We start from the raw sequence: 128666 nt of genomic DNA on the forward strand, positions 1-128666 counted from the left end.
GCCATCAATTGTAAGACAGTCTGTTGAATATCTCCATTTCCCCCTCTTCTACCATCTGGAGGACTGGTTCCAAGACCCAGCTGTGCTGTTTACCCCCATGGCCAAGGCGTCTGAGAGGTTTGAAATGGTTCCACAGGCAGGGAAGTGCCGCAGGAATCCTTCTTCTGATTAAGCTCACCAGCCAGTCAACTCTTCAACTTTTGGTTGAAGCCTTTCCCTTTTTCTACAAGCACTGATAGGTTTGGCAAAACTGCATGGCCTGTAATTCAGCAAGATGAAGTAGCAGGTTTCATCTATCTCGGAGGAGGCATATGTTGGCCTGCAGCCTTTTTCTTACTGGCGTCATTTGTTTTCATACCGCTTGCGACGGACTCCTGGCATATTTGCGTTTTTTTTTTTTTTTTTTTTTTTGTCACTTGACCAATTTTCTCTGTAATCGAGCATAGTCGATTTTTTTCCCTACTGATCTCAGTTGGTAGAAACATGACAAGCAATTTTAAAAGACATAGTGAGAAACTTTAGGCTCCCAGATTGGTTGGTTCTGGGCGATATGGGGAGATTGAGACATCAGTTTGGAACACTGGGGATACAACTGAACAAAAATTCAAAGAGGATGCTCGGTTCATTGGTCAATGCTGTGTTTTTGGAATCAAATGCTCAGATTAGGTTTTCTGAGTGAACTGCTATAGCAACAAAAATATCATAGGTTACTGTGGTGGTCTTAGCTATTACCAAGCCAATATGCTGCCATGGGGTTTACATGGGTGGAACGTGGGCTAGGTGAGCTCTGAGTGGGTTTGTACAAACATACCAATTGAGTCACATTAATACACTCCACTTTAAACACTCCTTAGACCATGTACTCAACTGATGCTTTATTTTCTAAGCATGTGTGATATGCTCTTATATATTTTATAATATTCTATATTTATATTATTTGTGCCATAGATCCTAGTTTGTAACTTAAACCTAATTAATACAGAACAAAATATTATCAGCATGATAATATGCTATTATTGCCAGTTTGCTTAAAATCCTCTCACAAAAATAATTGATTTCCCAGTATGCTGCAAATTTTGGATTATAAATCAAAACTTGGTGCAGATATTAGCTCAACAGGCCTCCACTGGGCCTTTACCAAGAAAATAGTTTGGTGAAAACATTTAAATGTTCATGTTTAACATAATGACCCTGGTTTGTGCTGGGTGATATTTTTATGCCGCTGGTTGTACAACATTATTTATAACATATAATTTAGAACTAGCTGCAATTCTATGCCCTGTATATATGTAAAGTACTGTGCAGAACTTTTAGGCACCTAATCACATTATTTAAAACCATTTGTCTCAGCAAGAAGAGAGTTTTTCCAGATCACATTATACACACATGATACAGGAAAACATAAATACAGTAGAAAGTAAGTAGGAAAGTAGGAATTTCTTATTTTGAAGAGAGTAGTAGTAAATCATACTGTACATGACACTAGACTCACATGAGAAGAGCTTTGGAGATGTTTTATTGAACACAGTGATGTAAAATCACTACTAATCGCTAATAAACACTTATCACCCAGATAAGACACTATTTTTACAGTCTTCGACTTAGAAGTGTACATTTAATACAAAATAAACTAAATATCTTATAAAGCATATTAACACTTTTGGTGGCCCTGACCCACATTTTCCACCTGCAGACTTTAAAAGTGGTTTAATGAATGTAAGGAAATTTGAATCTTGATCAGTCTGCACAACGCTTTCCACATTCCTGTTTAAAACGTCTCTATCTACAGCACTTCTGCTCGTCGCAAGCACTCTGGAGCCCACATTACCTTTCCCACAGGATGTTACAGCAGCACAGGCCTATGTAATGTGATCATAAAACTGATCTTTCAATTCTCCATCACATGCGCAATTATTTTAAAAGCAGGTTGATGGACTGCCCTCGGAAAATGTTCTCTTTCTCTCTCCTTTTGGTTGCTTTTCTCTTGCCTCATCTGCCGTCTGGCATTTTACGCAACGCATGCTCTTGTTTTTACACAGCATTGTTTATTCAAAACTGTGCAAATGAGAGGTTATTTTTCTCTCTCATGCAAATTTGCTTAAATGATTTTTGTGTTCATTAAAAATGCATGTTTCTAGCTATTCCTTGCTCTGTGCTCGCTGTGTTAAAGGTTGTTAAAGCTTGTTTTCACTTGTAAATCCAACATTTGGAAAAAAAAAAAACATCTAGCTTCTCTACAGCATGCACTACTTCTCACATATTTATAGAGATGCAAATTTCTGTTCCTCATCCAAAGTAAGTTTTTAACTGATCTGCAGTGTGGCATGTAGAAAGCTCTCATTAATGAGTGACATTTAACTGTGTGAAAGTCGCTTCTTACAGCTTGATGAGAAACATTTAAATGAGTTTTGTCTGCTAAAATTGAGCTTTTACACTATCATGATACTCAGTGCATAGCATGTAATATTACTAAACAGGTTCGAGTTCTTAGGAAAGCCATCCTATATGTTCTCAAAAGCCTGCTAGAACCCTTTCTGGTGCTACTGTTTTACATTTTACATTGTGTCAAAATTTGATGATGAATGGACCAATAAAAATGTGGCAAAAATACTTAATAAATAATAAAGGAATAAAATGTTTTATATCGACTTCCATTAAACTTAAGCAAAGTTGCCCTTATGAGGTTTTCCCGTTAGAGTAACGCCGTTCACCAGGTTCTCCATCGTAGACAATAAGATTCTACCCATGAAAAAACATTTAAGCATTGAAATGATTCGTTCATGTGTCATGATTCTTTAAAGATCCCTAGAGGAACATTCACATAGTTTTATACACTCTAGACACTCGTACAAAGTTCCTAAATACTCTCGCAGGAAAGTGGAGTTATGACTGGAACATGTCAGAAGCACCTCCCTCTCCCACTCAAATGTCCTATAAACTCTATCTCTACCTTCTATGTTAATAACAAAGTTTTTTTGCACCCCACAACCACCCCATCACATCTTACTTCAGTCATATCTCTCATTCCTAGCTCCAAAGTCCAGCGATCTGGCCTTTTTGCTTAAAGCAGAAGCCTCCAGAACTCCAGCCCAAAGAAGAGTTCTTCTAACAGTCTCTTTTCACATTATCGTATGATAATGGTTCTTGCTCTTCTTGGGTTCTATATGTTCTATATTGACTGCAAGTCTCTCAGATGCTGTCTATACTAAACTAAAGTTCTTGAATGGTTCCAATAGAGGAACCATATTTGCTGCTACACAGATCAATTCGTTCTTAAACCAAGAGGGCTTTTGCATTTCCATGTTGTTAAATAAGAAAACAGAAAAAAAAGAAAGGTCTGTACTTAGTAACACCTTCTTTGGCAAGTATCGCAGCTTGTAAAATAATGTTTATAGCAGCTATGAGAATTTCATTCGTTTTTGAAAGGATTTTGCCTTCTACGTCTTCTACGTCTATGAGATTCATGGGACATATTGCTTGCACTTAGGTCAGGTGACTGTAAGGGCTGTGGTAAAACCTTTAGCTTGTGGCTCTTGATGGAATCTATTGTGGACAATTGTGTTTATTATTATTATTATTATTATTATTATTATTATTATGCTGTAGAAGCCATCATCTTTTCATCTTCATTTTTTTTTTCACAGATGGTGTGATGCTGACATGTAATTGAAAACATTCTTCTCTCTACCATAGAAAGTTCCCTATGCCACTGGCTGCAACACAAACCTAAAGCATGATCAATCCACTGCTGTGTTTAACAGTTGGAGAGGTGTTCTTTTCATGAAATACTCTACCCTTTTTTTCTACAAACATACCTTTTTGCACAGTTCCATCAGTCCACAGAACATTTACTGCTATCAGCAGTACCTTTACCTTTCATCCTTCAACCCCTTAAACAACCTATGTGTTATTACAAATGTCTATTACCAGAGAATAGCCCCACCAGTTTGTACAGATGTCCCTGTAGTTCCTTGCAAAAAGGAGGGTTTGTAAGTCGTATTTGTTGAGGTTATGTATAAAACCATGGCAACTCAAAGAACCCATTGTTCTTTAGGAAATGACAAAGCTTCTTATTTGGCAGGGATCTACATTTCTGGTCTTAACCAAAAATGATTAACTTTGTTCTATTGCATCACTTATTTATGGCCTTTTGCTTGAAGTAACCAGTGTACCTACCAAAGAGACTGTTGACATGTGTACAGCACATGTAGATAGAAGTTCCTGCTGTGTTCCACAGAACAGTGACTAGCTCTAACTCACTTTGTCTCCATATGCATTCCCCGATGTCACTCATTGCCCTATGTTCCTTACTGCTGTGGCCTTGATGCATTTATAAGCCATCATGAGTGGCCTTCAGCCATCATGGGTAATGGAAAATGACTGCTTCTGCTTCTCTATCTCTGCCTTTTCCTCACATCTACATTACTCGTTCCGAAAAAGACACCCTTTTATCATAATAAAGACCCTCTGGTTGAGTGACATGGGAATTTGACACATCAGTAAAAACTCTAAGAACTAAATTCTGCCGCTACCTTTCATGGCTAAAATGTGTGTGAACAGAATAAACTAGTGATATATTGGTTAGTAGGGGCAAATCTAGCATGTTGTATAAAGTTCTTCAATGGGCTGTGCTTAGAAAACACATTAGGTAAAAGAACAGAATGAAAATAAAGCGTAATCTCGAACCTTCACATTACTCAAAGAAGTTTGTAATTAAAGTTTTGCTTGAATCTCCTTTTTCCCCCTCAAATTTGTTTATCTGGATAATTGCCTCTCCACCTGGGAATAGAACTTGCCTTTTTAATGTCTGTAATCTAGCTCGGGGGTAATAGCTGTACTGCTTTGTAGCGTTTTTAGAATCATGAACGGTGTGGAAGCATTTTTGATGCACTTTTCAGAAAGGACTCTGAGGCAATGCAATAGGGGTTGACCCAAAAATAAGGCCTCACACAGGCAGTTATGTTCTCTACCTGTCCTTTCAGTTCTTTATATACCATAATACAGCAAGAGCAGGATGTGAAAGGCTCACACACAAATTCTGGGTGCCAAGACCTTGTATGCCTTGTATGTCGTTTTTCAATTATTGATATAATGTGAATCTGGCAGTTGTTCTTTATATTGTCTCCAAATCTCATGATAAATGGACCAATAGAAATGCTCCAAAATGACCTGGAATATAATCATTTTACATTGACTTCCATTAAAGTAGGTTTGGCATTTTAAAGATATAAGGTTTGTGCCACAGAAATGGACAAAAATATTGGGACACATGCTCGTTCATTGCTTCTTCTGAAATCTAGGGCAACCTAGGGAAATCTAGGGCCTTTATTTGAGTAACTGTCTCTACTGTTTGGAGCATTCCTGTGAGGATTTGATTTCATTCAGTGACAATAGCATTACTGAGGTCAGAATATTGAATGATCATCACCCCACCTCATCCCCCAAGCACCACCCATCATTCCAGAGAACACAGTTCCACTACTCCACAGCTCGATGCTAGGGGGCTTTATACCCCTCTAGCCCACGCCTGGCATTAGAATCATATTTATCTGCACCAGAGAGTCCTATTCTATTGGCAATACTTCTCTACAGGGACTGGAAAAGCTGTGTGTGTGTGCATTTGCACGTCTGTGTCAAAGTAGCTGAATGCATTTAATAAAAGGCATGTCCACAAACATGTGGACAAGTATTGTTTAAATGAATAGGACATTTTCACATTGGCATTGAGGGTTATTTTCTACTGCTGTAAAGTTGACATTTTTGAGGTACAAGGTTTTTGCATGACAGCAGTGTTATGTGAGATGACAAGATGATAGAAGCATTTTAAATACATGCTTTGAAAGATTTTCCAATCAGTGAACAGGTCTCTGGTGTACGAGTCTCAATATTCCAGTAGGACGTTGCATCAGGATTATATGAACTCTTTTATGTTTTGGATCAACTGATTAAAAAATGCTTGAAATGCCGGGTACTGCTCCCCTGATAAAATTCCTTGTGCACGTTCTAAGTGTAATGAGCCAGTCAAAGAGGGATGCGCGTGCACATGAGTTTTATTAGGGCAAATTCATGAATCATAAACAAGGCCCAAGGTAGAGGTCAGAAGGAAGAAAGGCACCACACTGGCAAATCCATAATCTTAAACAAACTCAGACAGGCCAAGGTTAAAGCTGTTCTAAAGAATCTAGAGAACATCAGGGAACCAAGGAAGCAAGAATGAATGAATACAGTAGAAAATAGGGGTTAGAAGCACATCGGCGCTGTCACACAAAAACCTTGTATTTCCATTTTTGCTGTTTTTCACTTTTTGACATAATGTAAATCTGTCTGATGATTGGACCAATAAAAAATGCTCCCAAATAACTTGGAATACAAATGTTTTGAAAGGGTTTTCAACTTTTCCAGTAAAGTTTCCATTCTGGAGGTTTCACAAGCTTTTTGTGGACCGCTGCTCTTTATTTCTAGGCATCCTCACTGTTGCATGCAGCTCTCAGTGCATGGTGGCTATAAGCTAATAGAACTAACCCACTGTGGAACAGTAAGGTGATGAGCTAATGGTAAGCTCAATAAGCAGCCACCCGACTAGTGGTAGACAGCTCTATAACACAATAAGCTTTTAGATCATTATACCATAACAACTACACACCACTTAGAGATACCATTATGCAACTCCATGGCAACCACCTAACAACACCTTACAGCTGGCTACATTGTTGCACCCATCCAGCAACCACTTAGAAGCACCATAGTTACCACTATGCAAAACCCATACCACAATCAAGCAAATACCTAGCAACAACTATGCAACACTAGGCAACCACCTAAGAACACCCTAGCAACCACTTAGCAACACCATAGCATACACTTGGAATATCATAGCAACCATCCAGCAACCACTTAACAACACCATCACAACTACATCAGGGTACCATAGTAGAACATCTATCAACCACTCTGCAATACTACAGCAATCATATGGAATACCATAGCAACCACCTGTCAGCCACCATAGCAACCACTTGGGATACCCTAGCAAGCACTATGCAACCCCATGGCAACCACCTAACAACACCTTAGCAACCACCTGGTGGTACCATAGCAACCATCATGACATGGTAGACACTATAGCACCCATCTAGCAACCTTTCTACCAACCATCTAGTAACTATCTAGCAACAACTATGCAACACCATGGCAACTACCTAACAACACCATAGCAACCACCTGCGAACACTATTCCACACATCTAGCAACCAACTGGGATACCATAGCAATTACCTAGCAACACCATAACAACCACAAACCACCAGCACGGCAATAGCATCTGAAACAGGTTAGCCAGTTACCAGGATGCCTTGTGCAAAGTTTTAAAAGTCAAAGATTCTTGCTGTTGAAATGTTTTGATGTCATGTGTGTTTAATACATTTAGTGTTTAGTGTGCATATAAAGATGTGGTGTTATTGCGTATAGATGCCATATAGGTGAAATACCCTCTGATGTCAAGTATGTGCACCAGATTTGGTGATGATCAGACCAACCACTGCCAAGACGTTGCATGGCTTTCTGTAAAATTGCAATCCACAGTGTTTAATAACTCTAATAACATAGTCTGTAGACACTACATGTCCAATTTGGCAGAGCTCAGATATCAGGCGTAGTTCAGAGATATCGACTGGTTTTGGGTTTTGTATAATCTTCTGGGTGAAGTGGAGTGAAGTTCTGAACATTAGGTTCACCAGACTCTCAGACCCACTGAATATGTGATTCAGTTGCCATCCATTTGAAAAACTGTATCAGTAAATGTGTAGTAATAATATTTGGTGACTTTTGTCAGTTAAGTCATGATCTGTGGCAGTGAAATCTTTGGAAGTATGAGCTCCGTATGAGCTGTGGTGGTGAAATAGTTTTGTACTGCTTTAAAATTATAAGCGTAATATTCAGATCCCTTCATGGTACACCAAAGAAATGAGATTAAATGTCAGAGCCTCCAGGTTCTAATATCATTGCCCTCATGCTGTATGCTGTCATTGCCCAACTGAATAAGTCATGATAGAAAGAGGACATGACAGTTCCCACTTTTGACGTACAGTTTAGGGAAGCCTTTAATGTTGCGAAGAGCCATTCTGTCGACTCTTTCCAAAACCTTTAGTAAAACCTTGTACTTGCCACCACCTTATGATATACCAAAAACCCTCAAAACGGCTCTGCCATTTGCCATCCAGAGGGGTTCAGATTGACTGGGGATAAATGATGGTTCATCTCCCGAGACTGTACATATCCTGTGCTACCCAGCTGGGGATTTGTAGGCCTTTATTTGATTGTAGACTGAACGAATATAGGGTTTACAGTGCTGCTCACTGAGCCGTTGAAATGACAAGACGATTTCAGATATTCTGTGTATTCTCTACCTTAATCTCCAAGCTCTCCTACTCGAGTGGCCTACATAGACACAGTTATTAGTCATTGCAGGTGGTTTATCCATTGATCTGTCATTTTCTTTTTGTCTCTGTGTGTACTTGGGGCTGCAGTTGTTTAAATGTCTGTACACACAGTACGCTGTGTGTGTGTGTCTATGTGTGTTTTTATACACTTTTCAGAGTAAAATATATTAATTTAGATTTTTTTTTGTCAATTGTGTTAAAATTTATGGATAAATGGACCAATATAAATCCTGTAAATTAACTTGGAATTAAATATTTCTAAACTGACTTCCATTGAAAGTTCCAAAAGTTTTTTTTTGTCCTCCTGTAAAGTAGCTGTTTTGGATATAAATAGTTTTCATTGGACAGTGACAGTATTCTACATACAGCACTTGTTATGTATGTGTCATGGCGTGCTAGGCCAGACATAGAGGGACGAACACTCGCAGAGATGGAGTCAAAGCAAGCAGATTTATTAACAAGTGAGGCAAGTGAGACAAAAAAGCAGCAAACCATGAACAACAGTGATCAACAGAAACATGAACGTGGCAAACAAGAGGGCAAACCAAAAAACAAACCTAGGACTGGGGGTTGAGCTGGGGGACCAGCTACTGAGCAAGAGCGTGCTGCTGTGAGCGTGGGTCGCATAACTGAGACGTGGGTTGCCAGTAAATCCTGGCCGCGAGCGAGCGAGCCTCGCTAAAAACGTGGATACTCCTGAACGTGAACTCTGAGCAGAAGCTGGCCTCAATACTCTTCTACAGTACAGGGAACCTCTCATGAAACCTCGAGATCCCAAACAATACAATTCTCGGTCAAGGCTTCTTAAATACCCCCAATCCCAGGTGTTACTCATGAACCAAATCAACCTGAATCGACAAAATGAACCAAACATGAACACAAACGAGGAGGAAGTCCTTATGTGGGTCTGTGGGTGGCGGCTCGGAATCCCCCCAGGGGAGGGCTCGATACAGAGGGTCTGACAGTTTTTTTTATATATATATATATATATATATATATATATGGACATTTTTGTTACATATAACCACTTATGTATGTATATAATACATATGGGACACATTATCGTCTTATGTTTCTGCATGTGTGTTGGAAACACTGTACTAAGACATATATACAGTATGTATTATATATTCATACAGTCTGTTATACCTATAATTTTATGACCACTTACCTAGGGGAATAGCAACCCTTGCCTCAGGTGAAAGTTCGTTACCAGCACACCTTCACTGCGACGGCTCTAGGACATCCCACAAAGTTTACAAGATGCTACCACCTTTCTCCCACTGTCACAGTCAAATCTGAATATTGTGAGCACCCCTGGTTTGGAGTGAACTTGGCCCAGGACGTCACAGATGCCATGTGACAAAGTTTCTTTCTGCACATGTAAATAAGCGAGCACACCAGTCAGTTGTAGCAGAGTGCAAAACGATTGTCATGGGCAGAGGACAGGATTTTACAGTTGTCCAAAAAGGCAGGATAATACCGGGTGAAGGGCAGTAACATCTTAGATACCACTAACTTCAAGGTGCACTGAGACATCTCGCACATTGAGTGTCTCCTAACGGCATAACAGTGATGCCCATTGTGACAGGCCATTGATGCCAGAGGGGAACTGACGCACCACAGTGGAGAAGTTAATCTCTATAAGAAAAAACCTTCCATGACCTAATACAGTCAATGTCAAAATGTCTCGCTAATTAGGTAGGTAATCGTGATATGACTGTGTAAATATATGCAATTTGTATATTATACATGAAAAGACCAAGAAAGACCTAATATATATTATAAGGGATACGTTTGACCTTGCATCTGGACACTGTATAAAAACAAACCCACATATACCTCAGTAAGCGCCTTATGTACTGTGCAGAGGCAAGCAGTGACTAATGTTGGGATTCTAACAGTGCTGAGGCTGCCCATGTTTTCCCCAGCGATGCTGACACCTTCACTGGCTGCTAAACTGCCCTGGCCCAGAATGGAGTCTTCATTTTCAAGGGGAATGGTTGCATGGCATAATCTTTTTTGTTTTGAGACTGTCTCCCCTCTCGCTGTGTGCCCGAGTGTGTGTGTGTGCTAATCTGAGCTCACGCTCGAGGCTATGGCATGGCTGACTGGCTCTAGGCTAACAGATATCAGCCTGTAGCAGGAATGACAGGCACTGAGAAGGCCTTGATGACCGTGTGACTGTGGCTTCCCCAGGACCACGCTGTCCGGGTGATGGGTGATGGGTGGTGTTTCCTGCCACTCGTCCCTCCAACCACTGCACATGCAGCTCGTGTCCTAATGGCAGTTGCTTGAATGTGCACACTGTGTACTGTCATTGTGTACATGCCACTAAGGCCTTGTTTTACTGTTCTGATCAGTGTTTTGTTTGAATTCAGGGTGGAATGGTAAATGACTCCTGTTAATAGTTCCAGATCTCCATTTTTTTAACATGCATCTGTAGAAAAAGCTAATCAAAACAAATGTTTGCTAGTTCGGACCATGTCATCAGCATATGATGATGAGGGAGGAGACCAAAGAGATGGGAGAGAACTCAGGAGAGGACTTTGGGCTGGAGTTCAGGTTTCTTCTGCTTGTGGTAGGAAGCCATGTCCTTCTGTATACTAAGTGGAGCCAGAAATGAATAAGAGAGTTATCAGAGTTAATGGGAGGTGACCAGTTGAATGGTAAAGCTGGTATTTATAGGACGCTAGATTTGGAGGCGGGGCTTCAGACTTTTATTATTTCATAAAACCACAAAAATGAGCTAATCCTTACAGTTTTACTGAACAACATTCTTCATCTGTACACTTTGCATTGTCAAAGGAAACAAAGAATTCCAAAAAAATGTTGCATTTCTGTGTGTTTAACAAAAAAGTAAAAGCTTTTAGATATACAGAAATTCTCCCCAATTCACATAAACTGCATGAATGTGCTGAATTGATTACTTTAATTCTTTCATTTCATTTCATTTTATAAAAATAATAAATTCAACTGCAACTGAACTGTCTTTCAAACAGCTCAGGTTAAGCAGCATTACACTGTTCTGGCGAGAGGTCTCACTTAAGTTCCAGTTCCGGCTCAGAGTGGCAATGACAGAGGCGCCTTTCTCCCTATTACAGTCAGTGTACTATCAACATGGAGCTGTTATTTTGAGGTGGAATTGCTTCATAATGTTGCTTTAACATAGTTACCACACTTTATTTTGCTCTAAACTGGCAAACATAGTGCCATAGTGCCTAACAGGCCTTACCTAACACCGACCCAGTAGATTTCATTGCCAAGGCTGTTGACTCCAGGCATATTTCCCCCTCCCCATGCTCTACATATGATACTCTCTGAGGCCGACCAAAAGAAAGAAGGTGCTTTCCCAGAGGCTCTCTGTGCGTGTAAGTAATATTATAACATAAAATACCTGCAAGTGATTCAGCAGCTCATAAAACCACTGCACCATAGATCATTGGTAATTTCTCCCTAATTAATTTAAGATTCAAGCTTAAAGGGGGAAGATTCGCTAATGACTTAATGATGTTATTAAAACCAGAGTCCGGCTACTGCTTGCTCCTGTTTCCGAAGCATCCGTAAAAGTCTGACAAGAACAAACGATATTGACTTAAAGTTGCAGTGATTCAGATTAGCCCATGATTTTAATGCAGGCGGTTGTAAGCAGGCAAATATAAGCTTAAGTGTCTTGGAAGTGAATGCCTGAGCCTGCAATACTACCCCACTTCCAGTTTGGTCAGCGTATCTGGATATACATAATAAGCAGTATTTATGTAAAAATGAAAAAAATGAAAAAATAGGGCACCCCATGAAAACCTATTTGTTTTTTTGTTTTGTTTTTTGTTATATATTGAAACATATGGACATGTAATTTCCCTGTGAACAATATTGCAAAATGAAGGTAATATAATTAAATGAATAAAACTGAAGAAATTTCATTTTAAAAAATCATTTGTAAAATATAACTAATAAAAGTGCAGTTTTCCTGTAAGGAAACAGTTAGGACACCCCCACATTTATTACCACCTTAAGTGTCTACAATTAGAAGCAGGTGCTCCACATCAGCTGCAGATGATTAGAACATTATTAGAGAGGATTTTGGAGGAGCTTGTCTTATTTAAACCTCAAACATTTAGGGACAATTTGCATATTCCATCCCACACAGCATTCGAATTGAGCTAGCATGTGGCTAAAATGTTGTCCGGACATACTCCAGATACTACTCACACGAAGTGACCAGGTGTAAACAAGGCCATAGTTTGGTTTGCTCTTGATTGTTGGAGTGAGTGGTTCTCATCATCATGTTGAGATCCAAAGAGCTCTCCGAGGCCTCCAGAAAGATCTCAGAATGTGGCCAGGTCAGGCTGTCAGGCTAGCAGGTTCAGTCCAAGGCGCATAAAGTAGTCTCCAACCAATCCTAGGATGTCATCACGGGACCTCAAGGTGTCTCCTGCCACAGCTGATGTCAAAGTACACCATCTACCACAAGAAAGAACTCTAACAAGTAAGACCTTCAAGGGAGGTGTGCAAGGAGGTCCTTTGCTTTAGGTAAAGTGGAAGAAAATACCAGCTATTTAGGCATAGGTATAGATGTCCTAAAGTTGTCTTAGTCATAAAAATGCATGTTTTTTGTTTTGCTAAATATATGCTAAAGTTGATAAAAATTATATCTATTAATCAAATATTGATATATCCATGTTTCTGAACCCCTTAAAGCCCTCAGTGGTGCAGTGGTTCCTGCATAAGGGATTAACAAAGACTACATTTTTAATGGGGTGTTCTTATTTTTTCACATAAGACTATAAAGACAAGGACCTCTAAAAAAAAAAATGCCTTTCTTATTCCAAAGCTGATTGGTTCAGACCTGCATATGCTCTTTACACAGAAGATAATCACCCTCAGCACCTTTCTTGGCTAACATTATCTCTAAATTAAATATCACTAAGTATCTTTGGTGTGCTGTTTGTCAGATTAGCGGCTGATGATTAGCGGTTCAAAGTGGACGCTAGCGTCTTGTTGCTGAGTCTTACGCTCCGCAAAAGGCGGACGTTTGGTAGGAGCTGCACAGCTGCAGTGTGAGGGCGAGAGAGAGGAAGAGCAGCAGAAAAGAAGGGAGAGTGAGCAGTGATGACCCACATTGGAGCAACTGCTTCTGAATACACAATGAGGCAGTTTGGCTTGTTAGTACCCCACTGGGGAAGCTTAGGTTGATTGGGGATGTGCAGTCAGTTGGCCAGCGTAGTGGCTAACTCCGCCGCGATTCTACTACACTTGTTTATAGCTCCTGGCAAACAGCACACCAAAGATGAGCACTTTAGCTATGGGACCTAAAATCGTGTGTGTACGTGTGTGTGTGTGTGTGTGTGTGTTTTTGTGTGTGTGTGTTAGAAGTTGGCTAAGGAGAAAGCGATTACACAGAGGTGAATACAAAAAGGAGAGGGAGAGAGAGAGAGAGAGAGAGAGAGAGAGAGAGAGAGAGAGAGAGAGAATGAAAGTAAGACAAAGGTGAAAGAGAGTGCAAAAGTACAACTCTCTCTCTCTCTCTCTATGTGCTTCTATTGTGAAAATGTGACCACTGTGATTAAAGCAGGCCAAAGCCAGTCCAAACTAGAGTGGAATGGGAAAGAAGTGCTGTGTGTGTGTGTGTGTGTGTGTGTGTGTGTGTGTGTGTGTGTGTGTGTGTGAGTGAGTGAGTGAGTGAGAGAGAGAGAGAGAGAGAGAGAGAGAGAGAGAGAGAGCATCATCCTTATCCAGGGAACATGCCTGATTCTACTGTAGCCAGAAAATAAGTCCAACAATCTGGAGCGACAAACCAAAATCAACAATAGTCAAAAACCACACACACACACACACACACACACACACACAGACTGAAACTAGAAGACACAGAGAGAGAGAGAGAGAGAGAGAGAGAGAGAGAGAGAGAGAGAGAGAGAGAGAGAGACTGAACCTGGAATAGAGTGAAAAAGAGAGAAGACAGAGAGAGACAGAGTGAGAGAGAATGAGAGAGCAAGAAAGCAATGAAAAAGACAAGAGAAGGAAAGAAGAGACAGAGAGAGAGGACAAAGGGAAAAGATGAGAAAGAAAATGGGAAGTACAAGGGAAAGTAATAGAGAAAAAGAGAAAAGAAATGAGAGAGAGAGAAGGGCAAGAGATAAAAGAGAGTGAGAGAAAAAGGAAGAAGGTGGAGAGAAGGACAGTGCTGGCTCAGCGGTTAGAGCACTGGGCTATTGATGATAGGGTTGTGGGTTCAACACATAAATGGCAGATATGGTTGTATTGGTTGGCTTGTCTTGTCTTGAGATGTTGAGAAACGAAAAAGAAGAGATAGAAGAGTTAAAAAGAAAGAGAGAGTGGGAGAGAGAAAAGAGAGAGAGAGAGAGAGAGAGAGAAGAGAGAATGGTAGAGCGCAAGAGAGAAGAGAGAAAGGGTGAGAAAGAGTGTGAGACAGAGAGTGAGATAGAGTGTGATAGAGGTATAGAAGAGAGAAAAGGCAGAGAGAGAGAGACAGAGAGAGACAGAGAAAGAGGTATAGAAAAGAGAAAAGGCGGAGAGAGAGGGAGATAGAGAGGAAGGGGCCAGTTTCGCCTGGCCGGTTAAAAAAATCAACAGCTGCCACTTAACCCGCTCTTTCTGACTGTAGCCGGCCCCAAATATAAAAGTCTCACAGTGAATATCAGCCCCACCGCTCTGAAAGATAAAACAAAGCGGGTTTGAGCCTCCGACATTCTAGCAAACAATGGAAGAAGACAGAAGACATACACTAAAAAAAGCTAAAGCTAAAACCTCATGCAGAATTCACCATTGGAGACTTCTTCAGCAGAGAAAAAGAAGAAAGAAAGAAGAGAGAGAAAGAGAGGAAAGAGAAATGGAAGAACACGCAGAGAGAGACGGAGAGAGAGAAAAGAGTGCGAGAGAGGTAAAGAAGAGAACGAGCAGAGAGAGGGAGAGAGAATGGGAAAGCGAGAGAGAAGAGGGAGAGTAAGAGAGAAAGAAGAGAGAGAGAAAGTGCAGAGAGAGAGAGAGCGAGAGAGAGAAGAGTGAGAGTATGAGAAAAAGAAGAGAAAGAGAAGAGTGAGAATATGAGAGAAGAGACAGAGAGTGAGAGTAAGAAAGAAAACAGAGAGAGAAGAGTAAGTAAGAAGAGAGAGTGAGAGTAAGAGAGAAGAGAGACAGTGAGAGTAAGAGAGAAATAAGAGAGAGAGAGTAAGAAAGAAATAAGAGAGAAGAGAGAGTGAGAAATAAGAGAGAAGAGAAAGTGAGAGTAAGAGAGAAATAAGAGAGAGAGAGAGAAGAGTAAAAGAGAAGAGAGAGAGTGAGAGTAAGATAGAAAGAAGAGAGAGAAGAGTGAGAATAAGAGGGAAGAGAAAGAAAGAACAGAAAGAGAGAGAAGAGGGAAAGTAAGATAAAAGAGAGAGAGAGAGAAGGACCAGAGAGAGAGAGAGAGAGAGAAGAGGGCGAGTAAGATGAAAGGGAGAGAGAGAAGGACCAGAGAGAGAGAGAGAGAGAATGGAAAAGATGGAGAGAGAGTGCAGAAAGAGAAAGTGACAGAAAGAAAGAACACACACAGCGAGGAGGGAGAGTAAGAGACAAGGAAGAGCGAGAAGGACCAGAGAGAGAGAGAATAGGAACGCAAGAGAGAAGAGAGAAGGAAGAGAGAGGGAGTGAGAGAGGGGAGGGAGAGTAAGAGAAAGAAGAGAAAGAGAGAAAGGCATGAGAAAAAGAGGAAAGGAAGGGAGTTAAAAAGAAGAGTAGAGTGGGAGAGAGAGAGAAAATGGTAGAGCACGAGATAAAGCAGAGAGAAAGAGAAGAGCAACAGAGAGCAGGAAAGAGAGAGTGGGAGAGTGGGATAGAGGCAGAGAAGAGAGGGAGAGGGGGAGATGAAAGAGGAGACGGTGGACATGGTTCATTTCTGGATTTACATCTATGCTGACTCTGAATATGGAATAAATGGGATCTCCACGGCTTCGGTTCCCCCAAATCGTTTCCAGTTGAAAGCACAGGCTGGTCTCTGTGTGCAGCTGGAAACACACCATCAGAAACATGCTGGACTTCAGGGCTTTACTCATTCTTACAAACGAACAGCTCCCTTTTGCAGCTTCACAGAATTCGGAGAACCACAGCTCGAGCTGCAGATGCTTCCAGCGCTTCACGCCTGTTGTCCCACAGCACTGCCGCTGGTCCCGCTTGCCTGACTCTCGTCCACTGCTTTCTGCATTGCCACCTGACACGCTCTGTCACATCCTCCTCATAGCACATTGCACCAGCCCACTGTTTCGTATGGGAGAAGCTCTGGAGGCTGGTCCGCCCTACAGTGCCACGCGGTGGCCGCGGCTGGGAGAGCAGGCAGTGGATTAATCTGAGGGAGATTGCTGTGCGCGAATAACTCTGGGTTAACACACAGTGTAATAGTGAGCCTCGCTGGTGTGCTGCACAAGCTGTAACTGTAACGCATGTGGTTTGATGAGCAGCACATTCGTTAAAGCTGTCTGAGAGAGAATGGAGCAGCTGTATTGATTGCTGTGTCCACCAGAGGAAAAAAAAACTCTTCTCTTTATAACACACACACACACACACACACACACACACACACACACACACAAAACCACACTTATACACAAGGCTGGAGTGTCCTAGTTCTGGCAGCAGGGGAAGGCAGCCAAACACCGGCTTGTGTAATAAAAAGATCCTTGATCCTGAAGTATCACATAACTGAGGTATGATTGCTCAGTTTCAAATAAACAGTGGCAGTCAAATAAAACAGTGGCTGGCTGGCCTGCTCCCTCTCTCTACTCTCTCTCTCTCACTCTCTCGCTTGCTCTCTCGCTTGCTCTCTCGCTGCTGTAGTACCACATTACCGGGTGATTTCCTCCAGAGGTACACCTGTGAAGGCATGTGCGAAAAGCCCTGCAAGAAAAATATTGTGTCCTATAAAACTTCTCCATAATTGGGCCAGGTGCAATAAATCCGGGGGGCAGAAATATTAAGTGGGGCCGATATTTCCTGGCCTTTCTCCAGCCCTCCTAGTAAAAATCACCAGTCGTCAAATGACCTCAGCATTTAAGATATATAATGCACGGGCTCAAAGGAGCGGAAAACAAAAATGCTGATTATGGCATGCACTGCCATGCCTGGCCCCAGGGCGCAGTGTTTAAAGCAGCATTGTGTGTCATTTCTACCCTCAAATAGCAGCTTGGAATGCCTTGGGATGCTCCACTGACCTGTAATAGGGAGAGTAGCGTCTCTGTCGAGGCTACTCCAGGCTCGGTGCGCTTCTAATTGCACCGTATGTAACACTGGAGAAGCTTGGCTGAAAAGCGCGGGTGAGAACTGCGTAACGCTGCGTAACCAGTCACATATGTGTAAAATATTTCTCTACCGCTTCAGTCCACATGCTTCTCTCACTTCCAGTGAAACGGTTCTGTAGCTCTCAGCTTGTCAGGAAATGCATGTAAGAGTTTGAGGGGGGAGTTAAGGGGTGGCTCAAAGTGCAAGTTCCACTTTTTGACTGAAGGGGGAGCCCAGGAGCCAGAAAAACCAGAGCCTCTGGCCAATTCTCAGCCTGCGATCTTCTCTGTACTTGTGTACTTGTGTTCCTGAGGACTTGTGAAACGTCATCAGTTGCAGCCCAAGTACTGCTCCATTCAAAAGCTCATATCTAGCCAAGTACAGTTCGAATGCCTGGATGTATTCCAAAATGCCTTACGCACCATGCTGTTGTTACAATTACAAAATTACCAAACAGCTTCCCCTTGACCCTGGTCACTTCCTGTTTTCTCCGTTTCACCCAAAAAAAAAAAAAATGATAGCAAAGCATCAGTGGGAGCCTGCGAGTGAGTCCTCAATGAATGGGGGACAGAGGAGCTAAAGGGCTAAAAACGTGTTAGTGAGAACGGCTAAAAAGGTTAAAATAGGGCCTACTCACTTGTCCAGGATCTTCCTTTCATTTCGGACAGTAGAGTAATGTATTTCACTAAGCAAAAACAAAAACATGGGGGCGGGGGGGTCAAAAAGCAAAGAAAAAAACACTTTCCAAAATATCCAGATACATGTGCACAGGACCTAAGAAAGGTGCTTCTTATCCCCCTCAACACCCTCCTCCCTCACTCCATGCCACTTGCTGCGGTCATTTGCCGCCGATGATCTCCCGATAAGGACGAACGCATTAGAACAGAACCCATCCCAATGGCATCTTCAATATTCATTAGACACGGAATTATGCAAAGCGGGCTTATGGAAGACAGTAAAAGCATTTATAAGAGAGAGGCTGCAATTATCCATGACTTATAAAAGCGGAGAGCGTGGCACAGGCAAGCGAGTCAGAGACTCTCCCAAGGACATCAGAGCGAGGTTTCTGTTCTCTTTATCTGTTTTTTTTCCCTTTTCCTTTCAATAGTGCTGTATGCAAGCTCCACATCTGCTCAACGTAACGCAGCAGTATGTGTGAATAGGGCTGATTTGGCCTCCTCCTACACACACGTGAGTGTGTGAGTATGAGTGTGCATCTCTCTCGCGCTTGCTCTTGCTCTTTCTCTCTTCATCACACACACACACACACACACACACACACACACACACACACACACACATACACACACACATACACACAAACACACACACAAGCCCCAGCACCGGCTCAGAAAAGCTGATAAGCTTATTTCACAGAGCACTAGAACACACAGCCTCTGGGACGCACTTCCCTTTGTAAATGGAGAATTCACCCAGGAGACATTTTTCACAGCAGATGATCAATAAAGCCCTTAATTAATATACACACAAACAGCACACATAACACATCGTGATACAACGTCTACAGATTAAATATGTGTCCAGTACAAAAAAAATGCACATATTAGAATAATATGGGGGCATGTTGTATTGATTAAAGGTGTCATAGCATGCCTTTACTGAGCATTTGAAGTTGTTTTGTGATGCATAAAAAGTAAGCATGTGGCAAAAAAAAAAAAAAAAAAAAAAGTAAGCATTTTTATTGGCTGGTTTACGGCACAGCAGAACCCCACATTTCATAGCATTGGTTTAACACTGTATCAAAAACACTGGAATCATTTCCAGTCTTACCAGACAGTGGCCCCCGTTCCAATCGCACTAATGCTAAAGGGGAAATACTAATCTTAATAATGCTGGTTTGACAGGTTAGTCCACAAAATATTAGCATACTTACCCATTATAAACTAACAGGAAGTGATGCTATGCCAACATACGTCACTGCACGTACTCCTGCCACCGTTGCCGCTGCAGTTGCATTGTTAGCCACCATCAGCTCCTTACTTTCCTGTTCACGTTGCATTGTGGAATAATAGTGTCCATCATAACCAAACTCAAAAGCCTCAGTATAAATAAATAATATCTGAGTATACTGAACACTGCCTCTTGTAGCTGTACAACAGTTAGTATTACCAATCAGTACCCAATTGGTCTCCTTGTTGTGTCATTTCAGTGCGACATGCTGTTAGCAAGCTGAAACGTTCTTAGCTGGTTAGCTTTTAGCCTTGCCCCACTTGCGTTCCCAGGTTGGCTTTCTCAAGTCTTACCAGGAAAAAGAAAAGAGTCTATTTGCTCCTGCTGGCTTTCGCTTAGTCACGGGCAAACTTCTGCGGACACTAGCCCAGAAAAAGCAGCAGTCATGAGGCCTGGGTCTTGTAGCAACCCGTATTCCCATAACTAGCAGAGTCTGGAGGTGATGTGCTGCTCTACAGTATCAACACCACCATATTTCCCCGAAGTCACTGCTGCATTTTACTGTTTTGCCAGCTTTGACTTTGGTTTTCGCTAGTAGTCTGGGTTAATGTACATTCGGGGTGTAAATATAACGAGCCAAGACTGTTATGTAACAGTTTGAAGGTTTTAGGTTTATGCCTGAGGACATGAGGATACAACATTGTTTGAGGTTCATGGTAAGTCATTTCCTATACTGAACAGTTATTATTCAACTACGCGAAAAAAAAGGAATACACAAGGGAATATTTCATATAGCAGCATTTTCCCAATCACATCCACACTCCTCCCTAGTCCTGCTGCATGTCACCAATGGAAATAAATGGACTGAATAAGAACACCCACTGATATTACTCCCAATTACAATATTAACAATAAGAATAAAAGTGCCTGCAAATAAAAAAGAGACAGGGATTCTGATTACAGTCCAAACTTCGGGCCACTAGGACGTCCTGATGACCAGGAGCAGGAGACCACTTGAGATCATCTTTTAAACCGGGGTGCTTTTTTGGGATGCGAGCTGATGTACTGATGATAAAGTGAAGATGAAAAAGAGCAAAGATAGCTGGTAAAAAGAGGAGATATAGCACATTGTGGGGAGGATAGGTAAGCTGCTTCGTGGAGAACGCGAGAGAGGGTCACGATTGTCCATTCAGAAAAGTGTGGAGGGGATGTTGGAGGAAAGAAGAGAAAGAGGGAGGGAGATTGGCAGAGAGAGATAGAGAGCATGCCTGAGTCCTGAGAAGAAGAGAGAGAGACTGTGTCTCACAGGCGGCAGGGTGTTAGCTGCTGCTGTCTCTTTAAGCTGCCCGGCTCCTCCTCCTCCACACGGCTGGTGAGAGAGAGAGAGAGAGAGAGAGAGAGAGAGAGAGAGAAAGAGAGAGAGAGAGAGAGAGAGAGAGAGTTGTTTCTGGCAGCAACAGCCTGAGACACTCGATAAAACTCCTGCTTCTGGCAGCCTACGTCCGCCAGTGAGCGAGGGAGAGTGAGGAAGGGACTGGGAGAGAGAGAGAGAGAGAGAGTGTGTGTGTGTGCAGAGAGAGAGAGAGAGGGCGAGCGAGAGGACGAGTGTGTGCGTGTGTGTGTGTGTGAGTGTGTGTATGTGCGTCCACAGGGCTCTCGAGCGGAGGCAGAGGCTGCATCTCTTTCTCAGACACAGGCTGTCGTCACGGGCGACGGGAGGTGTCTCTTGCACGGCGTCGCCGTAGCGACGGGAGGCGGCAGCATCAGCATCAGGACCAGCACCAGCAGCAGCAGCAGCCGTTCACGCTGTCGCCGCAGCAACACAGAGCTTCCTCGAAAGGCGGGAGGGAGATCTGCGGGGTTTGCTCCCTTGCTTTCCGTTCTTCCTCTTCTCCTCCTCTTCCTCTTCTTCCTGGCAGCTCCGTTCTCCTTTTTCCACTGAGGGACGGCGCTGGACGAACCCAGCAGATTCTGGACTGGGGTGGAGTGGACAGTGAGTAGCTGAAAGGCAGGGGGGGGTGGAGGAGGGGGGTGTGGGAAAGACACCGATTGGGAGCATGAGAGGAAGATAGAGCATGAGACTATGAATGTGTGTGTGTGTGTGTGTGAGAGAGAGAGAGAGAGAGAGAAAGAGAGAGACAGCAAATGAGTGCCAGTGTGTGTTTGGATGAAAGTGAAGGAGAGTGTGCCACAGCACTGAAAGGACAAGTGTAATAGGCAGTCTGTCATTGCCTCAGTGGGAGAAGGAGAACATGTCCGGTCCCCCTGCTGACCCGACGCAGAGGTGACCCGGCCGGATGGTGCTGCGTTCACCCAAGCCTGCTGGGTCAGGACTGGGTCAGGAAGTGCTACCGAAACGTCACTGGCTTCCTTCATCCGTTCCTTCTTTTCCGTTCATGCATCTCTTCCAACCGTCTTGGTGCTGACCAGAAATTGCCCAGAATAAAGAGTTGTCTCTGGTAAAGAATGTGAGATAAGAGAGGCCCTTTAGGTAAAGGAATGGAAGAAAAGGAGATAGACAGAGAGGGTGAAAGAAAGAGAGAAGATGAACCGCTCTCCTTCCTGTCTCCCTAGGTGCCATGTGAGGAGCTCCAGTGTAGCCGGCAGCGGCAGCAGCAGCAGCAGCAGCAGCAACAGCGGCAGCAGCTGAAAGAGTGGACCTCTTGCTCTCCTTTCATTCTCCCTGTGGGAATGGGCATGGAATTTACCTCCCCTGGCCACTTCTGAAAAGGAAACCCACACCCCCCTCCGGCATTTCTGGCTGGGGAACGATATCCTAGCCGACAGGATTTTGTACGCTTTCAAAGGGAATTGAATTGAAATCAGTCTCCGGGCAACCATTTACAGTATTTTTCCAAAGAATCTGGAGAGCCACAGTTCCATCACCATGAGGAGAGACGCAACGGGAGATTTTGGATCAAGGACGTGCCAGTCACCCTGAAGAGCAGAGTGGGACTAAAAAAAAAAAGAAAAAAAAAAAAGTCATCCCACTCTTCCTTTGACGAATCCCATCGTGAGTAAGGTTTTTACCTTTTGCTTGAATGCTCTATAAAATACTGATTTTCGGCCTTTTGGTGAAGGACATGCTCCAGTCCTCTGTGTGAAATGGTTGCATGCTGAAACACCTGACTAACATGTTTCTCTTTTTGGGTGCAGGTCCTTCAAACTCACATTCAGACTTGGAATATCTCATCTTCTGGAATCTGTTGCCTTCGTCCCCCATCATCCAGAAAGAGGGTAGATGCAAAGAGCGAGATTTTTGTGACAAAAGCTTGTGCATTTCGTCCGCATTTCTTGTCGAGAATAGGGTCCGTCCTCTTGGTCTGGATCGTGTGTGGGTGTTCAGAGCAGACCGCCACACGGGATGACAATCGCAGTGCCTCTTTCTTTTCAGTTGTCCTCTGTAGGAACACTGAACTGACTATGATCTTTTGGAACATCTACACATGCAATAGGTCAATCATATTCCATAGACAGTAGCTCAGATATACCTATAAAAGCACACAGTAACCAAGACATCATGTAATGAACCCCAACACGTGTACCTGTCCATTACCCTTGCTTTTTTCTTAGTTTCTCCGTTCCTGGATCCACGCCTTCTTGTATTTTTAGTTCTTTTTTTGTCCGGATTTAACCACTTCGATGATTCCCGCACTTTCCCCTTCGCCCTCTTCTTCCTCCAGACGTCCCGCAGTGACCTGCGGGAGGAGGCTTGCCCCCAGGCCCCACCACCTCTCCTGGCTGCCCGGGTGTTTTTAAGATGTTGAAGCCTGCCCGAGCGGCCCGAGCCCGAGATCGGATCAGTAGCACTGCGGCTCCCCCCGGTGGCCCCAGACATGGACCGCGGCTCGGCCTGCCCCCGCCCTCAGCCCTCCGCCCGCTGGCCCCTGCTCAGCCTGTGAAGGATGTCCAAGAGCGGAGCTCCTGCCCGGGAACCCTCTGAGACCCCCAGCCAGAGAGAGCGTATCCGCTGCCACATGAAGATGGTGATCGAGCAGCTGGAAGGCATTCTTATAGAGCTCAAAGATGTGGCCAAAGAGCTGCGGGAGGTAAGGCAGTCGCTGCTTTGGGGGGGGATAGCAAGGCTTTCACTTGGACTTTCTGGATTTTCTGGATATGTTGGCTTTAGAAGGAGGATGTGTGGTGATTGAAAGAGCAGACTCGCTCAACAGAACCATTGAGCTCAATCCTTAATCGCAACAATACTCTTCTGTGACAATTACAGATGACTACTTTCCTCTGCGGATGCACGCTTTTAAAAAACAGAGGAGTAGGAAACTGCGGGTGCTTGAGGCTTTCAGTACCTTGATCTGGATGTTCAGACAAGCTGGGCTTGGGTCTGAGTAGTTTGGCAAAAGTAGGGTTGGAATTCAGTCTTCAAGATGGAGCTGCAGCTATTGTTTTTAGCCATGTGATGTACTTTTGACCGTGGGTTATAGCTTACATAAGTTTACTAGAGATTATTTAGCTAGCATTTGGTTTCGTGATTTAGGCATGTAGTTTCTACAATGCTAACTCTTGCAGTTCTATTATTTTTTTGGCATCAGTAGCCTCATCGCTCCAGTGCTAAACCGAAGGAATAAACTTCCAACTAAGTGGCTCATTTTTTTTTTTTTTTAAGATGATGCAGATTTGAAATAATGATCAATGTCTTTGGGGACATTTTATGAACTTTTATTTAGCCTTAGGCTTTAAGCAAACTTTTCCAATTTGAGGGAAATAGGCACAGTGGGATATTTCAGGAATTCCGAGAATATTCATAAGAAGCATTTTGTTGCCATCAGCTAATTATCAGTTTCTAGCTAGTGGTCATGAACCAGAAAGGATCAAGATTTGACATGGGGCTAAAAGTTTTGAATTAAACTTGGGGGGGGGGGGGGGGCATTCTTTTAAGCTAGAGACCGTTAGACATCTCAGGAATGGCAAGAATATTCTAAACAGAAAGTGTCATTTTGATTTTTGATGCTATCAGCCAACTGTTTCTGGCAGGTGCTGAGCAAAGTAACAGATCAAGGTGTCTGCAGATGGATGAGATGAGAGGCCTTGGAATGCCTCGCCTACATAATTTCACCTTACCAGCCAACAGTATCACAAAAAATTCAGCCAAGGATGTCAGGCAAGGCAGGCTGAATCTGGCTTATTGTGGCGGACGGTGTTTGTGAGACTCTATGCTGCAATTAAAGCCGGCTAGTCCCTTCAGAGCGGCTCATACCGATCATCAGTGGTGGTGGTAGTGGTGATGGTTGGGCTGGTGAGGTGTGAGTGAAGGTGAGTGTAGGCCTATAGGGTGGAGAATAGCAAGCACCTAATGTAATGGTGAGATAATTTCGCTATTAACTACATGTCATTATATGCGCACGGGAAGTCACTGTAATGCACACATGACAGGCGGCAAAAGGAGTGTGTTTTTCTCTGTGCACGAGCGAAAGTGAGAGAGAGCGCGAGAGGTGCCAGGTAAGAGTTAGGATTTGGCAGTGCAATAGTTATGTAAGCACTTTGTTATCAGCTGGATTTCTACTGTATTCTACCAACTGCCATGGTAACAAGATCAAAAGATTCTATTGTGTGTGTGTGTGTGTGTGTGTGTGCACTTGTGCATGTTGGTGTATGTATGTGTGTGTGTGTGCGTGTCTGCGCACAGAAGTGAGCTGACTGAAGGAAGAAAAGACAAATGCGCTGTGTGTCTGTGTCAGTGTCATATTTGAACTGAAAAGACGGGGGTGTGTGTGTGCGAGCGAGCGTGTGTGTGCCTGTGTGTATTCGCGCGTGACAGAAAGCGAGAAATAGATGTGAGACAGTTTGTTTAGAGCTGTGATGGAGGTGTTAGGATAATATTTATGAAAAAGACAGCAAATGTACATGCTAGTCTCAGGTGGTCGATATGAGATAAAAAGAAAGATCTCTGTGTGTGTGTGTGTGTGTGTGTGTGTGTGTATATGTGTGTGAGTGAGTGTGTGTGTGTGTGTGTGTGTGTGTGAGAGAGAGCATGGAATAACAAAACATGACCCTGAGTGTCAGAGTAAAATCTGCTTGTCCCCGACTCTGTCCTGTCCTTCGCTGAGAGGTGCTGTAAAGCTTAATAAAAAGAAGCTAAGGTGAGCGAGAGAGAGAGAGTGTATGTGTGTGGTGTGTAAAAGAGAGAGAGAGAGGGGGGGGGGGGAGAGCGAGCGAGAGAGAGAGAGAGCGTGGAAGAGGACATTCTCTGGAGAGAAAAGCTTAATTAGTGCAGCCCTCCACCCCTCTGTCTCCCCGTCCCCTTCTTTCACTGTAGAAGATTCTTAGGCCATCATGCCATCCGTACCTCTACCTCCCCTTTATACAGACTCTCTTCTTCATCCCTCATCACTTGGCCTTTCTCCTGTCCTCCACTTTCCATTTAACACTGCCACGAGTCAAATGATCTACCTACCCAGCTAACATGGAAAGTTTTGTCCTCGGGTTCCACATTGGCCCCACATATGGATGACCCCTAGGGTCAGTTTGTTAACATGGTTCCTAATGGAAACAAAGGTGGACCCTAGGTTTTCTATGGCATTGCTGTATAGCTACACAGTATGTGCAAATGTTTGTGGACACCCTTTCTAATGAATGCATTCTACTACTTAAAGTTACACCCATACATCTGGGCAAATATACACTCACACAGACCCTGTGGAGATGTACAGGCAATAGAATAGGACTCTCTGGAGCAGATAAACATGAATCTATTGCCAACATGCTTAATGCCAGGTGTGGGCTAAAATGGTACAAAGCCCTCCCCCCCCCAGCATTGAGCTGTGGAACAGTGAAACTGTGTCCCCTGGAATGATGGTGCTCCAACCAGTACTTCTGGGATGAGTTGGAGTAGTGATCTTCCAACATCCTAACCTCACTATCAAACACTCTTCTCAGCAATGCTTCAAAATCTAATAGAAAGCTTTTTGTGGACAGTAGATACAGCTACTTCAACAAAACCAGGATCAACTCCTTTTGATAGTCTTGATTTCAGTAGAAACTATGAATGAGCAAGTGTCCCAATACTTTTGTTTATTTTCTGGATATTGACAGTTTACAGCTTATCCAACCATGCAAAAGTAGCCAGAGATGGTACCACTTTATTTATTATTGATTCTTTTGATGACGAGCATCCAAAAGTGGGCTATCATGCTCAAACTACTCGAACATGTTATGCTCTAAAAACAATGGTTCTTCGAGGGGTTATTTAAGCAACATTGTAGAAGAACATTTTAAGGACCTACTGATAAGAGAAGGAGGCTTGAGACTAGCAGATCAATGTTCAATCGCCTGGGCCAGCATTGCTGAGATGCCCTTGACCCCAACTTGGCTTAAATGTAAGCCGTTCTAGATAAAACCATCAGTCAAATGCCAGAAATGTAGGATCTATAAAAGAACACATTTGTCAGAAGAACCAAAGAAGTGTGGGCAGGGTAGCTAACACACTAGACAGTCAAGCCCTCATATCCCACTTCATCACCTTGGTCTTCCTAAAACTTCCAGCATTACATCTCTTTATCACTGGTAGAAAGATATTTGCCATGGCTGGTGTAGCATAGTGGGTAGATTCCATTCCACCAAACTTCACCAGTAAGATGCTTTGGGCAAGGCTCCTAACAGAGCGTCAACCAAATGTGTTAAATGTAAATGCAGTATCTATGAAAGAACACATTTGTCAGAAGAACCAAAGGGTGTGGGCAGGGGAACTAACGACATGGGACAGTCAAGCCTCCACACCCCACTTTATCACCTTGGCCCTCCTAAAACTTCCAGTGTTGCTCCTATCAGCATTCTCACCTGAGCGTGTTTCAGCAGGAGAGAAGAGGCCACGCTACAGCACTTGTGTGCTCTCCAGGCACTAACGTGATTGATGATCATGGGAGGCGAGCAGTGAAAATAATGCTAGCTCCAGCTATTTATAAATACCAGCTCTAGCCGTACCCCTGCAAACTCTACTTTCGCCCACACCGCATATGCATGGCACTATTAATAGACTCCGAGCTGTACAGGAATATGTTCAATCGTGATAGAACAAAAAAAAAAGACAACAAAAAAAGCTCTACTTGGAACAATGTTCGACAAATGCTGACTATTATAACGACAGCATGGGATCTTCCTGCTGCGTTCCCCTGGCCAGCGGGCAGCTTGTTGGCACTGCGATTGCATGTTCAGATTGCTAACGTTCCATAAAATCTTTAATCTGCTTTCAAATAAGATGAGGAGCATGATGTATAGCACGTGTCAGATAAATCAATGATTGGGCACATGTACAGTGTGAGCTCCATCTCTTGGAGGAGCTGGTATTACTCATCTCCAAGCCTGTAGATGTTTTGTGTGTGTGTGAGAATGTGAGAAGAGGGAGAGTGTGTGTTTGCACAAGCTTGTGTGCTTGCGGAGGCAGACTGGTCCAACGTACTGTGCAACGGAGCTCATTTGGGACTCAAAGTCCATATATTCTCGGCTGTGGAAGACTTGTTTTGGCCTCAGGCACCCCTGACCTTTACGGGTGGGCCAGATTTTGGGCTGCAGTAGCTGATCTAAAATCAGTGGTGGTGCATGGACCAAAACGAGTGCAGGAGCAGCCAGGTTGGCGCTTTGTTGACCTAGATCTCCCCTCAGACATGAAATAGGTAAAAAAAGAAGTCCCTTAGTAGTGTGTATGTGTGAATATGTGTGTGTGTGTGTGTGTGTGTGTGTGTATGTGCAGTTAAAGTGAGAGAGAAACGAGAAGCCTTATGCAACTCTTCCAGTAACTTACATAAAATAACACAAACAGTTGTGAATTAGTCATCAGGCCTGTCATTCTGGAAGACTATCTCAGATAAGGCAGCAATCTCTCCCAACTCCCAACACACTTTTCTACTCGCACACACCCTCGCCGAGCCTAATTTAGCTAATGCCATTTGGACAGTGCCAGTTTTTAGAGATGGCTAGGTCTGGGTCACCCATTCCTTGGCTTGCTTAGATGTAAAACAAGTCTGCTGTTGTATTCCTGTATCATTTACAGCATTTGGCTGATGCTCTTATTCAGAGAAACTTTTCTTTAAATCATGGTACACAGGTAGGAGAATGTAGCATTAGGGGTTTAGTGCAAGGACTCTAATTGCTGTAGTTTTGTGGTGTGCTTGCCCAGCCAGGAAATCAAACCCTAGTCTGCCAACAGTTCTACTGTGAAAATGTTTTAAAGAGCTGAAATCGTGGAAAACCAAACCTTGCTTTTAACCCCTTAAACCCTGTAGTAGGAGCACAATTCAGTTCTTAGCCTGGTCGAGCTGACTAAGGCCCTGTCATTATGATCAGAGGTCACGCTGCTTGCCATCGGCAGCCGGGGCCCGGAGAGAGCACAATTGGCCTTGCTCTCTCCAGGGTGGGTAGATGGTGCTCTCTCCCCACATAACTTCGCTGCGGTCACTGGCCTCTGTGGGTTGGTGCGTCGAAGCTGGGTGGTGACACTGATGTCACTAGTCTCGGGAGCATCGCATGCAATGGGGGGGTTACAGGTACAAGTTTTGTAATTTGTACTCCAAATGGGAATAAAATGGGTGAAAAATGAAAAGAAATAAGAAAAAGAAAAGAACATAAGCTTCATAGGCCCTAAAATAGAACCTTGTGGGACTTTGTTTCTTAAAATAAGCAAATAACTACTTGAAGGCTCATAACATAATAAAAAAACTAGACTTCGGCAGGATAAAATTAATTTAATGTACATAAACATGGTTACAGTTTTAAATTGTAATTGTAATTGGCTAAAACATAGTGTAATTAAATGAATGATTGTCTAAAGGGCACAGTGGTTAAAAAAACCTAGGATGGGTTTTCCAAAGTATCCCAGCATAAAACCAGATTCCTAAATTTCTAAAGGCCTCAGAGAGCTCTTTGGATCTGGCCATGGTGCTATCACTCACTTCACCAATCCAGAGCAAACCAGACTAAATGTCTGAGGTTTAAATAGGACAGGCTCCTCGAAAATCCTCTCTAACCAGGTTCTAATCATCTGCAGCCGATGTGCTGCACCTGATTAATTATTTTCTGGAAAGAAAATAGCATTTCTATTTATTATATTTTACAAATGAACATTTCTAAAGACATTTTTGGTGTTATGCCTTTAGCTATCTTATCTCCATCTCTCAATATTGTTCAAATGAAGATCAAATGTCCGTATGTTGATGGGCTACATAGAAATATAGCAAAGGCATTACATAATACAAAACACTCCCATGGATCACCCATTACAAGCATCCAGAACACAACATGTAAAACTCAGCAGCCACAGTATCCCCTCAGGCTATCACAGAGATGCAAGACTAGTAAATTGAGAGTCAACTGAAGAAATGAACGCACCAGGATAGCAGAAGTGAGGGAAGATGAGTGGTTCAGAGGTGCTAAGTGGGGATGTCTTTGGAGATGAAGGCAAAGATACAAATTAGGCTCTATTTATGTGGAGAGGGGGGAACAGAAAAGCCTCTCAGATGCAGATTTGAGTGATTTGAGCAGTGAGAGAAAGTGAAGAGGGAGAGAGAGAGTAAGAACAGTAAAAAAAGGTAAAGAGAGGGAAAGTGGTGAGAGTGAGATGTGAGCTGGAGAGAGAGAGATTTTACTCAGCGTTATCATACCAGTAATAATCACACATATACAGCAGACACTCTATCCCTGTTATTTTCCCATGATAAATTCAAAACACCTCAAATTTCAGAGCATTAACATCCACACAGTGATGTATATATCCCTGCTCCCTCACTAGAGTAAACTTATCAACCTGGTCCACTAGCTTATAATGCTCATATTTCATTTATATATGCCTTGCCATCAGACCTCAACTCAGAGCGTCAACTCAGAATCCACACAACCACCTCTACTGGCTTTACTTCTCCTAGTCCTCCATGAAGACAGTTGTGACGTTTCCATTTACACTTAGCTCTGGGATGTGGAACAGCCTTGCGTCTTTCAGGAGCTCTTTCTCTCCAGATTCGCAGTTCAACTTTAATGATGGAGAGTGAGTGAGAGAGAGAGAGAGAGATAGAGAGAGAGAGAGAGAGAGAGAGAGAGAGAAAGAAAGAGAGAGAGAGAAACAAGAGAAAGCTGTGAGACTAAGAAGAGAAACAAAGAAAAAGAAAGGAGAGAGAGAGAGAGAGTACAGAGAGAGAGCATAGAGAGAGAGAAGTACAAGAGAGATAATAGAGATATAAAAATGGTAAAAAAGAGTCGTGAGGGAGAGAGAGAGAGAGAGAGAGAGAGAGAGAGAGGGAGAGAACAAGAAAAGGGGGAGGGCACAGAGAGAGGTAGCACTGAGAGTGAAGAACAAGAGAGAAAAGAAAGAAGAGAAATGGAAGGATAAGGAGAGTGAGGAGGAAAGTGAGAGGAAGGTAAGGGAGAATAATGAGGGAGAGAAAGAGAAAGATCAAAGAATAGTAAGAGAAAGGGAAAGCAGTGAGATTGGGAAGAGCAGGAAAGAAAGATGAAGAGAGAGGGGAGAGAGTGAAAGGAAAGGAGAAAAGTTAGAGGAATGTGAGAGTGGGGATGAGGGAGAGGAGAAGAGAAGAGGAAAAGAGAACAGTATGTGAGAGTGAAACCCAAATGGAGAGAGAAAGCGTGTGAATAACATTCTAATATCGGAACGTCAAGACAAGAAAACGACCGAGACAGATTACCTGACCACCTTACACCAAACCATCGACCAAACCATTGAGAGGATGGAGCAGATTTTATTTACAGGATTTTATTCCGACATTGGGAATTTGCCTGCAACACTAAAAATTGCTTGGAAAGTTGTTCGGCATAAGAGGAGGAGGAGGGAAGGGAAATGAGGCGGAGAGGGAAGGAGAGTGAAAAGAGAGAGAGAAACAGAGAGAAAAGGAAAAGAGAACAGTTTGGTGTGAGAGTGAGAGGGAGGGAGGGAGAGAGAGAGCTTAAAAGAGAGAAAAAAGGAGAGAGAAGAGGAAAAGAGAACAGTGAGGTGGACAGAGAGGGAGATAGAAAGGAGGGAGAGAGAGAGAGAGAGAGAGAGAGAGAGAGAGAGAGAGAGAGAGAGAGAGAGAGAGGGAGGACTAAAGATGGCAAGGAAAAGAGAGCAATAAGTGAGAGAGAGAGATAGAGAGCAAGCAAGCATTGAGAGTGAAGAGGAAAAGAGAGTACAGATAGAGAGAGTCACACACACGCACACACACACACACATAGTTTGGAAGCTGTAATTATCTCCAGTTCAGCACACTGTATTCCATCTTCACCACCTCAGACAAGTTTCCACTAGCATCCTCATGGCCGTAGATTAGTCCTGTCTCTGCGCTGTAGATGGTAAAGGATGGTTCATCCGAAAGAAGCTATGATGACAATCTTTCCAACCTCATGACGTGTCTGACATGCACAAACCTTCTCTTTGCAGGCCGAACACATCTGTGACGTAAAGACTGGTAACCCGGACAGCGATAGTGACTGGGATGTAGAAAGGGATCGTACACTACTAAGCTTGCACTCTGCTACAACTGACTGGTGTGCTCGCTTATTTATACATGCAACAAATTCATTCAGGTGGCATCTGTAATGGCTCGGGATGAGTCCAAAACAGGGATGGTCCTAATATTCTGATAAGACTGTGACAGTGGGCACAGTCCAGAGAATCTTATTTGACTGGCAATACTTCTACTGGGATCAAGCTGTGTGTTTGCATTTGCAGAATCTAGGGCAGCAATGGATGCGACTTAAAGTAGCTAAATGCATTCATTAGAAGGGGTGTCCACAAACATTTGGACATATTCATTAGCAAATAGAAAAAAAAAATCATGGACTGAATCCATAACAGACTGGGACACTAGGCTTTTCTGTGGCTCTGTGGTACAGTGGGCAGACAGAAGTGCATCAGCAGCATCGCTGAGTTACAGTTCACACCAAGCGCTTTCTGGTTCGATAAACACTCGGCCAACAGCGACACACCACGGATCTTAATCCGGTAGAACACTCTGGCACAAAGACACATGAACATCTACCCTACATGACTTATGTGCGTAGGTCAAAACATGGCCATAACTGGGGCGGGTGGGAAGAGAAAGTGTGACTGATAGCAGATGGGGAAATATTTATTTATTTATTTATTTATTTATTTATTTATTTATTTATTTATTATTTGGTTTGGAACTACCAATTAACCAACCTGTGCATGCTCCCAAAACTTAGAGGGTAAGGACTTAACACATCTCCCCCGTACAGGCAAAGTCAGCCACCGCCTCTGTGTAAACTGCTGCCAATGTGGCATCTTTGGACAGTCGATACGCTCAGCACCATGCACCAGCTAACAGGTGCCTGTGCCGGCCAACAGTGATGAGGGGAGAGAGCGCCCTCTACACGCCTGGTGAGATCATGGCCAATTGTGCTCTCTCTGACGCTGGCTACTGATGGCAAACTAGTATGGCTCAAGATTCAAACTTGTGTCCCCCAGACCATAGTGGGAGCGCATTACACCAAATTAGACCACTGAACTGGGCACAATAATGGTTGTTAGCCTAAGCCATGAACTTTGGGGGAGGAGAAAGGGGTGTTCCTTGACTTCTCCAAATTACCCACTACCTGCAATTCTAGGGAATCGAACTAGGGACCTTCTGGTCCCAAGCATGCTTCTCTTACATTTAGGCCTGGTCACAGCTGCCCTTGTGGTCTATAACAGCTATAACATGTTTTGCTGGTGTGTTTAAATATTGTAGGGCAAGGGCGGAAGGAAAAGTAGTTCCTGTCCGTTTTTTTATTTTTTTAGATTTTAGATTTTAGAGTGATGCACCTCATGGATCTTATAACTAACTGGGTCTTATAACTATATTTACTAATAACTAACTTAGTAACTTACCAACTCACACTAAGTAAGCTGAAGATTACAGTCCAAAGCTTGTCTTTGTGAGCTCAACATGATCTGACCCACATCATTAAGTCTGAGTCCAAAACTGACCAGAGTCTAAAACAATTGTCCGAAGCTGACCTGATATAATGCACCATCACCCAAAGTGCTGGATAAAGTCTAATGACAGTCTAGTGCCAGTAAATAAATATTAATATCCATCCATCAATTATTAAGTCCAGAGAAGCAAAGCAGATGCTGAGGAGCCCCAGACTATCACACTACCACCGCTGTTTGACTGTTTGTCTGGTGTTCTTATAGCGTTAGCTTTATGCCGGTTGTACCTGGATCCATACTTTCCAGGTTCCATGTTCATCAGTCCACAGAATATTATCACAAATAGTGTGAGTGTTGTCTAGATGTTTTTTTGGCAAATGCAAATGCAAGCCTTTGTGTTCTTTTTGACAGCAGTAGTTTGCACATTGCAACTCCCATTGATGCCATTTTGCCCAGTGTCTTTCTTATTATGGAATTGTGTACATTGACCTTAACTGAGACAAGTGAGGCCTGCAGTTCTTTAAATGTGGCTTCATCTGTGATCTTTTGTGACCTCTTGGTGAACTTGTGGTAGGCCACAGATCCTAATTTTCTCCATTGTGGATAATAGCTCTTACTGTGGTTCGCTGGAGTTCCAGAGCCTTGTTATGTTTAATTTGACCTTGACCCGGGATGGACAAACATCTGGGAGATGAAGTCCAGACCTGACCAATCAGTTGAGCACTTGGATATTGATACTTTAGTATTGATACACCTACCACTAGTCCATGAACGTCATGCATTTGGAGTCAGATCACATAGCACTCTGCACTACACTCTATCGGGGTGAGAGAAAGAGAGAGAGAGAGAGAGAGAGAGAGAGAGAGAGAGAGGGAGAGAAAGTAAGTGAGAGAGAGCAGCATTGAAGGTGTGTAAAGATACAGGCAGGCTGTTAGAGCATGCCAAGCAGAAAGCCTATCAGTAGGGCTGGACCCCCTCTCTGTGCCCAGCTGAGGTGCTGAGCATAGGGGGAATCGGCTCAGGACACGCAGGGAAGCCACGGCGAGCCACAGAGAGCTGCAGGGAGCCTTAAACCCCGAATCAAAGGCTGCCGCTCTCTCGCTGCGAGTGTTTACTCTGTCTAATGCCCCACAGCTTCCTCCAGCACTGGGCGTGTGACAAGGCAACATGGCAATTCATTGCAGTGACGCCTGCTCGCCTTTAGGGGAACGAATCAGTATCAAGTCTTTACTATGGCAAACGTAGGTAACCGTTCAACTTCAACATGCTGTTTAGGTGGGTTTGAGTCAAGTTGAAGCAAAGTAACATCAAATTTCATGAATACAGCTGAGCTCCGGGTGGTCCGGACTAAGAAGCAGCCACTGTGACCTGAGGATCGCTGGTTTGAATCCCAGTCATGCTGCCTGCCATCAGCAGGATAGACTGCTCTCTCATTCCTCTTTCTCCCCATATTATACAGTGTGATCCTGCTCGGCACAAGCGTCTACTTGTCTTTGCATCAGAGCTGGGTACCCAGCGCTTTTCTCAGGGTGTGTAGATTGCCTGTTGGTGATGTTGTATCGGTGGCAGTTCGAAAAGAGGCAGTGGCTGGTTGCGCATATGTTGAAGGAGTCATGTGCCAGTCCTCACTCTTCTAGTGGGAGGAAATTTGGTGAATAAATTTATCATAAAAAAAATAAATAAGAAAAAGAAAAATTAATTTTCTTTAAAAAAAGCCCTTTTAACTTTTTGACAATGTTGTTGCATTATATGTGGTCTTATTCTGGTCTTCTCCAATTCCATAAAAAATGTCTTGACTGTAATCTTTTTTCGTTTTACACAATTGCCCAGCGGTCTCCCCAAATGCTTGACTACCAGCACTAAAATCACAGCTCTGGTTTAACACCATCACATATTCAGTTCTTATACGGTCCCCTCTACTCTAACTAAAAGAGCTGTCAGCAAAAATGTTTAGCCCAGCAAGGTCAAATTGGCTATATTTTTATATAGCCAAGAAAAAGAAAGAAAGTATGGACTGCGTCTAAACTCTAACATTTGTATTTAGGTGCCCGACGTATGTGGTTCACTTTTATTTGAACCATCTCACCAATCATCTGATATACTGTATATATAAAATAAGAATTACTTGTCCAGAGAATGATGTTATTTCTGGAGCTTTTGAGGCTGGCACTTTGTACCATTACAGACGTTTCCAGTAAAACTTGACAGAAGCAACTGCTGAACTGAAAAGGGAAATGCTCATGGGGAAAAGAAGTACAATTACTGTATGTTTTTGCGATCAAATGTTGGCCTCTAGCCTAATGCTTCCCTGTGCTTCACTATACTGCTGCTTAGTATCTTGATTGCACAGTAATATACTAAACTAATCAGCAGCTGTTGTTGTGGGACTACTGATCATTACATCTCAAAGCTAGAACACTAGCATGATATACTGACCATAGTAGACTTGTGGGGTTTTTCCCAAAATATGGCATCATTGCCTTTCTGTCTGTTTTATCTGTTTCAGTAATACTCGTAGTAAACTACAAATCTTCTAAAATCATACTTACTTATCTAGGACTGGGCGATATGCTAAACATATTGCATTGTTAAAAATCATTTTTCAATATACGCTATACTTATACACACGATATTTTGACAAAAATATGGACAAAAAGCACCAGTAGCAGTTATTTAAATAAGGTCCCATACTTAGTACAGGGATACACTGCATCCAGTTAAACATGAATTATTATACTCTTTGTGACTAATTTGGTCAGTTGGTGTTTTTTAAGCATATGCTCAGAAAAGAAACCTTTAAGGAACCATCTTCTTCTAAAAACCTTTTCTTGAAGGTTCCTCAAAGCACCTGAGGGGTTCCTCCACAGTATCAAATTGAAGAACCTTTAAAAGTTTCTCAAAAGTAAAAAGTAAAGTTCTACAAATACTTGAAAAAAGTGAACAGAATTCTTCAGCTGTCCACATGGACAAAGAAAAAGCCATCTGGACAAAAGTTTTATGGTCAGATGAAAAAGATTGAGTTGTTTAGCCCATAATGACCAGTGGTATGTTTGGAGTTGAGGTGAGCCATGAACCTCAAGAACACTGTGGGGCTATATATAATATAATAAGTGGATGAAAGAACTTCCCAAAGTCCTGAACTTAACTCTACTGAAAAATGTGAACAGTGTTTGAAAGCCAGGAGACAACAACACATTTAACTGTAAATAGCAAAGCACTTTGTAAGTCGCTCTGGATAAGAGCGTCTGCTAAATGCCGTAAATGTAAATGTAAATGTAACTGAACTTAACTGAACCAATTCTGTCAATAAAAGTGTTTAATTTTCCAACCAGAATTTTGCCAGAAGCTTATCGAGGGTTCATGTTGAAGTCTATGATGAGTGTATGTTCAAATACTGTAGGTACTAATTTCTCAAGTATTTTCCATACGAAATTTCTAATATTTACTTCTGGTTGTCACTGGTTGCTAATTGCTGACTGCCCCTACATACACAGGCCAGTTCCACCACCCTGACTTGTCTCTGTGGTCTAGCTGTGTCCAGGGTTGACTGCCTGCTTTGATCCAAACTAGCACTCTGCACTCCCATCCCTCAGCAGCCTGCTAGAGACTCAATTTGCTGGAGATTAGGGGAAGGCTTTGGCCAGGCCAGAGGCCCGTTAATGCTCACACTCTCTGTCTCGCTGCAGCTCAGGCTGGCTGGCATGGGGGACTGTCATTCAGCCTGTCTCCCTGCCTGCCCTCTGGCTGCTCTATAGGCCTGTGCATGTTCATGCTGTAGCCAACCGGAGGCTGTCTCAGCTGCTTCATATCAATTACTCTCGCGCAGGCCTATTTCTCTTTGTTCTTGACCTCATTTCTTTGCTCAAATTAAATTCTAAAATTAATGAGCGCCACCTCAGGAACGGGCGCATCCACTGAAGCTAAACGAATGAAGGTGCACAGCGTGCACCTCTGGTTCAAAGGTGATAGCGCCAAGCTTACCAATGTAGCAAAATACATCTGCTACAGTCATCTGCTACAGTCTTTGTGATCAATGTAAAAATACAGCTATTTCTGGCATTCTGTATGTCAATACTGCTGCCACTGCATTTCACCACAGTCATGCCAAAACTTGCATCTCCATTTGTGCTGTTTTCAAATTTCTTATGTAATTTGAATCTTTATTGTGCAAAAATGTTATAATGAATGGACCAATAGAAATGCTCCAAACGCTCAAAACCCAAAATCCATTGAAAGTGGAAAGTTTTTTTTGTTGATATCTTGTTGAAGACTTTTGGGTTACATCAAACATTTCATGATAAATGGACTAACAGAAACGGTCCCAATGTACTTCATTAAATTTACATTACACTGAAATTGATATAGACATTGACATCCTTTTGTTAAGTTACCATTTTATAGCTATGCAGTTCTCTTTGTGATCATTTTGAGTATGAAAACACATGAACAGGGACATCCTTCCCCTTTTATTCACCTTTTAATATTTATCTGAATTAAACCAATCAATACTGAAACTACCAGAGAGTAACATGCTGGCACACAGAAAGATCCAATTCCATATGATGACCAACATGGACATGCATGTGCCTCTGGGGGCACATTTTAATGAGTTAATGTACCACAGGTAAAGGGGGGGCTGCTATGACCTAAAGATTAGAGAACATTAAGTAGGGTTACATTATGGTAATCGATATACAGTATGGGATGGAGGGTGGATATCATTAGCAGTAAAACACAGTTGGAATGAAAAAGCACTGACCTCACTGATCTAGAATATTTACCCACTGTGCTGTTAGCTTACATGTCTACGACAATGTTAAAACTTTGACTTTACTAAAAAGATGATCTGCTTCTGTGCTTACTTTGTTTCAGCATCTTGAAAGCAATGCTTTATAGAAAGTACAGAAAATGGGCTCAGGAACCCATGTTGAGACGGGAATTGTCCCAGTCAGCTGTTTCAAATGGCCTATTCCCTTAACTTACAAGTAACATATGAGTCAAACGTCAATACTAACAGTGTCACAGCTGTCAGCTTTAGATACTACATTGTTATTCACATTGCCATCCCATGAGGACCATGAGGAATTTCCTTTGTAAGGCTGCACCTAATGATTTTTTTTATATTGATTAATCTACAGATTGTTTTGAGACTAATTTAAATGTAATTCCTCTTGAGGGTTTGTGTGTGTGTGTGTGTGTGTGTGTGTGCTTGATTAAAATAATGTAACCATAATAATGAAAAACATAAATATTTCTCCTAATATTTCAACATTTTCTTAAAAAAAAACACAAAGTATGCACTTTAGGTCATTATTCTGCAGTGAAACAGACCTCAGTGTTAACAGATAACCTCTATTTTACATCATAGCAACCCTTTATCCAAAAAAGTATCAGTATTTTTCTTAAATACTAAACTTCAAACTTAAGATGCTTATAACTTCAATCACCGGAGTAATATGTAGTTATGGTAATCACAAACATATTATTGCAAAAATGTTGTGCAGGGAAAATCATTAAAATAATTTCCAGTCTGTAGCAACAGGTCGTAATGCTAGTTTAGGCTATTCTCTCACTCGTACACTTCCAGTAAAGTGGCTAAAATGGCTAAATAACAACGTTAGATAATGCATTGTGCAAGGTTACCTCATCATAACAGCAGCAGTGCAGAAATTACTTTCATCATGGGGGGTATGTCACTTCATTACTTTACTTACTAGATTAATAAACACCCTTCAAATGGTGGTGCACTGTCTTTACCACCCTATTTCATGTGATAGTGTGCAGTTTGGGACACTGGCCCGGTTTTCAGTGGCCTTGGCCATCGTTGCAAGCTGTTGGCACAGTCTATGCAGCGTATCAACGTATTTCCATAATCAATGACGTTGCTTACATCGGTAAGTGGCCCCCAATGCTATCCCTTACCATGTAACACCATGCTACTTCAGCCAGCTAAATGTTAAGAAAGTTGGCATCTTCACACCATAGATGCAGTGCAAGCTGACCCTCATTTGGAGAAAGAAACTGTGTCTCACGTAGAAGCCAACAACAACCCCTAACAAAACACAACCACCTGATCACTGCACAATCAACGCGATGAGTTTTGAACTGCCCCTACCCCACATTTAACTGCAGAACCCATATTGGCCAGGGCTTGTTGCGATTGTTTGAAGGCTGACCCAATTGCTTCAAAGGCACTGTGCTTGGTGCCCAGTGGCAATGCCCATATGCACAAATGGCTTAAATGGCAGGGGTGCCAGACACGAAGCCACAGAGCTGAACAAACTGCAGGCTCATAGGATTGGCGGACAAATCTGCAGAAAATCAACACAGATTTCTTCCACCATGCAAGCTTTCCATCTTCTTCGTCTTGATGTGAGACGTGATTTAGAGCACTCACTTTTAAAAAGTTACAGAAGATGCTTGTAAGGGGTCAGCCATCGGTCACTGTTGATGCCACCCTCCCTCATTAGCATTTGAAAGGCTATTGCTTCATCTGCCATAAACGAGGACAACTTCACACTTCACAAAAACACTAATAATCATATTACCCACAGAGCCTATTAACACCTCAAATTTGATAACTGTGAACAGGGTTTTTTTCCCCTCTTATTTCTTCTCATTACTTTTCCATACAGCAGTAACTTGCTCCCTCCCTCCCTCCCTCACTCACTACTGAGTGAGGGAGCAAAAAAGTACTTTAAATGCACATTGCTTTACTTAGTGGCCATAACCTTTCCACTTAGCAACCCAGAGAGGCATGTAAACACAGTGAAACAGTAAAATAAATGGCGCTGCACACATAGACGTAATGCGCTTTGACTGCAAGGTTTTTCTCCAGCAAAACTCAGCCTTTTTCTGAAGCTTTCCTTCATGTCAACAGCAACAAGCAACAAGACATCAGTCATGCTGTGGTACTCCAAGATGGATCCAAGGTAAAGCAAAAACAGGCCGTTCAGGAGAGAACACATGAAAGGAGATGGTTAAGCAATCTGGAAACCAGCCCGAGATAACATTATCATGACTAATGAAGTCTGTAATATGACTGATATTGATTTGTCCTTTTAACTCTTGCAAATGTGACCATTGCCCAGCATCGGCTGTTCGTCGTCTGCCGAAAATGTTATACTGAGATTGACCGGAGAGACGGGTTACCAGAAGCGTGGACGGCAGAGCAGAACATTTAAATGTTGTTTTAGTGAGTAACATTAATGGAGGAAAGGCATCATAGGCCTGTATTTTGAGTGCTACAAATGGAGCTCTAACAGGCAGGGCCAGCCTGGTCTTTAGAGGAATTTGTATATATGTGGCTAAAAGGCCGTATCAGGATTCGTATAATGTGTACTAAATATAGCTCAACATTCAAATATATGCACCAATTACTGACGCAACCCAGACACGCAGAAATCGAACGATTTCAACAGAGAGTGTAACAAAGCAACCAGTGAAATTTTATTACTTCAACCTTCCCCTAAACTTAACCTACTACACCTAAATCTAACTCTAATTAAAACGTCGGCTAAATTTAACCTAACCCTAACCATAGTAGAATGTGAAATTCAACTTGTTTTCGGCCCTTGAAAGCCTTTTTAATAAGCTCCATAACAGCCTGGGTTGTGTGTATTTGGCGAAACAGCGCCACCAGTGGACGGGAGCTCCTTGTAAATCATAAAATGCATTTGAATGTGTATATACAAATATATGCAAATATATATATATATATATATATATATATATATATATATATATATATATATATATATATATACGAATGACTTTGTTATATGTTATATGTACAAATTTTATGAGATCTTGCAAGGCCAGCATTATTAACTCTGATGTTTTTGGCAGCATTGTAGGAATACAGTGTATATTGTAGGAAGACTAATCAGCATACAGATTTAAGGAACTAATTAAACAGGTAAAGCTGATTGGTCCAGCGGAATAATGCGCTGTCACTATGACCAGAGGATCGCTAGCTGGGCCCCGAAAAGAATGCAATTGGCTTTGCTCTCTCCAGGGTGGGTAGCACTTTCTCCCCACATCACTACAGTGCAATGCTGGCCGGCACTGGCGTCTGCTGGCCAGTGCATCAGAGCTGGATACACAGCGCTTTCCTTTTGGGGAGAAAATCTGAAATAAAAACATATTTAAAGCTAAACATTCAAATCCCACAGGTGGGATTGTACTGACCAAGGACCAGCCACAGCAAATCCCACTGGTGGGACCGCAGTTGTGAAAGGGTTAGCAAAAACACCATTAAATCTTGTTGCTGTTTGGTCAATGCTCATTGTTTAGTATTTTCTATAGGAAACTAGATATATCTGCGTTGCTAAGGTAACAACAAATAATAATCGCAGTAGGCCTTTGTAGGTAGGAATATTCTGAATATTTCTTTGCTTTAAAATATTAATCTCGTACCTACGTCAGAGATCTGTAAACATGAGCAAAATCTTAAAAAAAAAAACAGTCAAACAGTCAAATGACCATCTTCTCCATTCTAGAGTTAAGGGAGAAAGTTTAAAAAAAAAACAAAAAAAAAACGAAACTGCAGTAGCCGTCGATTCTGAGAAACTACAAAAAGCCCTGGATATGCTGCTTCATTATGGCCTGCTGATATGCTGTGTGCTGCAGTATTGACCAACCCATCACACTGGTGAAATCCACTGGATTAGCCTGCTGGTTCTGCTTATCTCCTTCTCTGAGGCCCTCCATCTCCTGAGACCGCTACAAGCCTGCTGCATGTTCCGGCGGGTGCAGGAGAGGGTGAAAAACAGGAATCTTTAGTTCATTTCTGCTAACCCAAATCTGATCAAACAATGCCACGTGGTGCCCACCATGAATCAGAATGACCAACTGTCCTGTGCCAGCCTGGAGCTTGCGCTTTGATCGGGTTCGGTTCAACAAGTACAGAATGCAGCTGCTACATGGCACATGGCAAAAAAGCAATGGATGTAAATCTGATGATGGTTGTGGTGTTTATTCGCATATTTAGAGTTTTCCTGAAAGAGGGACTGGCCAACCAGCTGGTCAAGCTGATCATACTGATAGACCACCTAAACCATCAAATTCAAATGAAAAGCTATGCTAAGCTGGTCAACCAGCTTGCTTACTAACGTAGGGTATATATTTAACCTGGATGACCTGCTTTACCACCACCCTGACCACCCAGGACCAGCTAAGACCATCTTAAACCAGTAACCAGCAAACACTGGTCTTGAGCTGGGTTTTTGAGGATGTGTGTATACAGTATATTTATCACTATATGGCAAAGGGAGCATCCTCTATTGTGTAAAACAGAGGGGTTTTGCACATAAGCAGGACATATCTTTAAACACCCAGGACACTCAAACTCAAACACAAAATGCTGCTCCACTCCATTCTCCTCTCTGGGGAGGGATGAATGTTGGTGTGTCTAGGAGTGGGGGAGGTAATAGCCCGTTCTTTTGCTGCCCAAGCTGCTGTCAGCATGTGCATGGCGGCGTTGATCAATTGTGGCAGTTGCACTGATGGGCGTGTTTGGGATGGTTCAGCCTCATCTTTGCACTATGAATTAAACCACTGGACTGGACTTAATGGAGTGACAAATGGCACTCTGACTTTTACATGAGTTAATTGTTTTTCAAGCATGCTTAACACGGAGAGGGGAAAGGATGCTTTTATCAGCATCGAGTAGGATTGTATTTTAAGGGTTGAATGCTTGATGAGTTTTGCATAGCAGACACTTTTTTTCCTCAGATTTATTTTATTATATAAACGGATTTTCTACTGATGTTATTTTTTTTTTTGGGATAGAGGATTCCAAAGCCTGGCAAACACACTGATGCATCATCTGCCGATCACATGGCAGGAGATCAACTATAACTAAACTACAGTTTCTAGGATGGATATGGTGAATCGACCCAGTTTTTCAATGATCCTATAATGTGATTGTTCTGAGAAAGCTAGCGGTAATATCAAGAGCTTATACAGCAGGCCACACAACATGCTGCATGCCAGCGTTTAACCTCTAAAGCCTTTCAATCGGAATTTGAATCCTTTATTACACCAATGGGAAGCTAAAATGCAGGGGAAAAACAAATACAGCATTAGTGTGTTCAGTGCCATGCTTTTTCTGTTGGCTCTGTTGTAGGTTATATGGCACTCAGTTATAAGAGCAGTCTAGCAAAGCACAAAATGCTAAGTTGAGTGGATCAGAGAACCATGAGACCACAGTATTTTCTATTTTATCCATGAACTGGGTCTAAGCTTAGTATTTGAAAGTCATTCATTACATATGTGTAGACTTTTTTTTTCCCTCAGACTGAAGGACTACAAGACTCTAATCAGCTAATAATGCTGAAAGGGGTTTGAAGATGTAGCTTGAAGAGCTACTAAAGCTTGATGAAGATAAAGAGTTACAGGCTTGGAATTTCATGTTTCATATGCCCCATCATCTATCTGCATATCTAGACAACTAGGAGTTCAAGGCCTGCTGTTTTGGATCTGAGGCTTCAGACTTGATAGGACTTCATAAGACCATAAAAATGGACATGTAAAATGCTGTGGACAATGTCCACATAAACCAAAATACTAAAAAATGCAAAGGAATTAAAATAATATTTGGGACAATGCCAGCAAATAAGCATTTTTGGTTCCATGTAAAGCTTTTTAATGGATAGATCTTTAAAAATTTACATATTATTAACTGGTCAAGGGTTAGACTAGATAATATAATAATAACTGAGACTGGGCTTCCTAGACCTCCTACCAGACCAAATTCAAATTACCAGTAAAGCTGGGGAAAGTGAACCAGATGCTAGGATACCAGTCTCTACTACGATATCACCAGCTAGCCAACCATACATAACAGCAGTACTATCTGGTAAAATTTAGGAATAATTACAAAACATTCTTAAAAAGCAATGCTAGGCCAAGTTATGCTAGGCTATGCTATGTTATGTGGTTATGGGTCATCTTGGTGACAAAAAGCAGAGCTTAACATGTTGTATCACAAGCCCTCCATAAAGAAAGATCAGTGTTTTAATTCTGAGATTAAACTGCATTTGGGCATTTTACACCCCAACCAAATTTACACACGTACTATTTATACATCAAGCAATAAATAAAAAACTTAACAAATGCATTCTTTGGCACAGCAACCCATTTAATAAGGACTGAAGTCACTCTACCATTCCGTCACTGTCCACTGAACCTCTGGGTGTGAACAGCACTGCATCAAATCATTCTGACTGACCATAACGCCAAACCTATTTGGCACATCACTAGTTTTTGCATTTCCATGTCATCCAACTATAAAAACATTTTTTTTGTGTTATTTGGGGATATTGTCAAATTTCCGCCTTTTAGTTTTTAATTAATTTCATTCTTTTTTTTTAAATTTGAAAGAAAAGAGTGGATGGAAAAATTCACTTCAGAATGATCACTGCTTTGAGGAAACGTGGCTTCAGGGATAAGCTTGAGCCTAAAATAATAAACCAAACAATTAAGGATTTTACAGCCTACTGACCTGAAAAAAACATAGAAAAGCTTACCTAATTAATAAACACAAAAATGTACTTATCCCCTACTTTTCCCCAAATGCTCTCTCTAGGTTGTCCTCTTCTGTCCTCCTTCATAGTGAAAGGCATTTCTGTATGGACAATCACTGACTTCTGCAGACTCCAACACACCCAGTGTGAGAAGACCCACACCAGCAGCAATAGTGAGCATTTAGGATAAAATATCATGACTAGGTTAAGTAAAGGTATGGCATGTCTACTTTGGCCAAAGTGTGTGGAATCAGAGACACTACTGTGTTTCTGTCCATATACAATATCCACAATGCCGCCCTTATTGTTGGATGCACTGTTTTCTTGGTAATTTAAGTGCTTTGTCCATCTATTCATTCATCTTTGTATCTGCTTCTTGCTGGTCAGGGTCGTGGTCATCCGGAATAACATCCATAAATGGTTCTCCTAGAATGGTACCTCCAAACCAAAGATAATTTAGGAACCTTTTTTTCTGGCATGTTCTGAAACTGTACATACAGAATTGCCGCTGGTTCTTTAATTCCACAAGTGGATGCATCTCGTTGTACATGGGCTCATTTTTGAGTGCATTACTGAAAGTAGTCCCTACCATTTCCACACAATGATGTCCCGATGTCACTTTCACCTTGTGTAGCCCTGCTGGCTGGATAGCCTGGCTGACTAAGTGTTCAGCTCTCAGCTGTCTCTGTTTCTGTCCCTGTCTCTGTCCATGTCATGGCGCTGGCTCTCAGGTGTCTGTTTTGAGCAGGGCGTGATGAAAGAGGTGCAGAGCAGAGCACAGATTCATTATTCACGCCACATCGTGGAAGGCGCAGGGACAAAATGTGTCAACATCTCAGTTTGACTTGATGTATGTGCGTCTTCCTGTGTTTCAGGGACTTAGAGGGGATAGGTTGATGAGACAGAAGTTTCTACGAGGGCACTGGAGCCTTTGTGTTCTTTACATTAAGTAAAAATATCATGATAAATGGGTCAATAGAAAGGCTCCAAAATGACTTAAGCCCTATTCGGACGGGATTAGATTTACATGGGAAGTTGGAGTAATGTAATTTTACTACAGGACGTCTGTAAAATTTATGACTGATTCACACGGGACAGGAAATCTTAGCATAAATGACTGAGATGGGAGTGGCTAACAAAAACGTGATGATAATCTTATAACCATATAACCTTATAACCAACCTATATTAATTATATAATTTTAGTGCAAATTAGCAGCTATATGTACTAATACATATGTTGGCAATAGGCTACGCTAACAATGACTTGCTTAAACCAGCTAGCAGCGTCATACCTCTGAGGAGTCCCCTGGCATTGCTTCTGAATTTGACTGATAGTACATTATCTTACCTCTAAAATTCATCCAGTCTAAATAGAATATTTTTTTTTACACTGACTTCCATTGAAAGCTGCAAAAGGTTTTCCTTCTCCTGTTAAGTTTGGAAATATGTATTCCTACGAGAAGACTCTGGAGACATGAGTGCAGTACATTGTAAATTTAATCTTGCCAATTAATGAGACAGGCCCTGTCATCAGCCCAGGTCTTGCAACATCAGGACTCTCGCAGATTCTGACGAACTTAGAGGCAGGGGGTGGAGCCTACCCCTTGAGCACCCGCCAGGACTGGTGGTGGTGGGGAGGAGGGAGGAAGGGGCGTGACGTCACTTCTGAAAGGAGTCAAAATTTGAGATCTTTTAACACTTATTTTTTTGCTTGACAAATATTCTATTGTGCGATCAGCTTTTTGGGAAGATGCATTTAACCAACAGTTTGTAATTGTTGATCGTATTGCAATAACATGAGAAAAAAGGATAATCTAAAAACAATGTAAAATGTAACTGCACTCATAATCCTGAAGGACAATTTGTTTTAAAAGTGCCCCAGAATGGAAAACTATGCTCCTTAGCATAGTTGCATAATGAGATTTCGGTACATTTGAGTAACATAACGTGAACCTCAAACGCTGTTGTCTTCATTGAAGGCTTGAGGCTTAAGCAAAACAGAGCTGGAAAACAATCAAATTCCAAAAGCCCCAAACTCTTACATAACAGTCTTGGCTTGTTATATATTCATGCCTTAAATTTACATACACCCCACCCACTGGCGAAAGCCCTCCTATACTGCCTTTCTTTAATCCTAATGCGGTGAACATAACAGGGTTGTAAATAGGCTTGTAACAGGGTTGTAAACCTCATCTGAGCATTTCCACCCCAACCCAAGTCACATGCTTATTATTCATACATCAAACAACAACTGTATTCTATGGTAAATAAAAAAAGAAATCTAAATAGAGGCATTCTATGGTAAATTTATGCAATAAGGAAGACAGCTGGTTATGGTGAAAAAAACAAGAGCTCCACCCTGGCACTACAAATTTCAGCAATGGCTGACGTTCAGCAAGCTCTCCAATGGCCCCTGCCTGCATTTAAACTTGTCAGTTAGCTCCAGAGCTCATGTCTGCACCGGACTGAACTGTGCCAGTGTTTAAAAGCATGGCCCATTGCTGCTGCCCTTTGCTCAGTCGCTACGTCCAGGTGACAGGACAGACAACACAGATTTTCAATGGGGATCGACACCAGGAACAGATAATGGAGCATGCTCTAGATTATTTACGGCCTGAATGTGTGTGTGTGTGTGTGTGTGTGTGTGTGTGCATGTTCGATCTGTTGAAGTGACAGTACATACGCTTCTGTCCTTACCTCAACTCTGCCTCCCTGTGTCTGTCACTTCTGTGTTAATTTACTGGAAATGAGGATTGGTGAGGTGATCATTTTTGAGCTGTACTGAGCATCATGAGCCACTTGAACTGATAGTATGATCAAATTTGGTTAAGGGAAGGGTGAGTAACGTCTTTAGGGTAGATTAGGAATGCAAGACTAGGAATTTTGAGACACAAAAGTTGGGGACAGTTCTGGAGAAAATTCCAGCCCGATCTAATCTACACCTAAACCTTACTTTAACCAACACCTCAATCTACACTTAAACTAAACCTCAATCTACACCTAAACCTAAACCTAACCTACACCTTAATCTATACCTAAATCTAACCTTAAACGACACCTCAATCTACACCTAACCCTAAACTTAACCTACACCTTAATCTATACCTAAATCTAACCTTAAACTACACCTCAGTCTATACGTAAATCTAACCTTAAACGACACCTCAATCTACACCTAAACCAAAACTTAACCTACACCTTAATCTATACCTAAATCTAACCTTAAACAACACTTCAATCTACACCTAAACCTAAACCTAACCTACACCTTAATCTATACCTAAATCTAACCTTAAACAACACTTCAATCTACACCTAAACCTAAACCTAACCTACACCTTAATCTATACCTAAATCTAACCTTAAACTACACCTCAGTCTAAACCTAAATCTAACCTTAAACTACACCTCAATCTACACCTCAAACTAAACTTAACCTACACCCTAATCTATACCTAAATCTAAACTTAAACTACACCTTAATCTACACCTAAACCTAAACTTACCCTACACCTTAATCTATACCTAAACCTAACCTTAAACTACACTTCAGTCTATACCTAAATCTAATCTTAAACTAAACCTTAATCTACACCTAAACCTATACTTTAACCTACACCTTAATCTACACCTAAACCTAATCTCAAATAATCCTTAACACATACCTAAACATAACATTATCCTAAACCGTAATTTACACCTAAACCTAATCCTAATCTACATCTTACAATACACATTAATGTACACCTAAACCTAAACCTAACATAACCTTTACAGAAACCTTTATCCACATCTAAACCCTACCTTATCCTAACCTTGAACTACACTTTAATCTGCACCTAACCCTAATCTCAACCTAACCTTAACCTACACCTAATCCTAATCTTAGCCTACACCTTACTCTACACCTAATCCCAATCTTAACCTAACCTTAACCTACTCCTAAACCTAACCTTAACCCTTATTCTAAACCCAATCTTAACCGTAGTTAAATGAAGATTTCTTAACATTTATCCACTGATGTTGGTCATTTCTTTTTAATAAGCTCCAAAAAGTTCATAAGGCAGCACTCTTTACACAAGACAGCAAAAATGACAGGATTTCTTTTTCTGCAGTAAACTGCACCAACTGCAGAGAAGATGGATGGAAAATGTTTAATATTCCGCATCCTTTTGCCTAAAATCGCAGAAAATGAAAAATAAAACAAACAAGAAAAAAAAAAAAACAAACAAACAGGTCCAAACCTGAAACTGTAGATTTATTATTGAGAATTTGCAAACAGTGTGAAATCTACGTTGATTACAGCAGTTGACTAACATTGCAATCTAGTGACAGCCTTTTTTTTTTAAAGCTCCTATGCCTCCTTACTGCATGCGCATGCTGTAATGTTTGTAAACAAGACACTCATCTATATGGACGACATTCTCAGATGTCTATCATTTTTTGTAGTGTATATTCTATTAATCCTAAACATGGTTTGTTATTTGTCAATTTTATTTATCTATTATTTTTATTTATTTATTTATTTATTTTACATTTTTAATGCATAGACAAGAGTAAGCGCAATTTAACAGGCTCATCAGTTAGCATCCACATTAGATCACTCGACTAAATCGACTGCTTAGTTCTATTTTAACTTCATCTCCAACTTAACTTCTCCAAAATGTATCAGTCTTGTTTAGAAATTTCTTTAAAAACCTGATGCTGATTTTGTGGTGAGAACACAGGAAAAATTTTCTTCTGATGACTCTTCCATTAACATCATATTTGTACAGACGTCACTGCACAGTAGAGGAGTCTCTGCTAAATCTTTCTAAAGGTCTTTGGCAGTTAAATGGGGGTTCTGATTTGACTTTCTAGTAATGTTACGTGCAGTTCTCTCAGAAATCCTCCAGACCTTCTTAATTTGCCAACGTTATAAATGGAAGAGTGTGAGGCCGCTGCCTAGAGAAGCCCAAGGCTGCTGACTGTTGGAACCAGGCTTAAGGAGTCAGAGTATTTCTAAATCTTTAAAATTTGCATTGCCCTAACAAGCTAACTAAGGTCTGAGTAATTGAAAAAACAAAACAAATCTCTTGGGGTGAATTTGGACATAAGTTCATCTTTTGCTCATATAACTATTAACTGATTTTTTTTTTGCCCAGATCTTTGCAGGCCGTGTAAAACATGATCTTCGTACCAAGAAATTTTGATTAAAGTTAGATCGATTGTTAGAGGGTATGTAGGTATATGTAAGTTATGAGACCTCAAATATGAAAATCACAGTACTGAAGGGATGTCATCACCAGGAAGTGCCAAAAAGCAATCCTAGCAAGCCACAGACCCATTAACTGCCATAAAATGACACCCTTTGACCCTGAGTCCTCAGTCAGGGGCTAATTCAGCATGCATGTCACTCGCCCAAAAGGCAATTAAACCACTAATGGGTAAAGACATTAATTCCTGCGCTTGTTGGACTGAGAACCGGGCCTGACATGGCTCTAATAAAGCACTGTGTGTTGCAGGGCGAGAGCACAGACAACAGCCTTCAGGTGAATGATGAAGGTCAAGCTACTGATGGATTTGAGGGGGGCACGTATGTCCTCTTCAGATTTTATAGAGCAGTTAGGAGCTCCGGGGTAATGTAGGCATGCATACAAACATGCACAGTACACAAGCAAATGTAGATGTAGAAAGTATAGGTCTTATATATGAGTCATTCCAGGAAACGGCTGCCATTTGCTGAGCTGCATTAAACAAAGTGCCAGATTTAAAGCTCTTAATTCAAATGATACATGAGAAATTACTATTTCTTAATTAATAACATACTATTTTTCATCAATTTCATTAGTGCATGACCATTTTCACAAAAAAAAAAAACAACAACATGATATTTGACCTGATCTCAAATCTTATTTTAGGACTATGTGTGTTCTTGTTTACATGAGACATATTATATATACATAATAAAATAATTGATGTGCATCTTTCAGTTTGACTTACCACCCAGTCACACCAACTTATTTTGTCTATAAATAATGTAGCTGTTGCTTTAAATAACACCACAAAGAGGAAGTGATGACAGTTGAAGCCCATCCAGTAACAATAAAGGGCAAGTTTTAAGTTCAGAAAAGGGCAGGCTCACCCTAACTCCATCCTGTCATTTAAAATAGATAGAGTAAATGTATTATTATTATTATTATTATTATTATTATTATTATTATTATTGTTGTTGTTGTTTTAATTAATAATACAAAGAAAAAGATGTTCTAAACTGATTGGCAACTTCACCAATTGAATAACTGTAGCCATTTTAGGATGAATTGAAATTTACCACCCCAACACATAGCACCTGATCACATTTTATTGCGAATGTGGCTTCTTTGTCTGAATGTAAAGTATAAAATTAAAAAGGATTTTGTGTTTGAATAGGCAATATATGTCTTTTGAAGGATGAAGATAATGTATCTTTCATGTTGTGGGTAAAAAAGATTGTTTTCTCTTGATGAAAATTGTGAAAATTGAAAAATGTTTCATACTGTTTGACATTTTGTCTATTTTAAACAGAGAAATTCAATTTTCCCACATTTTCATAATTTGTTTTACATTTCCCAGAACAACGCCGTTTGATTAGCATTGTTATTAGACCATTGCCAGCCTCAGGCCTGTATTTACCAAGCATAACACAATGCAAGTGCTGATCCCAGATCAGCTCCCACTGCTACTTGATCACAGCCATAAGGATATGAAAGGCAGAAGCCTGCCTTTGATAAGCACTCACACTCAGATAGGTTTGATGACTGCCAGTGATAGTGAATTGTTGGCCACTGTGACAGGTTCAGTCTACCGGGTTCCACACACACACATACACACACACACACCTCGGCTTGTCTGGGTTTACGGTACACATGAGCCAGAGCTGACATTTGCACTCTTATGGAAAATTAGGCATTCTGTTATGTTCCCGCATTCCCCAATTAATTAAAGTGTTCCTTAACAAGCCTTGATGTGCGCTACAACATTATCTTGTAACCAATTGCTATGTAAATTACAGCCGCGTCTCGCTGCTTACTATCACACTGCAAAGATCAATGAGATCTCTGCGCCTCTCTGCTCTGGAAAAACAGCTCAACTGACTCGGAGTAAAGGGTGTTCTCCGGATAATTTTGTTTGTTGGTTTTTTTTGCCTCTGAATTTTGCACGTACAAATGAGTCGTTCCACAGATTAACTTTTTAATGGACTATTTTCCCCACACCTTGCTCTGTAATGAAGCTATTATACTTATAATGAAGTTCCTGAAGAGTTCTTACGGCTGTAGTTCCTTCCTTTTTTTAATTGTTAATGAACGTTTACATAATTTAAGAATCTTTAAACGGCAAAACATTTGCACATCTCATTTACAAAACAGGTTCTTTTTAAAGAAAACCTTGGAAATCTAATGTTGTTCTCCTATGGCAGTGGATCTCTGCCATGGTCCTGGAGTTTTAGTCATTTAAGATCATTTACACGTTGCCTGCAGATATGTGATGAACACCTGAAAAGAGGTCAGAAATCCATTTGTTCTGCTGTTAAATACAACTTAGTCCACCAAGTGCATCTCCTTCCACTGACTGCCTGAAGTCATGCTCCTGTAGGCTTAGAGGTTCTAAGTAGTGGTACAGTGTCTTGTTCTTCAGTGAGGTGGAACGACAGATCCAAAAATGTCTGAAGCAAGGCATACTGACTTCACTTGCACTCTGTGAACTCAGGCCACCTCGAAACCAAGAGAAAGCACACTGCCAGAGTGTTGCTAAGTGGTGCCCCCTGGTGGACCCAAAGTGCATTAGGCTTTTGTGCCCCCAGATCAGTTCTAAGCATCCGTGCTGTGCCTCCACTGGGGATATTGTTCAAACATAGTCTCATTTCAGTGTTGTTGTCAGTGGATTAGCAAGCAAGTACTGTGTGTTGTTGTACCCTCCTCGATGAGAGCGGAGTGTGCGGATAGAATTACAGTGGAAATGGAAGAGCCTACTGCTTGTTTTTATTGAGTTGCATATTATAAATATGTCATGCACGCGGGGACACACAGGTGTCCACCGTAGTTGGCATGATGTGGCTGGGGGATTTCAAGTACGCCGAAGTTGTAGGAAAGTGGCAATGTGTATGTGTGAGCCATGCAGCTACAGTACATTAATACATATGCATTTACTCATTTAGCAAGACCAATAAAAGCCTTAACAGCCTATACAACCAAACCTTTCAGTTTAGTGTATAACTCAGGCCTACATGAACCCCCCAGACTATTCATCCAATTTACCCCCTTTCAGTTCAGTGTATAACGTAAGCCTACTTGAAACCCCCCAGCCTATACGGCCAAATTACCCTCTTTCAGTTCAGTGTATAACTTAGGCCTACTTGAAACCCCCCCAGCCTATATGACCAAATTATCCTCTTTCAGTTCAGTGTATAACTTAGGCCTACTTAAAACCCCAAAGACTATATGACCAGATAATCTCCTTTCAGTTAAGTTCAACTCAGGCCTACTTGAAACCACCAGCCTATTCAACCAAATTACCCCCTTTCAGTTCAGTGTATAACTTAGGTCTACTTAACCCCCCCCCCCCAGCCTATACAACCAAATAACCTCCTTTCAGTTTAGTGTATAACTTAGGCCTACTTGACCCCCCCACCACGACATCCTGACCACACTTGGATACCTGTGTAACCATACACCATGCAACCAGTTGTGTCTAAAGTTTTGACTGGAACTATGTGTGAGTGTATATATATATATATATATATATATATATATATATATATATATTTATATATATATATGTACACACACACACACTTTGATTCTGTTTTCCCCCATGCAACCACAGACCAATTATAACACCAAGCCATGTAAAAATGCCATGCTTTCACGCCGACAGCAGGAGGTTATGATGGCACAGAGGGGATTTCTAAACCGAGGTGTAATTTGCAAAAGTGAGTTGCTGCAGAAGAGAGTGCATGCAAGTTCGAAGCGCTTTCCAGATGGCCCTCTGCCTTTAAATACAGCCTCGCTAGTCTTCACACGCAGCCATGTTGAGAATGTGTCTCTACCGCTTTTATGCATCACCACTAATTGATGCCTCGGGCTGAGAAAAAAAAAAAAAAACACAACAACAACGTGCCTCTGTGTGACACTCCAGTGTGTGGTCCCAAGCTCTTAAAGATGCACCTGTGGAGGATTTCACACTATCAGATGATTTAGCCAGACTGGGCAGGCGAGGGACAGGCAGACACCTGAGAGGGTAGACATTGTATTGAACAGACAGAATTATTCTTTTAGCAAAAGGATGCTTTTAAGAGTTTTTTTTAAGTGCTAGAATACATTTATCTAAGTTGTTCTTTGATGTATAAATAAGTATGTGACTTTGGTTGCGGTGAAAAGGCTCAGAAGTTGTTTAACAAGACTTTTTATAATCATACAGAAATGTACATGCTGATTTTCCTTTAGTGGAGGACTAATGAAGGAAAAAGCTCCATCAGAATCTTACAGAAGCCGCTAAGTATAACATAATTTTGACATTGTAACAAAAACATTAATCATGTAATTATTCCTGAGTCTTCCCAGATAATGTTGCTATCTTGTTATGCCCTAGGTTGTAGCTTTTAGGCTTGCCCAAATGTGATTCATTGGGTTTGACTTTCTTGAGTCTTAAAAGTAAAAAAATAAACAAACCACTGCTTTGGTTTGGTTTGCACAGTTTGGTTCAGCTGAGGTAATGCAGTTAGTTTTTGAGGGATAGTACGATGGAGAAAAGAAAAGCTAGCTTTTAGTCTAGCATGGATCCTCATGTACTACCTCTTAGCTTTTGCTTTCTTGTATGCTGAGTTTGAGCTTTCTTTCTGATTCCTGATAACGAGCATAGTCTGGAGGTGATGAGATGCTCTGCAGTAACAGCATCATATTCCTGTCGCGTTTTATTGTTTTGCCAGGTTTGATTCACCTTGACTAGGCGTTTCTCTAGTGGGTTGTGTTTATGTAAAATGTTATGTTTTTTGTTTTTTTTTATCTTTAAAAAACTTCTCAGGGTTTTAAAATTGGCCAGTTTTTCAGCTCTGTTTTGGTTGTGCCAAATTGTCGTTTGAAGGAGCACACAACAGTGTTTGAGGTACATGGTATGTACGTTCCTTAGACCAAACTCAAATTATTTAACTATGTCCAAACAACATTTGACATTCCAGGGCCCTTAGATACGAAAACAGATGCAAAGACTTGCTGCTTTATCGTGCTAGCATGCCATGTGCATCTATAATCAACCATTTAATTGTTCATAAAACACTGCCCACGAAGAAAAAATCCAAGGACTAATGATCAGGTTAAACTATAGCTACACAAGCTCTCAATACACTGCTTCGCTGTTTGATTGACAGGTGGATGTGATAGCCAGGAGGATCCCTAAGGTAGCGTCTCCATCATTGTGTTTTGGGCCCATTGGAGTTGAGGTGTGGTGGGGGGTAGTTTGAAGTATAGCTTTAGGGAGGTGTGACCATGCAGTATGAGGCAATATCTGCTGGTAGGCGTGCAATTAAGTTATTAGATATTTTGCAGATATAATGCACAAAGTTCCCAAGTTGTTCTTTGCTTGTTACCCCATATATAAACCTGCAGCATCTTTGTCAGCTACACTGGCATTCATTAGGTTATGAATCCATTTAGAATTCTCATTCTAATTCTCATTCTAGAATTCTCAATTCACAGTTTTTATATTCATGTACATGTATCTTGCTATGTAAAGAGCATGTTTACCAGTCACAAGAGAAATGTAAAATAATAGCACTATTCTTAAAGGACTAAAATGTCTTGCTTAACTCACATAGCAGCAAGGAGGAAGCAATTAGTAGCTGGTGAATGACCATGCAAGCAGACTCTTGAAGCACATGAGGCTTTTGAGAGGAACATGAGCACTCAGAAGAACAAAGACTTCTGAAAGTATACGTAAGAAAAAGCTTTCTGAAAGTATAAGTATGAGAATGAGAAGGAGAAACTCTTCCTGAAGTTTTTCCTAAAAGCAAATTAAACTAAGTAACTAACAAAGTAAACCAAGTAAACTCCTCAAAAGCAGGAGCAAAAATCACTAAAAGAAACCAAAGTAAAAGCTCCCTAAAAGCAGGGGCAAGAACCACTCACTATTAAGAACAAAGACTGACTGAGAAGAACCAACATTCCCTAAAAGCGTGAGCCTGAACCACTGGGAGAACCAACACTCAACTCTTTAAACTCTTTAAGCTCATGAGGGAGAACCACTGAGAAGAACTAAGACTCAAAGGAAAGGCTTCCTAAAAGCATGAGCATGGGTGGAACTCTTTAAAAGCATGAGAAGGAAGCACTGGGAAAACCAGGATGGAATAATTTTCAAAATCATGAGCAAAACCCACTGAGAAGAACCAAGACCCAAAAGGAACCATGATTCACTGAGAACAACCAAGACTCTTAAACTCTTAAAATCATGAGTAAAAATCACTGATAGGAACCGAGACTCAAAGGAAAAGCTTCCTAAAAGCATGAGCAAACCCCACTGAGAAGAACCGAGACTCTGAATGACAAACTCCATAAGAGCATGAAGGAGACCCACTAAGCAGAAGACTGGAATGCAAAACTCTCATAGAGCACAAGAGAAACACTGAGAGACACCAGGCCTCACTGAGAGCAACCAAGACTAAAGGGAAAAACTCCCAAAATCATGAGCAAGACTTACTGATAAACCAAGACTCAAAAAGGTTACACATTTAAAACAGCATCTGGCCAATCACAAGAAGGGCACAATGATAGCATTACAAAGGCCAAGGATTTTGTCTACTTCAGATAGAAGCATAAAAAAGAGAATCAGTACCTGGTGAATGACAGAGCTAGCTTTAAGACACTCAGTTTAGCCTTGGTCACCTTTAACATGCAAACAGGCTAACCAAAATCAATACAACCTTCCATTTCATCTTCAGCAGTGATCCGAGATGCATAAACACACAAAAGATCTAGCATTGATCCTGCAGAGGTCTACTGAACATCCCCAGGAAATGAAATTAGTGAAGGAACTAATTACGACGCAGAAATCTTACTTTGCATGCTCGTCGCAAGAGTGGTCATACAATAACAGACGTAATCAAATGATTTCCTCGCAAAAAAAAGCACCAAAGCCTTTGAGTCCCACGCTTGGCATTGTTGTTAGCAGAAAACACAGGAGAGATAACATTTGGAAAGCTAATACCCTGAGGCGGAGCACCGAGTGATGAAAATTACAACACTATTGCAGGAGTCACCATCTAACATCACTGCCATAATAAGTATTAGTGGAGGGAAAAGGCACACTCCGCAGCGAGTATTTAAGCGCTGCAATAAAGGCCAGTGAGACAGCCTGCTCTCACTGAGTGAATTTGTTTTGCATGTTGGCTGGCCGTGAACCATTGGCAGCCAACTGTAAAATGATCAAGGCCAGCTCAGCCAATATGTGACTACACAGTCTTTGGACAGTGACCATACTACCTCCAAGCCGCTGTTTTAATACGTTTGGCCTTTTTAAATCAGTTCAGATTTTCACATTGTGATTTCAACACCCTTTTTTTCTCCCCTGAAAAGTAAAACATTTGGTGTGGGGCCTTTCTTTTCAACTGCAACGATTCCACATTGTCATTCCAAACCCCTTCCTTACTTCTCGACAGCTCCGGAAACGCCAGCCCCTTTTTCTTCCTGACGTTTATTTTGAATAGCCGAACAAATGCACATGCATGCAGAGCAGGAGAGCAATATTCGACATGGAGAGAATTGGAAGAGAAAGGACGATTACGCTCAAGGCATCATTTCCGTAAGAGGCATTAAGCTATTAAAATGGAAAAGGAGCTTTAAAAGGAATGGCACAAAACGGCAGAGTGTTTACTAAAAGGACAAGCCAAACATTCTCCTGGCAGGGCTTTATAAGATTGTCAAAAAAATCTGTCAAAAGTGTTTCCTGCCTCAGGATGACTGGCAGAATGCTGAAGTGGATGATATGAAGCTGATTCCAGAACAGTTCGAAAGAGACACTAGAAGTGCCGTGAGTGGCAGGAGACCGGCGCGGGAAATGGGTAACTGATTTCTGATCGGTTGGGGAAAAAAAAAGAAAAACAGACAGCTACGCCGTGGCAGCTCAATCAGAACATCACATGTCAACACATCAACAGAAGCACAACTGCTTCATCAAACTGATGGGGAAAATAAGTGAGTAAATCACAGAGTGTCTTGAGCCACAGGGGACAGACACATACTATACAGACACTCTCGACTCAGGAATGCTTTTACTATAAGTGCTTATATTCAGTTCAGGTTTTGTGTAGCACTTTTTTTTTACATCAAACATATTTCTCAAAGCAGCTTTCTAGGAATTCAAGACCAGTCCTCAAATGAGCATCACCAAGGGAAATAGTGTCAGGAGGAACCATCCTTAGAAACACTGAAAAAAAAAAAAACATGACTTGAAAGACAAAACTCCATAAGTGCGAGTGAGGAAGACACAGTGGCGGGAACCAAGACTCTACAGGTAAGGGGAGGAACCCTAAGAGAACCAAGACTCTACAGGTAAAACTCTCTAAGAGCATGAAGATGAACCACTGAGATAAATAATACTTAACAGGTAAACCTCTCTAGGAGCATGAAGATGAACCTCTGAGATGATCCAAGACTAAAAATGTTAAACTCCCTACATCCACGAGGAAAAACCACTGAGAGGGATCAAGGCTTGAAGGAAAAAGTGCTCTCAAAGTATGAGCAAGGACCACTGAGACAAACGTTCTCTAAAACTCTCAAGTCAAGTCAAGTCAAGTGGGTTTTATTGTCATTTCAACTACATACAGAGTACACAGTGAAACGAAACAACGTTCCTCCAGGACCATGGTGCAACATAGACAGTGCATACAAAACACAAGTGCAACACAAACAAGTGCGGACAGACAACACAACACAGTACAGACAGAGAATAATAAATAATTTCCGGTAGTGTGCAAATTATGCAGTGTGTAATAAATATTGAGTCCAGTGAGGTAGTTATTAGTGCAAATGCTTTGTGCAAAAATGCTTCCCATTTTATCTAGGGTAAATGGTTGGAGAGAGAGAGAGAGAGAGAGAGAGAGAGAGAGAGAGAAAGAGAGAGAGAGTGCATGTAACAGAAAAGACATCAGTTCAGAAGGTGAGTTGAGTTGAGAAGTCTGTTGGCTTGGGGGAAGAAGCTATTGCAGAGTCTGGTGATGTTGGACCGGATGCTGCAGTACCTTCTTCCTGATGGCAGGAGGGAGAACAGTCTGTGTGAAGGGTGGGTGGAGTCATCCACAATGCTGGTTGCTTTGCGGATGCAGCGGGTGGTGTAAATGTCCATGATGGAGGGGAGAGAGACTCTGATGATCCTCTCAGCTGTCCTCACAATGCGTTGGAGGGTCTTGCGGTCAGAGGCTGTGCAGGTCCCAAACCAGGCAGTGATGCAGCTGCTTAGGATGCTCTCTATGGTCCCTCTATAGAAGAGGGTGAGGATGGGTGGAGGGAGACATCAGCTTTTAAGCTTTCTCTAAAAGCATCAGCAGAAACTGTTGTGAGAACAAAGACTCAAGAGCTAAAACTAAGAGTGTGAGGAAGAACTATTGAGAAATCAAGACTCTAAGAGCACGAGGAAAGGAAAAGGTAAAACAAGAGCAAGAACTGCTGAGAGAACCTTTTGAGAAGCCTCAAAATGAGAAATTCGTTAAGAATATAAGGAGCAGACATTGATGGGAAAACCAAGACCTAAACGTTACATAACTCCCAAAGTGCATTAGGGAGAAGCACTGAGATGAACCAAGACTCAAAGGCAAACCTTCCAGCCATGAGCAAGAATCACTGAGAAAAAACAACACCCAAAATAAGCAATTTCCTAAAAGCATGAGATTGAGCCACTGAGGTGACTCAAGGCTCGTCTGGGCCACAATAATGGATAGTGCATTGTTAGGATAACAAGCCGGACAGATTTACAAGGACAATTTGAAAAAGACCCTGGATCGAACAGAAGCAGTATTCATGAGATCACTCAATAAGCAGCAATCATCAGGAGAGCCTTTAATTAGTGGAGAATCTTTACATTATTCTTATACAGTTTTTAAACATTCTTCACACACAAGGATTTATGATATCTATGATAAAAATTTAAAGATGTGTCCATCTCAATATTCTGTAGGGAAGCAAAAGTGGCTCTTCTGTGGCATCACTTCAAAGAACATTTCCAGGAACCCTAATAAAGGGAATGGGAAAAGTAATTGAATATGAAATATGAACACATGTTGTTATGGATTCTGTTTTAGGTGTACTCACACTAGGCCCGGTTGCCCAAGCACGATTGGTCCTCCACTGGCTTGTGTTCACATAGTGCTCAACTTTTTCGGGCTCGAACACGCTTACATCATCATGATGCAGCTTTTTGGGTTGAAGAATAGTGTTGTTACCTGATCCACGCTGCCTGCCCGCCTTGGACTGCGCACTCAGACCCCCTCATACTCATTTACTCGGTTGTTTTGGGGAACGCTGATACAGTGCTCTCACAGTGCCTTATAGATTTAGCAATTATGCAAACCAGCAATGTTCTGTTAATTGTGCTGCACATATCGGAAGTGTTTTACATAGGCAGCATCACTGAAGTCATGTTGAGGTTAGTGATCACACTAGATGTTAACAGTGCCCAAGTACAGCTGAACCATGCCTGAGCCCACCTCACTTCAAGCAGGCCTGGGCACGGTTAACAGTACCACACAAGACAAACAAACCAAGGTTTTGGGAGGAAACGTGCTTGAGCACGGTACATATGCCCTAGTCTGAATAGACCCTTAGATCTTCTCTGTGTGACGTACATAGGCAGAAATGCTGCTTTTCCAGAGAGCAGTGACTGTGCTCCATTAACAGCTCACCTCTGCCATCATTTAAATAGACTGACTATGTCCCAGTTTATGGAGTGTATGTGTGTGTGTGTATGACAGTGAGTGTATGTTTGCTTCTGCAGGGGTTGATGAAAGCTGTAAGGTTCAGAGCAGTCATTTGTGTGTGTGTGTGTGTGTATGAGAACATCTGGCTGTGTGGGTTCCTTACTGTTGCACGCTGTGTGTGAGGGGAAAAAATGATGACAAAGAAGTGAGAGGGCTTCTTTCAGGTCACCTTACACACCTCACACAAACATACACACACACAACACGACAACAGTGGCTATGAAAGAACACAGTTGGGTCAGAGCATAGAGAGGTCAATTACAGCAGGCTGTACAGCAGTCTTACACTGTCTAATGCTTAGTGCACTAATAGCACATGGGGTTGCACAAACAGGGATTAATTTAAAACTAAGATAAAATCTATTAATCTATTATTCCAAACTTTAAACCTTGTCTAAAAATAAACAGTGTTAGATTAAAAAAGCATCATTATAATGCCTCTTTTAGTTAACCTAGATTAACCTTGAATTTAGACATTTTGGGGATCAATCAGTGCCAATCAATGAATCAATCAGCCAGCCTTTATTAAACTACATTTAAAAATGAAAATCTATTCAGAGTTGTAAATCAGCAGAACAGTACAGAATGACATCACCAGCATAGAGGCACACATATTTATGGTGATGTCATTTATATACTAAAAAATTGTGGCCTAAGGATTGAACCTTGAGGAACCTCCTTAGCCATTGGTTGCAGCTCTGATTTAGTATGTCCCAGGGGTGCCCATTGTTCATGCGTTTAGTAAAATGGTTTGATCTACAAGATTAGATTGTAACTGTCATAACCATCTTATTAATTGTTTATTAATTCCTTCATTCATTTATTATTTTATTCATTTATTTATTTGGTGGAAATAAGAATGCTGCTTGCATCTGATAGCAAAACTTGGTGATTAGTCGAGTTGTTACTAATTACTGTCATGTTATTATTCTATTTAAATACAGTTTATTACTTGTGTTAAGTAATGCAACACATTTATACTCAATATGCACTGATCAGCCATAGCATTAATACCACCTGCCTAATATTGGGCATGTCCCACTTGTGCTGCCATAGCAGATTTAAGCATTTGCGGCATGGACTCCACAAGATCTCTGAAGCCATCCTGTGGTGTCTGGCATCAAGACATTAGACACAGCTGCTGCTAATGTCTTGGTGCTGGACATTATTGGACACCTTTAAGAGACCTTTAACAGGTTTAAATCCTGTAAGTTGTGAGGGGGTGCTTCCATGATTATCAGTTAGCCTTTAGCACCCATGATCCTGTTGCTGGTTTACCGGTTGTCCTTCCTTGAAACCTGCCTGATGTTTTGGAGATGTTCTTAGCCATCACTTTCAGTTTGGATATTGTCCAAAATGTCACAGATTCTTATGCTTACGCATGTTTCCAGCTTCCAACACACCAACTTCAAGAACTGACTGTTCACTTACTGCCTAACATATCCGTCCCTTGACAGGCACCATTGGAACCAGATCATCAACGTTATTCACTTCACTTCTCAGTGGTGTTAATTGTATGGCTGTATTACTGAAATCCAAGATGCTAGAATACTGCCAAATATGCATTTTATCCAAAAGAACATGGCCAAACCTACTGTAGCGTTGCTGCCGACAGATGCAGCAGATGTTTCTATGGTAATATTCTCATTTGCACAATCAGTTAATCCCTTGTAGCAATATTTAGCTTCAATATGTTCATTTGGTAAATAACCCAGTTGTGTTTTTATTCCGGTAGTAGTTATTTTATTCTTGTAAGATAAGATTTCTTCAGATTTCTTAGACAATGTACTGGAGAGCTGGAACACTCTTGCAAACTTAATTATTTTTTGGCGAAATATTTGGAATATCTTATAACACATTCAGATTTGTTTGTAATAACCATTTTTTGGTCATTGTCATTGATATTGAGCATCACTGGAAATCATTTTAGTTTTGTGAAACTGTTGCGGGCAGTAGAAAGAAATCATTTTTTTCAGAAATTCAAACAAAAAGCTGAACACCAAGACAGATATTCAAAAACATGTATAAATCAGGCCCCACTAAAAAGCTTAAATCAAACCTCTACCCAGGAGTGTAACTGCTGGGAGGAACGGGAGGAAATTGCACTGGGGTCCATGGTGTAGGGGACCAGGCCTTGTAAAATCTTTATTGGGCACCATATATAGCTACTGAAGCACTTGTAGACCCCTGACTTACAGAAATGTGCAACGTGCAGCTCCATTCCATTCCATTAGAGATTTCAGAGATCTATGATGTTAATTTATTATGTATTTATGTATTTTTTATAATGGCATAAGAAAAAATACTTAGTAGTTTATTATTAGTTTAATTATTCTTTGGTAAATAAGAAATGTCTATGTGTATGTGTATTCAGAAATATTAATAAAAGGCAAATATACACACATTATGATCAATAAATGTAAATAATAAATAATTAAATGGTTTCAGGTTCCATATGTACCCTTCAGTCAGAGGTCAGTCAGACAGCTGTAAATCTAGCAGTAAACATGTATCATACAGCCAGGCTCCTGTAAACATTTAATTTAATGTTTACATGCTATCAACTTTTTTGGGACATAACACTAGCAAATAAATAAGCTAATTTATTGTACTTTGTATTAATCAAGATCAATTGTCATATGTGTGGGGGGGGGGTATTGTTAATGTATTTATTTATTGAGTAATTCATAGCAATATAGCAATCCTGCTTCTAAAGTGCTCTAAGAGTGCTACATTTTGTGACATCTAGAGTTATTACTGATCACCAGTGTTAATTATTTACCTATTTTATAACCTATTTATCATGAGAAAAACAAAGCGAGCACTAAAAACTAACCATTTTAATTGGTTTATCTATCTGTCCAGTGATCAACACATATTAATGTATATTAATGTAATGCTTATTACGCACTAAAGCATATATTACTCGGTTTGGGTTAGTAACTACAGGGACTTCTGTAAAAAACTGGTGATGCTATGATTTTTTGAACACTTTTGATAGTAATAACACTTTTGGCCCACCGGTGGGCCATAGGCTGTTTAAGGGGTTAACTTTTCAAACCAGCCGTACCAAAACTGCATTCTTGGATATTCATGCTTTGCCCTTCATCTTGCTGACAAACAACATCCTAAAATTTAAATCACATTTTCTAAATCATGGTGGATCAGAGAACAATCTACTATCATTTTATTTAGTTTGAGTTCCTGATCTTTTCATTTCATTTATCAAAATATCATTTTTCTGTATTTAATCAAAATAGCTGGAATCACTGCAGAAGAGGGCAAGTGACCATCTGTAAAATGCGGACACTTAAAAAAAGAAAAGTAAAGGATTCACAGAGATAAGCAGCCTGATAGTGTTTGTTATAAAGTCCTAACCTATAAAGGAGGAAAAACATATATCTGCTGAATCTCTATTATCAGAATACCTTCATCAAGCTCCAAAAATATGCAGTAAAAATCACCAGAAAAACACAACAAACCTCAAGAGACAAAAAGGTAAGCCCATTTTAATTGCGGAGGCAAGCTGTGCATACAACATAATGTTAACGTTGACTTAGTTTGATATGTTTCATGTTTAGTTTTTACTGTTGTTTAGTGTCAGTAAGAGTTTGGCCTATGTGTAATCCATCATCATTAGCTTAGCTGTTCAGTAAGACAGCAATTCCTACAGCCTTTGTTGCATTTTAAATACTGCTGAATTCTGAATACAACAAAACTAAGAGGTAACAAAGAAACTAAGGGACAACATGGAGATAAATAAATGAATAGAGTTTATCTTGGAAATGTACACCCTCAGTAACAGGGCAACCATAGTGTACTGTGTCTGTTTTTAAGAAAAAATGGCCTATTCCTTGCCTAATTTCAGATGCTAACGTGTTATTATACATTTTTAAGCTATTGTTTAGGAGATTTAGAAAAAATGCATGACTAAAATTAGCCTTAAATGGTGTGTGTGTTTTTTTTTTTTTTTGTTATTGTTATTGTTGACTAAAGCTAGACTAAAAGTAAATTACTAAAATGTTATTATACCTAATATACATTTTAGTCAAAAGTCACCTTTAAAATCAATTGCCATTTATTATTATTTGTTTCTCAAAAAAAGAGTCTAAAATCCTTGAGTACAAATATATGTATCTGTGATGATCTGTGAAGATTTCTGCTTGTTGCAATAAAGCTGCAGACAAGTAATAACTCATATCGAATCACTTAATGCTTTTGTTATGGTGGCTTCTACGGGTTAAGGCAAACAAACTGCTTGCATTATTGCATCCTCTTCCATTCTGAATTCCGTCCAAGCTTTTGGGGGAAGTTGTTGCCAGCTCTTACGCAGATAGTGCATTACGTATTACCTGTCAGGGACAATGAAGGACAGTGCTGAAATCAATACTGAAATGTTTAGATTTCTTCAGCCAGCTGCCCGGCCTCTGGTGTCTGACGGCTGGACCCCGTGGAGCGGTGCCCTGGGCCAGCGTTGACTGGTGTGTGGCCGGTGGTCTGCTACACACAGAGTCGAGCTGCTGGACTTGTTTTCATTGGCTATATTTAGAGTGGCCTGCTCCTCTGCAGATAGAATACTAATCAGTGCACTGCAAAGCTAGAGCTAGAGCTGGCAAGTGGCAGACTCATCTTTCTGCACCGTTAAGCTTACGCACACACTCACGCACACACTCACGCACACACATGCGCACACACACACATCATCTCTGAGGGTGCTATAATCTCCCAGTCTAATAATGTTCACTTCACACACTAAATTTCACCAATATGGTTGAGAGACTGAGACAGAGGCAATGCTAGCCAGGAAAAATCTTCCATGAGCAGAAGATGCCAAAAAAGCACTGCAGCAATCATACTTCTCATTTTTGCCTTTCTAACCTTCTTCACATCAAGCTAACCGAAGCTAATGTTCCTCAAGATCAGAAAGGGTCATCATGAGTGAGCAGATGATGTAAAGAAGTTAGAAAAAGAAGATCATCAGTAGGTTTAGATAAAGATGAAATATGGGTTCCACTTTACCTGGATATTTACTCATCTATCTTAATGTTCAAATGATTTGCAGGAGAGTTTTTATGCTAATGATTTGGACTGAAACATTTACGTTTAATTACATTTAAGGTTTGGATTAGGATTATTGTATGTTAGTCATGCACTCCATTGTTCTAGTAATTCACAGTCATGAATCCCTGTTTTCAATGATCAAACTAAGGCTCATTTCTTAAACAACTAATATGATAAAAAAAATCGATCAAGGCAGGTTTTCAAATAAATAAATGAAACAGGCCTCACAAAGAATCTGAAATTACCCCGGTACCCAGCAGTAACTACTGGAAGGATGAGGGCAATTGCACTGGGATCCTTGGTGCAGGAGACCAGACCCATAAAATGTTTATTGGGTGCCATATATAGATACTGAAGCAATTGTATACCCAGGACTCACAGAAACATCCAATGTACAGCTCCAGTAAGCTTCCATCAGCACTATACAGGTCTGGCATCAGGCATGTTTATCTCCTTCTCATCCTTAATGTGTTTAGATATTCAGTTCTTAGAGCTGATGTGTTAGAACCAGGAATAATGGGCAAGCATAAGAATCTGGGCCATCTTGACAAGGGCCAGGTCAGGCAGTTCTTGTGGGGTGTTCCCAGGATGCAGTGGTTAGTACCTAATAAAAGTGCTTCATAAAAATCCTAGTGAAAAAAGGAGACCCAAGGATGCTAAACTATATGCTCTAGTGCACTGAATTGTATTTGTAGCCACACTAATCAGTGAACCTAAAGTAACTGATATTGTACTTATTACACCTAATACAAAAGCATTACTAATTGTGTTCAGTGGTCTTAACTGTGCTAATAGAGCCAATATAAGTAAACCTTATATTAGAGACTTTAAGCCCATATTTTACATACTGTAAACTTACAGCGAGATTAAAGCAGAGACTCCAGCCCTTTCCCAGTCCTGGAAGTGACATGACATATTAATATCCACCATCCTAAGAAATGCTGTGGGCATAATCATGCATTAGTGACCGCTGCAGCAATCCATCAACCCAAAGCAAGATTCAACAAGCCTCCAAAGCTAAGAACAAACACCATTAAATCAATTACAAACAACCACATAAGGGGAGTTAGCTTGGGGGGAATGACTTCACACTGACTGTGAGTGAAAGGGGAAAGACACACCCAGTATGCAAATAGGTGGTGCCAGGAGCCAATGGTAGAGTTGTTAATAGGGTTAATAGGTTAATAGGTTGTATTCCACACACAAACCCACTGTATATTATTGAAGCAGCACAAGCAACTAAATGGCAATCAAATAATTCTAATAAATGATTATTATTATGATCACATAATATACTTCCACTCCCATGTTCTAGGATGACATCGGTAGGGGGATTTTTGTGAGTGACTTAAACACTAGGAATCTTTGACTGACCAGAAGAATCACTAGAACTCAATCCCAATTCTCAGCCTGGAACAGCAATCGCACTGCTGAAATAACTCTAACTGAAATGTGCTCCTAGCTTGTAGAAAAGTGGACTGATTTGGACAGGAACTCTCAAGAGACTGGTGTAATCCTTACCTGACAGCACTGACACTGTAATTAAGGCAAGGGATAGCGTAACCAAGAGTTGGAGAAGACCATTTTCTAAAACAAATTGGTCCGGTGAGCTTGTGACAATGTTTTGGTGACGTTATTCTGATGTATCATCATATTCTGCTTCTGATTCATGAATTTTCTTGTGCTTTTTAAAAACACTTGTTACTTTATCAGAGTTTATCATAAAGGGTTCAAAACAACATGATAAATGATATTGTGTGCATTATAATTTAGAGCATTTCATTGCTGTGATGCAAAAAAATGATTTCTCCAAAATGGCATCTTTATAGGTGAAGGAAAAAACTACTAGACATTCAATGTAAGTCAATGTCGAAAGATTTTGGTCATTTTGGTGCATTTCTATTAGTCCATTCATCATAAAATTGAACTGCCACATTCGAATGATGTCAGAAACGGAGAAGGTGCAAAAATGGAGATACAAGTTTATATACTTTTCATTTATAAAACATCATTTTGGAGATGCACAGTTGTGTTCTGACAGCTACGATGTTTAAGTGAGCGTTATTTATTGATGAGGTAAGAATCTACAAAGCATTTACAGTGAGCCACCCAAATACAGCAGTACAGAATTCTGCATTTGGATGTAGACCTGTATATGGAGCACGCTCTGGCCGCTGTATCTGTGAAGGATAACATAGCATTTCACATGCTTTGCAAATGCAGCCAATTTCCTGTCTCTCTCTCTCTCTCTCTCTTCATTCTTTCTTTCTGTCCTGCTGTCTTCTTTACTTTGTACCTCTTGTACAATTCATCCCTTCTTCGTGGTTTCCCTTTTACATGCACATTTTCCTTTTCCTTCCCTTCATATCTACCACCTCTTTCTTCTCCCCCCCTTCTCTCTCTCTCTCTCTCTCTCTCTCTTTTTCTCTCTTTCTCTGAAGGAGTACCGCAGCAGATGCCAAAAGACAGCATTAGGCAGAGGCCTAAATATGAATGCATCTGCATAACTGATACTGTATCCAGGCAGGCTTCAGCTCAGAGGCACTGTGAATCAGGGAAGTGGAGGAGGGGCGTTTCTTTTTTCTTTTTTTCTTCTTTTTTTTTAAACATTATATCCATAATTCTAGGATGCAAAGGAAAGCAAAGCATCACAAGGTAGTGTTGAAGTAGATGGGCTCAACATATGCTCTGTTTAAAAATTGGTCAAATGTTCTCCTTACATTAATGTAAGATGTTGTAAATGGGTCACTGTGTGCCTGGGTACACCTCCAGGCTTCATCAACATCTGTACAGAGAAACAAAGAAACTCAGAGTTTGGCTTAGGCCTAATGTGTGGCATCTGTGTGAAACCTTCAGAGTGGATGGTGTTGCCATTACAGTCCTGGACTACACGTGTATGGACATTCAAGCAATAGTTTGGTAAAATGATGAATGACATTTTCCTATTTACTATCTACCCTCTTTTTTTGCAATCGTTCTGCAATGCTAATGCATGCCTTAAACATCACACACTTGAAACAATAGACTCAGTCTGCCTCTTTAATATTGGACAGACACAATTCAAGCTGCCTCTGCTATTTTAGCCGCATAATGTATGTCTTATGGAAGACAATATGCCATGCAGTGTCAGAAATTGCATAACTATTTGAGATTACAGTGCTGTTCAACACAGTTTGAGGCGAGCGTGTGATGATTTGGGTGTGCAGCTTGCACACAGTGCTAATTGGTGGCACATAAGCTGTTGTCTATGGTGGCTTCTTGGCTCCAGTGAAGAAGTAAACTAATGCTGTTGCTACACTTTTGAAAAATAAAGCAGCTTCAAAAGGTTCTCGACTTGAGATGTGCCTGAAGTGTCTTGAAACTTGACTTGAGACATGTCTGTACTGTCTTGAGTCTCAACTTAAGACATGCCTGTACGGTCCTGAGACTCAATTTGAAAAGTACCTGCTTTGACTTGAAACTTGACTTGAGACATGCCTATAGTGCCATGAGACTCGTCTTGAGACGTGCTTGTACTAAGTTGAGCCTTGAGTTGAGTGTGACTGTTTTGAGACTTGACCTAAGACATGCCTGTAGTGTCTTGAGACTTATTTTAGTAGCTGGCCATGCTGTTTTGAGACTTGACTTAAGACTTCTGTGTAGTGTGCCTGTACAGTCTGTAAGGACTCCACTCAAGATGTGTACTAAGTTGAGACTTGACTTGAGAAGTGCCTGCAATGTCTTGAAACTTGATTTGAGAAATGCCTATACTATCTTGAGACTTGACTTGAGACGTCTCTGTACTGTCTTGAGACTAGGCTTATAAAGTGCTTGTACTGCCAAGTGCCTATACTATGTTGAGACTTGACTTGAGACATGCCTGTAGTGTCTTAGGACTTGACTTGTGCCTTCCCCGTACTATCTTGAGACTTGACTTGAGATGTCCTTGTTCTGTCTTAAGACTTGTCTTGAAACATGCCTGTATTGTCTTGAGACTTGACTTGAGATGTCCTTGTTCTGTCTTAAGACTTGTCTTGAAACATGCCTGTATTGTCTTGAGACTTGACTTGAGATGTCCTTGTTCTGTCTTAAGACTTGTCTTGAAACATGCCTGTATTGTCTTGAGACTTGACTTGAGACTTGCTTGTACTCTCTTGAGACTAGACTTGAGACTTGCCTGCACTGTTCTATGTTTGTAATAGAGACATGCAACTGTAAAGAGACTTACTTGAGTTGCGTATGTTCTTGTATTGTCTTTACACTGGACTTGAGACATGCCTGTATTATCTTGAGACTTGATTTTGAGACATGCCTGTAGTGCCATTAGACTCGCCTTGACACTTGCCTGTACTGTCTTAGGACTTAGTTCGAGATGTTTCTGTGCTGTCTTGAGACTAGACTATGATGTGCCTGTACTGTCAGGTGCCTATACTATGCTAAGACCTGACTTGAGACATGCCTGTAGTGTCTTAAGACCTGACTTGAGATGTTCCTGTACTGTCTTGAGACTCGTCTTGAAACATGCCTGTACTCTCTTGAGACTCGACTTGATACATGCCTGACCTGTACTATGTTTGTAATAGAGACATGTAAGTGTGAAGAGACTTACTTGAGATGTTGCGGTATTGTCTTTGGACTGGACTTGAGACATGCCTGTACTATCTTGAGACTGGATTAATGACATGTCTCTAGTGCCATGAGACTTGTCTTGAGACATGTCTGTACTAAGTTGAGCCTTGAGTTGAGTGTGACTACTGTTTTGAGATTTGACCTAAGAGAGACATGTAAGTGTGAAGAGACATACTTGAGATGTTCCAGTGTTGTCTTTGGACTGGACTTGAGACATGCCTGTACTATCTTGAGACTTGATTTGAGACATGCCTGTAGTGCCATGAGACTTGCCTTGAGACATGCCTGTACTGTCTTAAGAGTTGAGGCATGACTGTACTGTCTTGAGACACGACTTGAGATTTGCTTGTACTCTCTTGAGACTAGGCTTGAGACATGCCTGCACTGTACTATGTTTGTAATAGAGACATGTTAGTGTCCTTACATCAAGTGGATATTTTTAGACCTTTAAAAGGTTCATTAAAATGTGTTGACACTAAACATGTCTTTGCTGACTGGCTGTATTTGGGATCATGGGAAAAACTGTGTACATTTGATTTTTCACTAAACTATGGCTTGAAAATCTTATTGGAGAAGACGTGTCATGTAATCTAAGGGCATACATCCCTCATAGTGGAGCATTGAAGGGAATGAGATAAATTGTATAAGTGCAGAGGCTCATAAGGAATAATGTGATGAGGCAGGAAAGGCCAGAGGCAGTTGAATCTCCCATAGTCTCCAAGAACTGGAGTAGTACAAGATGCTTTTAAGAGAAATAATAAAAAATTAATCACAACCTTTGCTGACACCTGTGTTACTACTACTTTTTTTTCTGAAACCTTTGCATTACGCACACACAGAGTTCATATGCATACGCATGCAGAAATGGACATTCCTGCCCTGCGACAGAAAGATTTTCAGAGGAAAAAGAGATGGAAAGAGTGTTTGCTATACGTTAAAAGGTGTTTCCACATGCGGTAATAGTTTCCCTGGTGCATTTCCCTGGAGCATTCGGGGATATACTACAGTGTTCCCCAACACATAGCACTGCTGATGTGAGAAAAAACCTCCATTCTCCACTTCAGCAGTACTTTTATATACACTGTGAGCTGACTGTCTCCTTTACGTCCGCTGGGCATTTCAGAGCTCTGGAAGCTAGGAGAACACCTTGAAGTTTAGTGATAATTAGGCCAAAACAGCGGAAAACCCAAATGGTTTGCTCCTCTCCTGACAATGTTCAGCAAGGTTTTCTCATGTCTGCAACAATAAAAATATCCATGTAGGCAAACGGTGTAGTCTAGTCTGAAGCAGGGAATTTGAAGAGACTAACTGACCCCATCAAGGAAAGCATCAGCCTGGCTAGCACACAGCATGTAGCTAGCTACAGTAAATGCCAAAAAATGGGGACTATCAATACAGTTTTTGTTGCCCACTCCTCCAATACAAGTACCGTGTTGCTTAATGATGAGCTGTTTTGTTTGTTGACTGCTAATGTAAAATAGCTATTATGGTGCAATACATGTTGTGTGATAAATGTGTGCATTAGCCTCTGCCGATTGGTTTTAAATGTGCTGTTCAGATGAGCAGTACTCCTGTTGGTAAAACTGAGCATATCCACAATAGGTTAGTTTCTAACTAGCTATAATTTAGGGGTAAATGTGTTTGGGGGCATTTTCTCTTCCCTGAGAATGCTCCTTATTGCTGTCAGTTGTATATAATGTCAGTTGTGTTTAATGGTGGCTAGAAGATAGCAGAGGGCCTTCTGTAAGAACACAGTGGTAAAAACAAAGGATTGGAACTGGTTGGACTTAAGGACGTTGCTCTGTGCTTGCTCTGTGAGTTTGGTACGTTTGGCCATGTGTGAAAGTTATTTTTGAACGGTCCAAAGCACCGATCACTGGTCCTCCTGAAATTGGTGGTCTGGGATTGACTTTAAACAGACCCTGGTATGGTCCACTCCTGGCACTGCGTGTGGGGTTGTGTGATTTTTTTTTTCACTGCTTTAATCACTTACATGGCAAAAAATCTCATACAAGAACAGCTCTGTTTTTCAAAAACACATGCAGAATAGTGTTGTTCAAAATTGCACAATCAATCCACATTTTAGATGGAATTCTTCTGTGTGAAAGCAAACCAGCAATAATGAGCCACTCCAAAAAAGCCTAGAATTAGTCCTGGGTTAGGACTTGCGTATTTTCATGGAACAAGCGTGAAAATGCCCTAAAAAGTCTGTGTCTGGTCAATTACAATATAGCTGGAGTTGATCAGGACATCCTACGTTTCTTGAACCTATAAAAGGATGTATTTCATTAAACCAAGATAATATATTTGATAAAGAACATCTAATAAATTATTTAAAATTTGTCTGTCAACTTAACATCCTAAGTTGACTTTTGACTAGACAACAGAATGAGGGGAAATTGCCCTGGAGGCAACTTGTTCTGACAGCTTCCAACACTAGCATTCAGGCAATCAACCATTTTAACAGATGCAGGGGAAATGACAACACATTGACGGTGAGTGTCAGTGACTGGAAGACACGCCCTGTATGTAAATAGATGGCACCAGGAGCCAGTAGGAGTTTTACTCAGCGGTTATATTGCACAAGTGTATATTATTAAAACAGCTGACTCAGTCACATGGGACCAAGATCAATATCAAAGACTTGCATAGGCCAATTACAATCATCTAGTTGCAAATGGCAACATACTAAGGTCATGTATTTTAAGTGGATTCAACTCATTTGAATGTACCCCATTTGAATGTATAAAATACCACACATCGAAATACTTGAAATACTCAATCAAAATAGCTGAGTAATGTGTGGGAGTACTGTAAAACCTAATAAGTTTATTAATTCATTAGTTTTTTTGTACAACAGACTGAGTTTCAGTTTGACTGAAGTTCAAACAACGTGTGGATTTACAATAATATGCAAAGATTACTCATTAATCATGTGAGGTAATGTGATGATTGCCTCAAATTTATTATGTTTTTAAAACTGATTTTATTTTAATATTTGTAAAACTGTATTAAGTTAAATAAACATGACTTTCAACAGACAATCCATAAGAAGACACTCAAAATGGTGCATAACTGTACCTGAAAGTTATTTGTACTTACTTTGTATTTGCTGTAAAATCAAAGTCCATAAGAATTCATTTAATTAAAAAACTTCAGTTAAGGTTTGTTGACCAAAGTTTACTATGAACCAAAGCTACCATGAACCAAGTGCAGTAACCAAATTATATTGCATATCTAAATTATATATGGCAAAATCTTAATCAATGTCTGAACACAAATTGGACATTGGTTAAAACCTAGCACAAATCACTGAATTGCCATGAATCACCATTGAAAACTGTGTAAGTCTAGCCTTATCCGAGTCTGGGAATCTTCAGATGTTCACTGGACTGATCACAGAAAAACATACTGTTTATCTCTTTTTAATCATTACAACAATCATATTATAATAAAATATTGAAATAAAAAAAATTCTTTATTATTGTTTTTCTTTATTCATTAAGGAATTGTGCTATTACTGATAAAGATCCCAAAAGTGTGTTGGCTTTTTCTGCCCAGGCATCCAGGTGGCAACTGCGAAATCCATTTAGCAAAGCATTTGTAGCGCTATAATGCCTACGTAATATACAATTGTAGAGCACACTGCACTTTTATTTTCATGCACATTTGTCAGTCAGTTTGATGAAGCGTGAGAGTCGTATTTCCATTTCTCTTTCACTGGGTTTCAGTGTTTGTTAATTTGTTACAGTTGGTTGTGAGTAATGGGCAAAAACGTGAGTCTCTTATGTATCACTGTATCACTTATAAAGGGGTATTTTCATATCCTAGTGGTTTTCTAGTGTTTTCATTACTGTGTATCCATTAGTTACTTTATTACACTTCATGCTTTTGCTGTTATTTCTTTTACTACCTGATGTCAACTAAAGGAGGATGGGCTTCCCCTTGGAGTCTTGGTTCCTCTCAAGGTTTCTTCCTTTTGATTTAAGCATTTTTTCATGCCACTGTTTCCATTGGTTTGTTTACTTGGGGCTTGAGGAAGAAAGTCCAAATGATGCTTCTTGGATAGTTTATATTCTGCAGGCAAAGCGTTCTGAGAATCTCAACTTATTGGCCAGGTGTTACTGAAGCTGCCACCTGGTTCCAGGATTCATTCAGGACAGCTTTGGTTTCACATGCTCATGGCGCTTCACACAAGCTGTTTAGAGCGATTCAAGGGCTCAAACACTCCAGGAAACAGATCAAACAGGTATGTGTGAAAACACCTGAAGAGAGAGGGAGGGGAAAAGGGCTAGTCAAAGACAAACTGACATCAAAGTCAGAGAGAGGAAGAGAACTGGAAGAAGAAGCTAAGATGAAGAAAGGAAAAGTAGGAAATCCGAGTTGAACCCAAATGATGCTGAAGGACGACCAGGATGAAGAGAACTCTGGAAATAAGAGTGGCAGGAAAGACAGCAAGGCAGCTGGAAGGACAAAGAATTGCACAGGAGTGTGTGTATGTGTGTGAGAGTAAGATTCAGATGGGTGGAATGAGTCAGGGAATAAGAATGAGAGAGAGAGAGAGGGAGTGTCCAGGTGCTTCATCATCTCGAGTGACAAGCGCAGCGGTCATGCAGTGTATGTGTGTCTGTGTGTGCGTTGGAGTAACGCCGCCAGCGGTCACCTCACCGTCTGGCCAAGACCCATTCATTCCCCCATATCTGGCTTACATCCAGTTTTCAGCTTTCAGGCACCCCCACCCTCAACCCCAACCCGCCATATCTTCCTGGGACTAAATTCTGTTTTGGTTGTTCCTTTTATGAATCGTGATCGTAACAAGATCATCCAAATCTGTTTCGAACCTCCAGCATGAAGAATCCAGCAGAGTCTCTGGACACACGCCGGCAAGGCCCCTGCGGTTTTCACACTAACCGTGCTGGGCCATATGGATGATGGTTGGCTGGGATTCACTAACCTTGAATCTAAACTCCTCCTTTATGCCCAACATCTGCTCTATTTTTCCAGAGGATCCGACTGTGTATCTCTCTATATTATAACACTGCATTCATGGGCATCAGTTTAATGAAATTCTATTTAATTCATTTAAATTTTAGCATTCGGAGTGTGCTGCACAGCTCCAGGGATCTCAGCTTGTAGGTTTGATCCTCCCTCCAGTCTCAGCCTGTGAGGAGTGGGCTGTTCTTCCCATGTCCGCGTGGGTTTCTTCCTATTCTCCAAAAGCACACATGGTTGGCAAATTGGCTATGCTAAATTGCCCCTAGGTGTGAAAGAATGGGTACGTGTGGTACCCTGTGATGGTGCCCTGTCCAGGGAGTATTCCTGCCTTGCGTCAAATGATTCTAGGTCTAGACTCTGGACCGACTGTGATTTTGACCAAAAAGAAGTCGATAATGTCGCTGTCTTATTTTTTGTCATTTTCTACTTTTGACGTAATGTTCTTTTCATTTTGTCCAAATTTTGTATAATAATTGAACCAATGTAAAATGACCTGGAATCAAAGCTTGTTACATTGACTTCCATTGAAAGTTAAGTAGGAAAAAAAACTTTTTCTATTGGGTGCCATTTTTGAAATTCACGATTTTTGCTGGACAGAAACCATAAGTAGATGGGTGAATGTCATTGCAGACCTTTGGAAATCCTGTTCATTCTATCTATCACTATTGGATTTACGCGACTGATGCACAATACTGCGGGTGTACAATTGTTGATACACATAGTGTGTAGGGTCCACAAGGGTCTGCTGGTGGCCTTAAGCATGCATGTTTTTGTATTGTATTTGTCACTGTACAGTGTGCACTGCACCCCGAAATGTGTCCTCCGCATTTAACCCATCTGTGGTAGTGAACACACACACACACACACACACACACACACTAGTGAACTAGGGGCAGTGAGTACACACACACACACCCAATGTGGTGGGCAACCAACTCCAGTGCCCGGGGAGCAGAGAGGGTAAAGGGCCTTGCTCAAGGGCCCAACAGTGGCAGCTTCTCTGTAAAGTGAGCTTGGAGGGGGTTGGGTCTGGTGGGCCAGATCTCACGTTTGAGCTTTCTGGAGCTGTTGTGGGCTTCATTCAGTGAAATAATGAAGAACAGAGGTTCCTGAAGTAAATGAGCTGGTACCTATGTGTAGGTGCAGGATTTTTGTCATCTTGTCCTGTGTATTGCAATTGAACTCGACACCAAACTGTGTCTCAAAGCAACTTTCCAGAAAGAGCATGAAGAAGCATGGGAAGCATAAGGACAAAAACACAGAGAAGAACCACGACTCAAACAGGGAGCTCATCCTCCTCTGGGCTGCACCGGATGGTGCATTTAGGATACAAATAGGACAAGATTAATCCTTAAATACATACCTCAGGCCACCAGCGCAACCCGTGATCTCATTTCCCACCCTCTACCTTCTCCAGGTTTTTCAGTGACAAGCAAAATATCAGTTTAACAGAAAACACTGGCAGGAAAGAAGAATTGCTTAGATGCAATTCGCACCATACCCTGATATGTTGTTTTTAAGAGGCGTCTATCCATACTTTTGTTTTGGTGGTCATCCATTAAAATGACTTGATCTGCTTGCAAAGCAATGCAAGGCACCACAGTGCCCATCAATTAATGGAGTGGGTGGAGGAGTGATGTAGTTCAGGAGATGTTATGGAAACATGATAACTAGATTTTAACCCCTCTGAGAGCTTAGGAGACTGGATTGGAAAATGTGTAGAGATCAAAGCTCCAACCCATGGGTGGGCAACACTAGAGGGCCGGAATATCTGTTAATTGCCAGGTTAGTAGGTCTGTTTGGAGCAGGAGAGGAATCAGGACAATCAGCAAATTATGCTAGACTCCAGCCTTCGCTGCCCAGCCCTGCTCCAACCACTATACATTCCCAAAAATAAAGGTGGCTTAATGGGTTCTTTGCAATGAAGAGAACCACCTTAGGTAAAAGCAGTGAGCGTAAAGACCCAGGAACAACCCCTTTTTTATTTTTATGAGTTGAATAGTGCTTGTTCTATAAGGTCCACTTGTATTAGGAGCAGAAGGTTGCTACCGTTGAATAGTAGAGCAGCTCCACATTGCAGGTTCTTAATGGGGAAGAAGTGTCAGAACATCAGAGGGGAAAAAAACAGGGTCTCATTAAAGTGCTGAAAAAAGCAAACGGATGCAGCATTGGCAAACATGGAATGAATTGCCTTTTGGGATGCATCATCAAACCGAAGCATTATGCATTATGTCATTTTTAATCTAATATCTGTTCCCTCCACACGCCCTCCTCCCTCTTCCTTCTCGCTGGAATCTTGGCTGACGTACAGAACGCATCAGCCTTTGCATAATACAACATAAACACTTTCCTTATCGCCTGGCGTGTGGAAGCAGATGAGAACGTTCACTGTTTCTCGGCTGAACACCACATTATCATCTGGAATTTATGGGGGCTTGTATTAAATTAATTGTGCAGGGGAATGGGGGAAGGGGAATAACTCCCAGAAATGGATTTCACCTTCACTACTGTGTTATTACGCAAAGAAAAAAAAACACACACACACACACACACACACACACACATCTACACAATTTGTAAACTCTACTCACTGTAGTGTGGTGTGTAATATATTCCAAATGAATGCTGGAAGATGGAGCAGTGATATATATAGTGTCGGTGGATGCAGATGGTCGGGCGTGTTTAAATATTAGCAGTTTTCCTTGAGGGCAGCGAAAACACACGCTGTGTTTGAGGAATTACATGATGCAGAAGGATGAGGATAATGGAAAAGTGTTGGGTTGCAAGTGTGTGTGTGTGTGTGTGTGTCCTGTCGTTATAAATACAGTGTTATTCAATAAGATTAGAGACTGTGCTTAGAGCAACTTCCCAGCCTAACACACCTCCGAGTGTCAGGGAAAGGTCAGCTTCTCTCAAATCTGGGACACACAGTCATATACTCTCTAGCTCTCACACACACATACACAGTCATACACACTAATAGACCCAGATTTGGTGCAATGTTATATATTTTTTTGATTTAATATGTAATATCTTTAATAAAAAAAATAAATAAATCTTAATACATATGTGGAACCGTTTTTAACAGTACACTCTTACAGATGGTGTCCAAGGGTTCTTTAGCACAAGCAACTCAAAGAACCACATTAATATCTCCATGTTTATAGTTTTTCACGTTCTGTCTTGATGTGAATCTAGCAGTTGTTCTTTATACTATTTCATAATTTGGTGGTGAATGGACCAATAGAAATGCTCGAAAATGAATAAATCTTTTTACATGGACTTCCATTGAAAGTTGAAAAAAAGTCTTTTTTTCTCTTCTACTGTAAAGTTGCCATTTTGGAGATACAAGGTTTTAGTGTAACAGTAAACGGGAACACTTTTAAAGCACAGATCTACAAGCAGCACCAAACTTGAGCATGCTTAGTGTAAACACCCCCCAGTTTATAAGTCTTCATACAAGGCTTCATCTACCATCTCCGGTTAAATTGGCATTATTCATTTCATTTGTATTTATGCTGCTTTATTATTATTATTATTATTATTATTATTATTATTAATAATAATAATAATAGTAACAGTAAACATAATTAGACAATTATAAAAGCAACAACATAAAACATCAATATAAATACAAATTAAAAGCAATTTGAGTGAAAAAGCCAGTTTAAAAGGATGTTGAGTTCCAAAGTTTGAGTGCAGCCTAGGAAAAGCCTCTGACTCCCACTGTACTGTTTGATGGCTGGTACTGCTAAAAAAAACTTGCCAGTAAAGACCGTAAAGGACAAGATGGAGTATAGATCTGAAGATGGTCTGTAGGATAGGCAGGGGAGAAATGATAAAAAACTTTAAATGTCAATAAAAATATTTTAAATGAATCAGTGGAACCGAATCAGCAAGGGTGTAAACTGCTCAAAGTGTTTTGGAATGTTCTCTGGGTTGTAGTCCATGTCTACTTTATTTACCTTTTGACCAGATCATGGCCTTGGCTCCTTTATTAGGTCTAAATACAGTTAAAGCTGGATTGAGCCATCCACCTAGGCCTTGATCACATGCTGATTGTTGTACACAACAACAGCCTGGTTTCCCTATTCGTACAATTGTTTATTTAGGGTGTTTTCACACTTGTACACACCCCTGAGTCATGTTTATCTGTTTCCTAAATAAACACAAATATGTCTAAAGATCTCAGACCCATCTAAATGGACCAACAAATGAACCGATCTCCGGAGGTGGTCTCAGTACGCTTCGTTTGTGGTTCATTTTCTGGTCCGATTAATTCCGGCACTGGGATAGAAAAACTGCCGTCTTGCGTTTCGCGTTATGGTTAAAGAACCTCGAGGCCTAATGTAAAAACACCGCCACAATCTTTCAGAGCTTAGCGGGTGAAAACAAACTCCTCAGGAGAACAGCTGCCTGTGAGTTTGTGTGATCTCACAAAGATACAGCAGCGCTGTCATATTACAGCAATACGAAAGCCCAGGTTATACAGTGATTTTATGCTGATTAAAGGGATGATATGAGGCCTCCCACCACAGCAAAGCCTCAAGTGTCTACTGCTTTTATGAAATGGCATCACACTATATAATACAGAACATAACAAAGTACATGTAGGCACTGTTGGCACTTTCAACATGGCTCAGCAAATCAGTTATATGCTAAACATGAGCAACACCCTGCAGGGAAATCTGATATATGGCAATATATACACTGTAAATATATTACATATATTAGAGGATATGGAATTCCATTGTATACAGCATATATTGGTCACATATTTAAAATCTTGTGACATGTATGCCAATTTATTTGAAAATGGCCATTTACATCTTATATGAACATATACAAACATATACAACTCATATATGACAATATATGGTAGAAAATTATTGCTGTCAAACAAAATGACAGCTTTACTAGAATAGGAAAAAACCTTCTTAACTTTCAATGGAAGTCAATGTAAAAAAAAACTTTTCCAAATTATTCCATATCAATTTAAAGCATTTCTATTGGTGCCTTTATTATGAACTTTGGACACATTATAAAGAGCAATGACACATTCAAACAGGTGACATTGCCAATATATTTAAACATCAGAATATAACATACATGTACTATAAATGATATTTACATACATATACATATATGTATATGTATTTATTTTAAACTAGTATGTTACCATTAATGTGGCAAGTGATCCCAGATGTTTGCACGGTGGGAAAAATATTAACACCTGTTAGACAATGTCATCTTTTGTTGACCTTACTCCTGATTGTAATAACCATGTGCAAGGCTGTGCAGCAGTAGGCCCAGGCAATGATCTTCAGAACCTCACCAGCCTTCCTGTTTCTGTATTGTTTGTTATTTGTTGTTGTGATGAAGGGCTTCCTCTCTGGATGAGACATTTATCCCTGTGTAAACGCTGCATGTTTAGCTAATACAGGCTAAATTAGGCCTGCCTGAGTCACAGGCTGCTGTGGAGAGCTGGTGTGTGCGCAGCACTCAGCGAAGACACACTGCTTTAGCTGTTCGTTCTATCAGCTGTCAGCACTGGGCTGCTTCAGGAGCGCCATAACTACTGTTGAAAGTGGGGAAAGGAGTCACTGTGTGGAATGATGTTCAAATATGATCTCAGCGCTCGCCATGTCAGGCCAAGACACGCACATATGACATGACCCCCCCCCCCACACACACACACACACATATATATATATATATATATATATATATATATATATATATATATATATACAAAGTGATTTCAGAATACTATGACTATCTATCTAATAGTAGTAATTACCATCCTTTATGCTGTTGTGCGAGAAGTCTATTCTTGATACTCCTTCCCTACGGCAGCTCTAGAACGTCCCATAAAGTTAGCGGTTTCTGAGATGCTGTTACAGTCACATCGGAATATTATGACCACCCATGGTTTGGAATGGACTCGGCCTGAGACATCACAGATGTCTAGAGGTTATCTGGCAAAGTGACTTTGATATCCAGGCTTTTTTCTGTCCTGGCACCAAAGTGGTGGAACGAGCTTCCCCTGGGTGTCCGAACGGCCGAGTCACTCGCTGTCTTTAAACGCAGACTGAAGACCCACCTCTTCCGAGAATACTTGGGCGAATAGTAGAGTACTATGGTCACCTTGACTTGTGTTTAGTAGTGTCTAATCTTAGCGGTATCTTTGAACTATTAGTCTATTCTAACTAGCTGAGGTTTTTCTTGGGTAAATGGCAAAGCACTTTTGTAAGTCGCTTTGGATAAGAGTGTCTGCTAAATGCCGTAAATATAAATGTAAATGTCATCAGCAGATTTCCTAGACTGTGGAATCTGATTTTTAATTGTTCTGAGATCTCCTTCCTAGACTCATTGGCATCTACAACCTTCTTTCTGAAGGCCTTAGAGAGCTCTTTGGCTCTCACCATTGGTGATACTGCTCACTTCAGTATTCAAGAGCAAACCACGCTACATGTCTAAGGTTTTTCCAATTAAGACAGACTCCTCCAAAAAACTCTCGAATGGTGTTCTAATCATCTGCAGCTGATGTGCTGCACCTGATTCTAATTTTAGCCATTTTAAGTAGTTTAATATATGGGTGTGGTGTCCTAACTTTTTCATCAACAGGAAAACTGCATTTCTATTAATTAAATATTTAATTCTCTTAATTATTAATTCACTGAATGATTATTAAGGCATTTCCCATTTATTAATAGATAAAATACTACTACTACTACTACCACTAATACTCATAACGTTATTATTAGTGTGGTTTTTGAATGAACTGAGGCCTACTTTGTGGATTTTGGCATTATAGGCTTGGTTAATAATCTTTGATGCACACGTGCACACACACACACACACACACACACACCCTTAAACACCTACACATGCACACATTGCTGGCTCGACCAATGCATGGTGTGCATGAATGCTCTTAACCTTTGATCTCTCGACTCACTGTATCACGTTTGAGAGTAAACGACATTTAGCAGGCATGCACACACACACAAACATTTGCTCGCACATACACCACACACAGACACATGCACTCATGCACAGACACATCGAGGCACTACGTATGCACACACACACACACACACACACACACACACAGACACACACACACATAGACAAAGACACAGACACCCAGCCCAGGAAGAGATCCATCCGCGACTTGATAGTGGCACTTGCTTCAGCGAGCTAAAACATCGGCAGCACAGAGACCATAATGAGAATAAGGACAGTGTCACCAGACTGAGAGGAGAGCGTGAAAAATGGAAGAGCATGTGGTGAAGAACGAGGAAGCGAGGGGGCAGGAAACGTGTGCGAGAGAGAAAGAAAGAGAGAGAGAGAGAGAGAGAGAGAGAGAGAGAGAGAGAGAGAGAGAGAGAGATAGGGAGTCAACAGAAAGCCTGTAAATCCATTGGGTTTTTTCAGACACAGAAGCAGAACAGAAGTGACAACGGCTTCAGGGGCCGGAGCACCACGGACAGAATACCAGAGCAGAGCAGAAAGAGAGTGAGAGAGCGAGAGAGAGAAACGGGAGCTACAGAACGAGACCGAAAGAGAGACGGAGAGAAGCAGAGAGAGATATACACCGAGAGGGAGAGAGAGAGAAAGAGAGAAATAAATAAAGAATGTGTCATGCAGTGGGAGGAGGAGGCATGCAGGCTGAAGCTGTCAGGAGTGTGCTGCTGTCTGCAGATTAGAATCAGGAGCTATTTAAAGAGGACCAGCACACACACAGACACACACACATACACACACATACAGCCAAGCACAGAAAACACACACACACATGTCCAATCACATACTGAAGCACATAGACCCCCATCATGCACCATCTCTCTCTCTCTCTCTCTCTCTCTCTCTCTCTCTCTCTCCACACAATCCAGACATACAGTGCAGCGCATCAGTGACACAGTTTTCAGGTGACTGTGTTCTCCAGTACATTGAATTACAGATGAAACAGTGGCTTTGAGGTTAACCCCTTTAAGCCTTGGAGGCCTGGTGCTTTGCCAGTACAGTGGTTTTACTCTACATGCATATGTTGACAGTCAGGCCAACTGAATACAGAGCGTTATTTGAGTTACCTCCACTTACCTTACTCAAATGTTCTCCTAACCTAGTTGCAGCTGAAATTGATTAGGTATTGTGTAAGATGTTCAGTCTGTCTTTTAGCCCCTCCCCCTTAAATAGGTTTAAACACCTAACACATGAATGACCCAGACTGGGAGGCTTTTGACACTAAGCATTGGGCCCTTGCTGGGATTTAAACTTATGATCTCCCCACACTTGATGAGCAGCAGTTAGACCGTAGGGCCACCCTAGAGCTGTGAAATTACACTACATAAAACCACAGGGTGGTCATATTAAGGGGTAAATTTACCTCTCCGTTCTTTCTTGGACACAGAAATGTACATGGCTCTATAGCTCTATAGTATGGCAACTATCTAACTGCCTGCTTGTCAAAGGACAGGATATCATAAGTTCAAATCTTGTCAACACAACAGCCCTTAATGGTCAGGAGTCTGAGAATAGGAATGCCTCCCCCCATGTGATATGGAGGGTTCTAACCTGAGGATGGGAATGAACAGTAAACAAATTAAGGGTGGTGGATGAAACACAGAGTAAACATCTTACTAGATACAATATTGGAGCAATTCCAGCTGCTGCCCATTTATTAATGTTTTTGAGGCTCAAATTGATATGTATTGTTGACCAGCCTGTAATTCAGAAGTAAAAAACCACACATGAATAACCTTTCTGCAAAACAGTGACTGGGATTTTTGCCCCTGCTGGTAGACCCATATGACCGTATGCTTCAAGACACCAGCAAATTCAGCCACTTCCTTCACACTATGGTACTATTTGACACACCCAAAGGCAATCACTCCTTTTTGTCTACCAATAATGTTTGCCACCCATTTTCCACACATTGAACTAAACATTCACTGCACTGTTTTTTTTTTTGTTTTGTTTTTTGTCCAGGAGCCTATTATCATACAATGTCAACTTTACAGAAGAAGTAAAAAGCCTTCTGGACTGTCAATGGAAATCAATGTAAAATATGTTATACTTATTCATCTTGGAGAATTTATATTAGACCATTCATCCCAAAATTCTGACACAATGTTGATGACAACGACTAGTTTCAAATTATTACAATTACAGGTTTTTGCCTGAAGATATGCGGTGCTCTGAACAGTGTTTGTTTTGTAAACTCTAATAGATTCGTCGCCTTAAATTAGACAAGGCAGAGTGGGGAAATGAGGTCACAGGTTGCAAGCAAACCCAGATAGCAAATGAGTCATGGCCCAATTCTGGCTCACACTTATACTTTCATTCGGCCCATATACAGCCGTGGAATCACAGCGATGACTACGTCCAAATCTGGATGTCGGGACACAGCCAGAACGATATACAGTTAGGCTAGTTTGCAGAGTGGGCTTCATGTGGGTCACATGTGACTTCAGACATCACAATAAACCTCATGCTAAACTGTTGCTGCTACAGCTGGGCCAGTTTTGGTCCACGATACATCTTGCCATTTCCAAAATTGATGTGAGAGTGCCTAAACTGGGTCGCATTTAGCCCGGAATCTATCTATCTAGCTATCTGGGTATGCATATGATATCCAAAGGACAGGATGTATACTGTTATTCAAGTGTATTTACATCTATACTGGGTGAACTACCAGTCTTTTTACACTGTGTGCATGCACATTTGAACTAGTTACAGAGAATACATTGAACTAGGCCTGCAGGGCACTTAGCATTAGTGGCAGCATTTTACTTCCTTCACTCCCACATGTTGTAATGGTCCTACATAATATGTTACAATTGCCCTGAGCATGAGGATCGCTTGTGATCATAAAGATGCACATTTATGAACCATGAACATAACCGTATACATCTATAACTAGGACTGCTCTGAAAATAAAGCAGTTAGCATTAATAACAACATTTCACAGCCCGTTTCATCATGATTCTGTATGTGTTACAGTTACCTCTGAGAACCAGACTCTTATGATTATACATGTATTCATATACAGTGAGGCACATTTGCAAAACATGAACAGAACAGTATAACAGTGTATCCATAACTGTCCAAGCTTCATAACAGCAAAAGGCTGCAAAAGGCCTGTTGCTGCCCAGTTTGGACATCGTATGCTCAAAACTTACATTTTAGTTACTTTTTATGATGTTACCTAATTTGCAAACATGCTGTTTCGTTGTCATGCTGGTACACCAGATAAATCATCAAATCATACCCCATATGTTTTCCTGCAGTATACCCTGCAGAGTTTTTCAGTCCTGTAAGACAAGACAAGAGGAGACAACAACCATATTCACCATTTGTGTCGGACACAGATGGAATTTAACCCATCCGAGCAGTGAACACACATATCCACACTACCAGTGAGCACACATGTCCGGAGCGGTGAGAGGCCATTGCCGAGCCCAAGTATTGAACCCACAACCTCGTCGTCAATAGCCAGGTACTCTAGCAGATGAGCCACCACTGCCCCATAAGACTGTACATGCCGTCCTAACATTTTGTCTCATTCATAATATAAATAAATCATAATACTCTTCTTCCGAAAACACCAAAATAATATTTTCCCAAAGTGTAGAATCCACACTTCTGACAGAGTGTAGTGGCCAAGGCCACTGCTTGTTTTAATTCTGAGTTCTGAGTTAGAAATAATTAGTATTAAATAATTGCGCCATACTTTTGTTGTTACCCACAGCAACTAGAGCTTCCACTATTTAATGTGGACTGTTTTATTCTGGTGCACTTCAGTGTTAAATGGTCTGATGTACAGAATGTGCTGGATTGTTGATAGGCATGTGGTAGAGAGCTTCTGAATGCCTTGTGGTGTTTTTCACATTTTCTGCATAATTCAGCACTTGAGATGTAAACAAAGTCATTCAGAGTGTTTTGAAGTAAAATGGCTTATTGGTGAGAAACACACTGAATCACATTTTTGTACCATGTCTACAATACAAGTGTTATAATTTTTTTATTGATGGTACCAATTTACAATAAAATACCCCTAAACAGAGTCGACAAATGGTTAAAAGCAAGCTTTAGGGGTTATTAAATGGGTCATAACTCCCTATAAATCATTGCTAAGCTAAAATAAATAAATATAATAATAATAATAATTAATACATTTAAAGTGCAACAGTAACTTGCTGGTTAAATAGTGAGCCTACATACATCTATACTGCTAACCTCAGCTCTTGCTTATCAGATTCATGATATTGTCGCAAAGGCCTGCCACCTTTACACTGGTATTCCAGGTATATCTTCTACCTATTGTTCTATGTGCCGTTACCCCAGATCCCACACCCACACCATGTTGTTTTTTCTAATTTACCAATAGTGATTAATGTTTTCATTGTTAATGATTTGTTTGAGTTTCCAATATACTTAGTTGCAATATAGTTACAATATACCAGCTGCCACCTACCAGTCCGGCCAGCGGGTCCCCCCCAACCCGCCACCACCCATGGCTCACCCGCCTGCCGCTGCTGCCTGTTTGGTGGCCGTGCTGAAACCTAGATGGACTCGTGTCTGTCTGACACTATTAATATCACCACTATTAACTTTCTGTTGTATCTGCTTTGGTCATTTTTATCATTAATGTTTAAATAGTCTGGCCAGAGGAGGATGGGTCCCCCTTGTGAGTCTTGGTTCCTCCCAAGGTTTTTTCCTCCAGCTCTGAGGGAGTTTTTCCTTGCCACTGTGGCCGTTGGCTTGCTCACGGGGGTCTTTGATCCTTTGTGTTATTTCTTCTTTCTTCTCTGTCTCTGTCCTTTATTAAGTACTAATTATGTAAAGCTGCTTTGTGACGACAACAGTTGTTAAAGAGCGCTATACAAATAAATTTGACTTGACTTGACTTGACTTAGTTTCCAAGCCATAACATTAGTACCAGCAGGTGAAGTGAAATGTACAGTGGCATCTGTCAAGGGATGAGATATATTAGGCAGCAAGTGAACAGTCAGTTCTTGAAGGTGATGTGTTTAAATCAGAAAAAACTGGGCAAGTGTAACAATCTAGGCCACTTCGACAAGGGCCGAATTATGATGGCTAGACAATTGTGGGGATTCAAGTATGCACTGGTCAGTACCTACCAAAAGTGGTGGAAGAAAGGACAACCTAAGGCTCATTGATACGATCCATGGAGATCCCACCTCACAACTTAAACAGGACTTAAAGGATCTGCTGCTGTCGTCCTGGTGCCAGATACCACAGCACACCTTCAGAGGTCTTGTGGAATCCACGTCTCAAATGGTCAGATCTGTTGTGGCGGCACCAGTGGAATCTACTCTGTATTAGGCAGTAGGTGATGATGTTATGGCTGATTGTTGTAAATAATTCTGACTAATGAGACATCTTGTTGCTGTTTAAATGGTTCTTCACTAAACCAACAGGGGTTCTTCTGTAGTACGGCTTATATAACTCTTTATTTTTAAGAATGCATGTGATAACTTTCTGGTACGCAGCTTTTGGAGGCATTAAACTTTTCAGACGTCTGGTTCTATTCACCACCACTGAGGACGTAAATGTAGCATTCCACACTCCGGACCACGCAGGATGACTGTTTACGTCCTAGTGATGCAAAACATTAGAGACATGTAGAAAAATCGGTGAAATTCTCCTTTAATACGTACTTGCTGGAAGGTCTGCTCTCCCTCAGCGCTGTTCTTAACGTCAGTCTTGGCTCTGTTTGGGCTTTTCGTGATCCCTCGTGATGTCATCATCTCCCTCACACAGAGACAGGCAAGATGGAGGCAGTGCTGCGTATCTGACGTCCTGCTGGGCAACTTCTAACCACCAGGCTCCAGTTACATATGTTTCTTCCCTCCTGCTCCTTCTCTCCCATTTTGTCACACATGCTCTCCATCTTCTCTCCCTCTCTTTTTCTCTCTCTTTCTTTCTCTCTCCCTCTCTCTCTCTTTCTCTCTCTTTTTCTCTCTCTCTTTCTCCTTCATCTTCTTTCTCCTGGTAAAGCTGGCTCGAATCTAATCCTCAGCTGGTCACGTATCTCCTTTCTTTCACCAATTTATTCCACTCTCTTCCTCTCTCTCCTTCTCCTCAGCTGCCCTCTCTCTCTCTCTCTCTCTCTCTCTCTCTCTCTCTCTCTCTCTCTCTCTCTCTCTCTCTCTCGCTCTCTCTCTCTTTCTCTCCACACTCCTTTCCTCTACCCCTCACCCCCCTTTCCCAACTGTCTCTCCTTCTTTTCAACTCAGCCACAGGCCCATCCCATCCTTCGACTCATCCCCAGCTCGTCACTTATCGCCCTCTCTCCATTCCTCTCCCGGAAGGATAGATCTCTCTCCTCTTGCTTTTGTCTCCGTCCGTCTGCTGCTGCAATTGCCAGAGCAGAAACCCTCTCTGGAGGTGTCAGGCAGCGGCGGCAGACCGATTCTCCACCAGAGCCACTCTCTCTTTCTCTTCACTGCACTCTTCATTATTCATACGGCCGTCTCCAGACGCACGAGGGACACACAACGATGTGCACTCCGAGCCGATTTATACGCCATCCCTGAATCCGCGACCATGTGCGGGATCATGCTCAGACATTCACAACATAGGTCTAGATCTGCCAGGATACGCTCACGTAACCTTGCCGTGTGCACTAGGGGGCAGTGTTGCGTTTACCAAAGCAGAATACACAGCAAACGAAGAAGAAAGAAACGTTATGGTGGACGTGGTTGTCCCTCTTGCCAAGCAGGCCCACCCTAAAATCGTCCACTACCGCATCGGCTGACGACAGACCGGCTAACAGAAGGGCAGCCTGTTACGCTACAAAAAATAATATTCCAAGGACGTGAAAAAAACGTGTGATATGATAGTGTTTTGAATCACGCTATTAGAACGTTTCCAGTTAGACAAACACTAACACTGAAAAAAAGTAAATAAAAATTTTACTAACATATAATCACACTGATACATAATATTAAATGAATGTGACATCATTTTTTTCAAACTGAAGCACTGGAGCATCGATTTCAATGTAGAATACAATATTTTCTAAATTTTCACAGATCTTTTGCATTAGTATATTAGTAGATTCCGAGCCGCCGCCCACAGGCCCAAATAAGTACTTCCACGTGTTTGATGAACCATGTGTTTGGTTCATCGCCTCGTTTCATTTTCATTTGGTTCATGAGTTACACCTGGGATTGGGGGTATTTAAGAAGCCTCGACACCGCCATTCGGTGCGACCCTCGCTCAAGGCAGCACACTGCGGTTCCAGGTTTGGTCGGCCTAGCCGTTGTTGCTCAGTAGCTGGTCCCCCAACTCGCCCCCCCTTAGTCTTTATAGCGCCGTTCAAGCACAATTAACGTTAACCCCTGTTCAGCCCAGGCTCTGCCTGTAGGATTTCTTTCTTGTCTACCTTTGGATTCTCCCTAGCGCTAGCCGCTCTCGCCAGCTCAACCCCCAGTCCCAAGTCCCAGGTTTGTTTATCTTATTGTGTTAATAAATCTGCTTGCTTTGAAACCATCTCTGCGAGTGTTCGTCCCATCCTGGTCTGGCCTAGCATGCCATGATACCAGACAATTTAAATATATATAAATAAAATGGTAGAAATATCAAGAAAACTTAACAGACTGAATGAGTCTAAGAACAAAAAAATGACAATAATAAAAATCCATAATTTAATAAATAGCGGTACTAAAGATGAAGTGGCCCTTAAATGCTTTTCCAGTGCTTTGTTTTTCTTCAGTGCTTCCCTTCAGTGCTTCTGTAAATGTCTAATTTCAGCTAGTAGAACAGCATCTATGACCTGCTTGGGAGGGAACAACTGCATGGTCACAAATTCCTATATCGAAGTTGTATTGTAGTGGAGAGATAATGGATAGAAGAGGTAAAATACTGGATGCATTAAAAACCTGTACTAGATATTTTCACAACATTAGAGCTATCAGATGTACCAGGTATATATATCAGGTTTTACTTCATGTATAGCACCACATATTTGCACAATATGTAGCTTAGACTTTTACATATCAGTTCTTCTGTGAGCTAGGCTTACCAGTATAGCCCTACTTTTTTTAGTCACTTTATCATGGTCTGTCTATCAGGTCATTATTTCTTTGCTCTAATTATCATCATCCATCAGAAGAATTAAACTATATGGTTGATTATGTGCAACATTAAGGTTAGGGTCAGGTTTTGGAAGAAATGTTGGTTTTGGCTAAGTCTTAGGCTTAGACGGATCTAGCCCATTGTGTGGTTCTAGATTTTTTATTAATCTGACCTATTTTGTGGTTCTAGATTGCTATGAATCTGACCCACTGTATGGTTCAGGATTTTATGAACCTGACCTATTTTGTGGTTCTAGATTGTTATGACTCTGACCCACTGTGTGGTTCTGGATTTTATAAATCTGGTCCAGTGTGTGGTTCTAGATTGTTATGAATCTGAACCACTGTGTAGGTCTGACATTTTTAATGTGGACCTTTATGAATATGACCCATTGTGTGGACCTACATTTTATCAATGCAGGTCCTATTTAGTTGTTTTAAATTGTATGAATCTGGCCTATTCAGTGGTTATAGATTTTTATGAATCTGACCTATTGAATGGTTCTACAGTTTTATGAATCTGGCCTATTGTGTGGTTCCAGATTTTATGAATTTGGCCCATTGAGTGGTTTAAGTTTGTATGAATCTGGCCTATTGTGTGGTTCTATGTTTTTATGAATCTGGCCTATTGTGTGGTACTAGAGTTTTATGAATCTGGTCTGTTGTGTGGTTCTAGAGTTTTATGGATCTGGTCTATTGTGTGGTTCTAGCTTTTTATTAATCTGACCTTTTGTGTGGTTTTAGAGTTTTATGAATCTGGCCAATTGTGTGGTTCTACAGTTTTATAAATCTGGCACATTTTGTCGTTCTAGATTTTATGAATCTGGCCTATTGTGTGGTTCTAGATTTTACAAATCTGGCCCATTTAATGGTTTAAGTTTGTATGAATCTGGCATATTGTGTGTTTCTAGGTTTTTATAACTATGGCACATTTTGTGGTTCTAGATTTTATGAATCCGGCCTATTGTGTGGTCCTAGACGTTTAGGAATCTGGCCTATTGTGTGGTCCTAGATTTAATGAATCTGTACTTTATAAATCTGGGACCAAACCTGGAACCAAAGCTGGTCCTAGCTTGGAAACATATCCAGTATTTGGCCAAACAACTGTAATGAGAATAGTCTGATTAGAGGTCATTCAGCAGAATATACAGTCTGCTCTGACAGCTTGTGCTGCTAGATTCACTTTAGCACTATCATGGATTGGCTCACAAATATACTGCTTCTTCTGCTGTTGTGTTGTATGTGAATCATACATCATATTATTAGTTTTGGAAATATTTATCTTTTCAGGGCAGATATGAGTCATTCACCACATGTGAACCATAAAGGCAGGAAGATCGGACCAGAGCGGGAAAAAAAACTGAAACTGAGCAATACAGCTTGCATTGTGAACACGGTGTAACTCACGAAACCCGCACAGTACTCGTGAATCATTCAGCAGATGGATGAGATTATGTGGTGCTGAGTCTGAGAGGACGCATCAGGGTCACTCTGCTTCATCACGCAGTGTGGACAGCTCGCTGCCCATCGCATGCGCTGGACACATCAACAGATCAACAGATTTCTGCTCTGGTCTGTGCTCAGATTGGCAGCGACCGCGCTGCCAGTTCTACATAGTGCTAATGAGACAGCACCTGATGTTAGGGTCTCACTGTGGCACTGTTGACTTTACTGGAGAGATACCGCAACATGCATCCAAGAGCACTTGTGCAATGACTCTGCTGTTTGTGTACTTGTGCATATATATATATATATATATATATATATATATATATATATATATGTGTATATGTGGACAAAAGTATTGAGACAGCTGCTCATTTATTGTTTCTTCTGAAATCAAGGGAATTAAAAAAGGGGTTTACCCTGCATTTGTTGGAGTAACTGTCTCTACTGTCCAGGGAAGGCTTTTACTAGATTTTGGAGCATTGCATTGCTCATTGACAAGAGCGTTAGTGAGGCCAGGATGACCAGCCCACCTCATCCCAAAAATATTAGGTGGAGTACCATCATTCCAGAGAACATAGGTCCACTGCTCCAGAGCTCAACACTGGGGACATTCTACCTCTCCATACAGCACCTGGCATTACGCATGGTGCCATTAGGTTCAGGTTTATCTGCTCCAGAGAGACCTATTCTATTGACAATACTGTGTGTGTTTGCATTTATTAAAAGGGATGTCCACAAACATTTGTACGTAAAAGTCTACATCTGATATTATCTGCAAAAGTTTGAATGTCACTGAGGCTCAAAAAATGTTCCTCCAATCATGTCTAAGCCTTCTACAGGAGATAGGTAGTAAGTAAAAGTAGTAGCATTAGTGCACAACAACTGTCAGTTCTCTATCTATAAATAAGTGTATAAGTAATAGAGGACTGCACCTGGTGGTGACTAGAGTTCAGGGAAACTTTAGTGGCAGGTTGAGGCCCAGGAAAAGTTAGATTGCACTGTCCTCCAAGGCTGAGAGCTGCAGTCCATAGGATCATGACACTGATGACCAGTTTATAGGCTGTAAAGCAGTCCACTGGCTGTGAGCTGTGAGAGGAACACCTGACAAACAATGTGTAAGCCAGGGTATTTTCACTGTAGTTAATTGACCATCTACTTGACATATAACCAAGGACCTGTCTCCCAGATGCTGGAGGTTTCACTGGGAAATGATGGCATTATGAGAACTGCAGCTCTCATGGAGAAGCAGAAACCTCCATCCTACCCGTCCATCCATCCATGTATAGTATATATATATATATATATATATATATATATATATATATATATATTAGCAATTTGTGCTACAGTAGCTCCTCTGTGGAATCAGGGGTCAATGGGTTAGCCATCGCTCCCCATGTGCATCAGTGAGCCTTGGAGTGCTCATGACCTCGTCACTCTATTCACCAACTGTCCTTCCTTGGGCTTCATCTCACAAGACCTGACTGATGTTTTGGGGATGTTCTGGCCCAGTCATCTAACCATCACAATTAGGCTCAGATTCTTACACATGCCCATTTTACCTATTTCCAGCACTACTTCCAACTTGAAGAATTGAGTAGCTGGTTCACCTTTCTTGGAGCACTTTTGGTATTTACTGACCACTGCATACCAGAACCCCCCAGAGACCTGCTTGATGCTTCATGCCTCTGGCTAGAGGCCACTGACAGATGCCACTGTAGATTTCGATAATCAATGTTGTTCACTTCACCTGTCAGTGGTAGCAATATAACAGATAATAGGTGTGTGTATATATATATATATGTTTTAGATGCATTGTATTTAGGTAGATCTCTTAGACTCTGTCTTGGGTTTTTCTCAATAATGTGTTTTTCTCCAAAGTTAATCTTCGTTTCTGCAGCAGCCAAAGACCCCCAGTGTGTCATATTCCCAAATGCAAACAACGCTTTTGACAATAATATCAGTATTCTTTGGATTTGTTTTCTTCTGTGGTGCAAAGGCCTCCGTTTCGCACAGTGGTTTGGAGTGAATTTAGTTTCCATGGTTACAGCTGTAAACAGCTAGGGAAAACTCTGCTCTGCTAAGTTTGTCGTAAGGAAAGCTGTTCACCAGAGAGTCTTTGGTACATTTACATTTATGGCATTTAGCTGACACTCTTATCCAGAGCTTGTATTACACAGGCAGAGCCAACGTAGTGTTAGGAGTCTTGCCCAAGGACTCTTATTGGTGTAGCACAGGATAGTCACCCAGACCGGGAATTGAACCCCAAACTTCCACATGGCAGGTAGTGGTGTTATCTGTTGCGCCACACCAACCACTCGTCACTGGTGCAACATGAGGTTATGTCAGAAAAGGATGACGTGAAAACATACATTTCTAGAATAATGCTTGATGATTATCATGATTTTCAAATTTTGCCATTCGTTTCATATAGCCCCAAAATGACCATTAGACAGAAATGACCTAGCTGATGAAATCTAAGACAAACTGTTGAACAATGATAATGAAATCAGATAATCTTTGCTATTTACCACGTAAAGTTTAACTTTCAGTTTGAATTATGTTATTATGTAGCCACCAGAGAAGCCAGATTGGATAAGCTTTAAATAACACTGGCAAATATCCTTATCCATTCAACCTGATAAGAAATGAATGCACTTTGCTTTGATTTGCTACTTATTGTTGACTTTCCAGCTTAAACAGCTGCACTACTGAGCTGGAGTATGTTATTGCAGCTAATTGAAATTAAAATGTGCCATCTTACTAACTTGCTAAGCTCTTGCAATGACAAAACGACTACATGCAATTCATGCTAACAGTGTGATTTTTCAAAATAAACTAATATATTCATTTATAGACATTTGTAATGTAGTCTAAATGTCTGTATTTTGATAAAAGCAAAATTACTGGTGCTTCATGTCCTTGGATGTCTTGATAGTTTGCAAACACAGATAAATCGATTAACAGTTCAACAGCTTTCTTTTATTTAGTTCATTTTTAAAGCTGTCTTTGTATTTTTCTGTTTATGTAAAACCCTTTAAATTGCCACTGTGTATCTATTTTAAAACTCTACCACAGACCAACTAATATCAGTACACCAAAGACAGGATGATGTATCTGTTTACAATCTGGGCTGTGTCTTCTTGATTCATCCAAAAGAGTCAATGAAAAATAAACCAGTTTGAAATTGGAACCCACCAAGGTGCCAGGCTATTTCACTGGTACCCCAAAAAATGCTGACTTCATTGTCAAATACATTGTTGCCAAATACTGTGGCAGAAATTAGAAATACGCCGAGGGTCAGTGAAGTGCCTCAGATTTTACTACGGTTCAAATAGCTTTTTTTATATTTGTTTGTCTAAATATACTCTTTTTCTCAAGGCATCTGATCTCTGGTTTTCAAAATGAACTTTTGACTCTGATTGTCCTCATGAGTTAGGGTCTGGAAAAGATCACAGCTGTGCTACCCTTAATTCGTTTACAGCCTGTGTTGAGTAGTCGTGGAATGACTGTTTAAGACAGCTGGCCCCCTAACATTGGGTAGGTGCACAGATGGGGTCTCCAAGGAGTTCACAATGTCTTTCAGTGAATGTTTAGAATTCAAAAACAGCCTATATATAAACCCTAGCTTCAACCAACTGGGCTGGATCTTGTTGAGCCCACCAATGTGCCTAGATTTAATTAGGATGGATAAAAAGACATCTTAAGAAGTCATAAAAGAACAACTTTTGATTCCATAAAGAACCATGTGTAACCTGAGGAACCTTTAAATTGGTAAAGAACCTGTACATGTGAAGTTTCTGAAGACCCTTAAAATGTTCTTCATCCAGGAATGTAACTTGGATTCAGGGTCCAGATTTGACAACCTGGGTTCTATGGAATCCTTTAAAGAACCATGCACTTCAACAAATAGATGGAGAAAGAGTGAAAGACAGGCTTAGAGACAGAGATAGAGACAAGAGAGATCCTGTAAAGGAGAGGAACCCTGAAAGAGACATAGTGTGACAGGTATGGTCACTCTTCCAGGCAGACCATCAAGTAAATTGTTACGGGTGGAGAGGCTGAAAATCCTGACACTAACAGATTGTTCTGAAGGATACAGACAGGTGAGCTTCACCAGTATTGTCTTCCCTCCATGGATTTGGGTTGTTTTTCTCACTCAAACCTTAAACTGTATGAAAACCATCAAAGAATCATTTGTTGGTTCATGTTTCCCTCGAGGGAATGACTAACACAGGACTATTTCTTATCCCAAATCCCAAATCCTCGTAGCTCTGGGACAGCTCAAGCCTGTTCAAGTGTCTGTAAAACGGCTTCCGAATTCTAAGTACCAATATTCAGAACATAAAATGGCATGAATTGCGATGGTGATGTCAGTCAGGCAGTAATGAATAAGCCTTTACCAATATAAAAGTCCTCAAGCTGACTAGCGCATATAGCAAGCTTGATTCATGTTTTTCAATGCATTTTTTTAGTGCATGTGCTTCGGTTTCATATGGCCATGCCCCCTGTTTTACAGCTCGATTCCGCCATGCTCCACATAGCAAACAGTGACTCATTTGACTGTGAACTGTTAATAACAGTATGCAGGTTGTAATGGCTACATAAGTCCTGAGTTGAAAGAAGCTCAAAAGAATGGAGAAATAAAAATGGATTTGCAGCAGTTATGCCTCACAGAACATCCAAGCAGCTCTGAGAATGTAAAAATAAATTGCATAAATTGTTTCTCTCTCTCTGGGCTTTGGTATTTCCACTTTGGTATGGTTGAGCAGGCTACATTTGTTGGGTAATGATATATGGAACTTAAAACCGCACAATAAAACTGAATGGGGAAAGGGTGCCATTAAAACGGCACTGTAGGCCAGAGGAGCAGCAGATGCGGAGAAATGCCAGAGTCCAATCGATTTGGTGGAGGGTCAGAGAGAGTAAAAAAAGAAAGAAAATGAGAGAGAGGTAGATTTCCACTGTGTCTCTAGTCATGCTTCTATTTTAGGGCTCTGTTTTGTGGACAGATCACAGTGAATGAATATGTTGTGCCTCTAACAACAACTGATGAAGCTTAGTCTAAAAGAACCTTAAATCTAAGACCCACTTTGGTCAAAGAGCCATAGGCAGCATACATGGAGTAATGATTCATTGAGAGCTTGGTGTTTTCAAAATGAGTAGGAAAATCGATTCCTATTGGCAAACCTCATAATAGTGAGCTTACATTGCATAAACATTGGTTTTTCCTTCAGTGTTTAGTGGCTGAAGGTTTCAGAATCCTTGAATACATGACAACATGACCTTCAGCCAGCATCAATCTCCTTCTTGAAGTGTGGCCTCATCATTCTTAGGTACAGGTTTGCAAATTATTGGTCACTTGAAACATGATGATGCCATCAAAGAACCACTTTTGGTTCCATAAGAAGATTTGTTTGTGTAAGGGCCCTTTTAATGGGTACTTTTTTTTAACTGCAGGGTTTTTGCCTGCCTCAGTGCTAGGTAGAGGCTGGTACACCCCCCAAAATAACCAGTGAGGTGCATTTTATTGGTCAGAAATTAAAGGTTAGACCAGGGGTCTTATCCAATTGTGTGGCTGCAGAATGCAGGTTCATCTATTCTAGTCTGGTAGGGTGTGTTTCCAGCACAGTTTGGTGATTCTCCCTCTTAAACCATCTAGAACTCACTCACTAAATTATGCTGGATATTATGCCTCCAGCACAGTTAAAGACTGCAGCCCAAGGTCCTTTAATTACAATATTGAAGAACCTTGGGCTGCAGTCTTTAACTGTACATCAGAAAGACTGACCTACTGTACATAAAGAAGTGACCAGTGTATTCCTACTGCTATGCACTTTCTAGTGGTGGACATAATGCCGATAGTACTCCGTCTTTCACTCTTCCGAGCAGTTCACTAGTCTTGAAGTGTTAGTGATCCTCCATCAGCTGGAAAACAGACTGTACACATTTGTATATCTGTATAACCATGATAATACATTTATTTGAAAATTGAAAATCCTAGTTCTATTTACCATAGTTTCCAGAATGCCTTTTTACCATAGTTTTATTGATACTCACTTACTTTTATCTTCAGTACTGGATGATCTCTCATGATTTAATGACTTTTGCTGAGTTAATGACTGCCCAGCTGTCTGGCCTGACACTAATGGAACTTTGACCGTCGGGGTCTCCTGCACCCAAAGGAAGTTTGACTGTGGGCTCTCCTGCTACCCGGCTTAGACCAGCTGCCCACCCTCCAGCTCCTGCTACCTGCCTCGAACTAATTGCCTAACATTCATTACCAACTACATTGAAGTTTACATGGACTCTTATTGCTGCAGCTATTATTATTATTATTATTATTATTATTATTACCATTAATCATCATCATTACTTTTATTATTCTGCCCATCCATACTATTGACTATATCAGTAAACCTGGCCATATGATTTATAAGTAGTTCCGACCAGATGAGAATGGGTCCCCACTGTGAGTCTTGGTTCCTCCCAAGGTTTTTTCCTCCAGCTTTGAGCTTTTGTTTTTCCTTACAGTCACCCTCCTATTAATAAAGGTCATTTATGGTTCCATAAAGAAGCATTTTTCACAAAGATGTGTGTGTGAAGAACCTTTAAATTGGTAAAGAACCTTTGCATCCACTTCTTACACAAACACACTATTTTTTTTGTCTATTTTACAAAAAAAAGGGTTCTTCTATGGCATTACTCAAAGAAACCTTTACAAAACCTTTATTTTTAGGAGTGTACGAGGGCAGCAGTGAGCTTTTGTTGGTGTGGGACAGAGAGTTCCTCAAAAAAAAAAGGGAGAAAAGCCTCAAGATGAACTCCGGTGGCACTAGACATCAGAGCTGCAAGCTTTTATCTTTAAATAAAGGCTGTTTATCGGTACATCTTGGGCTGTTAAAGGTACATCTTGTACATGAATGGTAGAACAAGCTACCTTCCTCCATCTGTCTTGCATAATCTCTTACAACCTTTAAGAAGCTTCTCAGCAGACGTGGGTGGTGACTAGCAACATTTACTCAGTTACATGTACTCCAGAACATATTTTTACTTCTATTTAATTATATCCAAAGGTGGTGTAAAGGCTCTGAACTGGAAGTTGAAATACGTGGTTGGGCAGGCCAGGGTTTGGCAGGCCAGGGTATGCATGTCGTGAACTGCATTTTATTTATTTATTTGTTTGTTTGTCTGTTTGTCGGTCTCGCTGAGAGCCCACACGACTCCTTGTTTTATCACAGAGAGCGTTGACTGCACACAGAGAGCAACACAGAGAACTCACAGTTCACTTAAAGTGACAGTACCTAATTTGTACTGAGCATGTGAAGCTGCCTATATTAGTCATTATTATTTCTGAACCCTGGCTATTAGTCAGTTGGTCTCAGTTTTATTTACTCAGTATCTTTAATAACTGTGTAATTACACATTAATAATCTAGGCTACAACAACAATGTAGCTACTAGAGGTATATCCACCGTTACAGATGCATTACATCATATGTTAATGAGATTGTGTGTAACAATTTCAGCTTTCACTGAGAATTATACAAGTGTATTTTGATTTTAAGAGCACATTCTCTCTGATGTGTACATTGTTATTACATGATTATTACCCTGTAATACAGAGTAATTAAAGATACTTAATAGAAAGGAAGACCACTGGGCATATAAGTACATAAGTACGACCACTTGGTTATTGATCACAGGGTTTTGGGTTCGATATCTGGGTCCACTAAGCTGCTACTGGTAAGCCTTTCAGCAAGACCTTTAATGCTGGCTCAGACATACTGAAGACATCCAAAGGGAAGTGTTTACAGAAGAAAAGGCCTGTACCATTTGTGTACCACTCAAAAATTTAAACGAAATGTGCCTCGATCATTCATTGGCTAAATTCACGCTGCTGCATTTCAGGACATACATGCCACTGCCTTCTTCATCTGTCAGCCAACTTCAACTAAAGCTCCTTTTCTTTATTGAACATCAACCGCCAGCTCAATGGGGTTTGACTGTGTGTGATCAGCAGGTGTTTAAATTGGGGTCTGTTTATAAGGGCTAGAATAAAGTATTAAGGGTCATCAAACAATTACAGTCCACAAACTTTAAATATCATATAATACATATATATATATATATATATATATATATATATATATATATATATATATGATGTCTAAAAAAAAGAGGGCCTACTTGTCAGTTCTTAGTGACTCTGCTATCAAGTACACAGTCGCCAGGGTTGGTGAGGCAAGAGGTATGAACACTGAGCATTGTGGCCAATCGCCCTGCGCTACAGTGTGCACTGTGCTGCTTTCGCATCCGCATTCAGTGTAACCCAGCCTTTAACCTCTTCTCCAGGAGTGCTGTAGCAAGGCTGACCCTGAATTTAGACTGCTTTGCCCACCCATACTTCCCAATCCTTGCTTTCCTGTGAACAGCTGACCAGCTGATCTGTTTTAACTCATATTTTGGAATTATTTATTTCATATTTTTGTCCACCTTGTCTATGTACCATAAGGCTTTCCTCCAACTGCTTTGCTTTGTGGAAACAGACTGTTATGTAGAATGTGCCTCATTGTGTGTTCTTGTCAAAGCTGCACACCTGGATTGTATCGTATCTTCTCAATTCTAAGTCACTTTGGTTAAAAAGAGAGATCTGGCAAATGGAAAGAAATCGACATGTAAATGTAGTGATAGTGGGTGATAGCTAAACTCTCACACAGCCATAGCAGTTAGTCTAGTGCTGAAATTGCCTCTGAGGCATGGGAAAAACAGCTCCGTAGGACCTTAATTCAGTTAGTAAACCAATTCATGTTGGCACAGATACATAACACAGTTACTCCCTCTCGCCTTCTCTCTCTCCCTCTCGGCCTTCATCCATGCATCTACCACACTCTTCATCACTGAGTCCCACGTAAAATGTGTAAAAAGCAGGCGAATGTGTCAGGGTAAAGGAAATGCACATGACTTAATTAGTGACGATAAGCTCTTATTAAGTCCTCTGTAACATACTCTCTCAGCTTACTTCCAATTAAACTGTCAGCCACAGAGACTGGGCAGTCGATTTGTGCATTGTAATGTATAAATTACTCTCTTTAAGCCATCATTATGGACCTAAATAACCCCTCTACTGTTTCTTTAGGTGGATAGAAAAAAAGAAAAGAAAAACTTATTTTAGAATTGGTGCCCATATGGAATTCCTATATATATATATATATATATATATATATATATATATATATATATATATATATATATATATATAGACAATATATATATATATATATATATATATATAGACATAATTTGACCTGACAGTTGTTTTTTACATCATGTGCAAATTTAGCACATGTATCTAACAATAAATTGTAGAAAATGTCACCACTGCACCTTGCAAAAACCTTGTAATTCCAATATTACAACTTCACAGGAGAGGGAAAAACCTTCTTGACCTTACATGGAAGTAGATGTAAAAAGAATTTCTTTACAAGTCATTTTGGAGCATTTCTATTGGTCTGTTTACCATAATTCTGACACAATGTGAATAGCTGTCAGATTCAATTACATTAAAAAAATGGAAAAAAGGCCAAAAAAAATGGAGAAACATTTTATATTACATGTAATTCCATCACATATCACATATTATATATGTTTACTATTTGTTTGTACATGTTTTTCCCTACCAATCAAAAAACAGACAAATGTGTCCAATAAATTATGCTTGAATATGTCTACAAAATGTATATGTACATATATATTTTTTTCAAAACAATCTTCTTCCAAACACTATATATACATATTGTGTATATGTGTACAATAAAAGATGCATTAATACACATTAATCTACATCATATATATTTTTCCTATCAATCAAGCATATGTGTATGGTACTTTCTGTATATTTGCATATGTGTCCAATATATGATGACCATGTAAAAATATTTCAAAGATAAATGCCCAATCCTCAATATTATATGTGTTACGATGGCTATGAATTAATATATCTATATTTATAGATATAGATTCCCATATGGGCGGTTACTGTAGAAAAAACACATCGTGAATCAGACCACTTAGTCAGCATGAGGGAAGCATTTAGGAACGAGCGTAGAGGAGCTTGTGTTGAGAAAAGCCACTTGACAAACAACAGAAACGGGATTTGAATCTCCTGCAAATGTCAGTTTAGTTGCAAATCATCTTAGCGCAGCAAATCATTTTTAGCTGTGACTGAAACCCACAGAAAGATTGGAATCTGATGGTGGATCTGCTCTCATATCCCTGAGATGCTGCAGAAACACAGGTCCTAAGCCTGTTACTTCTCTCTCCTCCACAACCCGTGACTCAGGGGCCAGGAATGTCCTCCTACACACATAACCACACAGTTTAGCTGCTGGTGCTGCTGCTGAGAGTGAGAGTGAGAATGAGAGAGAGAGAGAAACCCACAGCAAACTGAGTCATTTACATGCTGTTGGTGTGAATGCCCTGTGAACCGGCCACTGTGTACGGCTTCCCTTGTTGATCTGGCACAAAAACCTGTGGTCAGGTCCTGCAACAAAACCTAAACAATGACCTTTCAACCATATACCCACAGACGGCGCTTTTGCATCATGGCCTTGATATGTAGTGCCAGGCCTGGAAAATGATTCAGTACATAACAGAAAATGTACAGTATGTTCTGATCTATACATATCAGATTTTTCTCAAAACGCAATAGAAGTAAACTGATCAGGAATGCCAGTGGCAACGGCTCTCACCAACCTTCTTAATCGCTCGACTCTGGACCGCCTGCGTAGGTTATGCAGTCAGAGAATTATGTAAAAGGATTTCAGCGTGCGGCACCATCTGCATCATACTTCTGCTCTCGGCACCATTAATAGCCAGCAAAACCCACATCCAGAAATAGCCAAACCCATATCTAAAGATAGCCGTGGCCATATCTATAACCGTGGCCCACATAACTCAGAGCGCAGCCGTGCTCCGCGAGCCTCCAAGCGCTGCTCCGTGCCAGCCAAAGGTCCACCGGAATAGAGGCAAAATAACGACCTGTTTGACAAGCAATTAGGAGTGGTGCGATCCATATACAGCCGATCAGACGGACAACAGTGATTCCAAGCCGCTGACCCCTGCTGCTGCTGCTGTCCAGCTCAGCCTGATGCCCATTATACACTAATGATGTGTTCGTATGGTCTTTGTCTACTTGCGAAAATGTTTGCGTTGCTAATTCTTAACTAGAGATCTTTTGTGTTCAGGTGGTCTTCAGTGACTGGTCAGTGAATCATGAATGAATTTCTGATGATGAATGAATAGAAATGCCCCAAAATGACTATAGGAATAAAATCTTTTTATATAGACTTTCATTGAAAGTTCTGTAACTTCTGTAAAGTTGCTGTTTTGGAGATATTTTGGAGATCCAGCGATTAATTACTGGAATGGACCAATGCCAGGCTGGTCTACTGTTTTCTCATGCTATTGCAAGATGTGCTGGGTGGTGGTATGTCCCAAAGAGGTACATTCGGATTAACACATACAGTGGGGAAGTGTTCTGGCCTTCCAAGACTTGTGTTCCCCTACTGAGCTGAATAAGAAAACCTGGGCTTTAAAGTGGCCCGGATCCTTCTCTGATTCTTTTTAGCTGTCCCTGATTAGAGGAGATGCCTTACCCATGTGCAGCAACTCCACATCTCTTTACCCCCATAGTTTATAGTTTGAGCTGTAAATGATTCAAATTATTCATTCATTCATGATGTTCAGTGGACAAAAAACTGTACATAGGATGTGGTGCTGGCCATTTTTGTCATAGAGAAGCCCAGTGTGGTCTATCTAGGTGGCACACTGTTTACCAGCTTGGTCAACTGTATTCATGTAACATCACAGAATGTACTGGGTGCTGGTGGTACGTACATCCCAACTCGCAAGCTTGAGTGACGAGGTTTATTCCGATCATACAGTCAGGAGTTTTTCAAATAATCATTAAATTATTCGTTTTTCAGTTGCAATTTACACTGACAGCTGGTACATTTATCACCATTATCCTCTGGGACAGACCAGTGGCATTGCTTGTTGCAAGATCATGAAAACCAAGTGCAAATGCTTATTGTTTTTGATGCTTTGGAAATTATTGTTGCCTTTATTATTATTATTGATATTCAAATGTATTACTGACTATTAACTCAACACCTTATGGGTCGGTTTTCCAGACCTGGTTTAGGCCTAGTTCTGCACTGTATTTTCCTTTCAATGGAGAATTTCCATTTAGAATGCTTCATAGTCCAAAGCCTGGCTTCAGCCCTGTCTGGGAAACCAACCCTATTTGTATAGTGACCTGCTTGGGTCACAGTGTTGCTTGTGGAATCAATGGTATATTTACCATAGGCCACTGAATTTGTCATTATGTAGCCTGTATAGTAGCTGGATTTCCCCATGAGAAAAATTATAGGAAATCGCTGCTGCTGCAAATCTGATGCCGTTAACCATTAAAACATGAATTTTGCTATGCGCGAGCGAACAATGCTGTGCATTGAATTTACATCATAACCCTGGGAACCTCGCTAGAATAACCCAGCCAATAAGCTTTGCCAAAAGGTAGTTGACGAACGTTTAGTAGTCGACAAATCGTGTGTAACAATGCAGCACTGGATTGTTAACTGGGAAAGGGCCAAGCCATGCTGGCAGGGAAGCCAAATAGAATTCATGAGACACACCCACACAGAGGTCAAACATGGGTGTTTTTTGTTGTTGTTTTGTTTTTACTTTTAACACAATTGGAATAAAAAAATAAACTGATCTAAAAAAAATACAGCATGATATTGCTAGTCTCATATACAGTTCATAACTACTAAGATTAGAGAGATCTGTCTTTAAAGTAGTGATGGGGAACCGAGTTTAGGTTGAATCAGGTGTGCTTAAGAATGAAAAGCACAAAACTATGCCGGAATCCAGCCCCCCATTACCAGAGTTCCTCACTCCTGCTCTATTAAAGTCCTTCCCATTGAACTGTGAGAGAGCGTGGCCTGGCTCCTTTCAGCTAACGTACACATGTTTTTCCTGGGCTTGACTGTAGCTCCACCTCTCTACCACGTCATGGGTTGAGTCGTTAATGGCTTTGTTATTTACGTTATGTAAAAATGTCTGTTCAAGATAAACCCATCTTAGCCTTGGACTTCCTAATATGGTCGTGACTCTGGGCGTGACACAGAATGATGCATGACTTAAGGGGTCTATTAAGGTGGCACACTGTTCACCAGCTTGGTCTACTGTGTTTATGTGATATCAGAGACTGAAGAATGGGAGAATTGGCATTTCCTGTATGTGGGAAGTGGAATTCACACTTTTAGCTCCCCCTAAAAGACATGCTTTCCACACACATTTTACAAGTGAAAGTGAAGGAATCATAGGGACTAAGGCAGTAGAGTAATGTTAGATGATTGTACACAATTAAAACTCTGGTTACTGAGCTTCCTGCCTATTACATAGAAGCACTACCTTCCATATTACAGGTCAATGGAGCATCAACATGATTGAAGCTGTTATTTTTAGGTACAGGTAAAAATGCTACATAGTGCTGCTTTATATGCAGCTTGTGTTTCATTAATAATAATTAAAATTGTATCTATAAAATGACAAAACTTTACAATAACTTTACAACCCTTCTTTACTTTCAATAGAAGTCAAAGTCATTTTGGAGATTTTTTATATTGGCCCATTCATCAAAAAAATTTTATACAATGCAAAAAGAGCCAGGTTCACATTTTGTCAAAATGTAAAAAACACCAAAATGGAGATACGTGCTTTCTGCGCAACCCAAATGATATGATAAATCTACAGCATGTCTAAGCTGACAACATACCTCAGTGTTTCTGATGCTGCTTTCATGATGACAATTATAGCCAGCTGTCGAGGGTACCATGCCCAACCTCGTTGGGACAGTGTTTGTGGATCTGTACAAGCCAAGGTCTTGCTGAGGTGCTATTTTGGAGGGCAGATGAAAAAGGGGGAAGCGTGTGCTTTAATGAATGCACAGGCCCATACTCCCATGTATGACAGGATAATTAGCCGCTAACGGTCGGAGGGAGCACTTCAAAGCTCCAATTTATCCCCTAGCAAAGAGCGAGTGACACGTCTAACCAATCAGGTCTGCCTGACCTAGATCAGACTTTTACACTCACACACACACACACGTCATCCGTTAAGACCTCGGAGTGTTCTCTCTCTTGCCTGCTCTTTCTCTCTTACTTTCACCACACACTTGCACTTATTCGAGTGTTGAGGGTTTAGGGACACTTAGCTTTTTAATACATTTTAAATTAGTATATTTTTTATATATAATTTTTTATATGGTTGGAATGACTCACCCCTCTAAACAGCCTATGACATGCCGGCGGGTCAAAAGTGTTATTACAAACTTATATTACCAAAGAATAGCCCCACCATTTTGTACAGAAGTACATGTAGTTACTGAGTAATGCTCCTTAATGTGTGGTAAGGCTTGGACATTTAACCATAAACCTAATCCTAAGAATACATTCAACTTTCTTGAGAATCAAATGAGTTTCAACAAACAGTTTGGAAACTATGTGGATAATTAAAATAAAATGTAACCTATGAAACCTATGAAGTCTCTGCAGACCAGAAACGGTAACTATCAAAAGCTCTACCTTGAGAATAAAGCCAAAAACCAAGTGGATTTTATCCCCTTGTTGTGATTTAAGCCAATTGTCTGGAAATGGAAAACTGTCAAACACTTAATAACACCACAGCTAGTAAACCCTTTGGTAGCAGTTAAGAGTCTTTCTACCATGAAGGTCATATTTGTGCAGGTGCCGCTGCACAGTAGAATAGTGCACCATCACTCCAGACTCTGCAGTGAAACAGGGTTCTGATGTGCATTTTGTTAGGTTTCCTTGATCTTCCAGGCCTCAAATAGAACTGCTTTGCTATCATTTTTATAGCCTCCTCCTGCTTTGTGGACATCAATTCTTTTAATGTGCAGAGTGCTAAGCATCTGCTTACAGAAGGCCATGGCTATTTATTATTGAGAGAAAGTTTGAGCTGTCAAAGACCCTGTATACATTTGGTTACTTCATGCGTCTTGAGTATCAGGACTATATCGGGATAAGGCCAGTGTAAGTGTAAAGGCACCCAAGATACAAATCTGATTACTCAAACCACTTCAGGAGGTGATCTGAGATACAGTGCATCCGGAAAGTATTCACAGCACGAGGCCAATACCATCCCTACAGTCAAGCATGGTGGTGGCAGCATCATGCTATGGGGATGTTTTTCAGCAGCAGGAACTGCCAGACTAGTCAGGATAGAGGGAAAGATGAATGCAGCAATGTACAGAGACATCCTGGATGAAAACCTACTCCATAGCGCTCTTGACCTCAGACTGGGGCGACGGTTCATTTTTCAGCAGGACAACGATCCGAAGCACACAGCCAAGATCTCAAAGGAGTGGCTTCAGGACCACTCTGTGAATGTCCTGGAGTGGCCCAGCCAGAGCCCAGACTTGAATCCGATTGAACATCTCTGGAGAGATCTGAAAATGGCTGTGCACAGACGTCTCCCATCCAACCTGATGGAGCTTCAGAGGTACTGCAAAGAAGAATGGGCAAAACTGCCTAAAGAGAGGTGTGCCAAGCTTGTGGCATCATATTCAAAAAGACTTGAGGCTGTAGTTGCTGCCAAGGGTGGTTCTACAAAGTATTAAGCAAAGGCTGTGAATACTTATGTAAATATGATTTCTTTGTTTTTTAATTTTAATAAATTTTCAGAACTCTCAAGAAAACTTTTTTCACATGGTCATAATGGGGTATTTTGTGTAGAATTTTGAGGAAAGAGATTAATTTAATACAATTTGGAATAAGGCTGTAACCTAACAAAATGTGGAAAAAGTGAAGCGCTGTGAATACTTTCCGGATGCACTGTACATTTGATCCACATGTTGTAGCAGTGTTAACACATCCATCTTTTCAACAGGCATTCCACAATCAAAACGCCTCCCAGTACAACTGGAACAACAGCAGTAATCGCTGGGCAATGAATGCATATTGCATATTCTGTCCCACACAGTGATCAGATTTCAGTCTGACTAAACAGAGACACATTGGAGTACCATGTGTAAATGCATGTGGCTAAAATCTGTGTAAATGGGGTCTGAATGTTTATAAAACATTTGAATTGTCATTCATTTGGCTTTTTTTCCCAATATAATAAAAAAAGTGAATAAGTCATAGCCTTAAGAAAGTAATTAACCCCTTAAACAGCTTGTATTATTAAAAACTTCTATTGCCAAACAATAACCTCACCAGTTTGTACAGAAGTCCATGTAGTTACTGAATAATACACCTTATGCCAAGTTCACACTACACAAGCTCAGAGGTAAAGCTCAAGGCTCAAAAATCCACTCTAGATCAGAGAATTGTTTGTGAATTGTTTAAAGACGCAACCCAACCAGCTTGCCGACTGCTTGCCAAGTTTAAAAAAAGTATCCAGCATGCTAAATATCTGGACCTGTTGGTGAGTCGAAATCCTGTAGTATGAAAATGGTCATGACCAGGTTATGACTGGCAGTGATCGCGGTGTCGTGCTCCAGCAAATGAGAACGCAAGGAGAGAGGAAAGCTGAGAAAGAAGCGAAATGACTTCTTAAATCCAGTGTTATCATTCATCTACATGTGTGTGTTGCTATCAGAACACTTGAGCATACACTCAACCATTTTACCTGCATTTTAATAGCAAAATTGTATATTCATTTACTTCTATAACTTCTATATAACTCCCTCTGCAGGACAGACAATCCCTGCTGGCCTCGCATCCCAAATTAATTGAACGGTTGTGTACTGTGTGATCTGCTGTCGTTGAACAGTCGTGTAGTGTGCAAACCACAACGCCTTAAACATTCCTGATTACAGGAGGTCGAGATGTGTAGTTTGAACCTTACAGCGACCTGATGACTCTACCAGTCACGTAGTGCGTCGAAGCCATTAGGGGTGTTATAAGTCTTCCTGCATTAAAGGATTAAGGTATGACACTTGGTAAGTGTTATGAGAGCTCACATTTCTTGGGACACCCAAACACTTGCATGATGCTCTTTTCCTTTTTTTTCATTCAAAATTGTGCAAAATAAAGTACACCACTGTTGCTTAAAATGTCAAGAAGAAGTTTCATCTTTAACCTAATGCCTTTTGGAGCACAGTTCTGCTTTTACTCACCTAACCATTCACAGTGACAGAACTTTTAACCTGGGGTGCCCAAGCGTTTGCACCTCACTGCATGTTAACAAGCCACTGCACATATTAATGTTGTTATTATTGTTATTATTGTTATTATTACTGACACTCAATTGAAAAGTAACAAGTGTAACGAAACTTTGAATGCAGGTTGTAGAGTGGTACACAAAGTACATCCTCCAAAGCGTATGAAACAGCAATGCACGCAAACTTGTTTTATGAGAAGAATATCTGTAATCAGATCTACTCTACACTTTGCACTGGCGGTAATGGAGTATCCCTGCAGCTCAGAAAAAAATAAAAGAAAAAAAAAATAGGGGGATGATGAATTCCCCACAGCAGGATATAATAAACAATACAGAGGCAGAGTCAACAGAGCTCGCTCTGCCTGGGCACAGTCAAAAGGGGAGCGAAATTGAGCAGAGAAAGCCATGGAAACCTCCACGAAGACAACGGGGACGCCGCATGAGCAAAAAGCACTAAACTGCTCTGGAGTCAGCATGCAGGGGGGGACTGGCGCGGTAATAATGTGCAGCGTCTAATTGTCATGCACAGTCTGTAGCAGTGGAGAAGCAGTCTAATAGCACCATGCATCCCTACTGTTCACATTTCAGTCAGGTTCTGAGAAAGAAGGGGGGGGAAAAAAATATCACGCCAGAGGCTGGATGTTACATAAAGGATCATTGGAGCCTTAAAAACTTTGTTTGGCAAACTTTTTTTGCCTAATGTCTTTTGGGGAAAGATGATGTTTTTGAAGACGTCGCTTTGAGAAAAAGCAAAATTTAGTCCACCAGTTTAGAGTTTGTTCATGCGGATTTTGTGGTAACATGATTAATGAAATGTGTAAAAAAGAAAAAGAAAATTACACTAGCAAAAGTTTTAAAACCCCTAATTTATCAAGGTTTATTGACATTTAGGCACTAAATAACCTGAAATTGTACTCCCCAAATCTAGTAACCTCAAATCACTGTCTCAAAAGGGCTTCTGAGGGATCTACAAACAGAAAAAGTAATATAAAAGATTATTTTTAAAGTCATTGATTACAACTTCCAGCTGGTCTGTAGCAAAAGAAGTTTATTAAGCTTTGAAAACTGATGCGTACAATTTGCACTTTGTCTGTATGAAAGCAGTGTATGAACAGACTGTCTTACTGCACTCTCTACCGCAGTATTTGCACAGCATTGAACATTCAGACTGCGATCCTAATGGCTAGAAATAACAAAACTTTTTGGAAAGTTGTCTTCACAACCCTTCACAACTCTCCCCTCTATTCCGTCTCCTCCCAACTCACCATATGCAAGTGGCATGGTCCAAACTAGCAAAATCAGGCTTAGTCAGATATCCAGCACCGAGCAGAGCGGGGAACATAAATAGGCCCAGATCTCTCAGGAAATGCCTTCACAACTAGCAGAAAAGTCAACCACTCAATACACGTTAATTTACTCTGAGGACTGTACAAGCGTGGAGTATCTCTATAGGGAGTGAGTATGTAGATTGTTCCTTTATTGGGAATTTGAAAAAAAACAACAACAGTTGAGTGCAGTTTCTTACACCAGTGTTTCTTAACCCTGGTCCTGGAGGCACCCTGCCCTACATATTTTAGTGGACTCACTGCTTTAATACAGCCCCCGCAACTCTGAAAGGGCTTGTTCATTCGCTGGTTAGTTGAATCAGGTGTGTTGGGAGCAGAGAAAGCAGTAAAATGAGCAGGACAAGAATCTCCAGGACCAGGGTTGAGAAACACTGTCCTACACCATTAAAAGCCTCTTGTAAAATCTACAAAACTGAAGAGGCCTGGTACAGGAAGAGGTCTGACAGACTCAAATCCACAACAGCATCAGAAGACAGGTTTCTGAGAGTCAACGGCAGACAGACAGCTGATAGGCGAGTTACATTACACCACCTTGCAGCTCAGCTTAACACTGGACCAAGGCTGAGTTTCAACTGTGAAGACAAAACATGGAGCGGCAGGTTTGACAGGTGGAGTGGCAGTAAATAATTTCTAAGATGGCAAACCAAGAAAAGCAGTCTTGCATGGGCAATATAGCACTGCCAGTGGACAACTGAAAACACTGAGGGTGTTCTAAAACTTTTGACTGGTAGAGTATGAATAATTAAATAGATATAGGGAAAAAGCTTGCAAACAAACAGACAAACACATGCACAAACCAAACTTTAAGTGCTATTTATCATTTCTGCTAGAGAGCATTTTTCCTCCTGAGAGCCATAAGTCAAAATCATCAATGTACTGCGTTGCAAATTCCCTTCATTTAACATCTGTTTAAATAACGCCACAGCGATAACTCTACACGGTTAAACACTGCGTCTCTGTCAACAGGCCCTCCAAACATGCTTTTGCAGATTTATGCTGGCTCCCTCCGAATTCCAGCAGCTTGAGTAGAGAGCGGCACTTGCTGAGGTTATAACACGCCTTTCTGCGTTCTTCAGTTTCCCATGCCATCAGCATATAGTAATATGGATGGAGAAGTAATATGGAGGGGGAAATACTCTGAGAACTTACCTGGTTTTAGTTCAGATGGTCTCACCACTGAGCTAGAAGGCCAGACCCTTGCTCCAGATAAGTGGAGAGCTCCTCTAGCTCCTCTTTCCTTCCAGTCTACATCCTATAAAAAACATCTCTACCTTGTTCATGTGTCCATGATGAGTCTTTAAAATCCTCCACCGCCGAAGACTGAAGACTGAAGACTCTTTTCCCAATCTAATGTCCAATAAATACCACCTCTACCTTGTCTTCACAACCCTCCACCAACCCATCACCTTCCTTTAACTCTGTCAAATCTCACATTCCTGGTTCCACTTATGAGAGAGGGGGGACTGGCCTCCTACCACAAGCAGAAGCCACCTAAACTCCAGCCCAATGGTCTCTGAGTTTTCTCCCCTCTATTCCATCTCCTCCCAACTCATCATATGCAGGTGGCCCAAACTAGCAAAATCAGGCTTAGTCAGATATCCAGCACTGAGCAGAGCGGGGAACATAAATAGGCCCAGATGTCTGAGAAAATGCATTCACAACCAGCAGGAAAGTCAACCACTCAATACACGTTAATTTACTCTGAGGACTGTACGAGTGTGGAGTATCTCCATAGGGAGTGAGTATGTACTGTATGTGTCTCTATGTGTGTGTGGTGGAGTGTGTGGTGTAGTGCCTGTTGGTGGAGGGCCACCAGCGAGTTGTGTTCACGGATCACTGCGACCGATGCCATTTTGCAGCAGCTTCAGACTGAGTGTCAACTGTCACTCTCAGTTACAGCAGTCCTGCGTCCGCCAGAGCAGCGGAAAGAGGCCGACTCCACTCTGACCCTGCAATTACCCCCAGCCCAATCATCGCACGCACAGCTTCGCTGGATTCGCTCCGAGAGTGCTACGCCACATCCAGCACTGGGTACTGCAGAGCCTGCGGAGGAAAGAGACGCAAGGCTACTACACGCATCAGGGTGTTAGTTCTGGACTGCTGCAAAACCACCTGAAATTACAGGCCTAAAATCAAGACAGAGGGCTTGATTTCACTGCAGTCAAATTGGTCTACTGATGTGAAATAATTAGTTTATAGTGGGTTAATGTTGTTTTGATTTGGGTTGTCTGTAGCTTGAGTGTGTTAGCATTAGCATTTACCTCCACTCAATTCGGAATGCGCTCTTTAGTGCCAACACTAGAAAAACTAAGAAAGACATGCGGTTCTCCCGCTGGTAAAACAGAGCGTTTCCACGATAGTTGTATATAGTTTTAGATATTATGATCTGTTTTTGTGTTCCTCTGTACAATAGCACTACACTGCTCTGAGTCTGAGAACACCCACACTGCTGCCGGCTGGGATTAATGTTGGTTAATGGCACCTCGAGGACACCAGATGACACTCTGAACACTGTGGTTGAAACAAAGAATTAAAACCAGACTTAATTAAGAATTTTAAATAGCCGGTACCCGACCCATTAAAATATGCCTGGGTTGGTCTTATAGATGGAAGGTATTGGTAAATGATGCCCATTGTCCTTTATGGAACCAAAACTGGTCTTCAGTGCCATTGCTCAAAGAACCATGTGAAGGACCTTTAATTTTAAAAGTGTATGGTCTAGAGGTTTGAACTGTGAACCCAGTTGTTTGGGTTTAGAAACTGTCTCTGAACCGTGTGGACCGACTACTGATCTAAGCCATCTACCAGGACTTCCTAAACAACTTTCAGAGACTATTTTATGCTTGTCTGCAGCTGAGACATTAGCCCTTTACGAAGCATTCTTCTTCTATTGCTTTCAAGCACCATGCCTTGCTTATACATGCTCTTCTACTGGAGCCTGGTGGCATGTAATTTAGCCCTGGTGAGACAAACAGTATCTGAGAGCCAGGGAGGAGGAAAAAGAGGAGGAGGAGGGGGATTTTTTCCCCTACCATGAATAATCCAGCTGCAATCTCCGCCATTTTGGGGGCCGGGTCCGACAAAAGGATGTGATTTTTACTCTATAGACTGTAATTACTGTTGCAGGTCCTCATTGTGCTCCTTCCATTTAAAACGCAGTGTGTCCCTCCGCTAATGACTTGTTCCTGATGTGTTCATTCATCCTTTGCGCTTAGGCAATCTGTTTACCCAATAATTTACTCCATAGCCCACTCACTCAAGCTCCACATCTCCAAGAAAAAGGCTCAGGGATTACTGCTCATTGTGGCTCTGTCAAGCCCATCTGTGACCTAGAAAGCTTTAGCAGGCCCCTTTAAGCTTGCGCTGTTATCTAGCTAAATTGCTGGTGAAGCTGCGGGCCTGGGGGAAGGGTGGCTATAAGTGGGGTGGCGGGGTTGTTGGGTGTACAGCATGTGTGCGAGGGGAAGAGGCGACGCAAGCTCATTTGAATGATTTTGTTTACCCCGGAGAAGCGCTTACTCCATTCACGCGCCGAGAGCCGGGGGTTAGAGCTGCACCGCAGGTACGGGTGCAGCTCCACAGATGATTGCCGCAGACGTGGCTGGCACAATTAGGCGCATTCTATTTTGGAGGACGGCACGGGAACGAAACGTGAGGCGCCGGCCCGTGTTTGATTTTCCGCACTGTTTTTGAGGAGATTAAGTAAATGTTATTGAATGAGAGCTTTATCTTGACTGACAGTTCACTTGTTCCTGGCAAAATGCGTTACAGTAGTAATTAATATTGAAATTTACAGTGAGTCATAATGGACAAGATAAGGACAAATCAGGTCACCGTTGTGATTGACAGAGGATTGGGGAAAGCTTTTGAAACAGCAAGGCCTTGCACACAAAAAATGAGAGACATTGATTGAATTAAATCCTGATTTTTTCAGGATGAGTAATTTGGTAAACAAACCTACAGTATATCATCAGCCCTTAGGACAAACATTCATCTCACAGCATCAGCAGCTCTGAGGAGCTTTCTAGCTCTCTTTCCAGATTGGTGGGTTACATATTGCCCGCTACAGTACTTACTCACTGGGCCCAGGCTGTTAAAGCTCACTCAGTGCCCTGTTTAGATGCAGCTTTTGCACATGACTCAAACATGGAACCACACACCAACACCCCATATGTGGCCCACCACAACTGTTGGTAACACTTCTATGGTACTACATAGCCTACTATAGATGCTTCAGAGATACCTGCAGCATTCAATTATAATTCAATATTAAATTCATCTACAACTTTCTTTCACCAAAACCATGGTCCCAAACCTAAACCTGGCCTAAATCAATGGATGTTCTCCAGGTAATTTGTTAACCTTTTGAACATCTGGGGTGGTCCAAATGAACCAGGAACTAAACTATCAGCAATGTTTTTCATTGACACGACAAAGCAGCTGGCCTTCAAACTCATGGAAATCTGCCATGTTTGGGTTTGGGCATATGTTTCAAAATATATGTACATATTTATAGCATACATATATGTAAGCATAATTATTGGACACTATTTGGACCCAATGCATTTATATAGGTAACATACATTCAATATGTATATTCAATACTTTCAATAAGTGACATTGCATTGCTGGTGTCCTGCAAAAAAAAAAAAAAAAAAAAAAAAACCCAACACATTTCTGTTGGTTTTGAACATGTTGACAACAGCATGTTATATGGGATATAAAGGAATTCTATGGGTTTTTATGGAATTCCATGTCATATTTGATATCTGTATATTGCCATATAGTAGTTCTGTATCTGAACAAACACAACAATAATATTTAGCACAGGAAATTCATGAACATGTATTGAAATAAGACCATATTTATTAGTTGTTGTTTGTCTTTCAACCCTACCCCTGAGTACGCTGGTGCATGGACAGCATTCACAACCCAATGCTTGATTACAGAAACAGAGAAGATAAATGTGCAGCGGTCAGTCATCTGGTAAATCGGTCAGCAAATCACTGAGATGCTGCTCCACCTCAAATCTGTATAGTGACATAGTCAAGCCTTTGGAGCTCCTAATTGCTCCTTTAAAGCCATTATGCTGGAAGAATGAATTAGGATTTTATTTCCTCATGCTGACAGCACTTCTCTTGTGATTCTTCTCATTCACCGCTGAAGTCCCTTAAAACTGAGTTTATACGGGTTTGAACAATTATCATATTACACGAGCCTGAACGTAGTATAAACATTATTCTTGATATGTCCTACATAGGATTAGCCTACTATAACACCTACATAGTCTAAAAGACTGGAGCAGCAGGCACTCTTTAGTATGCTCATCAGAAACACTAGAAGCCAATAGTTGTAAACCACATTGACAAGTTTTTAAAACCTGGAGGTCTGAGAAGATGTGAGAAGGTTTTAGAAGTGTGTGGGCATGGAAAACTTAGTCATGTCTTTTTCTCTCTGCCAGGTGGTGGGTCAGATCGACAAGCTCACGTCGGACTTCGACTTCGACCTGGAACCAGACGACTGGACAGTGGCGACAGCGAGCAGCACATCCAGTAGCGAGCGTGGCCTGGGTGAGGCATTCCGGCTGGACTTCCTCAGCCAGGATGTGCTGTCGGACAGCTGGGAGTTCTGCAGCTACCTGGAGGCCTCGAGCACATCGGGACGTAAAACACCCCGAGACGAGGAGCTGGAGGACGAGTCAGGGAGGTCAGCCTCAGTCACTCCCACTCCGGCCACGGCCAGCGTTTACTCCCAGATGAATGGGGGCCTACCTATCCCAAACGGACCTTTGATTGTAACCCCGGATTCATCAAGCGAAGAGGCCTCCAGCTCCACTCACAGCCAGAAAACCTCCCGCACCTCCGGGACCAGAGAACGGGTGCGCTTCAGCGACAAAATTCTCTACCATGCCCTGTGTTGCGATGACGACGAAGATGAGCCAGAGGAGGGCCTGGACCAGGAAGATAAAGGGGACTGCGGCACGCCGGACACGGACAGCGAACCAAGCCCGTTGGCTTGCTCACCTATCCCCCCGCTCTCTTCCTCGGAACACTCCCCCACCCTTCACAATTTCCGAGAAACTTCTTCCGCGGGACCCTCGCCTGTCAAGATGGCGATGCTTGGTCCCCACACGTTGCCGCGAAAGAGCCTCCTTAACCCGGGCTGCAGGAAAAAACTGCTTCGCAACAGCAGTACGCAGACGGTGTCAGACAAGAGCACTCAGACAGTACTGCCCTACGTCCCCAGCAAACAGAAAACCAAGGACCACTGAAAGGATCCTCAAAGTTAAGCGGAACAAAACCGAGAGGAAAACGAAAAAAAAGAAAACTGAGAGAATATTAAAATGACTGTATATTATTTAATATTAAATACATAGATACTAGATTACAACACAAATTAATAAATGAATTACTAAATAAAGAAATTATATATGGGGAAAAAATATGATTTGTCAGACTTCCTAACGTCATTCTACAGCTCAGGGATTCAATGCAAGAGACCTAAAGCTCCGAGTTGTGAGAGGTGTGGCCACACTGCAAGCATTTTTCTTTTGTGAAAGTCTGAATGAAAGCATCCGGATGTGGATGATTGAAATGATTGAACATGTTCATTTAATGACATTAACATGACATTCATATGTAAAGTTCCATTTACTGCTATGCCTGCTATGCGTATGTCTAAGACTGGAGTTGTGCTTATATCGCATAACTCAATAGAGTCTGTTTTTTTTAATAGTATTCCGATGTTTATACTTAGTTGTAGCCAAATGTACTCTGTATTCCGCACATATTCCATCATATTACAACCTTCCTTACATGAACATGAAGGTGACGGCATACTATCATATCATATCATATCAGAGCCCACCAGTGAAGGGTACAAAGTGAGCTACATTGACCACTGTTTGACTTGCCCTTGATTTTTATAAACCATTCCAGCGATGCATCCCTTCATCTGGTGCTGAGTCTTGGGTTGGGTGGTTGGTTGGGGATGGGGAATGGCAAAGGGGGAGGGGGGGGTCAGCTGGGGGAGGAAACATATTTTTGAGTGCCTGCTCTCCACTCTGACATTTACTCTCTCTCCTATCCCCTTTCTTCTCTCTGTGGAGTAGGGCAAGGTTGTTGGGGGTGATGACTCGAATCTTGGAGCACAAAGCCGAGATGCAAAAGGTTATGTCTCTCCATTCTCAGGCCCAGTGGGGACTCATGGACTCAATAGTGCCGTGTTTTATTCACCAGGATGATGCCAATAGCGCTTGATCAATACTGCCGGTTCATGGCCCAGCGAGGGGGCTTCCGCTCTGTTCGCTTGACCCCCTGCTCTGAGGTCCTTTAACAAAACCCACCTCGTGCTTGGTATTTAATCTATGGGGGCAAAAAAGAACTGAAAAACCTATTCTGGCCTGAGGTGTTGGTGGAGAGTTGTGAGAGTCAAAGTGAGAAAGAAAGATAGAAGCAAGATGGAGTAGAAATGAAGGGCAAAGTAGTTCAGCAAAAAGGAGCATCTAAAGACAGATTGGTCTTAATTACCCCTCCTTGAATGTGATCATTTACTTCCCAATCACCTCCTGCTGAATCATCTCCCAGGGGCAGAAGCAAGGCCACTGCAGTAGATCCTCCACAATGATCTATACCACCAAGCTCTATCTGAAGGATTTTAAACAGTTAGAATCAGCAGTGTGTGTGAATCAGCAGAGATGACGACTCCCTAAGCTGTATTTCTACCCACAATGACGGGTTGAGTTCTTAAGTCATAACTCACTATTAACCTTGGTGAGGTGGAGAGTTCTTTTTCCAATTTTGTTCCCATTTTATGTTAGAAGTCTCTAATTATTAGCTGGTTACACTTTAACAACCATGCAATAACAATGTGACTACTGTAGCCACAGATATATCACAGCAGTACAAATTAAATTCATATGTGCGATGATTAAAAAAACGTGAATCTCAATACCTGTAACAGTGTATTCTCTATTACATGGTTATACATGTGTAATAAGATAGGGTTATTGTATTTATATGATTCTGTTACAGCTGTTGAGACTGACTTGTGTAATTATTACAAATTGAGTAAAGTTGCCACGTGTATTTACATTAACTGTACTAATGTAAATGCAAAAACATCAGCAACAGCAGTAGTTTCATTGGTATTGCTGAGATTATTAATGTGTAATTACACAATTATTAGTCTCAGTTGTCATTAAAGGTCTATGTATTTGTTATGCAATGTTGCAAAGGCTGTCTTCAGGGAGGTGCAACCTTAATTTCATAGTGTTTGAGGTGGTGTAGTGGGTAACAACTACACTAGGCCTCAATTCCTCGACTGGTGGAAAGCACACCAAGCTATACCACTAAAGGTCCAAGGGCGTTTCACAGAATTTAGGTAAACAAGGTTATGAATGCACTCACAAATGCAGATGTGTAGAATAACAAGTTACATTATTTTTAATAATTGCATAAAAAAGGTCAAAAGGTTATTTATAAACAGTATATTATAACTGCTCAATGAAAACCATGTATCTCCATTTTTGTCCGTTTTTAGCTTTCACCATGGTTTGAACCTTGTAGCTGCTCTGTACACTGTGTGAGTACTTCTGGATGAATGGACCAGTAGAAATACTATAAATTACTTGGAAACTATTATTATTGACTTACATTCAAAATTAAGTTTTCTCCTTTAATGTCACTGTTTAGGAGATACATGTTTTTCATAGAATACAACAATATCACTGTTCAATCTTGTAATTATTATTTATTTATTTATTTATTTATTTATTTATTTATTTTGTTTACACATCATACCATCTGTCCTTTACACTGTGTGGCCAGTTAATGAAGAATGGACCAATACAAATGGTCCAAAAAGGATTAAATCTTGTTATATGAACTTACATTAAAGGTAAGAAGAAAAAAAAATCATTCTACTGTAAGAAGTTCCCATTTGGGAAATACCAGGTTTTCCCGCTACAGTACATGTTCACCCTCCCTCCTTCTGGTCTCTGCTTAAAACACCCCTGATCCCACTGATCTGAAGTTGGAAGACAGACTAGGAAAAACACCAGAATATGCATGACAGGGGTACTCAGGAGAGCCTTGCACTTCCCATGACATCCTGCAAAGGTAAATATGAAGAAAATCCAAGAGAACCACCACCTCTGCACTCCACAGAGCACATGATTGATAGCATGAACAGTGTTTCTGTGATCAGGCTGAAGGAAATGATGATAATCATCAGCAGAAATGGAAGCGGCAGTTCCAGCACAGCCCCAACCACAGCTGCCACGGGAGGCAGGCGCTCCGCTTGCATTTTCATTCGTCTTGTGTATTTAATGTTGGAGAGGCTCCGTGAGAAGGATGCATCGAATAACAATCAAAGGATCACACCCCGCTGTTCTGCCTGCCATTTCCTCCGTTAGATTGAGGACCAACAGGTCAGCAGACGCATTAACATAAACAAACAAAGCACTCGCCAACACCGCTGCACAGAAAACGCATCCATCACCCCAAACACAAACAAAGGCCAGATTCTAAAAGCCATGCTTCAACAGCTCCTTTACAGCCCTCCTGTTATTTATTTATTTCATTACTGTAAATCGCTTAAAGGAGAAAGCAGCATGAGGAATTATTCATCATAATGTTTATATTATGATTAAACAATAAATCATTGGGTTCATAAGTCAAGTCAGATGTAATAACTCTAGGAATGTTTGAAACATTGAAACGTATCTGTGACAAGCTTGAAAAATATTATTATTAATAATAATAATAATAATAATAATAATAACGTATTTGTATTATTCATATTCATCCATCCATCCTTCTTCACAGTCCGATTACTGTTGGTCCAGAGCCTAACCAGAATCACTGGGAATACCCCAGGGCACCACCCATCCATTCACTCACACACTCATTTATCAATTAATCATAGCCACTTCACCTACCATGTGTATTTGGGAGGTGGGAGGAAACTGGAATATTGGAAAACAATAACCATCATCATCATCATCATCAGAATCATTTGGCACAAGACTAAAATGCCCCCTGGACAGAAAGCCAGTCCACTGTGCAGCCATAATCTTCTTCTTATTATTATTATTACTATTATCCATTTGACCTTTTATCCGTTCATCCATCCATCCACTTGTTCCTAGTTAGGATTGCGGTAAGTCTGGAGCGTGCATAGAATCATTATGTGCAAGGCTGAAATAGTCCCTAGACATAAAGTTACATATTATTATTTTTATTATTATTATTATCCATCCATCCATCCATTCTTTTGACCTTCCTTCCACCCATCCACCCATCCGCTTCTTCCTGGTCAGGATTGCGGTCGGGTCTGGAGAGTACCCAGAATCATTAGGCCGGAATTAAGTCCAGAATACCTTCTGTACCAGTCCACTGAGCATTGCATATTATTATTATTATTATTATTATTATTATTAATAATTACATTTCCAGTCAGAACTTCCTCTTTGATGAATAGACCAATTGAGGTGTCAGTTTGTTGCTGAATGACTGAATGAATGATTGGTTTTATATGATGGTGAAAGATTGCAGTGTCACAGTTTGAGCTGATTTTGAATGCAGACTGTGTGTGTCTGCACTATGTCAATCTATGACACGGAAATGACTTTGTCCTGCTGTTCATTTGATGAACTGAATGACATTGGTAGAACACCTCTGGCAGCACGGCTGATGAAATTTAGCCAATTTACTGTACCCACTTCGCTCGCCCATGTTATGCCGCCATCCTGTCTCGCGCAAAAACATACCCAGTTGAAGAATTAGGGAGGTTATTTAGCCAATTAAAGCATATAATGAAGTGCTGTTTGCCGGTATAAACTTATTGGAAAGTGCAATCCAAGAGACAGGAACTAATAAGCCTTCACTTTGAGGGGTTGGCAGAAGGTTGGAGAACATTATTAACTAGCGGGATACAGACAAGACAGCATTTCAGACTTTAGATTCCACTGCCTGCAGGCCATCATTACATTAGTAGCCAAACAGAACCGGACAGTATTTCATTATAATTTCTATCACCATCGGTGTAATATGCATTTCCTTTCTGGCATCAGAGAGCACTCTCCACTTCTTCACATTTGCTCTTCTTTGAGGGATACAATACATGTGTTTTTTTGCCCAAAATGAAGATTTTTTTTAATACATCACCAAAAATAAACAAATAAAAGACGGGTTGTTCAAGGTATTTTTTTTTTTTTTTTTTAGTAAAAGCAGTGGTTTTATTTAGAACCATGACAACTGAAATATTCATCTGGATGCTAGTTAAAGGGTTCTCTGCATTGGTGGAAATCCATTAGCTCTTCTCCATAATGGACGTTAACAAAAACATATACAGTAAAACACAGGGCAATTTTAACTTTCCTCAGAGAACACAGTTCCACTATTCTGGGAGACTGGGAGGCTTTATACCCTTTTAGCCCATGCTTGGCATGAGGTTCATGTTTATCTGCTCCAAAGATTTCTTTTGGCAACACTTCTCTACAGGGTCTATACAAGATGTGTCACCAATGAGGGCAACTTAAAGTAATTTCTTAGAAGGGAAGTCCACAAACATTTGAACATATAGTGTATTGATCATATATTCATGAGTCAAGGCAAGCTTCAAAGCATAGGCATGGCCAATAGGTCCCATACATAATCACTTTGAATTTCATGTAAATCAACTGGCAAGATGAACAATGGTCTTTCAGAAATCTCCCTGGCATCAAGTACATGCAGATTTTATTTTAGTTAATGAGTTCCTTGGATAAACAAGACTGACATTTTTCCTGATCCCCTAACACAAAATGTATCTTAATTACTCCTCATTTGTCCAGCATTTGAAAGGGCCTGTAATTAATGAGAAAGGCGTGACTAAACCCAGGCAAGTAAAACTATTTAACATCTTTGTTAATTCCACCTCTAAAGGAAACATCATATGACAGTTTTCATATGAAAGTCTATTTTTGTGGTCTATTATTTCCATACACTATTTAAAATTCAAAGTTCAAAATGTATTTGTCACATACATAGCTGCACACAGTAAAACTAGCAGTGAAATGCTTTGTTAACTGTCTGCTCACATGAAATCATAACATAGAAAATAAGATCAAATATATTTTTAAAATTATCATCCGCAAAATAGATACAACTTGTGTAATTATTCATTACTGAGAACAAAATAGGATACAAAGCAACCGTAATTTTCTAAACTTAGTTCCTAAACTTACACCTCAACCTAAATTTAATCTGACCTTTACCCTAACATTACCATAACCTAAACTCAACCTAACACGTATCCTAAGCATAACCATAACCTAAACGTAATCTGACCTTTACCCTAACATTACTATAACCCAAACTTTACCCGAACATTACCATAACCTAAACGTTACCCTAACATTACCACAACCTAAACTTAACCTAACCCTTACCCTAACCATAACCTAAACTCAACCTGGCCTTTACCCTAACATTACCATAACCTAAACTTAACCTAACCCTTACCCTAACCATAACCTAAACTCAACCTGGCCTTTACCCTAACATTACCATAACCTAAACTTTACCCTAACCATAACCATAACCTAAACTTATTCTGAACTTTACTCCATCTTAAACATAACCTAAACTTAACCTAACACTTACCCTAACAATAACCTAAACTTAACCTGATCTTTACACCATCTTGACCATAACCTAAACTTAATTTAACACTTACCCTAACCATAACCTAAACTTAACCTGATCTTTACACCATCTTAACCATAACCTAAACTTAACCTAATACTTACCCTAACCATAACCTAAACATAATCTGAACTTAACACCATCTGAACCATAACCTAAACTTAACCTGATCTTTACACCATCTTAATTATGACCTAAACTTAACCTAACACTTACCCTAACCATAACCTAAACTTAACCTGATCTTTACACCATCTTAACCATGACCTAAACTTAACCTGATCTTTACACCAACATTATCATAACGTAAACTGTACCCTAACACTTACCCTAACCATAACCTAAACTTAATCTGATCTTTACACTAACATTATCATAACCAAAGGCAAAGAATTTGAATTTATGTTAACATAATATTGGATAAAATTGCCATGCTTTGTCCTTGATTGTAAATTCTTTTGCAATCTAAATTGACGTCTAGACATCACCAAATGCCAGATAAGTATCTACTTTGGGGATGTTGTGCTAGATCTATAATGCAGAATTTTCAGTTCTTGCTTCTTACCTTCAGTCTTATCTTCAGCAAGTGAAATGCTGTTCAGTGAAGTAATTGGTCGAAATATTGACTTGGGCAGTCAAGAGTATTCCACATTTGTCCTTGAAAAGCTCTGTAGTTGTTCCAGCACTATGTTTCACTTGTAAGATAAGGAGGCAAAAGGTCTGAGGCATTTGGTTATTTCTATATGTTGATTTTTTAGGTACACTGCCAGTTTTACCAGCTATACATGCAAATAACATCATGTTTCACAGATCAGGTGGTTCCTTTTAAGTTCCTCTACACTTCCTATCACTCTGGTAAGTTAAATCTCATCTGTCCATAAAACTTTGCCCCAGAACTGCACAGCATTTATGTATGGAATTGTAGCAAACTAAAGCCTAACTTGTCTACTCTTGAAGATTGACAGTGACTGTCCATCTAATAGAAAAGCCTGGTCGTGCTAATGTATTTTCATGTTAATGGTCTAACTTGAACATCTTGGATAGTGGGTTAGGAACAGGAAATCTGATCTTTTATCTTATACTCTAATGAAAATATTCATTAATCTATAGAACAAAGCACAAAGTCATTTTACGGATGTAACCAAATATAGTATAATGAGATTAGATTGAGAATAGATTTTATTCTAAATAATTTAGACTGTTTCTATTGGTATGTTCATCTAGAATCTCACAGTGTACAGAGCACAGGGCCCAAGTTAAACAAGATCTCATCAAATCTATAGGTTTACAAATACAAATGTGTAATGAACTTATATTTTGTACACACTTCAGCTCCCGTACATTGGTGGTGCTGTTTTGTTAAATACACACAACCTTTTTTTGCCTTAGTAAGCTTATAAAAAAAGATTTATAGGATAGACTCCTGTAGAAACAGCAAGAATTCAATTCTAACATGGTTAAGTTTAGGGTTTAGGTGTAGTGGATTCAGGTAATAAAATGACACAGGTTAGGTTAAGGTTAGAATTAAGGTTTAAGGTTTAAGTTTAGGTTTAGGTTAAGGTGTAGTAGGTTAAGTTTAGGTTTAGGATAAGATGTAGGTTCAGGTAATACAATTACAGGGTTAGGGTTAGGTCAAGGTTAAAATTAGGTTTAGGTGCTGTAGGTTACCTTTAGGTTCAGTTAATAGAATTTTACTGATTGCCTTGTATGTCTGGGTTGCGTCAGTAATTTGTGCATAAAGTCTGAAACAGTATTTTAGTCACAAATGTAGAAATTCCTCGAGAACATGCTGCCCAGTTTTTGAGCCTGCACTGGTTACTTGTGTTCTAAACCAGTGTGGTTTGTCTCTCCATGACTGAAATATAATACCAGTTTAATGTTTACTTTTAACAACCCCATCAGACCCTCCTCACATGGACAGAGCTGCTGCTCCATACAGACCACATGCTGAACACATGGCAACAGATCTCTCCAGTAAATAGATAAATAAATAAATATGTTTAAAATATTAAACTGCTTGTTCATTACAAGTAATAAGCATAAGTAATGCTTTGTGTAGGGGCATTACAGGTGCAACAGAATCCTGTATGTGTATTTTAGCTTGATCTTTGATGTATAAATAGTAAATATATGACTTTAGTTGGGGCAAAAAAATGCAGTTATATAAGTCCATTTACCACTTTGTTATTCTGCCTCAGAATGAAACCCTCTGATTTTAATGGTGGGTTTGTGAATGATGAAAAAATGAAAAAGCAATAAGCTCTTATCTGGCTGGTTTACTGCTCACAAGAACCACATCGCATAGCACAGCATAGCCTAGCTTCACTTTGTTTTTGTAGCACTGTAACAAGGACACTGTAATAGAGTCTTATTGGATAGTTTCACTGTCCTCTTTGGGTGCTTTTGGTGTCCAGTCAACATGGTGTGCTGTTAGCTGCCTAAAGAGATTGCAGTAGGATCTGCTAGGGGTAGCTTTTAGCCTAGCACCCACCTCCTGCACTCTCCTCATTCTTTCTAGGGAGAATGGCAACCTGTCACGTTTTTCATGCTTTTCTAATATTAGGCCTATAGGGTTCACCCAAAGTACAACAGTCACTCAAAGTTTGAACTCTGCACTTTAACCTTGAAGTCTTTGTTTCATTTCAAATTCCAATTCAAGCAGAACCAGAAGAACAAAATTCTGTTAGTGTTCAATTACTTACACTCTGCGCCACCGTACATGATGTGTGTATGGAACTGTACAGTTCATGTATGAAATGGCTCTCCAGAGTTACCATTCGCAGAATGATGGAGGCGCATGTCACCCAGACATTAGAGGTCACTCCTCCACTGAAATGTGTAAAATGGATGACAGGTGTGTGTTTTGGTTGGCGAATGGGACTCCATGAAGCAGAGAGCTCAATACAGTCACACTGATTACTATGGATTGGCTCGCTCGCCATCACGACGCAGGCTTGATTTGTTTCATCTCTGTCATTTATTTCCTGCTGCAAGCGGAGGCCGTCTCTCTCTGCAACCGGCTCTCTCTCCCTGCTTTTTCCCTGCTGTGAAAGGTCTGTGGAATTGTCTGAGGTAAGTACACCTAAATGTTGTATTCAAGTGAAACAGACATGATAGAGTCTGCTGTCAGACCTCAGTGTTGATTTGATGAAAATAAATGTTTTTCTTATTGCGTGGCCTAAACTGACACACACTGCATGAGATAAGGTAGAAGGGCATGGAGCTTTTACAATTAGCTGACTTTGACACAGAAAATAAAATCAAATAAAACTAACTTTGTGGCCTGCTGAAGAGTCTGAGTGATTCCGGGCTTTGTTGCTGGCTTTAGCGTTTCATTTGGACTTGTTATTAGAGTTTAAAAGGCTTTTTCAGTGCCAGCTTCAGGTTAATCACTTCTGATTCTCACATTCTGGATGGCAAGAATTCAATTTTGATGCTCCTGATTTATTTAACTAACCCTTTCAAAAGGTTTTAGCTTTCTGTCTACAAACGGTGTACCCTCACAGGTGCACAAATGGTCATACACTATACAATAAGTGTGTTACAGGTTCTTTGAGCAGTGCCACAGAAGAACCATTTTTGGTTCCATATAAAAACATTTTTGTAAAAGTGATGTGAGTGTGCACTAGAAATTGGTTACAAACCTTTACGTAAGCATTTTTCAACCTTTAAACGATGATTCACACAAGTATTCTTCCATATATGGTTCCTCTATGACTTCTATAAGAACCCTTTGTAGCTCCTTTATTTTGTAAGGTGAAATTTTTAGAAAATCCTACTGTTTATGAACTTTTTGAAGGTTATAAAAACTGTAGTGAAATGAGGAATTCTTACAATTTCTATATTGATGTCGGCCCATTGATTGATGAGGTAATAAAATGGCATCAATTGACCGACATCAATGGAAAAATGGTAAGAATTCCTCATTTCATTACCATTCAAGTTTAGAATTATAGTTTAGATCATTTTTACTTTTCAACTTTTACTGTTGTTTTAAGTATGGCGGAAGCAATTTTGGAGTTTTTTCTTTCTCTTCTCCCTCTGCTTTGTCCCTCCTCTTAATTTCCCACAGAGCTGAGTGATTCACTGGGGACTTGGCTGCTTCCACTGTTTGTGAGACAGGGTGTCTCTAAAAGTGGTTCTGAAAGAGCAGTGTCTGTGTTTTGAAGTTTCTTGTTTCTTGTATCTTTAATCTACATGGCTAATCTTTTGCTTCGTCCAGTGAATGCTTATTAAAATAAGAGAGAATGACCAGTGCACACAATTACACTAATACAAGCATTCCTGATTAGCCAACTGCTCATTTGATTAAATGGCAAAGACAAACGACTCCCACCCACGACTACACGTCTCTAAAAGCCTTCTGAAGACATTTAAACTGAAATCATCTTTAAATAGGAGATGTCTGGAATAGTTCCAGTCTGACAAAGTCTTACCTTTAATCTCTGATTTATTCCTTGTCCTCATACAGTAGGTACTACAGAATACAAGGCTCCTCACACAGGGCACCAATTATATGGGAAACATCCATATAATAGAAACAACAGGACATGTCTCCTACATCACACATTTGTACACTTACACACTTTCAATCATGTGAAAGCGGTCTCCAGAGTTCCTCCAGAGTTCCAGAATGGTGCAATAAAGAAAACGGATCTAGTGATTAGCAGTTCTGCAGTTCTGCACGAAAGAGATCAAGGGAGAATGGCCAGACTGGTTAGAGCTGACAGAAAGTCGACCATAACTCAGATAACCACTCAGTTGTGTACAGTTCTGGTGGGCAGAACAGCAACAGTTGAAGAGGATGAGCTAATGCAGCACCAAACCACATTGGGTTCTACTAATGTCAGCCAAGAACAGAAAGCTGAGGCCGCAGTGGCACAGGTCCACCAAAATCAAACAGCTGAAGAATGAAAAAGCACAAACATGGTCTGATGCATCTTAATATTTCTGCTGAGGCAGACAGATAGTAGGGTCAGTGATCGACACCAACAGTATAAATTCATGGACCCAACCAGTCCAGGCTGGTGTAGGTGGTGTGATGGTGTAAAGAATGTTTTCTTGGCACACTTTGGGCATGTCAATTCCAACCAATCATTGCCTGAATGCCACAGTCTATTTGAGTACTGTTGCTGACCATGTCCATTCCTTCACGG

General features: G+C 40.9%; 1 protein-coding gene across 4 annotated transcripts; it reads left to right on the top strand.

The window, feature by feature from the left end:
• The first annotated feature begins 21070 nt into the window (after positions 1-21070).
• On the top strand, positions 21071-117757 carry insyn1 (inhibitory synaptic factor 1). Of its 4 annotated transcripts, none has more exons than XM_072695048.1 (4): positions 21071-21615; positions 22197-22639; positions 22779-23671; positions 116283-117757. In XM_072695048.1, exons 3-4 carry the CDS (start codon positions 23528-23530, stop codon positions 117090-117092), a joined length of 954 nt encoding a protein of 317 aa, XP_072551149.1. In that variant the 5' UTR covers positions 21071-21615; positions 22197-22639; positions 22779-23527; the 3' UTR covers positions 117093-117757. The 4 variants fall into 4 exon arrangements, with proteins under 4 accessions (XP_072551149.1, XP_072551146.1, XP_072551147.1 ...); XM_072695045.1 differs by having other exon boundaries at positions 22197-22635; XM_072695046.1 differs by having other exon boundaries at positions 21071-21482; positions 22197-22635.
• The last annotated feature ends 10909 nt before the right edge of the window (positions 117758-128666 follow it).

Source organism: Salminus brasiliensis, chromosome 13 (genome assembly GCF_030463535.1).
Source record: "Salminus brasiliensis chromosome 13, fSalBra1.hap2, whole genome shotgun sequence".
Lineage (NCBI taxonomy): Eukaryota > Metazoa > Chordata > Actinopteri > Characiformes > Bryconidae > Salminus > Salminus brasiliensis.

Excerpts from the sequence above, each read along its gene's own strand:
- insyn1 (XM_072695048.1), top strand. The coding sequence starts at position 23,528 with ATGTCCAAGAGCGGAGCTCCTGCCCGGGAACCCTCTGAGACCCCCAGC. Across the intron at positions 23,672-116,282 it reads TGGCCAAAGAGCTGCGGGAG|GTGGTGGGTCAGATCGACAA; the intron begins GTAAGGCAGTCG and ends TCTCTCTGCCAG.